This window comes from Ctenopharyngodon idella, chromosome 19 (assembly GCF_019924925.1).
Source record: "Ctenopharyngodon idella isolate HZGC_01 chromosome 19, HZGC01, whole genome shotgun sequence".
NCBI classification, from domain to species: Eukaryota; Metazoa; Chordata; class Actinopteri; order Cypriniformes; family Xenocyprididae; genus Ctenopharyngodon; species Ctenopharyngodon idella.
Genome location: NC_067238.1, coordinates 14,226,444 through 14,356,295, shown reverse-complemented (window position 1 = coordinate 14,356,295; position 129,852 = coordinate 14,226,444). Strand labels below are relative to the sequence as shown.

The following is a 129,852-nucleotide window of genomic DNA, read 5'->3' as shown; positions in this document are numbered from 1 at the left end:
TTATTTTTTGGCTCACAGAAAGTATCCTTGTCGCTTTATAATATTAAGATAGAACCACTGAACTCACATGAACTGTTTCAAATATGTTTTTAGTACCTTTATGGACCTTGAGAGTTTCATGACTTTGCTGTCAATAGAGGCTTCATTGAGCAATCGGATTTCATCGAAAATATCTTAATTTGTGTTCCGAATATGAACGAAGGTCTTACGGGTGTAGAACGACATGAGTGTGAGTAATAAATGACACTATTTTCATTTTTGGGTGAACTAACCCTTTATTGGCGTCAGAATACTTTAGTGGTGAACTTGAAACATTTTATGGCTGGAGATAAGCTCAGGAGTCTCCAGTTAAAGCTCGGAAGAACAAGAAAGTGGAGGTGGGTGAGAAAAAACTTGAATTGCAGGTTAATAGATTAATATTGTAAAATTTTTGGACTATTTTTTTCTCAGCGGAAGCTTACTCATATAGGCTTGTATTGCACTGAAGAGGTTTATGTAGCGTATAGTCTACATTATTCCTTATATTAGATCATCTGTTTTAGAAAGTTTTGTTTGAATCGCCTTTAAATGAACTTTCTTATGCTCACCATGGCTACATTTAATAAAAAATACAGTAAGATGGTGAATATGTGAAATATTATTACAATTTAAAAGAACTGCTAGGCCTATTTTAAATGTAATTTATTCATTAGCTACTCCAATCTTCAGTAGCTGACACTTTTGACCAATTTAACATGTCTTTGCTGAGTATAAATGTCTTTAAAAAAAGTCTTACTGACTTCATACATTTGAATGGATTTATGAGGTTTAGTTGTGAGAAAAGAGTGTAAAATTTTTGGAATTTTGTAACTTCTTAAATTTACAAAATTCCGAAGATTTTACACTCTTTTCTCACAACTAAACCTCATAAATCTAGGATGTTAGATATTTTTTGACAGGAAAACATGCATTTCTTGTGGTGCATGAAGTGTGATGCTCTTTCACAAGAAAAATGCAACATTATATTTGTTAGCAGAACATTTTTTTACCCCTTAGAGAATTGCCTTAATCTGTAAATTGATCCTGCACAATATATGCCTCTTAGTTGCCAGTGTGTGAATTGCTATGTTGGTGTACTCTTTTCAGGAATCATGATTACAGTATAATGACAGCTATCAACATGGTGCAATTAAAGATTTTCAAATTCTTGTATCAAAAGAGAGAAGCTTCTCTTGAAGTCTATCTGATTCCTTTCCATTATATATGAAGTGATGAGGCGGGCTTTTCATGTTCACGTTGCCTAGTCTCTGAAAATTAAACGGATGTCAGTGAAATAAAATGGCTCGAGTGTGGGGAACATCTTGAGTTAAATGTTTGTTGCTTTCAAGCCGTGCTGTGTTTAGGACAACATCCAGGAAGCTCCTGTATAATTTTGTCATTGTTCTGAAGCTCCCTCCCAGCCGGAGAGCTGGTGCTCGGCCCAGATGTCGGATCCACTTTGAATGTTAAAACCACCAGAGGAAAGCCTCTTAGTATGGCAACGAAAGATTGTTGATTTTGAGTTGGTTTCAAGATGCAATGGGCTTTGTTACCATGAAGAGTCATTTTTCCTCCAGCATCATGTGATTGTGCTGTGCTGAGTAATTTTTTAGCTCACATGCCAAAAGTTTGCTCAAAATTTGGTGTGGATGTTTTAAGGATGAATGTTACTTGAAAAGCAGAGATGTTTTGTTTCAGCATTAAGTTGTGAAAAGGTTTGCAGATGAAATTAGACATGCAGCTGAATAGTTTCTTTTTGCATGTGGTTGTTGATGATGTGCACTGTGCAAATGATGCACATTGTATCCTTTCAGATGCCTCTATAGAGCCATATCTTATTTGACATCTATATAAAGGAGTGACATATTCCAGCATATAAACTGTAGTTTTGGATGGAGTTTCTTACAGTCTAATTTATTCCCTTGGGTAGTTATTAAATTTCTGTCTCCCATAACTCCCTTGCAAACACAATGATGCACAAGAAGAGAAAGACAACTCTCATCCTTGACAGTTGGGGCCTCCAAACGACAGTCAATTAAGCACATTTCAGAATAGCATATTTATTCAAGCTGTACATTGTAGTCATGATTATGAAAACATTTCACGTAAAAGCAATAAACCTTAGATAACAGAACTCTTGGACCATGTCTTGTATTATGGATATAGTTGGCTGTCACTGCATCTTGAAGTTGGTAGAAGTAGTGAAAAAGTGCCTTTGAAAAGTTATAAAGTTTGTAGTTTTGACATTGTCTTTGCATGAAGCCTTTTCCCTGTGGGAAGAGTGAATTTTAAACAGGGGAACCTGGGGCTAGTTGTCACATAAAAGGACTTTTTACCTCATTAACTATAAATGTGTCTTTTTCTATTTTTTAAGCACTTTTAAATTAGTGTGTATATATATTATATATACATATATCATCACTATAATCATATTGGATTACATCTGTGCTATTTAATGAATTATTTTGTTTCATAATTGTCTTCCTGTATAATATTTGTGAAAACTAGGTTGTTTAATGGTAGGTCATTGTGACAACTTACCCCATACAGTGTGACACACTGGGGCATGTTGTCACAAAGGGATAGTTCACTATTAAAGGGATAGTTCAACAAAAAATGAAAATTCTGTCATCATTTACTCCCTCGAGTTGTTCCAAACCTGTATAAATTTCTTTATTCTGCCGTACACAATGGAAGATATTTGGAAGAATGTTTGTAACCAAGCAGATCTCGCCCCTCCATTGACTACCATAGTATTTTTTTCCCTGCTATGGTAGTCAATGGGGGCGAGATCTGCTTACAAACATTCTTCCAAATATCTTCTTTTGTGTACATCAGAACAAAGAAATTTATTCAGGTTTGGAACAGCTTGAGGGGGGAGTAAATGATGACGGAATTTAATTTTTTTGTTGAACTATCCCTTTAAATGAACAGTATATTTTTTCTGGAACAATTACATACATGTTCAATAGCTTCTTTTGTTGTTGCTGTTAAAAAGACATTCACATCTATGAAAATATGTATATAAAAAAACAACTAGCCAATGTCTCAACTATATAGTGTGCAGCATGCATTAATGAAAACATTTATTGCATTGAACATTAATGCTATGAGTTGATGCATTGTCTTTCATGCTGTGTACGTATGTGTTAGAGAGTGAATGAGAGAAATCCATATAAAATGACATTTTATTTTCTCCCAAAGCAAAAGAGCCAAAGTACTTGTTTTCTGACAGCACCATTTGTCATAAACCTTCCCCCCTGCAGGGTTAGAAGAAGATCTCAAACATTTTGTAAAATGGCCCTTCTTTGTGCACTCATTGCAGTCATATGATAACCTCTTCTACCCAGAATAGCTCTTTAAATGTACAAACAGCATTCACATGCCTCCATAATATTCACACCACAGCATGACACTGTACTGTAAGTGTAGGTGAAATCTCCCCAGCTTCAAAGCTTTTATTATTGCAGTGTCAGCCAATCACAAGCAAGCACCACTAACGGAGCCAATTATAGCGAACAGAGTTTGAGTGTTCACCTCAATTAATGGAGAAGCACGATTCCATTAAGAGCAGAGACCTTTAGTACTTTGATCAGTGTCCTTTACAGTGTCTAGTCAGATAATTGCAAAGCAGATATGAGTGAATCAGAAACGGATCTAAATAGTTAGTATATGGTGAAGTGCAACTTTTCTGTTGAAGAGTTCTGTTGAACCATTAATAAGATTTACAACCTGTCACCACTATTACACTCTTAAAAATACTCTAAAATATAGGTCCCTTTTTTTTTTTTTTTTTGCAGCATCAGAATAGAAGAGCCATTTTGGGTTCCCCAAAGAACCTTTCAGTGAAAAGTTCTTAAAGGGTTAGTTCACCCAAAAATGAAAATTCTGTCATTAATTACTCACCCTCATGTCGTTCCACACTCGTAAGACCTTCGTTCATCTTCAGAACACAAATTAAGATATTTTTCATAAAATCTGATGGCTCACTGCATTGCCAACAATGCCAACAAAACAATTAACACTTTCAATGCCCAGAAAGCTACTAAAGACGTATTTAAAACAGTTCATGTGACTACAGTGGTTCAACCTTAATGTTATGAAGTGAAGAGAATACTATTTGTGCAACAAAAAAAACAAAATATCTTAATTTGTGTTCCGAACGAAGGTCTTACGGGTGTGAAACAACATGAGGGTGAGTAATTAATGACAGAATTTTCATTTCTGGGTGAACTAGCCCTTTAAAACAACCATTTTTCTTCATGTGAATAACATTTTATTAATCTAAAGAATCTTTTTCCACTATAAAGAACCTTTTGTGAATTGGAAAGGTTCCATGGATGTTAAAGGTTCTCCATAGATGGCAGTAAAGAACCTCTATTTTTAACAGTGTAGTTTATAGTGAAATAGGTGAATAAAAATGTAGGTGAAAGTGTGTTGGAAAATCCAGCTTTTGAGCAGCTGTGTTTTGGAACATGGTGACTGTTCTAGCTGGTCTTTAGATGGTAAAAGCTGGTCATTTACTAGTCATTAGCTGGTACAAGTTAGTCATTAGTTAGTCAAAGCTGGTCATTACCTGATTGACCAGTCATCATAAAATCCAGTTGGACAAAGCTGGTATGACTAACTGGTAGATGGTTTGTTGCTGCTCCAAGATGGTCTTCTAGCTTGCACCAGCTAATGGCCAACTTTTACCAAATAAAGACCAGCTAGAAACCAGCAACTAGTTTAATAGATTGGTACTGGTTGGCCAAACAGATAGTTTCCCCTGCACTTTAAGACAGGATAGGATCAAAGATCAAGTTAGCATACTTGTGGCTAGATTTACTAACAGCTTGTGTCAGCGTAAACCCTCTTTTTGCGTTAAAGAAACTGTCAGGATTTACTAAAGAAACAGTGAAAAATTAGCACTGAAGAGGTGTAGACAGTTATTTTTGCAGCTGACCTTATTGTATATGCATTTGTAGGAGTTTCTTATTCAGATGCAAAATTTATGGAGGAGAGTATTTAAATGACTAATGCAAGGTGATTTAATAAGGTTTGCGCTAATCAATTTACTGGTATGTTCGCCATTTTTACCGCCCCCACAAAAAGCTTAAGACGCTAATTTGCTCTGCTCTTGGTAGATTGTGTTGATTGTGTAGATCACGCACAGAATCGGCACTTTTTTGGAATTGTGCTCTCACGCTTATTTGCCCTGTTTAGTAAATCTGGCCCAAAGTGAGAAAGTTAAAAACTAGTTTCTGTTACTTTTTGTACTCTTGAGGTGTTGTTCATTGGACTGGAAACTTTCAGCTGAACTAATGTAATGTTCAGACTTCAGGCACACACTTAACAAATAGTCATGCAGCAAACGTTCAGGTGAAAGTGTTAACCTGGCATATACCTTCCTGTCAGCAGCTCTATCTTTACCCAGAAGAGTGCCTGAGGCTCAGTGAATGCAGCACATCCTTGTATCCATATCTACACTGCACGATGGTAGCTGAATAATTAAGGGTCTGGGGGGGTAATACTCAATCTGAAGGCTTGATCACATTTAGAGGTGAGCCGATGTCACCAGTGTCCACTTTACCTTATCATGCAGTTTCTGCAATATTGCTATATCACAGTTTTAACTAAAATGGACGCTCCTCTAAATACAGCCTGTGTAATTTATGCACCACTAGTGGCAGCAAACAGAACTGTAGTTGATTATTTGATTGTTTTCAATAGTTTCAGACACTCCCATTGTCTGGCATTTGTTAACAAACCGGTATGGGACATTTTTAACATGAAACGCAATTAACATGGCCAAAAATTTGGGGTCAGTATGTTTTAATGTTTTTGAAAGAATATATATTAAATTCTATACATGTGATGTTAAAGCTTAATTTTCAGCATTATTACTCCAATCTTCAGTGTCACATGATCCTTCAGAAATGATTTGGTGCTCAAGAACTTTTTCTGATTATTGTCAAAGTTGAAAACAGTTGTGATGCTTAATATTTCTGTGGAAACCATGATACTTTTTTGGATTCTTTGATGAATATAAAGTTGTAAAGAACAGCATTGAAATAGAAATCTTTTATAGCAATGTAAGGGCCAGATTTACTAAAGGGGGCAAATTAGTGTGAGAGCGCAATTCCACAAATGCGAGTAGGACCTGGGTGAGGGGTTACACTAACACGGCTTGGCAAACGATATGTTCAGATAATGTCTTTCTCTGGCATTCCAAAGAAATTAATATAAGTGGAAAATATTTTCTCCCTTCTGCCACGTGCTCTCTGTGCCGTGCAGCCATGTCGCAAAATGGGTTAAGACATTCTTTTTTTGGGCGTTAAATAATGGCGCAAATAGCAGTAAATTGAGGAGCGCAAAGATTAGTAAATCACGTTGCGTGATTCATTTAAATACTCTCCTCCCATAAATTTTTCGTCTGAAAGGGAAACTCCTTCAAATGCATATGCAATAAGGTCAGCCACAAAAACAAATCAGTCCATGCCTTTTCACCGCTAATTTTGCACTGCGTGTCTTTAGTAAATCCTGACAGTAGTTTTTTAACGCCGAAAGAGGGTTTGCGCTGGTACAAGCTGTTAGTAAATCTGGCCCTAAAAGTCTTCACTGTAATTTTTTAAATCAATTTAATGCATCCATGCTGAATAAAAGTATTCATTTCTTGCAAAAAAAACACTTACTGACCCCAAACTTTTTAACAGTAGTGTACATTAAGATGCTTTACATGACTTAATATACAGGTACTACGACAGTGGCCTTGGACGGTCACATTTATTTTTTGCAAACTGTTGATCGCAAATGTCTGCAGACAGACAGATGAGCCCAGAATCTAAACGCAAAGCACAAAAGTTTGTGTTGAGCTTTTTCTTTAGAGCAGTTTGTTGTGCTCTTTGCTTTTATATTCTGAGATCAACTCTGTCTGTGGACTAAATTTTTCATCAAAACTGTGAAAAATAAATTTGGTCTGCCAAGGCTACTGTCTTAAGCCATGTTAAAACATTTATGTGTAAGGTTTTTATATGGAAAAACAGCTTAAGGCTCCGAAGTCTGTTTGTAGAGAGTTTTTATGATTCATAATGTACAAATAAATTTGGTCTTCTAAGGCCAGTGTATTAGTAAATTCAGCATTGAGAGACATTTGCTTTTGGTTGTTGTTTTAATCAGCCTATTTAGTGTTTTAAAATGTCAAAGTTGTTTTTTTTTTCAATCAAACAACACAGGCTGTTTTGAAGTGTTGCTGAAGACTTTTTACAAAAAGACAAAATACACAGGATAAAAAAGCAGACTATTATTATGCTTTGGTGATCACAAGTACAGTGCCACTTGAAAGTTTGTGAACCCCTTGCAGAATCTGTGAAAATGTGAAAAATTTTAACAAAATAAAGAGATAATACAAAATGCATGTTATTTTTTATTTAGTACTGTCCTGATTAAGATATTTTACATAAAAGATGTTTACATATAATTCACAAGACAAAAAATAGCTGAATTTATTAAAATGACAAAAGTTCAAAAAGTTCAAAAGTTTGTGAACCATTGATTTTTAATACTGTGTGTGGTTACCTGGATGATCCACGACTTTTTTTTTGTTTTGTGATGGCTGTTCATGAGTCCCTTGTTTGCTCTGAGCAGTTAAACTGAGCTCTGTTCTTCAGAAAAATCCTCCAGGTCCTGCAGATTCTTCAGATTTCCAGCATCTTTTGCATATTTGAACCCTTTTCAGCAGTGACTGAATGATTTTCACACTGAGGACAATTGAGGGACTCAAACACAACTATTAAAAAAGGTTCAAACATTCACTGATGCTCCAGAAGGAAGCACGATGCATTAAGAGTCGGGGGGTGAAAACTTTTGAACAGGATGAAGATGTCCAAATTTTTCTTATTTTGTTTAAATATCAGTTTTCTTCATTTAGTACTGCCCTTTGGAAGCAACAGAAGATACCTACATGTTTTCCGGAGACAAATTAAGTACAATTTACCTTGATCTTCAAATTCAAAAAGTTTTCACCCCCTGGCTCTTAATGCATCGTGTTTCCTTCTGGAGCATCTGTGAATGTTTGAACCTTTTTTAATAGTTGTGTTTGAGTCCTTCAATTGTCCTCAGTGTGAAAAGATGGATCTCAAAATCATTCAGTCACTGCTGGAAAGGGTTCAAATATGCAAAAAATGCTTGAAATCTGAAGAATCTGCAGGACCTGGAGGATTTTTCTGAAGAACGCTGGGCAATTTAACTGCTCAGAACAAACAAGGGACTCATGAACAACCATCACAAAACAAAAAAACAGTCGTAGATCATCCAGGTAACCACACACAGTATTAAGAATCAATGGTTCACAAACTTTTGAATGGGGTCATTTTAATAAATTCAGCTATTTTTTTGTCTTGTGAATTATATGTTAACATCTTTTATGTAAAATATCTTAATCAGGACAGTACTAAATAAAAAATAACATGCATTTTGTATTATCTCTTTTATTTTGTTAAAATTTTTCACATTTTCACAGATTCTGCAAGGGGTTCACAAACTTTCAAGTGGCACTGTATTTGTTTCTATAAGCTGTAACTTCTAGGTGTTTCAACATTGTAAGTCTAGGTGTTACAACATTTTTTCAGAGCAATTCAGAGAATTATATGTTGAGAATACTATTCAGACCCAGAGATTGTCCTCATAAGTCTCTCCTATGCCCAGAACAGGATCATACAAGCAGCATTTCCCAGTCTAATCATTTTGTGTCCAACTACCTTCACAGTTGGTTAATTACCTTCTTTAGAGATCAATATTTAATTAGGAAATGTTTTTGCCCATGGGGCAGTTTTAGACAGTCACCAGTCTGAGAGGCCACTCTCTTCACATTTAATAGAATCTAAATTCATTCATTATCTGCATTTGGCTCCTAATAATTTATGCTTTGATCGACAGAAAGGCCTTCCTTTTCTTGTTAGTTGGGTTTTATGTTCTTTAGGCATTTGCTAGACAATCAGAAACACTGTTGTATCTGACATATTTCATGCTGGCATTATTGTGTCTATATGAGGCTGTACAGAAATAAGGTGCCTTCAGTGTGATGTTTCTGTTTTTCTTCAGGTGCTCTCATCTTTTCTGGCTGTAGCAGCAGCTGCGTTCCTTGTCCACATCATATGTCATATTGAATTTGCTGTAATGTTTGTGTTTGTCATATTACCTAACACAGTGGTGTGTTACTTTAACAGTGGACACTTTTGACCATGTGCACTTAGAAATGAAAGCAATAGTTCAGCCAAAAATGAATATTCTGTCATAATATATTATGTTTGCTATCCCAAAACCACATTTTTTCTTTCTTCCGTGGAACACAAAAGCAGATATTTTGAAGAATGGCAAATGTCAGTACATACAATAAAAGTCAATGGGATCCAAAACATTTTCAAAATGGATGGCATATAGTAAATTATGTCATCATTTACTCATCTTCATGTCATTCCAAATCCGTAAGACTTTCGTTCATCTTTGAAACACAAATGAAGATCTTTTGATGAAATCTGAGAGATGTCTGTCCCTCCATTGACAGTCTACGCAACTACCAATTTGTCGCTTTAAAAAGTTAATAAAGAGATCATAAAACTAATCCATATGTATTGAGCGGTTTAGTCCAAGTTTTCTGAAGAGACACTATCGTTTTATATGATGAACATTTAATTGAGGCTTTTATTCACATATAAACATTCATCAACTTACACATCAGATATGGTAAAGCTTAAGCGTTTTTTCTTGACGTGCAAGAACCAATGAGGTTGATTCTCGTGCGTTACGCAGCACGTTTGAGCCAAAGCCTCTTGAAGGAAAGCCTGCAACCTTAAAGGGTTAGTTCACCCAAAAATGAAAATAATGTCATTTATTACTCACCCTCATGTCGTTCTACACCCGTAAGACCTTCGTTCATCTTCGGAACACAAATTAAGATATTGTTGATGAAATCCGATGTCTCAGTGAGGACTCTATTGAGAGCAAAGCCATTCAAACTCTCAAGGTCCATAAAGGTACTAAAAACATATTTGAAACAGTTTATGTGAGTTCAGTGATTCTAACTTAATATTATAAAGCGACAAGAATACTTTTTGTGTGGCAAAAAAACAAAATAGCGATTTTTCAACAATATCTGTATGGGCCGATTTTAAAACACTGCTTCATGAAGCTTCTGAGCTTTATGAATCTTTTGTTTCGAATTAGTGATTCGGATCTCCTATCAAACGGCTAAACTGCTGAAATCACGTGACTTTGGCGCTCCGATTCACTGATTCGGTTCGTAAAGCTTCGAAGCAGTGTTTTGAAATTGGCCCATATAGATATTGTTGAAAAGTCTTTATTTAGTTTTTTTGGCACACAAAAAGTATTCTTGTCGCTTTATAATATTAAGTTAGAATCACTGAACTCACATGAACTGTTTCAAATATGTTTTTAGTACCTTTATGGACCTTGAGAGTTTGAGAGGCCTCACTGAGCCATCGGATTTCATCAACAATATCTTAATTTGTGTTCTGAAGATGAGCGAAGGTCTTACGGTTGTAGAACGACATGAGGGTGAGCAATAAATGACAATATTTTAATTTTTGGGTGAACTAACCCTTTAGTTAATTCCAAAATTCTGTCATTAATTACTTTCGTTTATCTTCAGAACACAAATAAAGATCTTTTTGATGAAATCTGAGAGATGTCTGTCCCTCCATTGACTGCCTTTGCAACGACCACTTTGACGCTTCAAAAGGTTCACAAAGAGATCGGAAAATGAATCCATATGAATCAAGTGGTTTAGTCCAAATTTTCTGAAGAGAATCAATCGCTTTTTATGATGAACAGATTTAATTTTTTTACTTGCATGTAAACATTGATCAGCGAACATAAGCAGAAGCTCAACTAAAGGTGAATGACGCACAAGAACAAACCTCTTCTGGAAGCTCAAACATGCTGCGTAACACACGAGAACGAACCTCATTGGTTACGTAGCACGTTTGAGCTTTTTTTGAGGTTTGTTCGTGTGCATTCACATTGAGTTGAGCTTCTGCTTATGTTCACTGATCAAGTAAAATAAAGGCCTAAATTAAATCTGTTCATCATAAAAAGCGATCAAGTCTCTTCAGAAAATTTGGACTAAACCACTTGATTCCTATGGATTGGTTTTACAATCTCTTTATGAACTTTTTGAAGCGTCAAAATGGTCATTGCAAAGGCAGTCAATGGAGGGACAGAAAGCTCTCAGATTTCATCAAAAAGATCTTCATTTGTGTTCTTTGGAACGACATGAGGGTGAGTAATTAATGACAGAATTTTCATTTAACTAGAAAACTCTGAACGAAATTCAGTGACATCAAGGCTGTAATGTGATTGGTTATCAAGGCACCATGATCTCTTCGTGAACTTTTTGATGAGTCAAATAGCTAGTTTCTGTCCCTCCATTACGCAGACTGTCAATGGAGGGACAGAAATCTCTCAGATTTGATTAAAAATGTTTTTATTTGTGTTTCAAAGATGAACAAAAGTCTTATGGGTTTGGAACAATATAAGGGTGAGTAATTTATGACAATTTTTTAATTTTTGGGTGAACTAACCCTTTATTTTCCACAGAAGAAAGAAAGTCGTACAGTTTTGGAACAACATGAGAGTTAGTAAATGATGAGTAAATTTATTTTGGGGCAAACAATCCCTTTAAACCCTGTCAGTTTTTACTTTTAATACATTTACTAACTAGAAATGCATGTAAATAAGTTTCAATGATGAATATTAATTCCTACACACAATAAATATTACATCCCACCCAGTTTTTAAGATTATCAGAGGTTTAAAATGCAATAATGAATATTTATAATGATTTTCATATTTTAAGAATGAACGTCTAGGGCTGAAATCTGTTAGTTTTAATAAAAAACAACCCCTGGGACATGAAAGTGCCTGTAGCTGAAGCTGAAACACCCAATGACAGATTTGTCTAGTTGGTTTTCTCTCTGAAATGTGACAGCGCATGGCCATGTGTTTGAATCTCAGGGAAGAGACATGATAAATGATACCCTGAATCAAACGCAAATCTCATCAAAGCATACTGAGAGCCTCAGACAAAACTTGTGGTCATATAAATTTAAATGCTCCTATGAGGGCACGCTGATATAGTGCCGCATGTTTGGCGTAGTGACAAATCATTTCTCCTGACATTCATTAAAGACTTCAAAGGAAGCTTTTCATCCTTAAATGCTTTACATGTTCCAATTGGGCGACAAGGCTTCAGCTAAATCTGTGAAATTGCCACTTCTATCTCGGTTTCTGACAGCATGCTAATGTTCAATAATAGATGTGTGAGAACAAGACCCAAACTTCATTTGAATGAATTATTCAGCTGCCCCCATTTGCCCCTAGTCTCCTGCTTTTCACAGCCCCTCCTACCGCTTCCATTATGTCTCATTTTTTGTCAATTACGCAATAGCCACGTAGGCTCCATCTTGCAGAAACCATCCAAATATAAGCTCTCTTATCCAGCTCCGCAGGGAGCTGTCATTATTTTTCCCTTTTTTTCCCCCTCCTGCACTTATCTGCGTCCCCACACACATCTAGTTGAAGCACCCGACAGACTTCAGAAACTTCTCATTTCTGTTTTACATTCTCTATGTTATTCTCTCTCCCACTTTCTCTGTCCTTTGTGGTATGTGTTTTTGTTTGTTTTCCAGCACCAGTATGACTGGCGTTCACTTACCCACTGTTGCACTCATTCATGTTTGTCCCCTGTTTGACACGTCGCTTTTCTTTACAAGGCGGGACAACAGTCAAGAGAAAAAAAGCATACTTTGTGAATGAAGGACAGCGGATTGTTTTCAGAAAGATCATATAAAGTAGCAACTGTTCAGTAAAAATGTGTCTTAATACACAATATGCAGTACATCATTTATCAGCCATCATATTGGATATTTAATTGTGCATGCTCATTTCCCGTTTTTCATTTAGAATACCTTTGTTGTCACCTAACGCTCACTTCAAGTACATCTTTAAAAACACTAATAATTTAATAACACTTTAAATGGAATCTTTAGCAATTCTCAAAAGAAATATCCCTTTTTCATATTATAATGTTTGTGATGTCTAAATTCACTTGTAGCATTTAAAATGATTGATTTTAGTGTTTTATGTAAGCAATAAGATACTCGAGGCTAGTGCTGTATCGTAAATAAGTCACGGCTGAAGGGCGTTGTTAGGCACGACGCAAAGCTGTGACTTATTCACGATACAGCACTAGCCTCGAGTACCTTATTGCTTTTATAAAACGGTTATCACACAATACGAATATTAAAGCCAAAAATATGTATCAGTGCAACTTTCATGAAGTAAACTTTCACTAAAAGCCTTCCTTCTGCCGGAAAAATAGTCCCTGGCCGTGAACAGCAACAGAAGTTACATTATTATGCCATTAGATGGCGGCAAAGACCGTCTTTATGAGTGTGTGAACACGGAAATAGACGCAACTGACAAATGCTTTGACTAGCGCTGTCAGTCACGGGAAAACCCTTTAAATGTTAAAAGGACAAGATAATACATCGGACATTTAAACAGATTTTTTATTACGAACATAGGACTGACCTGAAGGAAAATGCTAAATCTGAATGCAGGTAATAAACTCGCTCACTCGATCTCTTTCTCACAATACTCTTCTACATAATGCAGTAAGATTCAATGAACAATATCAATTGACAACAAACAGTTTACGTTGCTAAGAGTGGTTGCTAAGGGTGTTGTGTAGTGATACAGAGAACCGTTGGGTGAAGCGATCATATCTGTGTTTTATCATGAAAAAAACACGGTTATTGACCAATCAGAATCAAGGACAGGAAATAACCGTTTTATAATTTAAATTTATTTTGACAAAATAGTATCTAATTTTAGTATTGGCTATTTCTTGGTTAATAGCTATGAAATAAAAAAAATGATCAGCTTCTTGCTATTGGTTAGAATTTTCATATTGGTGCATCCCTAAATTTAATGTGTTAATATGTCAAATTAATTTTAATTTTAATGTTTTATCACTAATTTGTAACATGCAGAGCTATTTTAGAATTATTTATATACTGTTATAGTATTTATTAATATTTTGAATTTGCTTTTATTTTTATATTATCAGTTTTCATTTTAATTTTAGTTTAATGTTTAGTACTTTTGTTTCTTTTAATTTTTAAAAAAATTTCTATTAGTGTTGTCAAAAGTACCGACCGCAATACCAAGTCGGTACTGAAATTTTAAAAATGTGACGCTTTAGGCGCTGTTGAGAGGATTCGTAAACACCTCTGATTGGCTATTGTATTCTCGTGCTCAACATATATGTGTGTGATTGGCTACAATGATCAACGCACGGGAACGTTTGAAAGCACACGGAAGTGTTGAATTTGAAAGTGGGAGCGGGAACGTTTGAATGCAGGCGTATATCAGCGGACCGGTCCGTGATAGATGACTACTTTCAGACTCTCCCATGTGTATCTGTGTAAGCGCTCAGTGAAGAGCGCCACTGACGACTATTTACAACAAGCGTTGATCATTGTAGCCAATCAAAGACATATCTGTTGAGCTGTGTGAACACAATGGCCAATCAGGTGTTTACGAATCCACTCAACAGCACTCAAAGTGTCACATTTCAGTACCGACTTGGTATTGTGGTCGGTACTTTTGACAACACTAATTTCTGTTTAGCTTTAATTTATTTTACTTTGATTTTAGGCAACATTTCTTATTTTTGTTTAATTTTTTAAGTTTAAATTTTTCATGTAATATTTATATTTTATTTTATTTCAGTTTCAATTACCCAAAACTATTTTTAGTAGTTTTAGTTAATAATAACAACACTGGATAGACAGTGATTAAATTTACCGGTGCTGTTGTTCGCTAGTTGTGCTCGAATAGTATCTGACAAAGTTAAGGAGCTAATGCATTATTTACAAGGGTTTTTGAAAATGACACTTTGTGATGTTACCAAAGGTTTGTAAAATTTGATTGTCAAATTCAATTTTATGTACACTGTAAAAATGAATTGTTGGTTTAACTTAAAAAAGTAAGTTACCTGGTTGCCTTAAAATTTCGAGTTCACTGAAATAAAAAATTTGAGTTAATACAATGAAGGCGATTGGTTTAATCAACAGAAACTCAAAATATTATGTTATCTGAACTACATTAATTATTGAAGTTGATTTGACAAAAGAAAAAATGTTGTGATAACAAATCATGAAAATAACTTTTTACAGTGTAGGCACCTGTTGACCAGTGAGAATTTCAGATGGGTGGAACCAGTTATGCTTTTGGAAACTGTGTTTGATGTATTCCAACTTCATTTCACACAGCCCTGGATCTTTCCACACCCTCAAATCGCATCTCACATATGCGCCAAAACCCTCCATCAAAGGTTAGTACTGTATAGCTATACTACACATACAAACACATGCATCCAGACTGGTACGTTTGAAGCGATACAAGTGGATTATGATCCATGATAGAGGCCTTATTTTTAGGTAAATTCTCTCTTTAGGTTGCCGCATATGGCCTTGTCCTAAGAGAATGTTTTTTTTTTTTTTTACCTTTTCATGATCCATGGCACAGTGTTCATCATTGGCAGAATGGTTCGCTAAAAAGAGCGATCAGTATTTGTGGCACCAATTTCTCCGAGCTCCCTTTTCCAGGGAAGCATGACATGCAGAGTGACATGTGAAAGACAGCCTCAGCGGGCATAATATCAGCTTAGTCTGCCCATGTCATCCAAATCCAGACTCCGGTTATCTGCATTGGTTTTCCAAGGAGAGCGAGACTTCGGATGAATGTGGGTTTCATCCATTTGGAAGATCAAAGTAATCTCCAAATATGAGTCTACGTAAATCACTTTAATTTTTTTATGGGCTTTTGGAAACTCATCTGCCCATTTGTCCTTGTCGGCATGAGAACGGTTGTATATTTTGGTGTTGCACTGTGGCAGAAAAGGAACACTGGGAGAGAGAAAATGAGAGCGACTATGTTAAAGTGTAATATCATTTAATTAAAAATCCAGCTAAGCTTCTTCCCCCATTAGGCTTGAAGTAAGCTTAACATGTTGAATAGAAACAGGCGTCAAACTGATACAGGTTTCAGTACATATACTGCAGTCTTAAAAGTCACAATTATGCTTTTGAATATTTCAATTTTATAGGTGTCTACAGAAGATGCTTTGTATTTTGAATATCATTCATCTGTGCTTTAACTGATTTTAAAGAACAAGTGACTGGCAATTGTTTTGTTTGAACTACAGATGGCGATAGAGAGGCCAAAGTATTGCACCTGTTAAAGCAATTATAATATTTCAGGAATGATTGTTTCATGGGAGACAGATGATTTCATGCGCTATTTAATTCAAAGATAAATGTGGGATATTCCTACTTTATATCCAGAACTGACTAAGGTCTCATAGCAACTGGTGAGGATGTTATGCAATGCAGTCATTTGTTTTTCAGGTGTATGATTATTGACAATGTTTGCAAACATTTGCTGAATAGGTTTTATGTAATATTGACTAATTGATGCAGTACTTAGTTAAAAATAAATGTTTATTATTAACTTACATTTCCCATGTACTTTTTTGGAGTCCATTTGCCATAACAAGATTCTGTTTCATTGTAGAATCTCTCTATCTATCTATCTATCTATCTATCTATCTATCTGTCTGTCTGTCTGTCTGTCTGTCTTTCTGACTGTCCGTACACCCATTCATCTTTCTGTCTCTCCATCCATCCATCTATCTGTCTGTCTGTCTGTTCATCCATTCATCTTTCTGTCTGTCCATCCGTCCATCTATCTGTCTGTCCATCCGTTTATCTATCTGTCTTTCTTTTCGTCCATTCATTCATCTATGTCTGTCCGTCCATCCATCCATCATCATCTAGCTGTCTGTCCATCCGTCCGTCCATCTGTCTGTCCATCTATCCATCCATCCATCCATCTGTCTGTCCATCCATCCGTCCATCTATCTATCCATTCGTCCATCCATCTGTCTATCTGTCTGTCCATCCGTCCGTCCATCTCTGTCTGTCCATCTATCCATCCATCCATCCATCCATCCATCAATCTGTCATCTATCCATCCATCCATCCATCAATCCGTCCATCCATCCATCCATCCATCCATCCATCTGTCTATCTGTCTGTCCATCTGTCTGTCCATCTATCCGTCCATCCATCCATCCGTCCATCCATCCATCTGTCCATCTATCTGTTCATCTGTCAGTCTGTCCGTCTGTCTGTCGATCCATCCATCCATCCATCCGTCTATCTGTCTGTCCATCCGTCCGCCTATCTATCTGTCTTTCTGTCCATCATCCGTTCATCTATCTGTCTGTCCATCTATCTGTCTATCTATCTGTCTGTCCATCCGTCCATTCGTCTATCTGTCTGTTCATCCGTCCATCTATCTATCTGTCCTTCTGTTCGTCCATCTGTTCATCTATCTGTCTGTCCATTCCTCTGTCTGTCCGTCCGTCCATCCATCTATCTATCTGTCTCTCTCTGTCCATCCATCTTTTTGTCTATCTATAATAATTTGGCAATTATGTCATAATGTTAATGCACCATTAATGTTTGCTGGAATTAGATTAAAATAATTTGTTTATGCAGTAAATGTTATAAGATAATTGAAAACATATTGCTCTGTTTTACACATACGGTGATTATTAGCTTTATCAGAGGCATGGCTTTCTATAATGTAATAGTCTTTGAAAAGGTATTAACCATGAAGGAACTATTACTCTTAAACTTGTGGCCTCTCTTCATATTCATAAAATTTTGACAGTTTCTCATATGTGAGAAGTAAAGCAGCCTTTTAAAGAGGATAATATATTACCGCTAAGAGAGCCATGAGTACTTTCATTATGTCTGTCTGAGGTCATTATCATTTTCTTTACCTTTCCTGTCAATCTGTCAAAGCTGAGGATGCCATTAGAGACTCATGAAATGTTTGCTGTTCTGTAAATGTTCTTCTCTCCCAGAGGATATAAGTGTCTCTTCGGTGTGTGCTTGAAGGAAAGAATCTCTCTAAGCTGCCAGCGCTGCCGAGGAAAAGAGCAAAATATGTTTTTCTTTATCATCTGTTGCCTTCCTTCTTTCCTATGAATCCCTGTAGGTTTACTAATGGTGCTATGTTTAGGAAATGCAAATGTTAACTTCTGCACTATTGAAATTGTTTATGAGTTATCTTCTGCTTTGATACCATTCTAAATTGTTGTTTTTTTTCAGTACACCTATAAAAAACTACCCAGAAGGCTTTAACAACCACATAGCAATGCCTTGACAAACACCCACAACACCCTAACATCATGGCATTGAATTTTGCACAATCATACACCCCTCACATATTCTTTAGAAAATGTTAACATCTTTATTCTGTTATCCGTGAGGCTTGTTATTAGAAACAATGCTTGCTTTAAAAGGTCAAAATGTTCACGAGTCTGCATTCATGCAAATTATAATAACAAAAGCAAAATCTCTGTAGTTTCCACGCTTTATCTCCAGCTACTCTGAATGTGTCTCGAATGATATTGCTGTATTTATAATTGTTTCTCTGGTACACATTTTCCTCTAAATGCACCATCCATTATTGCCACAATTGGCAGAGAGTGAGCGGCACAGTCAACAATGACAAAATGGTTTCAGACAATAGCAGCACGCTTGCAACGTCCATAATGGCCACATGTTTTCAACTACTGAGGCAATTCGCAGTGCTGTATGTATGTTTGAATCAAATCTTTTGTGATATGTCACATCGCATTAGAGCCACAAACATACAGTCAGGCATTTTACTCATCTTGAACCTGGTCTATATTTTCAGGCTGTTTGGGTCAACCAGCCATGTGCAAAAAAAAAAAAAAAAAGGGTTTAACATTTTGTTATTTTTGATAAATTTACAAACAATGACACTAAAGATTATGTGAGTGATGGTTGCTCATGCAAAACTCACTGCTATAATGGTCTTTTTTTTTAGCTCGTTGCTATGTGGTTGCTAAGGTATTTTGGGTGGTTGCTAGGTGGTTGTCTAATAGCCCAAGTCTGTTTACATTTCCTAAAGAAAATGTGAGTGTTGTTCGCCAAAGCAAAACTTGATTGCCAAGATGTTAAGTGTCCTGGGCCATTGCCAAGGTGTTGCTATGTGGTTGCTAAGGTATTTTGGGTGGTTACTAGGGGGTTGCCTACTGACAAAAGTCTGTTTACATTTTCTGAAAAAACTGTGAGTGGTGTTCGTAAATGCAAAACTTGATTGCCATGATGTTAGCTGTCATGGGCCATTTCCAGGGTGTTGCTATGTGGTTGCTAAGGTATTGTGGATGGTTACTAGGGGGTTGCTTTTAAGTGATTGCCTACTGGCCCAAGTCTGTTTACATTTTCTGAAGAAATGACGAATGGTGTTCTGCCAATGTAAAACTTGACTGCCATGATGTTAGAGTTCTGTTGCTGTTGCCAGGGTGTTGCTATGTGGTTGGACCTTTCTTCAATGTAAGTCTATGGGATTTTTTTCACCTCTTTTATTGTGCACCAGGCGAAAGACACATGATTTTTGAGAAATCATTCATGTCTGTAGCATAAGTGAAGTTTAATATTTAGAGATACGGATTTGAAGAACCCATCACTCTAAGCATGAGCAACAGAAGAAGTGATGCATGACAAACACTACTAATTAGTCCAAATCTTTCATATCTTAAATATAATCTCAAAACCCCCACTGATGATTTATTCATAATGGCATTACTCCATTAATATGACTGTGAGCTTGACATCTTTTATGTTACAGGAACTTTTCAGATTTTCAGAATAAAGATTAGCCATTTATTGCAGAAAGCATAGCTGAATTGAATTGAATCTGAATGGAACTGAACCGTTTCTGAAAACAGTGCAGATCTTCATTCACAATAGCGTTAGGTAAGCCATAGAGCAAACCAGGCCAATCCTGCTGTGCTTTCTCTATTTACCCAGAAGCCCCGAGGCTGTAACAGGCCTGCATATTCCATTGCTAGTGCTGCTCTATGGCTACAGCAATCTCTCTCGCCACAGAATCCTTTGTGCTTTTTTTTTGCCTCTCTCATTCTCGTTCTCCCTCCCCACCCCCTCACTGTCATTCTCTCTCACTTCCTACCAATTTCATACAACATGCATTTTCTCCCTTTTTATACATGCACACACATTCACACTTGTATGCGTGCGACTCCTTTGGTGCGCTATACCAACCAAGTTTATTTAATCTTTTTCATGCCCGTTCGTTTTCGCTTTTCTCTCGTCCGTCTGTGTTTCGTTATCCCTGCCGGGCAGATGAGCGCAGCTGCCACTCTGAAAAGTGTGTGTGTTTGTGTTTGTGTTTACGTACATCCAGTTACCTTCCCTCAGCCATTGTCAGCGATGGCTTTTGTGCGAGAGCAGCCACAATGTACAGCCGCATTTATCCCATAATGCCGTGTTCTCCTCTGTGAAGAGCACTTTCACATTCAACCTCATCAAAGCTCAGCTACACTCAGCTCGGCTATATTTAAATGCTTTAAACATACCGGTGAGGGGAAAAAAAGAGCATGGAGAATCAAATCAGGAACATAATGGAAAAGTCAGACCATGACAAAATCCATGTTTTAAAAGCGGCTTAAAAAGCTGTTTAAAGTTTTTCTTACAAGTACACAATAGCTTGATTGTATTTACATTTGCAGTAAGTGTGATTGCAGTCATGTTAATGTTATAAATTGGTGGTTAATTGATGTTGATTTTTTTTAATGAGTAAAATATTAATAATGAATAATGTTTAATGAATAATAATAAAACTATTATACATTTGACATGATTTCAAATGGCACAGTATGTCAGGTTTATTGTATCATGTTTGTACTGAGCAATGACTGTTACAACTTAAACTTCACTTTAAGGCTGTATTGTTTTATAGTCCCGGTATGTTAAAGAAACAATGGCCTCTTTTATGTACCATATAATTGACTTCTCTGTCTCCCCTTTTAACACTGTGCTCTCTGTGTGTCCTTGCGGATAAGTGTTGGGCTGTGTGACATATTCTAGCAGCACTGGAGGCTGTTTTAAACAGGGGAAACTGTATGAGGAACATTGTCTGACTCATCCGGTTTAACCCACAATCCATCTGAAACTGTCGCTGTGCTTTTGATGTGGGGACAAGCAAGGTCTGTTCTGTCCTATCCAGAGTTGTGCTGGAAATTTTGTGTCACTAATGTTACTGTCATGTTACTGTCTCCTTAGGATGAATCATTTCTCATTTGTGAGTCATTGTAAATGAAGTGTCAGACATGTTTTAACAGAATTTTTTTTTTTTTTCTATTGAAATGAAATGGTATACACGCCTTAAAATAATCAAACTGTTTCAAATTGGGGTTTTGGATAATATCAGTGTAAATCATTATTATTTCCTGGTGTAAATGTGTTGAAGTAACTTGCAATTATTACTGAAAACCAGCAATCATGATTTGACATGATTTGTTTGATTACATAATGCCAATATATACATAGCGAGGCACTTATAATATAATGAATGGGTCCAATTTGTAAGCATTAAAATACTTCCTGTTTCAGTAGTTTAGCCGCAATACTAACAATATGTGTGTTAACATGACTTTAGTCTGATAAATCACTTTTCTGTGTAAAGTCATATCCAGTTTTACAACTTCGTTGCCATGATGGCGGAATGCAACAAACCCTAAAATGACTAAAAATTATGATTTAAACTGAATAAATCCTCATTTAGTTCCATTTCAAGTGCTTCACTGAAACCTCATTTTGGGCTTTTTTCTTTCTTTCTTTCTTTCTTTCTTTCTTTCTTTCTTTCTTTCTTTCTTTCTTTTCTTTTCTTTTTTTTTTTTTTTAAAAAAAGGGACCAGCCAATTTTTTTTAACATTTATACCAAAATATGCTGTCAATTGAGTGTAATTCATAGTGAAACCAAAATCGGTGATTTACAAATTGCGTTGTTTTTTTGTTTTTTTTTATGTTCTAAATTCATTATTTAAAGTGCCCCCTGCCCCTTTTTTGGATATTACCTTTCATGCAGTGTGTAATATAGCTGTTTGTGAATGTAAAAGGTCTGCAAAGTTTTACAGATCAAAGTGCATGACAAATAAAGTTATTGTACCCTAAAGGAATCGATTCTAAACTGCCAAAACAAGTCGTTAGCAGTCTTACTTCCTGTTACAGACCTATGTAACAATGTAACACATTTGCAAAATGACAGCCTATCGTCTTGGCCTTCATTGGCTGCCCGTGAACAACGTCTACTTTGACCTGCCCTCAAACACTGTAGTTGTAGCTGAGGCCTGGAAGAGTTTGGTTCGTGTTGTCAACCTGTCGAGAAGACACTATTTTCAGCACTGCAAATCTGCTTTGCACAGACTTCAAAAGGAAGTTCCTCTTCGTATCACTGTGTATATCAAGCGCTTAGGAAGCTGAAATCCAGGTAATGGGCGTTTATTTTTTGACACATGCTGTAAGCGATAGACCAATCACAACAGACTGGGTCATCTGACCAATCAGAACAGAGTAGGTTGGCAGAAAGGAGGAGTTTAGAGAGACGAACTTTCAGACTCTTCGAAAAATGAAGGCCCCATTTACACTAGTGCATTTTCATTTTAAAACGCATAAGTTTTGCTACGGTTACGCTTGTCGTTTACACTACACCAGCATTTTCGAACCTCGAAAAAGGAGACTTTCGAAAATGCTGCAGAGCCCATTTTAATTTAAAAGGAGACTTTTGAAAACGATGGCATGGCTGCCCACATTTGCTCTGCGTATCCTTGATAAGCGTGTAAACAATAACTTGGAGACTGAACTGAAATCATTGCTGGATTTGTTGTCATTTTTAGCAGCCATTGCGCAGTTAAACTCTGCATTTTTTTAATACTGCAGCTGCCTACATGCACAAGAGGCAACTGTTTACACTTGTACATGCATGCCCAGTGTGCATGAACAGTCATGTGACATGCGTTTTCAGTCATGTAGTATAGATGGAGATCGTTTCTGAAATGCTGCGCTGTAAACCCGAATAAGTTGGGTTAACTAAAAAAATTTGAGGTAATCAGTTACATCAAATTTTTTGAGTTATGATGTTCCCAATTTTAAGTAAGCAGAACTATCAAGTTTTGAGTTTGTAGTACTCATGCATTTTAATTGCTCCTAACTTGAAGTTTTGAGTTAGCTAACTCATACATTTTGATAGCAATTACCTTAAAATATTTAGTTAATGAACTTTTTTATTTGGAGTTCTTGCTAATCAAATGAGTTATTTACCTCACTGTAAACCCTAAGAAAATTCAGAAAATGCCAACTTGCTAATTTGCTAACACGTTAACAATAGCATGGTATAGCACTTACTGAATGAGTACAGCAACTTAAAACATGTAACTTACCTGCTCTCAAACCAAGCCGCATGCGCTACTTGTCACCATGATGGTAACTCTCCAAAAACCCACATTAACAGAAAGTCTTCTAAATTAGCATAACAAAACATTAATCACTATTAAATCTCCCTTACCATTAATCTTACGCAAAAAAAACATTATAAAACACTTAATTTTAGCATTTACTCTCCCTTTCAAGTTTCAAGAAATAGAAATCCCAGCCCTGTTTCAGTTAAACTTAAGTTAGTCTAAATTAAAAGAAATGAGTTCATACAACTCAAAACAATGAAACAGTTCAGTTTACTTGAAATATGTCAGTGCTGTGAACTAATTTGTTCAATTTAAGTTTGTCCTACTTAAATCAATTAAGTATTTTGAGCATTAGGGTGTACAGTGTGTGGAGACGTCGGTGTAGACGAGGATCACTAGTGTAAACGGGACCCCAAATAACATGATATTTAGCCCCTGGAATGCGAATTTTACCAGGCAGAACCCCACCAAAAATGCAGATTTTACCACCCAAAATGCTATTTTTACTGCCGCCCCCCCCCCCCCCCCCCCCCCCCCCTCGAAAAAAAACAAACAAACAAACAAACAAAAACACAGATGATGTCCGACTAGAGCCAACCACGCAGAACACTAAGCCGACCGACGCTCAAAAACGGCCCGACATTGCCCAAAGGCCGACGGTCGGTTTGGTGTGCCCCGGCCTTTAGGTGATGTGCAATGTAAATTATGAGAAAATTACAGTATTGTTTGACCTTGGATGCTTGTAAACCTGTTGTAGGGGACCTCCAAAACACAATTAGGAACCTTAAAAATAGTAGCTATAATAGGGCACTTTATGTTTTCATAGTCTACAGGAGTTCCCAAACATTTTATAAGCTAATTAATTTTTAGCTTTTCATCAACTCATGAACCCCCTGCAGTTCTCTCAAAACACCCAGGGGTTTGCAAACCCCCATCTGGGAAACCCATGATGTTGTTCCTTATCAATGCAAAGTTGTCCAAAATATCAGCACATATGGGCGTGTGTACTAGGGAACTGTATGTACTAACTGTATGTGCACTGAGGAAGTCCCATTCTGTAGGCGGCAATAAACCTCCTCATTCCTCTGAGATACCTGACCAATGTGTACTATATTACCCATCTGTCTGATCGCAGTGGATCTATAACAGAGGCTGAATGCCAGTGTAATGATGAGCAGGGTGCTTGCTGAACGTTGGGAATGCACATTTGTTATTTTGCCTGAATAATGTTTTGGCAGTGTTTTCTCTAAGTGTTTGTAGTATAAATCAAATGCTGGTCTCTCAGTAGAACGGATGGCCAGAAAGTGGCTGAGCGGGCCATGTTATGTAAATGTCCACAAATTATTGAGTAAATTAGTGGTTAATACTGGCAGGAGATATAATAAAACTACTGCTTTTTCTCTTCTGCAAATGTAGAGATAAACAAGTAAAGCACATATATATAGAGACACGCACAGGCTTTTAATGCGCAAATAGAGAGATAGCTGAATGCATGTGCTTTATTTATCCCTGAGGGGCAATATTCACGTCCACAGTCAGTCAGACACATTTCCATTTCAATATATCACTCTCTTTCATCTACAATCAAACGTTCTCACATCCCCCTGGAAGCTAATTTCCTGAAACAAGGCTTCACAATTTTCTTTCAAGCTGACATAACATGAGATGAAATGTCACTGCCTCACCTTGTGTTTGGCGCTAATGATCTTTTGCACTAAACACATCGTTTAGTAATTATAAAAGAGCATTACACATTCGCAACCTGAAAGAGATGTGAACAGACAGGCAAAACAATTTGTTTTTCTCCCACTGAAGTTCAGGTACATGATTTTGAGGATGAGGGAAAGTTCTCTGATATTTTCTCCCATTTTATTTATTTTTTTTACTCACACAGATTCTGTGCCCACAAAACTAGGTAGAAATTACTCCGCCACTTATGTATTTGTTTAATGAGGATAAATAATCTGGTTAATTTGATTGTTTTCAGTTACTAATATTGTTGTTATTACTAATTACTTATTGTTTAAATCTCGTTTTCTTGATTTACCACGAGTACCATGTTTTACCATGACTAATATCGATCTAGCTTAATGCAGTGTGCAACAAGTGTCTCATAGCAGCCCCCAAGCGAACGCAGAGTAGCATTATAACAACTTTCAACACACAAATGTATCTGATATGATAAAACAGCGCTGCTTTAGAGATACTTTCGCTGCTTAAACCCACATACGTTTGACCGGAAGAAGCGGAAGTGGTGACTGCGGCATAATAAAAGCTCCACTGCTCTCGAGACGTGTTGCACTCGTCTCTCATTAGCAATCGCTCCAGCGGCCTCTTTAGCTCTACTATCACAGGAATAAATTACATTTTATAATTTATTCAAATGGATAACAGTTATTTTTAAATGGTAGGCCTAATAATATTTCACAATATTATGCTATCTTTGATCAAATAAATGCAGACTTGGTGAGCAGAAACCCAAACTTTTGAATGGTAGTGTATTTTACATGGAACTTACTGTACTAAGTTACTACCTAGTACCTAGCAACACCTTGACAACCATTTTCTTAATTTAATCTGAAAATCTCAATGTAAATCTCCAGTGTTGGGGGTAACGCATTACAAGTAACTTGAGTTATGTAATCAGATTACTTTTTAAGTAACTAGTAAAGTAACACATTACTTTTACAATTTACAACAAAATTACTTTTTCAAATAAGTAACGCAAGTTACTTTTTCACATTTATTGACTGACAGCTCTCCTGTCCCCATGTTGAGAGAAATAAAGTGCAGAGGTGTTGTGTGCGCTGTGTGAACATGATGGTTATTGTAGTTCTAGGCTAAATGTGAACGTGCATTTACTCATCTCACTTGCTCGAACCATTCAGTATTCCTCAAAATGAATAAAAACATTGAAATGCAGTCTCAGAATTTTACGCAAACCTGTAATAATTAACTATATTAAATTACACAAATATACTTTATGTATTTAAACTCACTTTATTAACCAATGTCTTTGCTGCTGACCTTCAATGATCTAATTCAACCATACTAATAAGCAAAAATGACTTTAGATTAGATTTAGAAATAAGAGTGTTGACCTTCCTTCTCCTGTATCCTATTCTTCTTTGATCCAGAATGGCAGCACAGCAGTTTGTTTGAGCTGCACCCTCTACTGTACAGGCGTAAATATGAATTTCCTTCAGCCTTATTTATTTCACTTTTGGTGTAAAAAAAGGGCCTTAACATTTGCCAAAAATAGAACTTTTCTGTTGTTATTTAAAAAACAAACAAGCAAGCCCAGCCCAGGTGAGAAAAAGTAACGCAAAAGTAATGTAACGCATTACTTAGTTACTTTTTATGAAAAGTAATGCAATTAGTTACTTTTTTAGGGAGTAACGCAATATTGTAATGCATTACTTTTAAAAGTAACTTTCCCCAACACTGTCCATAACAGATCTTAATTTATGAATGCCTGACCACATGGGGCGTATGAAGAGCTATATAATGTATATAAACCTTCCATGTAAATGTTGCAGTGCAAGATTATCTCTGCAAGCCTGCTGAGATGAATTGGTTATGAAAGCATCTCTGCGAATTGTGATGACAATTGTCTCAATAAGGGCAACTGGTAATTGGAGAAATGTATTAATCATGGAAAGCACTAGGGATGTTCAGAGCGCATGCAGCATTATGAGGAAGCTTCTCCTTGGCAACACTAGGCTATGTTTAGGCAGCGTTTGCCAGTGTTTGTTCTGGTGATGGTTGATTGATTTGGGTCTCACTGGAAGCAGACAAGACTGTTTTTTATCCAGAATATTGTTTATGCAATGATGGATCATTAAGTGCTTGTTTTGATGTCTTAAGAGGATATATCAACTGAATATTCACATAAATTAGCAGACTTCAAGACCACATACTGTATGTGAAGTTCTCTCTCAGAGCTCTTTTGGAAATTTTTAATTATTCCCATGATCCTCCGTGTGCATTTAGGTCAAAAATAATGATAAAAGCAATACGAATGCAACAAATTCTGTGGCAGAAATATACAGGAGAAGGAGAAAATTGAGTTGCAAAAAGTGCAATTATTGTAAGAATTCTAGCTGATTGGCTTCGGACAGAAATTTTACAACTTTCAAGTGCAGGAAAGGGGTTTTAAAACCTCAGATATCAAAAGTGGCAGGAATTATGGTTTTTCACCATGGCAACAAAAGTGGAGAGCTTTCATTATGCCCCAGACAGCTGAGGGAGTTACTTAAATAAGAGAAAATGTGCGTTTGTCTCCCAGTAATCATGGAGAAAACGGAGCACCTCAAAACTGTGGCTGTGGGTTTCAAGCAGTGGTGATTAGAATAACCTTTAACAGGCTCTTAGACAGAAACTCTTGATATAATGAGCTTTATTACTGTATTATCCTGGTGCTCAGAAAAGTGGATCCCAGATTCTCTACTTTCAAGCAGTGGAAATCTTGATGTCCAATATGTTTTTTAATAACCTGTTTGTTTTTTTTTTAAATTTTGGAGTGATGATAACCACAGCTGTTGAGTGTTAAAAAGAAGTCATAAAGAAAACAATTTTCCTCAGCAACAACTTGAAGCCGCGAAGCCTCTGGATTTTGTTTCTTCCAAAATGTGGCATGTTGCACAATCTTGTAGTTGCACTGGCTTCAACTAGAGTGAAGAGACAACGTCTGTCTGATTTGGTAAACATGGGGTCTTCAGATGGGATGCACTGAATCTGCTCATCCATCCAGTTCAGAGGAAGAGGTAAAAATAAATCTGATTTGATTTGACTTATTGATTTATTGGACATAATTTATTCTGCTAAATGATTTCTTTCTTAAAGGATTAGTTCACTTTCAAATGAAAATTACCCCAAGCTTTACTCACTCTCAAGCAATCCTAGGTGCATATGACTTTCTTCTTTCTAATGAACACAATCGGAGTTGTATTAATAAATATTCTGACGCGCTTTATAATGGCAGTGCTGAAGAGCTGAAGAAAGTGCTTCCATCCACATCCATCCATCATAAACATATTCCATACGGCTCCGGGGTGTTAATAAAGGCCTTTTGAAGCAAAACGATGCGTTTGTGTAAAAAAATATCCATATTTAACAAGTTATGAAGTAAAATATCTAACTTCCGCCAGACCGCCTTCCATATTCAAGTTACTTAGAAAGTGTAAAACTCTCGCAGTTCAAAACACTTACACTACATCCTACGCCCTTCCCTATTAAACTTACAGAAAAAGTGTAACTGACACAACGCCAGTTCTCCAGTTCGGTCTGGCAGAAGCTAGATATTTTACTTCGTAACTTGTTAAATATGGATTTTTTTTTTTTTACACAAACGCATCGCTTCGCTTCAGAATGCCTTTATTAACCCCCCGGAGCCGTGTGGAGTACACGTTTATGATGGATGGATGTGGATGGAAACGCTTTCTTCAGCTCATACTCGTTTGGTAACACTTACTGCCATTAAAAAGCTCGGATGCATCAGGATATTTATTAATATATCTCCGATTGTGTTCATCAGAAAGAAGAAAGTCATATACACCTAGGATGGCTTGAGGGTGAGTATAGCTTGGGGTAATTTTCATTTAAAAGTGAACTACTCCTTTAATGTTTAAATTAAATTGGGAAAGGTGAGATATCAGATTCTTTTGAGAATGGATCAGACCCATTTAACCAAATTTGATATTAGATAAGAGTCATTCTTGAGGGGCAATCATCTTTCAGTTCTTCAGAAGTATTTGTGCAGAATTTAGACGTTGATACACTCGAAGGCCCCTTTACACTAGTGTGTTTTCATTTTCGATTTCGGCATTTTAAAATGAAAATGATCATCATCTACACTGGCGTTTCCACAGCGTTTCAGAAACAATCTCCGTCTATACTACACGACCGAAAACACATGTCACATGACCGATCATGCACACTGAGTATGCGCGTACAAGTGTAAACAGTTGCCTCTTGCGCATGTAGGCAGCTGCAGTATTTAAAAAATGCAGAGTTTAACTGCACAATGGCTGCTAAATATGACAACAAATCCAGCAAAGATTGCAGTTCATTCTCCATGTTATTGTTTACACGGTCGTCAAGGATACGCTGAGCGAACGTGGGAAGCCACGCCATCGTTTTCAAAAGTCTCCATTTTGGTCCGTTTACTGAAACGCAACCCCGGCGTTTTCAAACTAAATCAAGGTCTGAAAGGTTTTCGAAAGTCTCCATTTTCGAAGTTCGAAAACGACGGAGTAGTGTAAACGACATGCGTAACCGTAGCAAGACTTATGCGTTTTAAAACGAAAACGCACAAGTGTAAACGGGGCCTAAAGTACCTTTTGTGCAGTGGAAAGGTTCCATGGATGTTAAAGGTTCTTCATAGAACCATAAAGAGCCTTTATTTTAAAGAGTGTATCTTCTTTATAATGAAGTGAAAGAAATATTGCATTTATTTCATCTTAATAATAATACATTTGTATTATTTTTTTAATGAAACCAAGCATTTTGTCATGTCCCTACTGGACTTTAGGAAATTTAAGATAACCTCATAAAAATGAGCACATTATAAGTTGCACTGAACCCTGTCATTTTTTGGCCATAACAATTTGGGGTCCACCCTTATGAGACATCATTAACCACAAATGAAATCATTCAGCTGTTTAAACAATGAGGTGCAGAAACAGGCAAATAATATCATTACTTTATATTTTGCAATATTTATTGAGGGGGATGACTTTTGTGTTCAACGGCAGAACAAAAAAAAAATGTTTAAAAATTAGTAAATAGACAAATAGGGGTTAATAAGTGCAGTTATTTCATCCAAAAAGGCATATGGAATTTTTTGGAGGTCATTGCAAAAGGGATCCTGATGGTGGCAGACTGGTGGCAAAGAGCCATGATAGAAATACAGACCCTAGTGAAGTAAATCTCTTCTTCTGTCAATTTGCAAATATTTAACTTAAAGGGATAGTTCACCCAAAAATGAAAATTCTGTCATCATTTACTCATTCTCAAGTTGTTTCAAACCTGTATGAGTTTCATTCTTATTTTGAGCTCAAAAAAAGATATTTTAAAGTATGTTGGTAACCAGACAGTCGACAGCACCCATACTATTTTTTTCCCCCTACTATAGATGTCAATGGGTGCCGTAAACTGTTTGATTACCAACATTCTTTAAAATGTTTTCTTTTGTGTCCAACAGAAGAAAGAAACTCATACAGGTTTGGAACAGCATGAGTGTGAGTAAATGACAGAATTTTCATTTTTTGGGTGAACTATCCCTTTAAGCTTAAAATAAATATGACAATTTAGGGTACTTTGTTGTATTTTTTTTTATTATTATTTTGTAAGTATGTAATGTGCACATAAACAATAGATAGGTGTTGTAGACTATGCTTTATAAGTTTATTCAGACAACTTCAGTTGTGTCCATTATCCATTATGGGATAAAAGATAAAGTCTCCATTTTAGTCGGATAATAAAAAAATGAAATTAATCGGCCGACTAATGCATGAAGTGGGAAATGTGTTTTGTTGGAGGTAAAAGGACGCCTTAATGTTGCTTAATCAAGTACATGATTTATTTATTTTAAATATTAAGTTGAAATATTAGCCCATAAAAATCGTAGGGAAGAAGACAGCCTAGTAACAGCAGGTCAAGACATGGCGGCAGGAACATGAACCTTAAATCACACATGATTCTCTATATGTCTATATCTAGGCAAGCATTAATGACAATCAGTCACAATAGATGCGCCAGAATCCTCAAATAATTACCGATGGTGTAGAAACTGAACCGCTAGAGGTCCCGCCCACTCGTGCGCTCGTGCAACCGGAGACTTCACGGAGGGTTCCGCTGCTGTCAGACTCTTGCTCAACGTTTGCCAGACTTGGATAAGAGTGGACGGAGGGACTTGGGGCCGGAGAAGGGATTCACGAGCTGATTTTTTGGAGACACATTCGCCAGTGGATTGTGATCATTCTGTAAGGTAAATAAGTCTGCTGATGCATGCTCGCTCATTGAAATGATGACTTTGCCCTGGCGACCGTGGAAGCCACCCTTCTCCCGTTATATGAACCTTAAAATGTGCTTCACAGGACGCCGTTTGCACATGAAGCATCTTTAGAGTTTGGTGTTGTCATATAGGTTAGCGATCTTGATGTTTAAGTGTGTATTGCTTTATTTATTTATGTATTCATTTTGTGCTCGTGTTCTATAACGGAGCACTTCTATATCAAACATGACATAGGGAAGCTCCTTTAAAGCCCACTGGAGTTCGTCACACTCGATAGATGCGAAACATCAGGCGATGTTGCATAATTTCATCCCCCAAATTATTGCGCTCTACTGCAATATATTATTATATTATATTGATATTATAATGTTACCGGGTTTTGCATGTTCCACCTCTAATCTAAACTTTGAGCTCACGCTAGTTTAGTGCAGATACATTGATAAGTGTCGAGCTTAATGCAAGATCATTCCGTCGTTTATATGATTGTTAAATAAGCAAATCGTAAGTTTGTCTAATATGATCCTTGTCTCGTGAAACCGGTTTCACGCGCATGACCCAAGTCAACTCCGTTTGATGCCCGTAGACCGCAGAAATATTGCATAAAATCGTTATCGCGTTTGAACTGTGTGTGAGAGCTCTTCGGGGTATAACATATAACATAAAATCTTGCTCAACTAAAAACCTCGAAAATTAAAAACCTTACGAATTTACGCTAACTGAATTGTTAGCATGTATGCGACGGTAGACGTTTGTTCATCTGTTCATCTTTTCCTGTCAGATGTTGTATAGACGTTTAGAAAATGTCTTTAAGATGTTTATGATTTAGAATGTATGTAAAACTTATTTTTTAAAAAGATGTTTATCGGATGTTTTCCAGATTAATCTCTCTTTAAATGACATCTTGGAGAGTATGTGTGCTACGTTGATTTCTGTGGCAACGTGAAGACGAAAATGCGCGGTAAACGCTTCGCGATTGGACATCTTTAGAAATCTTTTGAAAATCATTTTTGAAACGCCAATGGAAATTTTGATGAAGAAAAAAAATCATATATCAGAGCAATAATTTTCAAATCTGTGTAAGGTACAAGATACAAATACACTGTGTAAAATAACTACAGTACTAATATTTTTTGTGACTGCGATTATCAACAATTTTGAGCTACTACACCTAACAATGATTCACAAACGCAGATGTGGTGATCGTGATCGACTGTGTTCTGTTTTTGTTGGAGTAATTTAAATTTGATCCAAAGTGAAACTGAAATCAGCCCTCAAACATTAAACCGCTTCTAAACGTAAGACTTGTTCACACTGGCAGCGAATACATAAGTTGCTGTTCTGTTGGTTTTTATGTTTCTTCTCTTCTGTGTTGTCCAGCTGTATCTCGTAGTGGATCACTGTCTGCACTCCTAAAGGCGCCGATATACTTCATGCGAAATTGAAGAATGAACTGGTGTGACGTCGTTTCGAACAAAATCAGGCCAAAACAAAGTTTTTATTGGAGTTTGTTTCAGGAATTTGAATCAGCTTGCCAAAGCGAACTTTCCCAAATAATTTGCTCCAGTTAACTAACATTGGTCTGTGGCGATTACATAATAGGTAGTTGTGCTCTGAGGCTCCGCCTTCTTTGACATGGAAATCTCTGGTTTATTTCTTCTGTTCAGTCTGTCGAGGTCAGATGCAAGTATAGAAACTGGAGAGCTGCTTTATAGTATAAACTGATGTTGTAATTTTAATTGAAAGCAAGACTAACACTGTTTTTCATGTTAAATGCTGCTTGCTTTAAAGCAGTATATTGTACAAAGTGGTATATAAATGAGACGTGACTTGACTGCAAAGTTCTGAATTGTAGCGCTTTTGCAGACATCCACATCGCTATGATGCTGTCATTTTTGTTGTGTTTATTTTGTTATTGAGAGGAAAGTGTGCAGCGCATATTTACATATTCATCTAAGTGGCACTCTCAGCAGAGGTGGTGATGTCAGGATGTTCCCTTACCCTGGAAGCACACATACATATCTCACAGACATCTACTTGATGTGTGTTTACATCTAGAAGATGTATTTTTAGAGTGTTTGTTCATCTGCAATACGACTATAGGACGTTTCCTGTCAGATGTCAAATAGATGTTTAGAAGATGTCTTTAAGATATTTATGATTTAGAATGTTTGTAAAACTGACATCTTTAAGACATCGATCAGATGTTTGTACACATCTTTAACAGACATCTTGCAGATGTACGTGTGCTATCTGGGAACAGTATACAGCTGAAAAGGTATTTCAAACAGCTTTTTACCCCTAAGCGAAAAATGAAAAAGAACTTTGTCCTGAGTATATCATGGCCTTAATGGTAGCTGGGTAGCCTTGCTGCCCATTTGCATGACAAACTCTTTTTAAAAGTGAATGGCTACGTCCAAATTCACATACTCTCCGAGTAGGTAGTTCTAATAAGTAAGTAATTACTTCGCAACCATTATGACTGTATGGTCTATATAGTATGAATGTAATCCAGATGTTTAATGTTCGCTATGTCAGAATTTATTGAGCAAATGTGTTTCCATCTTCCATTCTCGCATTAACTCTTTTTCGCACAAGTTAAAAACCACCTCAAACGAGCGTGAATTTTTTTTTTTTTTCGAAATTGGCCGTTTCCATCACTCGTTTCTGATGCGATCATACTTCAAAATGTGCATAAAAACAGGGTGATGGAAAAAATAGGGGCTTTCGCACTGGAGGAACCTTTTCATAGTTCCTAAAACTATTGGCGGAAGTACCCGGATTTTGCCGTGTTTGCACCACAGGAACTAGGAACGATTTTAGTTCTAGGAACTCCTTTTGGGGGAACTAAATTAGCTCCTATTTCAGAGTAGGGTCTAATGCTGCTTTCATGTGCTATGGGAAATTTGATAATTCCCACTTCTGAAGTCGTGATTACAAGCTCATCGCATTCAACTTTCGAAATGGGAGGGCGTTCATGAGCAGTTTTTACATAGGAAACTCGTATTTACAATAATTCTGAGAGCACGTGAAGGCAACATAAACCAGCACTATAGGAACTACCAGTGCCATTTTTAAAAAGCCATGTACACATACAGTTTATAGCCTATATATTTACTCCAAAAACTAACTCTACGAACACTGAAAACATTGATAGATGGACCTCTGGAGTTAAGGAGAAAATCCAACCCTCACTTCAGGCGGTGCGAATGCAACCAGGAAAACGGCCCTAGGGGAACTATTAGTTTTATGAACATTGTGAATACATACTAGTCTTTCACATACTATTTTTTGCCTACTAAATAGTAGAGTACAATGCATATTCGGATGCAGCCAATGACTTCTGGACACTGTGGCACTTTGTTTCCCTAGTAACTGTAATGAACATCACTACTGTTAAGATGTTGTTCCTTGTCAGATTGCACAAGTTCAGGTCGCTTTGTTGCTGCAAGTCATTGATGGTGTGAGTGGGGGTTTAGAGGTCTGGTTTGTATCAAGACAAACCTTTCAGTGCATGCTTTAGTAGTGTGCAGTTATTTATTATCAGCAACGTTTCAACATGAACTCGTTTACAGCGCAAACTCAAGTTCACGTAATTGATGGGTGGGTTTTGTGGCATTCTGACTGACACACAGCTTAATGGTATCTACTCGCAGCAAGTGCACAGACATCCCAGATGCCAGTGTTGCTTTCCAAGCTTGGATTTCTTATTTGTTAAGGGGGGAACATTTGCCATGGATGCCACTGGAAATTCAGACGGGTCGATTGATACTTCTGGCCAAACTTGGGTTTAGAGCCAACTTTCTAGATGTCTTCTTCACGTAAAATGATATCAGCCTAATGTGTAAAAAAAAAACATTTGTTGTTCTAGGTTTCCAACAGCGCAAATGCAGAAAAATAAGAACCAATCAACAATTACAAATTTGGTTAATATCCAAAACAACCAGTCAAGATGCTAATTATTTTTAAACATTGATGCAGTGGGCTGTATTTCTGATTATATGATGATTCACAATTATAGGGGTGAATGCAAATTACAAAAATTCAATCAGCGCTGTTTTATTGAGTAGTTATGTTTTGATGAACCTATCTGACGAATGAATTTACGAATATGCACACAAGCAGGTTCATGCAGCATTAACTAGAAAGCAACAGGACACTCTATAATGTCAATGATTCCAGTGCTATGAGCCATATAGGCGACCCAACATTGATTTCTCGCAGCAGTTGTTTACGAGACCGACTTTATTCCTCTTCCCATTGCTGGCAGACTGAAGGATTTTTTCATATTTAGATTGATGAAAATTTTCTTAATAAAAAATAAATGATTTATTTACAGTATTTTACCACTGCATTATCATTATACATGCAAATGTCTCTAATCGCACGGGAAAACTAACGTAGACTGCATATGCAATTAGTCGGTTTATCATAGATATTTAAACCACAACAAATCCATTCTCAAAATCGTGTTAAACTAATCCTTATTAATGATGAAAGGGTTATGTTGAGCTCTAATGAATGAATGCACAGAGAGCTACAGACAGTGAGCTATATTATCATGTTGTTTGCCCTCTGAATTCACCTTTATACTCTCAGTCATAGCTCACATCTGGTGTGATGGAAATATAGCTATGCCCCTTCAGCCCTTCACTGAGACACCTGCTGCTCTTTACAGCCAGAGCTTGACAGAGACTTCTGCCGTGGCATCCCTTTGGCACCGTGGCAGTGGAAACTTGCCCTGCTGCTCTGGTTCTGTCTGCATTTATTTTCTTTCCAAGACTCAGATGGCAGAAAATAGCAATTAGAATAATTCTCTGACAGAAAATAAACCTCTGAACTGTTCTTTTTTTTTTCTGTTAGAGAATGCACTGTTTTCTATTCGAAAAGAAACCTAGCCTTTGTTTCACTATTCTGCTGTTCTTGAGAGCAAGAAATGGTTATGAACATTGCAACTTTGCAGTTGTGAATTTGGCTGTGAAATTAGGGCATTTATTATGAAAGTAGGGAAATCAGTAGGACAGTGGACAATGGTGAACATCCTTCTGTAGTTTCCAGAATCATTTTGTTTACACATTTAATTAACTGTCACCCCCTTTTTGAGGAAAGATGTGAAAATGCACTATCCAAACTTAAATGGTTGTAATTCATGAAGGCTTTGGAATACAGACCTAAGGTTGGTCTCTTTTTAAAGAAGACACTCAGCAGATTATTGCTGAAGTGAAAGTGTAAAAAAGTTATATAAGTTGAAGTTTACTGCAAAGCATATGTACTGTACTAAACATTTATTTTATAATAATTTTTCAAAAAATATATAAAATTGTTATAAAATATGTCTAACCAAGTTGTGTTCCAAATTTGAAGTTGATGGGCCCTATTTTAACGATCTAAGTGCATGGTCTAAAGCACAAGTGCTCTTAGGGCATGTCCGAATCCACTTTTGCTAGTTTAAGGACGGGAAAAATGGTCTCATCTCCCAGTCCAATTAAAAAGCCAGTTGCGCTCGCACCATGCCGGATTCGCTATTTACATGGCGGAATTTGCAAGTGGAAAAACTGAATGCTTCTCTAGTGAGGAAACAGATCTGCTTGTGCGCAAGGTTAAAGCGCGAGTGCAGATCATCTACGTGACAAGCCTGTTTCCACCAAAGCATTTTTATCTTTATGTACACAATAATAATCTTTTACATTGTAATCCTTTTATTTTTAATATTTGGCATGTTTGTGTGCTGCTGCACATCCCTGTTTGTGTAATAAGCAGAGTGTACGCGCGCATATAGGTGCATATTACTAATGCACTCTTTAAATAACAAAACAAATATTGCGCCATTGACTTTAGACCAAGTTTCAGTTGGTCAATGGCGCAGTCTATTTCAGTTACCTCAAAATAGCAACACGCCAACAATGCGCCTGAACACACCTCGTTTTCAGACCAGACCACAAATGGGCGCAAATGCATTTGCTACTATTTAAGCAACGTGGCGCAGGACATGAAAATGATACCTGCGTCGGGCTGAAACTAGTAAAAAACACTTGCGCCGCATTGCGCTGGGTATATGGTAGGGCCCGATGTCACAAAAATTTAAGTTACTATGAGATTTGTTTAGGTGTAATACCAAAAATAGCCACCGGGTGACACCCACATTTAATTTTTTTTGGGATGTATTCTCCTGTAACAAATTAATAAATTTCTGTCACAATATCACTTCTATCACAAAACAGTCACCAAATATGGAACCTTGAGTATCAGACCTTTCTGACGATATGTGTTTTGTCAAGTTTTGATTATAAAATATACTTAAAATAAATTTTGTAATATGAAACATGACAATGCCCACTAGGGGGAGGAACCCGCTGAAAGGATTTCCATGGTTCTACGCAATATCCAATTTCAAAACGGTTTTCAGAAGATGAATTTTGAGTGTTTAAACTTTCTAATAATACCTGATAGGGAAATATGTGATAGGGAAAAAAGGCAAGCGCCAAGCATCGGTGACAGTTAAGGGGTTAAATTTATGCTTTCATTGAGAGTGTCATTGAGAGTTGTAGTTTATTCTCTTTGAGCTGATAGGAGAGGAAGGAAGGAGAAGGTTGGCACGCTGCATTAGACATAATGTCAGTGCTCAGAGATTGCTGCCCCTTTATTTAGTACCCACAGTCCTTTGCTCTTCTTATTCCATTGACCTCTCGTATTTATTGCATGAGTGCATGTGTGTATTAGCAGTGATAATCAATGCACATGCATAGCTAATTCTGTGTGTTGTGTTCATCACTCAGCCTGACCAGCTTACATCATTTCCTGATATCTTTTAACCTTCTTTCCCATTATTGCTTCTCTGTGCCCTGCTATCACTAAGAAAGTGGAAATATTTTCAGTATTTAGCATAACACACTGAATGTATATTTGTTGTATGTGAATGCTGTTATTTAATTTGTGTTTTGTTTGTATTATGGACAATGTGTATTACTGTCCGTGATCATCCTGCACTGACATATTGATGAATTTCTGCTCTAGTTTCTGGTAGACATCCAGCACTAACAGAGCACCAGTCTGGCCCACAGCATCCACTGATTTCTGACATGTCTGTTCTATACTACTACTAATATATATATATATATATATATATATATATGTACATACTGTATATATGTGTGTGTATATATATATATATATATATATATAATATATTCTCACATTTTTGTGACATTCAGCTTTGTGAGGAAAAATGTCTAATGCTGACAGAAAACATGACAATTTGAGTGAAAAAGAGACCGTTTCATTCTTACCTTTACAGTCCGAAATGTCCATTCAATATAAACTCGATAGTACAGTCGCAATACGAGGATGCACAATGCTAGAGCTATGTAAGCAGGTCGTGTGCTGTGTTTATCCAATCAATGACACTGACACCGCAATTATGCAAATAAGTACGTTAACCCAGGGTTTAGGAATGTACAATGTGAAACGTCAGCTTATGAATACCAAGGATTAATTGTTAACCCCGGGTAGATTACAAGCAGTGTGAGACGTGAATCAAGATAACCCCAGGACTCCATTTACCCAGGGTTTAGAATGACCCAGGGTTAACTATTTCAAGTGTGAAAAGCCCTTATGTGTAGTTAATTCTCCTGAGAAGTGTAAACTCTGTGACAATGTGGTGTTATCGAAATGTTACTCTATTTGTTTGAGCATCTTGACTAGCTTGACGCAGTTAACCAATGGTGTGAGTTTGGGGCGGAACTATTTGTTTGTCCAACCAATGGAAATGGAAATGTGATGCTAGTGGTGCAGAAAGTACTCATTTCTGTTTTAATATACTGTATACTGCACGGTTTGCAGTACACTAATATTCCATCCCTAATTCATTTGTTTCTTCATTACTGTTCAGTTTTTGATGTCTTTTTTTCCTCTGTTCCAAGTGCATTCCTTGTGCTCTTGCTTTGAAAACTGTATTTTATCAGTTTAATGTCTTCCTGTTTTTTTTTTTTGCTCAGAATGCATTATTTGTGAAAACAGAGCATCTGTTGTTTAGAATATGTTTGTGAGAGGATTTGAGTGAGGCGGACAGATCTAGAGAGCACAGAGGATAAAGGATAAAGTATTTGTGGCAGAAACAGAGAGAGGAGCAAAGACAGGGACCGTATGGCTGATGATTGTCCGACCGTATGTATGAGCTGCGTTTTCTAAGTGCCACACAAACCAAGCTATTTATATTAACGCTGGTGGTCTAACTAGACGCACCATTTACATAATGTAAAAATCTGTTCAGCTTTGGCTCATGTCCTCCTTGATGGCTGACCCAGTTTTATGTTTGATGGCGTGGCAAAACTTGTCATTAGGTGCCATGTGAATGAATTACATTCTGACCAAGTTATATTTTCTTGTAGTTTTCCATGTGAGAGACCCCAGCTGATTTCATGTGTGCATGTGTGTGATTCGAGGAAGGATGGTGCTATTACATGGCTTACACACGTACAGACTGACACACACACACTTAAGCAAGCGTACATGCACATTTCCTGTTATCTCGGGCAATAATTCGGCCCCATTTCTTTTACCATCTTGATCGTCGGGAAAGGAAAGGCAGCTCCAGAGAAGCAATGGATGGGGAAAAAATGGAGAAAGATAACCACAGGATGGAAAAAGGAGTAAGAAGGTGACAATTATTGAGAATGTCAGAAAGGCAGAGAGAAAGAACAAGAGAGAGGTAGATAGCACCGCATATGAGAGAACAGAAGTACTGAATAAATCACTCAGGAACAGGAATGAGAGATTCACGGCAGCTGCATTTTGGCAGGAAATGTATGTGGACTTGTGTACTTATGTGTGACTGACAGTTACAATTGCAATCCAACAACAAACATATTCACTGTAGCCTACCTGGACTATCATGAAAACCTGTTTCCACGTCAGAGTAAAAAATAAAATGCTTTTTTTTTTTTTTTTTTTAATTGAGACTTTTACTTGTAATTTCAAATATTTCTATAGATTGTTTACTAGATACATTGAGGTCTTAAGAAGTGAAATGATTGGTCTTATTATAATATTGCCACCCCTTAATCTGCACGTTTCCACCCACGGCGCTGTCATTTTGTTTTTTCGCAAGCGAAAACGGTGTACCAGTTCTAACGCCATGGCAAAAGTTCGAGCAAAGCATGCTAACTGTTCTGTCGTTGGCTGCACAGACGAGCACAGAACACTATTTAGAGTCTTGTTAGCTTGAATAGCCTGCAAGTTGACCCTGACAAGTTCGATTGCTAAAAAAGGAGCGTTTCTGTCCGAGCGATATTTTGGAAAAAATATTAGACCATTCACAACATTTGATAGCAATCATAAACGTTAGCCGGGTGTGTATTGCTCTGTTTGTCAAACAGGTACGCTATATAGTGGGCGTCCATACAGGTTTTGCACAGAAGATTAACATGACGGCATATGCAAGTCGATGAGTTAAATCAACTACATAAATTTATCCACTAACCATTCAGGAACGTCCAGTTTCATTCTAAAAGTTGTAACTTCTTCCTGAGTCTCTCCATCAGTGTCCGACTCCGGTTTGAACAATGTAAGGCTGAACACCGTTACTGACAATCCTCATTTTGGCTGCGTGAGATTCTCCAGCTTTGTTGTTGTTGAGCAGCTGAAGCGAGAGCTGTTAAAGCTCCGCCCTCTTTTGGAAAGCAGCTAGGAGCAGCAGCTAATTTGCATTTAAAGGGACACACACAAATTACCCAAATACAAATGCTCACACCCAAATAGGGGCAAATTTGTCAAGCTATAATAAATGATCTGTGGGGTATTTTGAGCTGAAACTTCACAGACACATTCTGGGGACACCAGAGACTTATATTACATCTTGTAAATGGGACATTATAGGTCCCCTTTAATATCTCAGTTGCAACTTTATTTCTTAAAATTAATTAGGGAAAAATGATAATAGCAATCACAAAATATAATCGCAATCTCAAATTACATTATCTCAACAAAATACTTTATTTCTCACAATTTGACTTAATATCTCACAGTTGCAACTTTATTTCTTGTAATTAATTAGGTAAATATGATAATAATTGCAATTTTTGTGAAAAATACAACTATTTCTTGAAATTGCAATTCATTTTTGTTTTATATTTCACAGTTGTAACATTATTTCTCACAATTTTAATTAATATGTCAGGTGTAACTTTATTTCTCATAATTAATTAGGGAAAAATAATATTAATCACAAAATAATTATTGCAATCCTAAACTGAAATTGCATTTTGCATTTATTATTTTTTTATTATCTCACAACTGATACTTTATTTCTCACAATTTGACTTAATATCTTACAGTTGCAACTTTAGGCCCCTATTTATTATTTTAATTAAAAACAATAATTACATATTTTGTGACAAATTGCAACTATTTCTTAAAATTGCAATTATTTTTTTTTATTTTATATTTCACAATTTCACCTTATAATTCCAGCAGGAATCTGAGATCCTCCTAACGGATCTTGTTAGCTGTCCCTTGCTCTAGACTAAAGACTGAAGGTGATTGTGCTTTTGAGGTAGTTGCTCCTAAATTGTGCAATGCTCTCCCTTTGGATCTAGCAGCTAAAAACTCATTAAAAAACTAAAACTTGCTTTTGTCTAAATGTTCCTACATGTATTTTTTTTTTTTCTCTTTTGATTGTTTTTATTGTCTGTTATTCGTATTTTTTTATTTCTCTTTTATATTTTGGATGTAAAGCACCTTGTGACGCTTGCTCTAGAAAGGTGTTATAGAAATAAAAATTGTGGCTATTTCTTAAAATTTGACTTTATCCCCCAGTTTCACAGACAAGGCTTAAGCTAGTCCTAGACTAAAATGCATGTTTGAGCTGTTTTAACTGAAAGCAACTTGTACTGACATATCTTAAAATATGTCAGTGCCATTGTTTTGTCTCAAAATTCACACCAGTAATGTTTTTTTCTTGAACGTTTATAAAAGCTACTTAAATATACTAATTAAAATAAGGTCTAATCCTGGCTTAGGCTAAGCCCTGTCTGTGAAACCGGGCCAAAATCTCAAAAATGCTACTTTATTTCTCATAATCAAATAAAATCTTTGCTTTCTGAATGAATGTTTCTGATCTTCTTTTGGATGATTCAAAAATGCTGTGTTTTTATAATATTTAATCTAATAATGACTTTTCACTGAGGAATATTCTATTTCACTCTGAAATACGTAAAATGAAATGCATTTTTATTGAATTAGAGCCCAAAGTAAATCCTAGATCATTGTACAAACTATTATTCAATGAGCAAAATGGACTATAATTAAACAAATTCCAATGAATTTGAACCAGTGCAGTGAGACTTATCCTTTGAGGTTTTGACATATTAAAGTCTTCTCTATTATGCCTTGAGCAATGTATTAAAAAAAAAACAGATTGTGGAAGAGTGTTCGGTGATGATTAGCTTTAACCAGAGGGCGTCTGTTTTCTATATTCTCTTAATGGCCAATGCACTGGCATATAGAATAATTCCATAAATGTTTGAGAATCACTGAACGTGCACTCACTGTGTTTTTGCATGTACATTAGCATGTTTCCAGGAGAGTGATCTGCATAAAACTGTGATAGTAGTTGCTGTGTTCAGAATCTTCACGCCTTTGAAGGAGATACTGAAAGAGCTGTCTGTCCAAATTATCATCTCTGTCCGTTCCTGTCACTGTCTCATCTTCTTATCAAACCTAAACGTGCATATATGCATTTCTTCCATAATACATCCTAATGTATTATCTTGTGGAAACTAGGGATGGTTGATTATGACGAATATCCGTCTTTTACACTTCTGAATGGTTATGCATTCTGTGCAGATGGCATGTCAAGTTAGAAACAGTTCCACTTTTGACTAGTCCATTTTGAAAATGTGTAGTTTTGCACATCCCTAGTGAAAACTCTCTTCCTCTCTCATGTTTCTTGTAGCGTCTCTCCATTCCAAAACTCACTCCGCCGTCATTGCACTCCTCCTTCCTCTACTTTTCTGTCTCAGTGCATCAAAGTGCCAATTTGAAGTGCCTTTTTCGGTATGGCAGCCGCTGCCTCAGTGTCTCTGAAGCTGGCAAGACCAACGCAGTCAGACAACATGGCTGGCACCGTATGCCAACAGACGAGAACAGCATGCTCTGCAGAAGGACAGATAATGAATGCTATTGTCCGTACTAACTTTCATTTAAGCAAATAAAATGCATTATCCATCCAGTAATTAAAACGATGCCAAAAAATAGGAAGTTAATTGCCCTCATCATTGGGAACGCATAATGATAATACCAGTGACCTCTGTTATGTCAATAACTGCATCAATAACTCTTTTATGTCAATAGTCTGCATCAAAACTTTAAAGACATGGTTAAGGACATTCAATACAAGTTAAAGGGTTAGTTCACCCAAAAATGAAAATTCTGTCATTAATTACTCACCCTCATGTTGTTCCAAACCCGTAAGACTTTTGTTCATCTTCTGAACACAAATGGAGATCGGAGAGCTTTCTGTCCTTCCATTGACAGCCTATGCAACTGCCACTTTCAAGCTTTCGCGTCAACACAACACACGTGCATCGTGGTGCTCTCGTAAATGTGTGTTGGAAATTAATATTTTGTAAATAAAGTGGTAAATTGTTTTTTGAGCAAACATATCACTTGCGTCGCTTCATAAAATTGAGGTTAAACCACTGGAGTCATGTGGATTACTTTTATGATGTCTTTATTATCTCTCTGGGGCTTGAGAGTAGTAGTTGCATACGCTGGGCTGCACGATTTATCGCGATTAAATCGCACGCAATTTGGCAAAGGCTGTGATTATTTAATGCGCAGCTTGTCAGAGCTGTACGGCTCTGTGATCAGTAGTAAATGCTTCTCCATCTGAACACCAGAGGGCGCTGTTGTGCAGAAACTCAAAATATGCCCTGCAGCAGAAGAAGATAACACACCTCATATCGCTGTAGTTGAATAAACAGAAGATTTAAACACTTTGATTGATTAAACACGGCTAATAAACACACGACTGCCTTATTCTGTGAAAGAAGCCACATTATCTCACAGAAGGATGCTCAGCTGTCGTTATGAAGTGAGTTTGGAGTAAAACATGTTATTAAATGTTGTCTTTTGTTGGACAAGATGTTAATAAATGCTTCTCATGTCTGGAAAGATGTTTGACGCGTGTTGCTTTTTCAAATGTACATTATAAGCGACTCAAAATCACAGTGCTTTCAGATGGATTAGCATTTGGAGCCATACTTCACTGACAAGCTGCGCATAAAAAAATAATAACAACCGCAGCCTTCGCGATTTCATAATAGCACTAAGAATCGCATTTAAGCGATAATCGCGTTTAAGTTCAATGTTATTTTTTGTATCGTGCGATAAATTGTGCAGCCCTAGAAGTGATGTCAATGTTCAGAAAATGAACAAAAGTCTTACGGGTTTGGAACGCTGCATTTGTTGAATGATGTTGATTACCACAGAAAGTGATTTAGTCTCATGCTTCAGGTATGTGCACTAATTTCCATCAATCTGAATGAATCCAATCCGATTTTAGATTCTGAAAGTTCTGTTTACCCTAAACTTTGCAATCTGATTCACATACACTTGCAAGAAAAAGTATGTGAACCACATGCAGAATCTGTGAAAATGTTAATAATTTTAATCAAATAAGGGAGATAATACAAAATGCATGTTATTTTTTATTTAGTACTGTCCTGAATAAGATATTTTACATAAAAGATGTTTACATATAATCCACAAGACAAAAAAAATAGCTGAATTTGAATTTGAATAGCTGAATTATGAATAACCCTATTCATAAGTATGTGAACCATTGATTCTGTGTGGTTACCTGGATGATACGACTGTTTTTTTGGTTGTTCATGAGTCCCTTGTTTGCTCTGAGCAGTTAAACTGAGCTCTGTTCTTCAGAAAAAATCTCCAGGTCCTGCAGATTCTTCAGTTTTCCAGCATTTTTTGCATATTTGAACCCTTTACCGCAGTGTTTTCACCCCCCGACTCTTAATGCATTGTGTTTCCTTCTGAAGCATCAGTGAATGTTTTTTAATAGTTGTGTTTGAGTCCCTCAGTTGTCCTCAGTGTGAAAAGACAGATCTCAAAATCATTCAGTCACTGTTGTAAAGAGTTCAAATATGCAAAAGATGGTGGAAAACTGAAGAATTTTTGGGACCTGGAGATTTTTTCTGAAGAACGGAGCTCAGTTTAACTGCTCAGAACAAAAAATGATTTTTCATAGTTGTAAAAAAGATTATTGGAGTACGTTTTACAAGAAAATACTATTTCAGTCATTCTGCTTCAAAACCTCAAGGTTAATTCGATTTGTTACTTGCTGTTTCTTTGTAATTATTTGTAAAAAGTACACGCAATTCCTGCATGAAAATTGTTTCAAAGTAAATCCAACACAAGTCTTTCCTTGTTCTTTTGAACTGAAGAAATTGTCACCCGCTCAGAGGTGTGATAGTGGTGTCTGATTCATAAATGAGCTGATTCTTTTCAATGAACCATGAACTTGCTAAAGTGGTTCAAAAATGATTCATTTGTGAATTGAACCGTCTGATTACATCTGTTCTCGATCAACAACTCACTGATTCAAATGATCCGGTCAGAGCTAGTCTCCATTTAACAATTGACTCAAAATGAGCCAAGGACAGGAGATCCTCGGAGCTCGAGGGCGCGCGTGACTGATGGCGAAAAAATGACTAATGCCGAATTTCAGGATTTATTGTTGTAAATGAAAATCATAGTTAGGTCATGACTGTCAGCTGTTAGTGATGTGCTGTAAAAGGGCAATCTGTTTAAGCCCATTGTATGAAATGCTTGAATGTGGACAAGTCCATATTTGTGTATTACCATCTGAACAGAAAACGTTAAAATAACTCTAACTGATGCTCATGCATCTTCCCTGCTGCTGTAGCAGTTTCAAATGATGTACAACTAGTATGTTTGCATAGTGTTCTTCTTAAAATGTTAAAGACCCCCTGTGGTGAAAATCCAGTTTTTAATGTTGTCTATATGTCTATGTGGTGTTTTTAATATGCTTTGTCTTTTTTGTTACTGCAGTTTTAAGGAGAAAATACTCAGAAATGCTGTTGACTTATGAATTTGCACATGGTTTGTCAGTCTCAAAAACGCACTTTGAAATCGACATTATTTCTTACGTCACAAACTACATTGTAACCAATCACGTCAGTGTGCTGGGTTGGCTTTACCGTTTTATAACTATGCTACAAAGCAGGGGAGTCTCAAGAGAAGCCAGGTTATCCTGGAATATTTTCCTGTTGATATAAAAAAAATTGGGTACATTTAGCAATATAGGTTCATAGGATGTAAAAAAAAACATTATGCATGTTTTAAGATGTAAAACTAATGTAAACAAGGTATTTTTGAATCTGATTGAGAAAATAGACTTATTCAAGTGTTTACATGCTTATTGTTTTCCTGTTGATCGGATTATTTTAGGTCTACAGCATCCCTTACAATCAAATCAAAATTTCATTCGGATCAAGCTCAGTCGTATTGATTGAGGTGTTTACATGAAAGCTGATTGAGCCATCAATCTGAATACTAATGGATTATTTGGTTGCAATTAAACATAGTGTTTAAAAAAGCAAAATCATGATTACAGTAATGCACTTACAATAGAAGTAAACTGTTTTAAAATATAAAGCTCATATTATTACAGCACATTATTTTTTTTCCCTTTAAAATTTGTATAATTTCAGATTTAAAGATGTCTAAATTATATCACTTTGACTGTTCTTCTAGTAATTTGTTACTGAATTAGTTCCCGTTAGTGTTTCCAGTTCATCAACAGTGGTGTGTTATCACATACCTGACATCTGGTGAAAACTGATTGTTGTTGTTTATAATGTTTTTGGCTGATTTTTATCATCAGACTCTTATTGTCAGTTTATGTTTGATTGAAGACAATGTCTCATTATGTAAGGTCCTTTCTTGGTATCTAACATAGTGCGAAAATTACCAGGATTAGCGTTGTAGACCCTTGTGAAAATGAAGTGTGCTTGATTGTATCAAATGTGCACTTGTAGTGTATTTCAAGATAAAAGTATATTTAAGATGTACTTGCAAATAATATAATATAAATTAAATAAAAGCCCACTTAAGTGTACTTAAAGAGAGAACACTTTCAGGACTGTTTCTTAGCACACTTAAGTGCACTTTATGTCAAATTAAAAGTTTTACTTTAATGTACATTTTAAATCATAATAATTGAATAAGCTTTTGTTGTGCTTTAATGTACACTTATTTTGATATGTTGACATACTAAAACACATGTAAAGTACTTGATTTTAATTTTGACTGTTATTCAATTTTTAATGTACAGTAAATATCATTTAAATCTACAAAATTTAAACTTTTCATTAGAAATGTGTAATAAATAGAAAGTCAATAGAAATCACATTACTTTTTTTTTTTAACAGAGGGACAAGTCAAAATAATTTTTCTTGTCACAGATGCTCAGTGTAGCTGGTTGTGAACCCGGAACGTTCCTTTTAATAGGTTAACAGAGACATTTATAATGATCACGACGCCATCTTCTCCCCAGGCGGTGTTGTCTCAGATGAGCAATATGTAAATATTCCTTTGAATGAAATCTGTCATGTCACTTAGAGCTGCTCATTTAGGAACAAACCCTGGAACAAATACGATTTTAAAATATTTCACGGTGTTTTTTCTGTCACTCTCTGTCAACTCTTTGTCATCTGTTTTCTTTCTGGATAATGGAAAGACTTAATAAATGACTGTGTTCGGAATTGAATACTAGCTTGCTACTTATTAAATACTGCACAGTATATAATGTATACTGCCTACTATTTATTAAAAATAAGTGCATTATTCCACAATAACATTGTCTTTTATTAGTACATGTAGTAGGCCTACTTATTGTCACATGATCTCATTATGTTGTATGTGAGTAGTCTCCAGTTCTTGGAATTATTTTGCATTTTGATATAATTTTGTGTAAAAATGTCTTCACATTTGGCAGCCTGATCAAATAATGAGTCAAGAAAGAGATATTACTTTCATTTGTCACACTTCTAATGGGAAGGTGAAGTTGATAGCATTGGGGTACAGTATTGCGCTCTATGTATACATATTTTGATTTGAAGGATATACTGTAGTACATCCTGCAGTAATAGTGTGGTAGTATGCAATAGCAAACTGGCAATTACAGCACCAAACGTGCAGACTTTCCAACAGAGCTCCTAGGTAACTGATGGATCCTCTGGTTTCATGTTTCTATTTTTTAATAAATAGCCTCATTCTCTTTTGAGTACGTCTCTGTTGTTCACGGCTCAATAACTCTTCGCCTGCTTCCTCTGTACCTTCCTCTCTTTGTCATTTTCTTTCATTATATGTGAACATTTCTATCTCCTCTTCTCCCTCTGTCCTAAATCTTTTTAATTCCAAACCTTGCCAAGAAACGAGCAGCCAAATTTCATTAGCGACGACATTTGCATTTTCCGTCACCGTGTTACCATAATGCTGATTTTTAGCTGAGTTAATGTCGGTTGGTTTGAGAGGGTTCATTTTTAAACTCTCTCTACATTTTTTGAAGTGTTATCTGTCAAACGTTTTTGCTGGGCTCAATTTGGAGATTGTCCTTGCGGCATTAGCGTGGTAGCACGCTAATGTAGTGGAGTGAGGGAAGATAGCGCTAGCGAGAGAGAAAAGTAACCTCTACATCAGCAGAGATCCTCGGTGAGAGATACCGTAAAATTGCCCTTGGCCTTGTAGCTCCAGCAGGAGAGCGTGGTGTTTTATAGAAAGCCTTTAAGGGTGATAAGAAGACTGGCACCTGGAAGACGATATGTATCTGTTAGCGAACTCTTCAAGTGCAGTCACTGAATTTAAGTGAGAGATTACACTTCAACTGACCTGGCAGAATTAAATCTGAAACTGATGCCAAGTGCATTTTATGCGATTGGTCAGTTTTCAACTGCCTTAATATATAAGGTTAATTCAGTACAGTAACTGAATTGAAGAAATGTCAATATTTTAAATAAGGATGAGCCAAAATAGACTTGAAGCTTAAAATTAAGACGCTGAAAAAAGCAGTGAGCACAAAAAGCTTGGGGTCGGTAAGATTTTTAAAAATGTTTTTGAGAGAAGTCTCCTCTGCTCACCAGGGCTGCATTTATTAGACGTAAAAAAAAAAAAAAAAAATGACCATTTAAAATACCTGTTTTCTGTTTGAATATATATTTAATATATAACTTATTACTGTGATCAAAGCTGAATTTTCAGCATCATTACTCCAGTCTTCAGTGTCACATGATCCTTCAGAAATCATTCTAATGTAATGATTTGCTGCTCAATGAACATTTTTTTATTTTTATCAAGGATAAAAACATTGTGCTGCTTCATATTTTTTCAGTATTCTTTGATGTATCTGGGTCAATGACGTGACGGGTCATTTTTTTTTTTTTTGTCCAAAGGCCTTAATAATGATAAAAAACAAAGATATGGCATCCAAAGTATGTAAGGTAGTACAACTAGATCTCTTTTATTGAATCCAAAAGGATTTAATTATCTTTTGCTACATATAAAGGTATTTTAAAGACTTTGAAGTGTCAAAAGGTCATTCGGTTTAACCATCCAAAGGCCTACAGCCATTTCATTTGTGATTAAAATATCTTAAAATGTAATAAATGTATGTATTTTTTATTCTGGCATGATTTTATAACATCATATATCAACATAGTGCAAAATGGTATTAATGTGTAGAAGTCGTTGCTTTGTTATGAGAAACAATGTCCGGAAAAATGAATTTCATTTATGTCATTCGGAGTAACCAATATAAAGGGACCATTTTGGATCAAGTCATGCGTTTAATATCATGTGACAGGATGTGACATCATTAAGACACCTGCAAAGGACCACACGGTTGCGAAGTGAAGTAACTAACTCTATATTAGCTATTTGAAAAATTCATGTTTTCACTTGCTCATATGCATGTCCCGAAACATCAGGTCATTCGGTACAACCGCTATAAAACATGGAAAATGTTATAATATTTTAAAAAATTGTACTAAATATAAAATGTTTGACTGTCCTTTTGCTAGCTAGCTAGATATCAGCCTGTTAGCATTGTTTGAAAATATCGTCATTCAGTATAACCAAAAGTGTCATTTGGTAAAACCGAAATTTTAGTTAAACCGAATGACTTTTTTTGATAAATTTTGTCCTTCTTGTAAAAAATGACAAAAGGAGTGTTAATTGATTATAAAAACCACATAATCTCATTGTTAACACTTAATAAAACTGCAAAATTAATTATATGTCCATTATGTTTTTTTTACACTTTTAAAAACCTTATTCATCAATGACCCATCTATTCTTTGATGTTTCTAAAATAGAAGTCTTTTACAACATTATAAATGTCCTTATTGCCACTTTTGATCAATTTAATGCATTCCTGCTGAACAATATAAATTTCTTCAAGAAAAAAAAAACCTTGCTTATTGCAAAATTTTGAACAGATGTGTGTGTGTATATATATATATATATATATATACATATACTGAATTTCAGAGCACAGCTCATTACTTGTAGACCTTGGTATTCTGCAATGCAGTGAAACAGTAAGAGATGACATTGCTTTTGCTTTAATTACAGATAAATAATGACTTCTTACAATCATTTGGCCCTGTCTGCTTTTTTGACATTCCTATTTTAATTAGTGTGAGCACATTAGCTCTATTTTCTAATTGCAGATCAGTAGTGAAATCTGGGGTATCTTTAAGCACACTGAATTGCATAAAATCCCTAAAAGTGGCAAAGTGAGCAGCTGTCATAGCCGCATTTCGAGATCAAGACATACTGACGGATATTTTCTGCTGTTTACAGTAGCCTGGCTTGTCCAATGTTATCTGCTAAACAGTCCAGAGTCTAAGCTCATTTTCTGGTCAATAGAAGCAAGGTCACTGACGTTTGTTCCATCTGTATCCTTGTGCCACAGCAGTCATATGCACATCCTCTGCTCAGTTTATCAGCTTGTGGTTTATTCACTATCGGCTCCTGTCCTGCATGATATCTCCAGCTGCTCCCTGTCCGCTCCTGCTACATACTCTTGAGGAGATGTGGCCATGACATTTTCCTGATATGTGTAAAAGATTTTTGTTAATCAGAGGTCACTGTTCAGAGTTGTAATTCAAATTTGTATATAAGGAAGTGGAATTAAGATTTTTTATGTTTTTGGAAGAAGTCTCTTATTTTTGCCTATTTGATCTCATACATTTGTATAATACATGTTTTTAAAAGACGTCTTTTATGGTTGCTCAGCAAGGCTGCATTTATTTGATCAAAAATACAGTAAAAACAGTAATATTGTGAAATATTTTCTATTTTAATATATTTTAAAATGTAATTTATGATGGCAAAGCTGAATTTTCAGCATCATTCCTCTAGTCTTCAGTGATCTTTCAGAAATCATTCTAATATGCTGATTTGCTGCTCAAGAAACATTTATTATTATTCTAAATGTTGAAGACAGTTGTGCTGCATAATATTTTAGTGGAAACTGTAATACTAACCGTACTACTAGGTATTAATTTCTTAAAAGTACAAAATTTTACTTTTCAATGGTAGATAGATAGATTAATAAAGTAAATTCCACTTCCTGTCATTCCAATTAATTGCAAGTCTCTTCTTCAATTCTGCATAATTATGTTGCATGTGTATATATATAAGAGTATAAGAATACATTTTAACAAGTACAAGTTATGTTTTTAGTGGTGGTACCTTTGTTTTAGTTTGTGAATCAAGCAGTGTTTTCTGTTAAATGTCCTTGTATAGTGAATTAGGCACGACAAGGTTTTGCTGATTAGGGCAGTTCATTAAGATGAATGAGGGTGCTAAAGGATAGCTTTCTCAAGGTATTATAGACCTCCTTGGTTGAGTTGCTCAAACAAACATAATGTTGATAGTGCAACAGAGCCACAGTGTTTGCACTTTTCTGCAGTGTTGCCAAGTCCGCGGGTTTTCCACAGAATTGGGCTGCTCTGACACTGTTGCCGCTGGTTGTTTTTTATGTCCGTGGGTTGAAGCGTCCCCAAATAACATGATTTACCCCCGGAACACGATTTTGGGCTAGTTTTGAGTAGCAATTGGGCGGGTTTTGTTGTAAAAACCTGGCAACCCTGCTTTTCTGAGACACACTTTACCTTTCAAAAAAAAAAAAAAAAAGGGTTTGATAGTAAAGTGCATCTCAGAAAGGGACAGTCAATTAAACCACATGCAAATTGTCAAAGGCTGTGAATTTTTTTTTTATGCGCAGCTTCGCAGTGAAGCACGGCTCTCTGATCAGTAGTAAATGCTGCTCCATCTGAAAGCCAGAGGGCGCTCTCACGCAGAAACTCCAAATACATCCCACAGAAGTACGATATAAAGCACGTCATTCCAGGAAATAACTATGAGCATCATACTATCGGTGCAGCTGAATAAACAGAAGATTCAAACGCTTTGATTAAACATGACTAATAAACACACGACTACGACAATATATGGTTTATCTGAGTTCTTCAAGCCTTCTCGGGTATTTTCATGATAATAAAATGTGTTTATACTTCAATGCTAATCAGCATAGCCTTTATAACTGTATAGAATACTATGAAATAATATGTTGTGTGCTTTATTCTGTGTAAGAAGCCACATCACCTCACAGAAGGATGTTTTCAAACACTCAACTGTTATGAAGTGAGTTTGGAGTAAAAACATGTTATTAAATGTTGTCTTTTGTTGGATAAAAGGTTCATAAATGCTTCTCATGTTTGGAAATGTTTGACAGATTTACTACTGATCACAGAGCCGTGCTTCACTGACAAGCTGAGCATAAAAAATAATCGTAGCATTTGCAATATCATAATCGCACTATTGCCCTATTGTGAACGTATCCCTATGCCTTTAGGTTCGGTTATCTTTAGATTCGGTATTAAAAATGCCAATGTGAACGCTAAGCTGACCAGGACTAAATGTTTTGGTTTTTTTTTGGTCCGGACCAAGTGAGCCAAGCAAACCAAACTACAAGTGTGAACACATCCTTAGACTACTGGATGGAAGAATCCTTCTCTCTAAGAGATTTTGTAGCTGTTTTGACTGTCTAACTTTGTATGCTAGTCCTGTTCTTGAGCAAAAATATTGCCCTAAAAATTTGCCCAATTAGTCCCAACGTCTTAAAAATTAACAAAGGAAAAACCTGCTCAGATGTTGTTTACAGCCCAGTGTGCATTCCATCTTGGACATTTTGTTATGGCTCTACGCCCAGGTTTTCCTTCTCCACCTTTTTGGAACAGCAGGAGGAATCCCTTTTAAATCCTCATTAAGCTGTTTCCCAATAACTATGGCACAACTGATTGAGAATTCATTTCCTTCATCTTCAATTTGCTTGATCGCGGTTGGCTGCTCACCTGACTCGATTTTCCACGCTGATCTCTGTGGTAAAGAGGGTGGTAGGACGTGCAGTGCAGAGTAATTACCATAGGTTAAGAGCAAGGAGACTCATTTATTTTAAAGGATATTTTCACAAGGAACTTTGTGGACGTACCCAATATGTAGGCCTATGTATTCATATCTAACACCATTAATATCCACCGTCTTCCATAATTATTATTATTATCTATTTTTACTGGTGACCCACGTTGATTAAAACCGGTCTGGCATCACAAATCCGTTTGTTTGGTCAGCAATCCCGGCATCTTCACAGCTAAAAGGTGCAGGTAATTTCACTGTCTGCAAAGCTCCCTCTAAAATTTAGCTATTACAGGCAGAATGACAGAAACACACTCTGGAAACCAAGGCAACATGCTTTCATAGGCCTGTCAAACCAATCAAATGCCTCGCACAGCGCTGTAGAAAATGGCAAGAGAAGTGGTGATGATTTGAGGGCTCCCGGTGTGATCATTCAGCGTAGACTTGGTTTCGACAGATTCACAGTTATGTCGTACTGTGTGCTTGCCAAACCAGTCTTATCTGGGCAAAAAGAAGCGAGAGGCGAGATTTATCAAAATCAATATGAGAACGGTCAACATCTTAGCCTGGCTTTGTCATTTGGTTTTAATTGTACATTCACTTCAGCGATCACTCTGCATGATCCTGTTAATAGAAAACATATTGTACAGTAAGCTGATCTGCATGGTTCTATTGGGGGAGAGATGGTTTTGAACATTTTAATTTGTCTAGTGCACATGTTTTCGAACTTTATGATAAGGACACTCAAGTATGATCACGAAAGGCTGTTATATAAGAAACAATTATACTGCCTTATAAAAGAACTCAACATGTTGGTGCCGATAGCCTAGTGGGCAGCACCGACATATAGTGCCGTTGCGCTTTGGGTGACCCGAGTTTGAGTCCCGGCTCGTGGACCTTTCCTGATCCCGTCCCCACTCTCTCTCTCTCTCCACTTTGCTTCCTGTCTGCTTACTGTCCTATCATAATAAAAGCAAAAGTACTCAATGTGAAAATGTATCTATTTGTTTTAAAGGCTCACTGAAGTGTCTTGGAACGCGCAGCATTATTCAATGTGTTGATGTAATTTCAACTGAAACAGGAAGACAGGACGGAATATATCGAACAGCCCCGCCCCTTTTTTTAAAATAGCCAATAGCGTTTTGTTTATATCACAGCTCAGCCAGAGCCGCTGAGCTCGGTAAAGCTTTGGCTTCCTTCTAATTTCTAACCGTTTCTGCTCTAAATCTCCTCCATATTGCTGCAAAATATAGCTTTGTTTGTAGAATTCAAATGTGTCCGAATGTTTTGTAGTCTGTGCCGACTCGCGCGTATGATCCGCTCTGTGCTCTTGTGTCTCTGGACCAGAGCAGACTGTGCTCGCGCTGCGGCAGTTCACGTGATACTAACGCGAAAACAGAAGCTCTGAAGCAGTGTTTCGAAATCGGCCCATATAGATGTTAAAAAGTCTTTATTTTATTTTTTTGGCACACAAAAAGTATTCTTGTTGCTTTATAGAACCACTGAACTCACATGAACTGTTTCAAATATGTTTTTAGTACCTTTATGGACCTTGAGAGTTTGAATGGCTTTGCTCTCAATAGAGACATCGGATTTCATCAAAAATATCTTAATTTGTGTTCCGAAGATGAACGAAGGTCTTACGGGTGTAGAACGACATGAGGGTGAGTAATTAATGACATTATTTTCATTTTTGGGTGAACTAACCCTTTAAAATATATTCAAATAGAAAACAATCATTTTAAATTGTAATATTATTTCACAATATTACTGATTTTACTGTATTTTTGATCAAATAAATGCAGCCTTGCTGATCATAAGAGCTTCTTTCAAAAACATTAAAAATTCTTACCAATGTTAAAAATGTAAAAAATTTTAATGTTAGCTTTAACAGACTTTAAAAATATCATTTTATAATGAATTTTTTTCAACTCTACTTAGCTTCAGTAGAAAACAAGCTGACATCTTCACCTTTGTGCCTTATAAATGGCAGATTGGGGTTTATCCTCAACAGTCGTCCTGTCTTGGCACTTGACTGTGTCATATCATTTCATCCTTGTCAGGGTTGAAAAAGCACTATGCGAGAGCTTAGCACTGCATTATTACGAGGAACTGATGGCGCTCCGAGACGCATGTACATCGACGCTACCTCAAGAGAAGCCCACTCTTGCGTTTGCTTGTTATATTTCCACCTAATGTTTGTTTGTTTCTTTAACACGTCTTCGGAGGCAGACCGGGGGTGCAGGCGATAAGGAAGAACTGCAAATCTCACCAGGCTCATGCAAGGTTTGCTTTAATTAGCGTGTGTCTCTGGCTGTATGCAGACACGGAGGGTCCCTGGTGTGTGCGACAACGGAGAAGGGAGGGATTGTTTTTTGTACAGCCATGGTTCACTGTTTCACAAGCAGCAGCGACGCATCTCCTTCATCCATGTGTCCGCCCTCTACTTTTGCTCAGTGCCGCTAATGAGAGCGGATTATGGGGATGTGAGATGAAAGGGCTGTCATTTCTCTGCTGATGAGAGAACTTGTGTGTGTGTGTGTTGAAGGTTTAATAGGTGATCCCAGTGCACCAAAACCGTTTTATGTTTACAGGAGCAAAGGGAAAGCTGATAGCTTCAACCTATTTGCAGGTGACACCATTAAACATGCCCTCGCCCCCTGATTTGGGCTCTCGAAAAGGCAACTTTGTATGGATGTGATGTGAAGGTTTTTTATGGGATCTTCAGTACGGTAAATCATCCCTGTGGCTTTTTTGCGGTTGGGAAATCTGTTTCTTTGAAGTGAAGAAGCAAGGCAATGCTGTCGGCAGATGCACGTCTGTCTGAGCGCCAGCCTCCAGCTCTATGGGATTTTATTTTGTGTTTTAAATAGCATTCAGAATAAATTTTCACAGTTTTGCTTAAGCAGCCCAGAAAAGATGAAACCTGTTTCCGTGTGAATGTGGAAAAAGTGAAGAAAGAGATTTTTAGAACCTCATTAAAGACTTACAAACTACTTTTGGAGGGAATTAGAAAGGAAAAATCATTTTAGTGCATGTATTTTAATAATGTTTTCCAATAAAAAGATCTAAGCATCTTCAAAACAAGATAAAATGAGAAGTAAAATTGGGTTATATATTAAAACTTGTTTTCAGGGAATATACTTGAATGAATTATTTTGGCAAGTTGTTTTTCTCTTGTTGTTAGCATAAACCTAACCAAATTGAGTGAGGTTTAAGAAGTAGAAAAAAAATTTGCCCATGGCATGAGAAAAATAAATTTCATTCAAGATGCATTCTATGAAAACAAGACTTGTGCAGTTTTGCTTCCCAACTAATGTTGCGTTGCTTAAAGGTTGTTTAGTTATTGGTACTAAAAAACAAAACAAAACTAATTCAGAAAATGTTTTTGTGTGTGGGATTATTTGCTTTTATGGCTCACTGAAAAGGACTTTTTTAAAATTTTGCAGATGTATTTCTTCTGAGCTGCTGGCTCCTTATGTGGGGTTTTAACCTTGAGCTGTCCTCAGGGGCTTTACTTCCTGTGCTATTTGCACAAATCTCATTGGGGCCAGACTTTGAGATGGCATCTCAGTCCGGGCTTGAGGGTCACACCCTGTGATTCCTTCCCTGTGAAGTTTATTGCCATGCTTAGATTTCCAGATATCTCCACCTTCTGCTGTCGGAACAGGAAGCTGCAAGCTCTAGTTCCCCTGATGATGTGAGTTACACTCAGATGCTTGATAAAGACACCAGAGCCGGATGGATTTTGCTAAGATCTGTCAACATGATTGACGGTACAGTGCAGGCACTGCAAAAAAATTATATTCTTAAAATGTGCTGGTCTGGTGCTACGAGACCAAATGCACTCTTAAGATATATTTTCTGAAAACAAGCTTAGCAGGTGATTTCTTTCTGGTTTTAATTTTTTTTATATTTATTTACCAGAAAAAAAATACTAAGAAAAAAAAAATATATATATATATATATATATATATATATATATATATATATATATTTATATATATTAGGGATGTGCACAAGTACTCGAGTGGATGTGACAGCGATGATCGATCATGAAAATGATGATTGCTGTAACTTTAAAAAGTATATTTCTTTTTTTCCGGTTATTGCAGCATTTTGGGCAGTACCTGAGGTCCGATGCAGTCCATACTTGTGAAATAAAGTGAAACTATGGATTTGAAAGCATGCAGTGATGCCTGAGTTTACTTTGATCATGAGGGGCAAAAATAATCTGATTGGATATCGGATTGAATCAAATCTTAAAAATGGGTTGTTCAAAAGAAAAAAAAAAGATTCTGAAATCAGATTAGATCACAAAATCCAATCTTGGTTTTGATCTGGATCAAATCATCAGTTTGTGTTGTTCAAAACTTTTTAGTAAGATTGGGATAGCTTTGATCCAAAAAATTAGATTTCAGAAACAAAAATTTAATAAAACTTTAAAACTGGTTAAAAAATACAACATTTGTATGAAAAAGTGTGTATCTGGATCAGGTAATCCAATCCAATTTTGCTTTAAAAAAACCAGCACAAAAATAAGATGGATTACCTGATCCTGGACAGCATAACATGGGATTTCCAAATCCAGATCATTCTGATCCAGATTAAACATTTTGGACAACTGGCCCGAGAATACAGTTAAGTGCAAGATCTTCCATATACACCAATCAGGTATAACATTATGACCACTGACAGGTGAAGTGAATAACACTGATTATCTCTTCATCATGGCACCTGTTAGTGGGTGGAATATATTAGGCAGCAAGTGAACAATTTGTCCTCAAAGTTGATGTGTTAGAAGCAGGAAAAATGGGCAAGGGTAAGGATTTGTGCGAGTTTGACAAGGGCCAAATTGTGATGGCTAGACGACTGGGTCAGAGCATCTCCAAAACTGCAGCTCTTGTGGATTGTTCCCGGTCTGCAGTGGTCAGTATCTATCAAAAGTGGTCCAAAGAAGGAACAGAGGTGAACCGGCAACAGGGTCATGGGTGGCCAAGGCTCATTGATGCACGTGGGGAGCGAAGGCTGGCCCGTGTGGTCCGATCCAACAGACGAGCTACTGTATGTCAAATTGCTCAAGAAGTTAATGCTGGTTCTGATAGAAAGGTGTCAGAATACACAGTGCATCGCAGTTTGTTGCGTATGGGGCTGCATAGCCACAGACCAGTCAGGGTGCCCATGCTGACCCCTGTCCACTGCCGAAAGCGCCAACAGTGGGCACATGAGCGTCAGAACTGGACCACGGAGCAATGGCTTCACATCATGCAGCTATTACTTTGATGTTTCTTTTTCAAAAACATTGATGCATTATTGATAATCTAGAAGTGTTATTTTTTATGGTCATATTTCATATTTTGATAGACCTATTTTCATGTCATTTTTATTTGTTAACATTAATTTTCATAACAGTGTTTAATTAATTAAAATATTTCATTATCCACATGAGGAATACGCCCTGCCCTCAGCAAACTTTTTGAATACTTGTTTTTGTATGTTTAGTAATATAACTCACTATACAACTCACAAGTATCTGTGTACGTGAGAATGAAGTAAAATTAATGCTCAAATCCCTAGTGCTTAAATGTAGCATTCTTCCTATTTGCTGAGTAGACCCAGATAGACCCCGACCCTCAAATCCATTTTAATTAAAACTCAATGTTTACCGCTTCCGTTAGCCATATTAAGCTGTTTATAAACCAAGCTCTTCTGAATTATGCAAATGAGCTTTTCTGTGGAATCATCTCCAATTAGAGGAAGCTACTTTACATGCTTTTAAAGAAATATTTGTACAACATTTGACACTCAGCAATTATGGGCCAATCTTACATCCTTTTTAAGAAACATTACTGAGAAAATAGAAGGGGGTTTTCAACTGAACACTTTTGTCCCTGTGGAACTTTAAATAGTAGTGTCTCTTAAAACCCTCTGTTCACACTCTCATGGATTCATTTAATTTGAGATGAGATGAAAATGTCATTTGTTGGTCTTCAGAAAACCTTCTAACAGAACACTCCTACAATGCATGTATATCCACTATTAACAATGTTCACACATGTACTGTAAAATTTTTCATAAAATTCATTTTTTGTGAACCAACATATGCCAGTTTTGTCTGATCTCAAATGACGCATAGTTCTACACTATAGAAATATTTTTCTTTTTATCACATCATGTCTCATTTCATTTCAGGCTGTTGTCTTCTTGGTAATCAAGTATAGTAACTTTTAATAAAACTTTTTAGTGACAATTGTTTGTTGTAGTGGAAATGATTCCACAAATGTTGTGTATATTGTGTACAGATTTATATTGATACTTTTTATAATTTTTTTTTACAAATGTAATAATTATATTTTGTGATGGCTTTTCATATTTTAAGTGATATATAATAAAAGCATGGTGCCGAGACATTTTTCATATTAGAAAAAAAAATTAAAATCTGTAACATAAACATCAGAGTAGTTGAAGAAACAGCCATAAGTTTAATTTGGACTTTTACTCTCTATTTAAAATAAATAGAAATGTAGTCTCTGCTGAAGATCTGAGATCATCAACATCACAGCGCTGAAACAGCCCTAATTAAAGCTGTTAATGATCAGAGATCTACAGAAGTGGACTGGCCTCTCAGGCACACAGGATTTAATTGGTTTAGATCCTATCAGTCCAGCAGAAAGTTCTTTGTTACCACATAAGAGCACTGACTAATTAAAACGATATACCATGTAATGTCCCTTAAGCAATGTTCAGCATTTTTACAACATTTAACAAAAAAAGAGACATAAAAAGCCATCAAGATAAAGCTTTAAAGTTTGAATGTTAGACTCTGTTATGTAACGTCAGACTCTCTTGTATTGCCTATAGCCTGTTTGAATATTGAGGCCCACATTAGAAAAATCAAAAAGATTTTTAAAGGTATTCTATGTAACTTTTTTGTTCAAAATTAACAAAATTTAAAAGAGTCACTGACTCCTTATTGGCTGGCTCCTGTGTCAGCATCACACGCATGCGTCGTGCTGCTCACATGTACAGCATTGACCAATACTGAACCGGCGTTTGGACATAAACCTGGAAACGCGGAACTGTCTGTACAACATCAGCAGCATAGGTGAATGACAGGGGAGAGACGAAATTGTTGAATAAAGTCGATAATTTTGTTTCGTTTTTGCACACAGAAAGTATTCTCGTCGCTTCATAACATTAAGTTTGAACCACTGCAGTCACATTGACTATTTTAACAATGTATTTACTACTTTTCTGGACCTTGAATGTGGTAATTATGTTGCTTTCTATCCGCTTGTTAAGTTGTGACGTAAGGAACGCTGTTTCTGGGTCCAAGTCCCGGCTCGTTTCACTTGAGAATGCAATCTCGATGGCTGTTTATGAGCGCTATTTATTCATATTAAACATTTAACATTTTAAAAAGTTAAAAATATAAAATACTTACAGTCTACACAACAGTCCCCGTGCTCACAGCGTCACAGACATTAATATTTTAATGATTTATAAGATGAATCACTGTGTGGCCATCTGGGATTTTGGTATGGAGATAAAGGTTATGAATAAAAAATTTTGGTAGTATTACACCACATCATGTGTGTATATTAGCACCATTTGTTGTTTTCTTGTGGTATGAGATAGAGCGTTTGGACCCGGAAGCGCTGCCGCGTGACGTCAGACTTAACAACCGAATGGGGGATAAAAAACCTCTTGGATTTCATCAAAAATATCTTAATTTGTGTTCCGAAGATTAACGAAGGTCTTGCGGGTTTGGAACGACATGAGGGTGAGTAATTAATGACATTATTTTCATTTTTGGGTGAACTAACCCTTTAAGTCTAATAGTGAATGTTTTATGAGCAGTAGGATAACAATAATCATCGGCACAGTCACGCAGAGCCAAAGCACAACCAAAACAATGTTCTTCCACAAAATGCATGCAGCTTTGTTTTTTAACCACTAGAGGGCCAAATGTTACATAGTATACCTTTAATGTATAGAAATGATGTGTGAGATAGGAAAACTGACCATTTGTAAATGCAAACAGTCGGATCAATAGGTTCCTTAGTCTTAGCAAAATGTTTATAATGTGGAGTAAATTATACTAATATTTTTATGTACCTTTTCTTATACCTCGTCCATGGCATTTCAAATGCCATTTTGCAGAGCATATTTCTCAACTAAATTAGATTCATATCCAGAACCCAAAAACCCATTTTAATGTTTTATTTTAGAAAAGTACATTTCTACATTTAATATCAGAGAAACCTTGAACATGACAGAGCTGAAAATGACAAAAGAAATTGAAGTAATTAGAAAAAAAAAGAAAAATCTAACACAGAACTGAACTGTGATTCATGACATTATTCAGACTTAGTTCTTCTTGTGAAACTCCGTAGATGAGATGATCCAGTATGTCTTGTATTTACAACCTTTGAAAGATTAAGAACAAGGAACATCCCTTGAATTTTTTTAGTGACTCTTTCATGCTATTGAATTACAGTGATGTTGTATTTCCCCCCTGCTGGAAATGTAATCCTCTCGCTGTGGGTTAGTCACTGCTTACTAAGGTTTTGAGGTCCTGTTACATCCATGTGTTGGAAACATGAGTGATAATCTTTATACGACTCTCGTACTGGCTTTCCCGCTAAAAGCCGAAGGAGTTATATTCTACACTTTTTTATAATTTTTTTCCCCCCGTGATGTTCTCTTGTAATGGGTCTCATTCGCTAAAATTGCACATGGGATTCAGATTCATTCTTATAGAGTGCTGCAGGGATGACGCCAAAACCCGGAAGACTAATTCGCCCCTGGTTCCCTCGAGATTTTCATGTGGGGTTTTATAATAGAGTTTTTCCAATTTATGAGTAAAATAAAGCCTGTGGTAAACATAACTTGACGATACTTTGTCGTTTTGTGAAACAGCAGGTATTATTCCACAATAATGGTTTCAAAGAGTAGTATGTTACATTTTTGTCACGTCATTGTGCTGTTCACATGACCTCATAATATGCATATTTAATTCTTAGTAATCCTATACATTTGACTTCAACATCAAGAAAGATGTGAACAATCAAGGTTGATGTAGCTTCCTGTTCATTCACCATGCTAGAAACGAAAGATCAGGTTAAGTGCATTGCATTGAGGGATACAGTATTTCAGTGTGCTTTGTAGTATACTGCACATATTGGCAAAGGTAATAAGTCATCCAGGTTTTCATGCTGTGCATACATACACTGTAAAAAATAATTTTCATGATTTGTTATCACAAAATTAGTTCATCTAGTCCTCGTCTAGCGAACCCAGTGCTCCAAATAACAATTAGACATCTAAAAGTATCTTTATTTGTACGTTTCTTAATATATAGGCTGTCTGTTTCATTAATGTTAATCAAACAGGGGAGTCGTGGAAAAAAAGTTGAATACATATATATATATATATATATATATATATATATATTTTTTTTTTTTTTTCCCCTATAGGTATGGGTTTTGACTTGGTTTGTGCCAAATTTGGTGGTATTACCAGGGATTTTAAGGTTTGGTTGCTAGGTGATTTTGTTTTAGAGCCTTCAGAAAGCTTTAACTCTTTTTTTCTCAAAATTGACTTTGCAGATATCGATGTACTGTAAAACTTTGAAGCCATATGTAGCAAATATATAGAAAATTTGCTCATTCTGACTCATTTTGCCAGCACGAGTCACATATTTTGGGCCCTATTTTAAAGATCTAAGGACATGGACTAAAGTGCACAGCGCTTAGGGCATGTCCGAATCCACTTTTGCTAGTTTAACGACTGGAAAAATGGACCAGCGCATGGTCTAAAAGTGTCATCCTTATTCTCTTAATGAGTAATGGGTGTGTTTTTGCGTAACGTGCAATAAACCAATCAGAGTCTCATCTCCCATTCCCTTTAAAAGCCAGTTGCGCTCGCACCATGGCAGATTCGCTATTTACATGGTGGAATTTGCAAGTGGAAAAACTGAACGCTTCTCTAGCGAGGAAACAGATCTGCTCATGCGTGAGGTTAAAGCACGCAAGCAGACCATGTACGGGACAAGCCGGACTCCACCAAAGCATTTTTATCTTTATGCACACAATAATAATCTTTTACACTGTAATCCTATTATTTTTAATATTTGGCATGTTTGTGTGCTGCTGTGCATCCCTGTGTGTGTGTAATAAGCAGGGTGTACATGCATATAGGTGCATATTACTAACGCTCTTTAAATAACAAAGCAAATATTGCACCATTGACTTTAGACCAGGTTTCAGTTGGTCAATGGCGCAGTCTATTTCAGTTGCCTCAAAATAGCAACACGCCAACACTGTGCCTGAACACACCTTGTTTTCACACCAGCATGCCTATAGGTGCACAAATGGGCGCAAATGCATTTGCTATTTAAACAACGTGGCGCGGAACATGAAAATGATAACTGCATCAGGCTGAAACTTGCAAAAATCACTTGCGTCGCGCCTGGCGCCGCATTGCGCCGGGTGTATGATAGGGCCCTTTGAGTTTCTGTTGATTAAACCAATCGCCTTCATTTTATGAGCTCAAATTTTTAATTTCAATAAACTTAAAATTTTAAGGCAATCAGGTAACTTACTTTTTTAAGTTAAACCAACATTTCTTTTTTTACCGTTTAGTAGATACTGCAGCAATAGTAAGAATACTATTCCAGATACATGACTATTCTTGAATGACCTGTTAATGCAGATTTATTTCAATTTGAAATGTTCTGTGTGAGCTTTCCGCTGTGTACATCAGAATATGTCTACATGTACATATTGAACTCTTTTACTACAAAAGAGCAAAGAAAATTGAGTTTTCCATGATATGTCCACAGCAAATTGGTTTAGAAGCTAGTCTGAGCGAATTATCTTTATCGTGATTGCATTGTGCTTTCTAATGGTTTGTATAACAGCATTAGTGTGTTGATTTTTTCGTATGTGTCTTATAACTCTATCAGACTGTTTTCTAATGTAACCTCACTGAATTTATGTACAGTTTTCATCCCAAATGATATTCTATTACACCGTCAGGTAACTCAGCTCATGGAATAAATTTACACGTAACCGTCTGTATTTGTCACTGCATCTCTTGTGTCGTAATAGTCAGTCGTGTTTGGCGTTTCTCTTGACTTCCTGCCTAAGTGTTAGAGCACAGAGTGCAGGTGACTTTGTAATTCGAGTCCTGGAGTGAGGTGACTCACGGTATCATCAGCTGCACTCCATGAGCCTGGCAAAACCTCGCTGTCTCCTGCAGAAACTCCTGCCAAGTACCTGTCGTGAATTCGATTTTCTCAGCCCTGCTGAGAAGCTGGAAATATGTGAATGTGTACAGATGTTTCTATCAGCAGGGCTCTGTCAAACTGAGAGGCTTTTGTACACAAACCTGCATTTAATTGCCATTTAACAAACGCTTTTCTTCTAAAGCAACTTGCTGTACACTAATTGAAAGGTCAGTTTATTTAGCCTAAATCTTTACAGTCAGCATGAAAACGAAATTGACCAAATTTCCTTTCTTAATTCTTCTTTCTGGTCTTTTTGGGAATGATTCCTTGGTGCATGATATTCCAAAGTAAACAATGTTCGTCTTTGCAATAGTTTATCAAAATTTATTAATGACACCATGAATCCCTGTTATTTTTCAGGGATTGTATTCACAATCCAATCAATTCCTGATGGATGGTATCAAGCACTACCAAAAAACACTATTTCTCTTGACTTTAACTCTTTTCCACGCCATTGACGAAATTTTACAGCATGGTAGGGGGCGCTGTTATGCATCTTCTGAAAGAGTACAGAATCTCCAGATCAAAACACGGGTGAAGAAGAAGCAGAAATAAGCGATAGAAGTATTGCATACACACATGCAAAATAACGTGATCATCAAACATTAAACATCATAGAAATCAAAACTGCCAAACGTTACCGAATGAAATGCCGACCCAGGAAGTGGTATAGGACTGTGAAGCTTTGGTGGTGTTGATGGACTCGATCTACTCCACCTATGTTTTGATCATCATTCTGAATCCGATCTGGGCGTATAGTCTTTGAGAAAAACGTGATTTTCTCAGCTTTTTTTTAAAAAAATGTTGCTTTTTTTTATTTTATTAAACTTACCCATATTCAAGTGCTGATAAAACAAGAATGCATCAAGCTAGAATAAAATATATAAAAATATATATACAGATATTCATACAATAAAATATTCAGCTATCAAAGTTTTGTGAAAATGATAAAAAAAAATGCTGACGCTGGCTTGCAACTTTTTAAAAAAACGTTTGCAGGGAAAGAGTTAATGATGAAATGTGTCATTTATATAAGGTTAAAATAATCCAGTTCAGTGTTATTTTGTTTATGTACTATTATAGTATTTATTCATATTATGAATTAGCTTTTATTTTTATATTTTCTGTTAATTTGTTTTAGTAATTTTATGTGCTTTTGTCATTTTTATTTCTATTTAGCTTTACTTCATTTTTATTTTAGATTGAGTACTTCAATTTGGACATTTATTTCAGTTAAGTTTTTCATCTAATATTTATATTTTATTTTATTTCAGCTTTATTTGAATTGCTGAAAATTATTTGTAATAGTTTTAGTTTTAGGTAACAGTAACAACACTGATCTACACTGTAAAAAATATTTTTCGAAGATATAAATAAATCAAAGATTATTGTATGTTTTTCAAATTAATTGTAAATTAAATGAATCTTTCTAATACAAAATGTCACGTTTAATTCAATGTTTTACTTGTTATCGTAATACGAGTTTCCTAGTTGGAAATTGGAGAACACCCTCTTAAGTCGTGTTTACTATAGGAAACTCTGAGATAATTTCTGAGTTGGGCGTGCCATAAACTTTAAACATGGCGGCGGGGGAGAATGATTACTGCTGTGACTGATACTCTTTATTAGTTTTTTTCCACAACGCCTTGTCTTGTTAAAATAGTTCATATTTACATATATGAATAACCATTTGAAGCATATTGTATGTTTTATACACAGCGAAAATAGCATGTATTTGACAGAAATTTCAGAATTGTCAGCTGACTATCTAGATAGCGTGGTGAATGTTTATGGTTGTCAACGAACGGGATGCTACATTTTATTCAAAGTTAAATATCTTCAATACATTTTGGCTTTAATAAGATTTCCTCAAGAAATAGGCAAGAATAAACCTGTTGTCCTCCATGTTTCCTATTCTTTCCGACAACAAAGCACCGGAACACTACAAGCTCGTAATCTCGATTTCAGAAGTGGGAAGTTTCCGATAACATATGAAGGCAACTCTAATCATCCAGCAAATGACAAACCAATAGCTCTATATCTATATATTTCTTTAGATATTTATCTAATATTTTTTCTCTACAAGTCCAGTAGTCAATAAACAAATGATTAGTCATTAATGTAATATTTGCTGCTATATGTAATGAATTCTATGCCGAAAATACTTCATCTTATGCTTAAATCCTCACACACATACAGACGCATGACTTACTCTTGCTGGTGGAACTTCCAAACACAAATCCGCCTTGACACTCGCATAGTAAACACAAAGTACAGCAGCATGTCGCCGGAAGTCAAACAACCGCTGACAGGTCTGCTGGTGCTGCATTGTTCAGTGTCAAGTGTCCTAAATACAGCAAAGACCCTTAGGTTCATCTGTGTATGTGTGTGTGTGTGTGTGTTTGTGGTAGGATCACAGGTAGCTATTGTAACAACAGAACAATGGAGATGATGTAAACAGGCAGTGTCTGATGAACAAAACAGACTGAGATCTTCTCAAATCATTAATCATCATCAGAGAGGTTGTCTTCTGCAGGAAGTGAGAGGAGATGTTGGGGAGAAAGGGATATATTACATTGACTCGGACAGGCCTTGCCTTTCTTGAGGACAATGGTCAAAGAATAGAGACTTCCTGTCTTTTTTAATGCTCTTTCTCTTACAGCTCTTTATTTTTGACCTTTCCGCTACAATCTGTATTCTTCATATCCAGAGAAAACCTTCCCTCACGTTCTCTTTAAATTGAAAAAGCCTACATCTTGCATTTTTTTTTCTTTCTTTTTTTTTTTTTTGTTAAAATAATAAAATCGTTTCTATTTTGGTGGAAAAATCGCAAGGAGCTCTTAAAGCTTGGCATTTTTGCATGTTTTCACGCTTCTCATGTCAGAAAATACATAAATCTGTATAAATATGTAAACACATTACTCACTTTCCTGAATAATGTAATCCATATTTTTTCATCGTTTTGTTTGATTTAAAGGGATAGTTCACCCAAAAATGAAAATTCTCTCATTAATTATTCACCCTCATGTCGTTCCACACCTGTAAGACCTTCGTTCATCTTCAGAACACAAATTAAGATATTTTTGATAAAGTCCGATGGTTCAGTGAGGCCTGCATTGCCAGCAAGATAATTAACACTTTCAGTGCCCAGAAAGCTACTAAAGACGTATTTAAAACAGTTCGTGTGACTACAGTGGTTCAACCTTAATGTTATGAAGCGACGAGAATACTTTTTGTGCACCAAAAAAACAAAATAAAGACTTTATTCAACAATATCTAGTGATGGGCAATTTCAAAACACTGCTTCATGCAGCTTTGAAGCTTTACGAATCTTTTGTTTCGAATCAGTGGTTCGGAGCGTGTATCAAACTGCCAAAGTCAGATTTCAGTAAACGAGGCTTTGTTACGTCATAATTGTTTCGAAATTTCTATGGTTCACCACTGGGGGGCATGACTTTGGCAGTTTGAGATCAATTGATACACGCTCCAAACCACTGATTCGAAACAAAAGATTTGTAAAGCTTCAAAGCTTCATGAAGCAGTGTTTTGAAATCGCCCATCACTAGATATTGTTGAATAAAGTCTTTATTTTGTTTTTTTGGCGCACAAAAAGTATTCTCGTCACTTCATAACATTAAGGTTGAACCACTGTCGTCACATTAACTGTTTTAAATACGTCTTTAGTAACTTTCTGGGCATCTGAAAGTGTCAATTATCTTGCTGGCAATGCAGGTCTCACTGAGCCATCGGATTTTATCAAAAATATCTTAATTTGTGTTCCAAAGACGAACAAAGGTCTTACAGGTGTGGAACAACATGAAGGTGAGTAATTAAAGATAGCATTTTCATTTTTGGGTGAACTAACCCTTTACGCATCCGACCAACCCATCACAGCAGCAAGAACTCGACTATCTGTTTGTTCAACCAATGGCAGGCGTGTTTGAGAAATCTGTTTGAAATTATTTTTAGGGGCAGAGATATTACACACTTCACCTTTAAATTAGTTAGTTTTCCTCAAGATTTAATGTCAGGAATTTGTCTGGTCGACATCATTTTTAATGAAATCAGCACTCATGCAAATTACTCTGAAATTACTCTGCTGTCACTAATAAATTACTGTACAGCAGCGTTTCTGGATGATTTTCATTAGATATGCTTCAAATTTACTCTTGACAAAGACATGTCTGTAAAGTCACTCTATATGCATATTCACAAAATATGCATCACTCAATTCTAAATTAAAAGTTTGGCCTGGCCGGGAGCCTTTAGAAATGAAATGTGACTACGTTCTGATTAGTATGGTTTTGTGTGAGTGGGAGAATATTTTTGCTCATATCCTTGAATTTCAAACCATATAGTTAGAACCTTGTATGTAACATCTAATTTGAGATGAAAGCACTCAGGTATAATTTTCCTCTTCTGCTCTGCCATCCTGATCACATGTGCCAGAAGCTATAAATACTCAACCTCACAGGATTCTGTGTCTGCAGTTGTCAACACTGATTTTATAAGAGTACTTTCTGTCAATTCTGTCATCATTTACTCACCCTCATGTCATTCAAAAACCTTATGACAAGATGTTTTGAAGAATGTTCATGCTGCTTTTTCATGCATGTTTTAAACAGCCTATTGTACAGGTAACTTAATCGCCGCTCTAAACTAATGCGCTGCTACATTGTAACACACACACACACACACATACAAACAGCAGCGTGCACATCACGTGCAGATCGCATGCACACAGAAACATTCAGTAGCGCAGAAATGTATTGTCCACACTGTTCTGTGTTTTATCAATAAAATAGCTTAGAAACTGAAACGTTCTAGCATATATTTCTTAGTAACTAAAACCCACTCTCTCACTAATGCATTCATATAAATGTAATCTTACTGTTCTGCTTTATCTGTATCTGATTTAGAATTAGCAGAAATCTGTGAGAAATATAACGACCCAAAGACAAAAGAGCTGATAAAAATAAGCTGTTATGTGGGAGCAATATCCTTGTGGGCAGCGCTGTGTCATATGCCATAGCTGTGCACAGCTCAAGGTTCAGACTAATTTGTTCATTAAAGGTTTAGTTCATTTCCGAATTAAAATTTCCTGATAATTTACTCACCCCCATGTCTTCCAAGATGTTTATGTCTTTCTTTCTTCAGTCGTAAAGAAATTAAGGTATTTGAGGAAAACAGTCGTGGATTTTTCTCCACATAGTGGACTTCACTGGTGTTCAACGGGTTGAAGGTCCAAATTACAGTTTCAGTGCAGCTTCAAAGGGCTCTACACGATCCCAGACGAGGGATAAGGGTCTTATCTAGTGAAACGATTGGTCATTTTCTAAAAAAATAAAAATGATATGTAATGGAGGCATACTCTAGCCACTGATGCTAGGGGTTGCAGCCTTTAGCCTCCTTGTTAGAGCGTCCGACTCCCAGGTTCGAGGCCCACGCAGAGCAGGGCGAGTAGGACCTGGGTAGAGGGGTTACATATATACTTTTTAACCACAAATGCTCATCTTGCACTGCTCTGTGATGTGCTACGCATTAGGTAGTCATGTTGGAAAGGTCACTTGTGACGTAGGCGAAAGTACCGCGGTAGGGGACGAAAAACTCCATCTCATTTTCTCCTCCAACTTCAACATTGTCCGACATCACTGTTTTACCTTTTTTTTTGTAAAGGGCTTTTGACTTTCCAACATGATTACGTAATATGTGGCGCATCACAGAGCAGTGCAAGATGAGTATTTGTAGTTAAAAAGTATATAAATTTTTATTTTTTTTAGAAAATGACCAATCACTTTGCTAGATAAGACCCTTATTCCTCGTCTGGGATCATGTAGAGCCCTTTGAAGCTGCATTGAAACTGTAGTTTGGACCTTCAACCCGTTGGTAACCGTTGAAGTCCACTATTTGGAGAAAAATCCAGGAATGTTTTCCTCAAAAACTCACAAAGAGCTTATAAAATGTGTAAAGGAGTCAAAACAGTGGGAGTGATTCCTCCGTCACACACACAGACTAAGATCTGCTGCGAGGGTCGGCAGTTCAGACACCTGTACCGAACTGTAATGAGCAACATTATGATGAGAAAAAACGGTTGAGCAATTGGAATTGGACAGAGACCCAACTTTTCAGGGGACTCAGTCCACTTGTTTGGTGCGCACCAGGGTTCGGACGGCAGCGTTCACTCTTTTTCAAATGAACCGCACTAATCGAACCACACCTGCGAAGTGTGAACACACCCCAAGTCATATCTAATTCTCAAGTTGGTGTCAGTGATGTCCAACCTTGATATTAACCTTAACTATAATTTTTGGGTTATCTATTAATTTTTGGGTTATCTATTATTTTTGGGTTATCTATTATCTATTAAAGGTTCATATTAACCTTTTAATTTTTGGGCAATATTTAATTTACATAGCAATTTGATATAAAATGCAGTGGAATAAGGAAGACACTTGCACACTTCCTCTAAAGCCTTGTTTAACCCAGAAAGCGTTTTTTAATTAATCAGTGCTTGCATAATTAATGTGTCTTTAATGCCTACTAGGGTAAATGTTTTTTCCAGTGTCATGGCTGTTAATTTTTTAGGACATCTTCCACTTTTAATCAGTTATGAGGTGGTTTTCTGACCGCTGGAGTGTTGTGTGTTGATGTCTAGCTTTATGTTGATGTGATTAATGAGTGTTGAAAATGCAGGGCACGTGGTGTCATAACAGCAGTTAACAAAATCCCCATATGCCTTATGGAACTGAGGGACAGCGGCAAACTGTATACCTGGATGTTTTATAAAGAGAAGCTGATGAAGGCAAGAAAAGGGCAAGAGCGAGATACAGCAGAGAATATCAAACAGAGATTCCTTTTTAAGCTGGATTCTATTTAAATTGAAATAGAACGGGGGGGAAAAAAGGAAAAAATAAGATCTTATAAGATGTGATATAAGGAAGTAATTCAAAGAGATGAAATTAATTAGTCACTGCTTTATAAAAGGAAGTGTGTCTTTTCTTGTTCTACTTTTTGATGAAATGCTCTTGCAAGTGTTTTCATATTCTTAAATTAAAATTCAGCTCTTTGTCTTTGTTTCTGCATCACTAACAGGAGAGAGCATCTGCTTTTAGTTTAGTTATTTTTATGCATATGGAGATACTGACAATCAGAAATTTAATTTTTTTTCTTTCACACGATTGTATAAATGTCAAGAAAAAGTCAATGAATTGTAACTGCTGCAAAGAGTTTGCTTTACTTTTAGTGGTATTTTATTTGGGGCTCTATAAAGCAACTATTAATTTAGTTAATTTTGTTCACTGATAATCATCATCCATTTTTAATCACTATTATCACAGTTATTTTTAGTGGTATTAATGTAAAAAACGATATGCTGTAATTATAAATATTATAAATAATAAATAAATAAAATGTTTTTTAATTTGAATAAATTATTTTAATATTTTTATTTTAATACATCAAATAAATTCATTTTTATATATTTTTAATCACTATTATTACAGTTAATTTCAGTGTTATTCATGTAAAAACTATATGCTTTAATTATAAATAATAAATAAATACAATATTTTAGTTAAATTAATTTATTAATAATTGTTATACATTATTAATTACTGTTATCACAGTTAATATATTTTATTTTATACAAAATAGATGTGTTTTTTAATAAAATAAATAAATAATTTTGCTAACTTTAACTGGCGCCTCAAACCGTACTGCATTTCACATCCTGGTTTTAATAGTGGAGGTTCAGATTTGTTGAGAAATATTTTTTAAATACAGAACTCTCACTATTTGTTTGTAATATTCTCATGCATATATGTCATTCATGATTTTCCATATCTGTTTTTTGTTTTTTTATGAAATGAAGTTCATGGACGTTTTTGCTACTAAGGTGATGAAGGTGTCGTCTTTTTCCATCATGCCTCTTGATTGGCCCTCACCTCCAGCCGTATCCCTGCTCACAGTCTGGGTTATTTATAGTCACGAATGTAGCAACGTGAAGACTTTAAAAACAAAAACCTGCATTGAAAGACACTCTTGAGACTGTTCAGTCCTTGAGAATATGAACTTTAAATTCTTACAATTTTTTTTTTTCTCCCATCGACCTGCTCTGCTGTTACTATGAACTACAAATGAAGCATTGAAATTCCACTTTGGGGAAGCTACTATGATTTGTGCGATCGTTCTATGCAGTAGTTTTATAAATAGCATTGCCTGCTCACTATTTTTAAGTCCCAGTGGTGTTTTTCCCTCTAAACTGGTGCATGCTGTCACTTCACATTGCAGATCACTGCATTCATACTGCATCTCTCTTGTTCTCTATGCAGTCTAAGACTTTGCTTCATGTTTCATCACAGGTTGAATTAAGGCTGGACAGGGGTGATGTCACTGCAAAGTAAGTGTAATCATTTAAGAATTGCTAAGTTTCATGTGTGCTGATGATCAAGTTTCTTGTGCTTCAAAGAAAGCAAGAAAATCTGATTTCAGATGGTCATTGTCACTGATTTGCTTATTAGTGGCTTTTAAAAGTATTAAAGAGTATTAAAAAATTAAAAAGTATTTACATAAATTATAAAAATATATTACGTAAATATAAGTATATAAATATAATTATGATTATATATATGAGCAATATCACACGAGTTGAATCACAGCGTGCTGATATACAGCCATATTGCACGGCTATGAGTGTGATATTGCGTTTATACAACAGTTCGACCGCAACAGTTTGTAAATAAATAAGAAATAACAACAAAGTGTCTTTAAAACCCTCTTTTGTAAAAAAACTACTTCCTTCCGCCACGGATTCAAATTTCAAGTTGACAGTTTGACCAAGCCTCCGTTACTAATTCTAAAACGTCACTTTAGAAAAACGCTAAAACAATGTCCTCTGTTTACAAAAGTCCCTTTCAATTTAAAAGTCTCTTGCGACTGACTCATTGAATGAGTCTCATTTACTCATAAAGTTTGCTGCCATCTAATGGCAAATTAATGTAACTTTCACTCAATCCATATTACGCACTAATGGACCCTTTCTCAATACCAAATACAACATATTATTTATATAAAATAATATTTATTGAACAACAATATTTGAACAATTCAGATTAAACACAATTCAGTCAAACGTACAAAAGCAGTGCTCTACAGGATGTAAGTAGCCTTAATATTAAATCATTAAATTTAACATCCCCCAATTCGATTTGCTCAGAAACAAATAATAGATTAATAAGACTAAAGATTGCCAGTTTTATGTACCCAAAATGAATTATATCTCATTTTTAACCACTATAAGAGACGGCAGCAAATCCCCGAAGCACTGGCCAAGATGAAGCTGTTCTCGGCGGGTACACGAGCACCGAACAGCCGCTGACGGCCTGGAGCTCGCATCTCTGAAAACGTGTAAACAAATTGTAAAATAGACCCTATGGTTAAATAGGAATCACATATTTCAGGTCTAAATAACTACATTCTCACCTAAAAAACTCTTAAAACTATAGTTTGTGGTACAACAACTGTAGTATTTGTAAAAAATACCGTGGATTTGATCGGCAGCCATGACAGTCGCTTCAAGCGGAGTGATACAAACGGTGAAACTGATACTGGCGATACTGGTAAAATATTGCATGGCTGGAAAGACCTCTCAGCCAATCAGGTTCGACAACCAGAAAGAACTGTTGTATAAAAAAAAAAAAATTTAAAAAAATAATAATATATATATATATATATATATATACACACACACACACACACATACACATGAATAATTAATATATATGTTAATGTATCTATGCTAACATCACAGATTTTACATATTTATATATAATGTAAATATATTTTATATATATATAATTGTATGTATATTATGCTTCTAATTATGAGATATATATATTACTGTTTAATATATATTAATATTTAATGTTTTGAAATATTTTACAATATTTTTTATGTGTGTAATTAACTATATACTGTGTGTATATATATATATATATTTTTTTTTTTCGTGGAAAAAATATTATATGCATATCTATGCTAACATCCCACAATTTTTAATTAGTGACTTATTTTCTATGAAAACACATCTGCAGACATTATTTGAATATCTTCATCTGAAGCGACAATCCTTTGTCAAATATTTACTAATTTTCGTGCTCCTCTTCTGCAGTGAGTGAGGCAGAGGGGGCTGTGAAAGTGGAAGAGTGGCAGCAGACTTTTTACGCCTCCGACTCAGGGATACAGTCAGGAGCCACCACGATTCGTGATGAAGAGGAATCTGAGTTCAGTAAGAAGTATAGCGTCAGTGCCAGCGCTGCGGAGAGCGCCACAGGTAATGTGTTCGCTCTAAAGGTCTCCCTATGCCTCTGCGAACATTTTGATGAATTATACTACCCGAGGGCCTCCAAAATTTCACATTAGAGTCAGTGGCATTGAACCCTTCCGCAAGGGCTGTGTAGTTCACTGGACTTGTACAACATTTGGAAAGTGTTGTTTTTTGTTTACTTTGGATTTTTGCTTTATTAGATGTATGCAGTAAAAAGTGCATCGCCTACATGAGGATTAATCCTGTTGCTTTATCTATTTAATATTCATATTAAACGTACCCATGGTTTTCTCATTATTCTTTGTCGTCATGGTGCATCTCATCAGTTCTAAATATCTGGGGATTTTAAAATAGATTCCGCACCATGGCAGCATATGTGCTTACTCAGTTTGGAAGAAAGCTGCAAATTTATTGTCCGCCCAGAGCCAGTGACATTTAGAAACTCATCCAAACACTCAGTTCAGTAGGTTCACTTTTTATGGTTAGAATATTATTGCTATCTCAACACAACCTCCGAAGACCCCTTTCTGATGCTCACAATGCTTCCAGCATGGATTGCACTTTATTCAGAGTGTCACAGACGCACTCCTATTATTCCCACCTCTGGTTCTCTCGTGTCAATCTATTCTGTTATTAAATGTGCCCTGAACTACATCTCCATTGCATCACGCTACGAAATATAGCATGATGTGATGCATCATAAAATGTTGGTATTTTATAAAACTGACTCTGAGATCTGATTAGATGAGACCACTGTCGAGGTCCTGTTGGTGGATAAAACAGCTGATATGCACACGCCTGTGACTGCACATTGATTCTATATTAATGCACTAAGTCTGCATATCTACAATATTGAGCACAATATAATTAATAATTGGTGGAAGAACCAATTAATGTAATACTCTTAATAATAATAATAATAATAATAATAGCATATGTATTTAATAATAATAATAATAATAATATTTAAATGTTGTTGTTGTTATTATTAGTAGTATTATTTAATAATATTGTTGTTATTATTGTGTGAAGCAGAAATGTTTCTTTTTTAATCATAAAAATGGCACACTTTTAATTTTTGAATCTATTATTAAATGTAGTGTGCTTTTATTATTATTATTATTATTATTATTATGATTTATGTTTATTATACAAGTAATAAATAATATAACCATAATATATTATTATTGTTATTATTTAATATTTAATAACAATAATAATAATAATCATTATTTTATATTTTTGTATTTTTAAAATATTTTAATATTTTAATCATTATTACTATTATTATTATTATTATTATTAAATAATAGTAGTACTATTATTTGTTATTTATTATTGTGGTTGTATGATTGTTTTTTATTAATAATAACATTAATAATATTTATTATTATTACATATATAAATAATAGTAATAATAATAATAATAATAGCACACTTTAAATTTAATAATATATCCAAAAATTAAGTGTGCTTATTATTATTGATTATTATTATTATTAGTAGTATTATTTATTATGGTTGTTTTTTTTAATAATAATAACATTAATAATATTTATTATTATTAAAGAAATAAATAATAGTAGTAATAATAATAATAATAGTACACTTTACATTTAAAAATACATTCAAAAATTAAGTGTGCTTATTATTATTATTAATTATTATTACTATTATTTTCTATGTTTTTTAATAATAATAACATTAATAATATGTATCATAAATAAATAAATAAATAATAGTAATAATGATAGCACACTTTACATTTAAAAATTCATTCAAAAATTAAGTGTGCTTATTATTATTACTAATTATTAGTAGTAGTATTTATTACGGTTGTTTTTAATAATAATAATAATAATAAAGAATAATATTAATAATATTTTTATAGTAATAATAATAATAATAATAATAGTAGTAGTAATAATAGCACACTTTACATTTAAAAATACATTCAAAAATTAAGTGTGCTTATTATTAATTATTATTATTAGTAGTAGTAGTAGTAGTAGTATTTATTATGGTTGTTTTTAATTATAATTATTATTAAAAATATTATTAAAAATAAATATTATTATTAAACAAATAAATAATAGTAGCAATAATAATAGCACAATTTACATTTAAAAATACATTCAAAAATTAAGTGTGCTTATTATTATTATTATTCATAAGACCACCTCATAACAGTGTTAAAATAATTGAATGTGACTCTTTTTTCCTCTCTGTACTCAGATGTTGAGGCTCAATACAGTCTAACTCGAGCTCAGAGAGTGCGTGCAGCCATGTTCCCCGAGACGCTGGTGGAGGGAGAGACGGTGCTCACCACTCAGAGCAATCCAGACCAGCCCACCAATGTGCAGAGACTGGCCGAGCCCTCGCAGCTGCTGAAAACAGCCATCGTCCATCTCATTAACTATCAGGATGATGCTGAGCTGGCCACACGTGCTGTACCAGAGCTCACTAAACTGCTGGCCGATGACGACCAGGTATGATGTCGGTTGGTACAAACCCTTTTAATTAAACATGCCTGTTTGAGGCTGGGAATCTAGTGAAACCTGTTTAAAAATGCCATCAATGAGTTATGGCTAAAAATAAAGCTTTGTGCTGGAGAACTTTTCCATAAAACAGAGATAAAACAGTACAGTTGTGCAAAAAGCTATAGCTTTGGTTCTGTTGATATCCCACATGAGCTGATATCTTCAAAATGATCTAGAGTGAAATTACAGAAGTTTTGACTTAGTAGCTGTCATTCTCAGAGAATAAATCAGGCAGTGCACAGGATGATTTGAGATGCAGAAGGAAAGGTGTAATGAAAAGATTCAAGATGGGAAATAATCTCACAGGACGGGCCAGAACTGTGAGGGGGAATAAAGTGCAACAAAAGACTGAAAAGTGCTGCAATATGATATGGAAAACAACTTTAGGTTATGATCTATTTTCCAAGTTAAATTACTGGCTGCCAAGGGCATTCAACCATTGAAATTCTAAAAACAATTACAAACCGTATTTGTTCATTTTTCTATCCATGCCATGTGTATAATCTAGCATATTTTTACATACATTTGCATGTTTTTGTATATTAATATATTATAAAAAAAAAGACAGTTTTTTTTTTAAATTTTGTATACATTGAACAATTTTAATACTGAACGGAAAGTTCACCCAAAAATTAAATTTTTGTCCTTTTTTACTTACCCTCAAGTAGTTCCAAACCTGTATACATTTCTTTGTTCTGCTAAAGGCCTACACAAAGGAAGATATTTGGAAGGATGTTTGTACCCAAGCAGATCTCGTCCCCCATTGACTACCATAGTAGGAAAAATACTATGGTAGTCAATGGGGGACGAGATCTGCTTGGGTACAAACATTCTTCCAAATATCTTCTTCTGTGTTCAGCAGAACAAAGAAACTCATACAGGTTTGGAACAACTTGAGGGTGAGTAAATGATGACAGAATGTTCATTTTTGGGTGAACTAACCCTTTAAGCAAAATACATATGGACTGACAGATATGCTACTATCCTATATTATACTGCACTATGCTACATGACTTATACCAGACTTGCTACACTCTTAACCCTCCTAATGCATTCGGGTCCATTTTGAACCAGAAGAGCTACATTAAAATTTCTAAAAAAAAAAAATTATAATATAAGAGATATAACCATTTCAACTAAATTGTTACATCTTTTGCCTTCGGGTCCATTTTGGCCCAGAAATGAATTGTGGCCTTACACATGAAATTATGCTGAATTATTATTATTTTTTTTTAACGTCTATTAGTTAGATTTGTCTTAAATTACTTCTGTAAAATACATTTAGTCTCTTTCCAACACTCACATTTTTCCTCCCCTCTGGGTCTGCATTTTGTTTATACACATGCTTGCGCATACACACATACCAATCATTCTGAAATTAAAATAAAATGGCAAAATTAAATTAATGTCTGCTTGTAGATCAAAAGTTCATAGACCAAATTTGAAAAAGGAAAGTCTACATTTCACTCTTCTGCAACCTACTGATGAACCATCGCAGCATGAAAAGGAAGTTTCAGATTTCAGGCTGTTTGTCATCTTTTTCAAAATTAATATATTTTGTTTGAAAACATTTCAGAGTAATATTGATGTTGTTTAGTTAGAAAAACAATGTGTACTTTTCATAGATTTAGATTGTTTTTTGCAGTTACAAGTTTTAAATTCAAAGGAATGTAATTAAATCCATTGACGTCAATGGAGTTCATTCTGGTAATTCTCATATTATATGTTCTTTTCCATTTTCCAATTAATAAAAAGGTGCTAATGTAGTAAAAACATAGTAAAAACATGGTAAAAAAAATGTTAAGGTGCCTTTGTTACACTGTAATTATACATTTAAGTACTGAGTAATATTTTAATATTTCTTTCTATAGGGTTAGGATCATGGTTTGGTTTAGGGTTAGTTGCATGAATTTATGCATAATTTATAGTTATTACTATAGTAAGTGCATGTAACATATGTAACAATGACACTGTAAATCAAGTGTTGCCAAAAATTGTGTATTCACTCATTAATAAGAAGTTACTAATCAGTTACAATATGGTTCTAGTTGAAAAATATAAAGTAATGACTGTTTTATAAGCTTACGTTCCACTGGGTCCAAACTGACCCAGGAATGCAGCAGGTGTATACAGTTTTTTAATGCATTACAAGGGTGAATAAAAGTTCTTATTTGGCATCTCCTTTAACATCCATGGAACATTTCCATTCCACATAAGGTTCTTTATAGTGGAAAAATGTTCTTCACACTAAAAAAATGGTTCTTTTAAGAACTGTTCCCTGAAAGGTTCTTTGTGGAACCCAAAATTGTTCTTCTATGGTATTGCTGTGAAAAAAACCCTTTTGGAACTTTATTTTTAAGAGTTAAGAATAATAAAAGTTCCAGTTTTGACATGTAAGATGTCTGAAACTTTTTCTTTTACCTTCGCAGGTGGTGGTAAACAAGGCAGCACTCATTGTGAACCAGCTTACGCGGAAGGAGGCGTCTCGTCGCGTGCTCATGCAGTCTCCTCAGATGGTGTCGGCTGTGGTGAGGGCCATGCAGAACACTGGAGATCTGGAGACGGCTCGCTGCGCTGCCAGCGTCCTGCACAGCCTGTCCCACCAGCGCGAGGGCCTGCTAGCTATTTTCAAATCGGGTGGCATCCCAGCACTCGTGCGCATGCTCAGGTGAGTGTATGCATCAGCATTTTACTTATGTAATGTGACATATTTCCATACGAACCAGGATACGTGAAAAAATTTCAACTTCAGCAGACGGGTGTTACATACCAGAATGTCTCAAAAGTTTTGGAAGACCCCATGTGGAATTTTACATGAATTTAAATGTTTTTAATATTTATATTGGTAAATAAGTACTTGTTTTATGTGTATAATTTTATAACTTATTTTATTATGGAATGTAATTAACAAAATAATAATATAATTAATTAAATAATAAACAGTAAATATTAAAAATTCAAATATAATATAATATATATTAAATTATATTATTTTTATTTATATATTTGTAAAAATACAGTATATACAAAATATGTATATTGTTGCATATAAATAAATGATTCAATTATTACATATACTTCTTATATGAAACCAGTGAGTTTAACCATGTAAAACAGTCTTGACTATTTTCAGAGACTTTAGACATATAAAGATGGTGCACTCATAATACTTATGAATGGGAGAAAGTGCCATGCATAATATGGCAGAATAAGTCCCGCCTTTTAAATAAAAGAGCCAATCGCCGATTGGTGAAGTCATTGCACCTTATAGATTTTATAGAAACGATCAGTTTCTAAAACGCGCACTTATGACTTTGCATGCGCATTGGCTTCTCCAGCCTGAAAAATGATGTTTTTTTGTCATGATTTGAGCGTTTAGAAGCAAAATTTATCAGACAGTGGTCAGATTTCATTGGTGATTTCCAATATTAAATTTAATCATAATCTTGGTGAATAGCTTTGTAGAATTTAATGTTTCCCCATTCAAAAAGATAGGAGCTGTACTTGCATGACTGAAATAGCTGCCTGAGAGGTGTTTCAAAGATGGCCGCTGAGTGAAATGACTTGCCTTAAAGGGACTTTGACTATTTTAACAATTTCATTAAAGTCCCCCTGTGGTGAAAATCAAGTTTTTAATGCTGTTTATATGTCTATGTTCTGTTTTTAATATGCTTTAAGACAAACCATGTGCACATTCATATGTCAACACTATTGCTGAGTATTTTCTCCTTAAAACTGCAGTGAAAAAGACGGTTTGAAAATCGCTATCATCTGTGATGTCACAAACTACCTTGTAACCAATCACGTCAATGTGCCAGCGGGTTGTAACATATCATTAACAGTGAACTAGCAGGGGAGTCTCAAGAGTAGACAGGTTATCCCGGTATATTTTTCTATTGATATGAAAAATCGTGTAGATTTAGCAATATAGCGGGTGTGTGATGTATTTTACAATGTTATGATGAACTATATGCCTTTCTCCACTGACGTTCTGAGTTGTTAAAGCGTTTGTAATGTTTGTAACATTAGCAACACATCATTACCTGTTTGATAACATAGTCAAGCAAAAGGATAATCATATTAATTACCGTTATGTGTCCGATGTTGTAAAGAGCAACACCATTGTGCAGCGTTTGCCTCAGTAAGTTGACCGAGTGGATCTCTGAGCTCACATGAGTAAGTGGAGGTGGGGCTAATTTGCATATTCATTGATCCATGTATATTAAATGAGACAAGGGTGTAGAGCTATTTTAAGGCATGAAGAAATGTTTTTCATTGGAAAAAAATTTAAATATGTCATTTTGGTGATCAGAGATTGCTTTTAAGGGATAAAATTATTGACTTTATATATCCACATTGTATCAATAGATGTTTGGGCCAAATTATGGTTTTGTGCAAAAAGATGGCAAATTATGAAATAAAGCCATCTCAGAATATTAAATATCATCAAAGACTAATAAATATCACATTTTTTTAATCTATATTACCTGTCTTGGAAAAATGCAGATACCCTGTGTTGACTTATGTATGAAAATGGTGAATGACAGATGATTTGACGGTCTGATGCGTTTGTGTTTTAATTAGTCCCTTGACTGTTCATGGACAGACAAATGTTTTGGTTGAATAGAGGTAAACGTTTGATGGACACCCACAATTCCTAAGAGAACCTTAGACGGACCATGCTAGATCACCACCAAACCAGCAGTATCCAGCCTGGACCAGGGGTGTGTTTCCCAAAAGTATCATTAGCCAACTAACATCACAAGTTCCGTCATTACTAACATAGGGAAACAGTCGTGACTAGCTAGTTGATTTGTTCAACGATGCATCATGCTATGGTAGTGAAGCATGCGAGTTACGTAGTTGTACGGGAAATGCACCCCAGCATGGGAATTCATGCTAGTTTAAGCTGTTCTTTTCAGCAGGGAAGCCATAATCCTTCCATTATTGGTTGTGTTAGTTTTGGTGAGCGTGTTTAGCTTTCCTCTCATTGTGACGCACATTAATTTGTGCCCACTTTATCTCCTTTCTATTTTGTGAATGAGGCCTGGAGCTAACCTGTGGTGCATTCTGATGAATGCTGTGACTAAGCAATGCTAAAGCAGGACAATGTGTCCAGTCCTATCTCTGTAAATGAAAACGTCCACTACACCACCCTGTAATAGGGGCCAGAGCAGAGCTGTATTTTAGAGATATATTTGGACTGTGATGGGAAATTTGCTCTGTCAGAAAGCCCATTTACAGCAGATGCTGAGATAATAGAAAGGAGCAGAATCTTTATGACCACGCAACTAGGGCCGCTGTAACTTTGACACAGTATTAGCTTATTAAGTTACATGGAGAGTCTCCTTGGTGCAGCCAGCCTGTATTTAAATGTCATGATCAAGGATGCCATGGTGAGATCTTAAAAATTGCTGCATGCAACCACTCTGATAGAAGCCCAGATCTATAAAGGAGATGTGTGTAATTTTTCTGATGTGAAAGCACTCTTTTCCTCTTTCAGTTTAATATGCAGAGACAACCAAATTTAAGCCATTTGTAGGTTGATTTTTCTGAAAATTGTACATTGTGATTCTGTAGCTGAAAACAATGCATTTTTTTATTTGAGCATCCCAACATAGCCAACCTATGTCAGGACTCTGTTTTTCTGGTAGATACGGTAGATGTTGACCTATTTAAGAACAGTCTAATTTTGTAGCTGCAAAAATAAATGTAAACAATAAGTAATATAATACTTTTCACATTTTATATATATATATATATGCATTGTTTATCCTTTTGATCTTTAATTCATAAAATTAGCAAAAATCTAACATTTCAGTGAAGGAAAAGAAATGAAAGTGAAGGGAAAATCACATTATGAAATAAATGTTTTTCTCCAAAACACGTTGGCCACAATTATTGGCACCCTTTTATTAAATACTTTTTGCAACCTCCTTCTGCCAAGATAACAGCTCTGAGTCTTCTCCTATAATGCCTGATGAGTTTGGAGAACACCTGACAAGAGATCAGAGATTATTCCTTCATGCAGAATCTCTCCAGATCCTTCAGATTCCCAGCTCCATGTTGGTTCTTCTTCTCTTCAGTTCACTCCACTCATTTTCTTTAGGGTTCAGGTCAGGAGACTGGGATTGCCATGGCAGAAGCTTCATTTTGTGCTCAGTGACACATTTTTGTGTTGGTTTTGATGTTTGTTTTGGATCAACCATGGCCCATTATTGGATTTCTAGGAGAAGCGGTCAGGTTTTGATTTTTTATCTGTTGGTATTTGATAGAATCCATGATGCCATGTATCTAAACAAGATGTCCAGGACCTCCAGCAGAAAAATAGGCCCACAACATTAAAGATCCAGCAGTATATTTAACCGTGGGCATGGGGTACTTTTTATCCATGTGTCAACCAAACCCATCTGGTGGATTTGCTGCCAAAAAGCTCTTTTTTTAGTTTCATCTGACCATAGAATCCGGTCCCTTTTTAAGTTCCAGTCTTGTCTGACAACTGAGTATGCTGGAGATTGTTTCTAGATGAGAGCAGGATTTTTCTTGAAACCCTCCCGAACAACTTGTGGGATGTAGGTGCTGTTTGATCATTTTTTTAGGCTTTCTGAGACTCAAGACTCAACTAATCTCTGCAATTCCCCAGCTGTGATCCTTGGAGAGTCTTTGTCCACTCAAACTTTCTTCCTCACCGCGCATTAGGATGATTTAAACACACATATTCTTCCAGGCAGATTTGTAACATCTTTAGTTAATTGGAACTTCTTAATTATTGCCCTGATAGTGGAAATGGGAATTTGCAATGCTTTAGCTATTTTCTTACAGCCACTTTCTATGTTGTGAAGCTCAACAATCTTTTGCTGCACATCAGAACTATATTCTTTGGTTTTACTCATTGTGATGAATGATTAAGGGAATTTGGCCTTTGTGTTTCCACATGTTTATACTCCTGTGGAACAGTCATGGCTGGACAATTTCATGATCACCCTGGTGTGCTAAAAAATTTAAATATAAATGGGAATATACTTCAGAGATATTTTACTCATAAAAAAATTCTAGGGGTGCCAATAATTGTGGCCAACGTGTTTTGGAGAAAAACATTTATTTCATAATGTGATTTTCCCTTCACTTTCATTTCTTTTTCTTCAATGAAAGGTTAGATTTTTGCTAATTTTATGAATTAAAGATCAAAATTATAAACAATGCAGATTTATTTTTACAGTCATCTTTAATCATATTTACCAAGGGTGCCAATAATTCTGACCACCACTGTATATATATAGTATCTCTAACAAGTGTTTTCATGGAAAATTATGTGGAAAAATATGAACAAATGTATTTTAACAATATGAAATAAAAAGCATTTATGAAAATAGTTTTGTGAATATTTCATTGTATTATATTATATTATCTATAATAATATTTAAATTTGAAATTTTATTTATTTTAATAAATAATATTTGATTTATTTTAATAAATAATAGCTATTATTATTATGTGGAAAAAAATAATATATATTATATTATTATAAATAATATATAACAAATATATTTAACAATATGAAATAAAAAGCAAGTATGAAAATAGTTTTGTGAATATTTTATTGTATTATATTATATTAGAATATCTATAATATTTAATTTTGAAATTTCCTTTATTTTAAGAATAAATAAAATTGTATTTATTTTGTATAAATTATTATTATTATTATTATTATTATAATGTAGAAAAATATGAACAAAATGTATTTTAACAATATGAAATAAAAAGTATGAAAATAGTTTTGTGAATATTAAATTGTATTATATTAGAATATCTAGAAAAATATTTAATTTTGAAATTTTATTTTAATAATAAATAATATTATTTATTTATTTTGAAATAATTCTCTCATTTCTTGCAACATTGGCTAGAGAAAAGATACACAATTAACTCAAATAATAGTAAATATTTTTCAAATAATAATTTTGTAACTTGTTTTTGTGCAGTCAATATTTATGTTATGTTAAAAAAATCTTTTTAAACACTTTAATTTCACATTTGCTATTACACACAATCTAAATATGTCCGTATATATTAAAATCTGCAGCTGCTTTTATATTTTAGGAAGAGTGTCCCTCACATCATGTTTGGTAAATATTTTATTGTTTCTTCAGTTCCCCTATGGAGTCAGTGCTGTTCTATGCCATTACCACGCTACACAACCTGTTACTGCACCAGGAGGGAGCCAAGATGGCGGTGCGTTTGGCCGATGGACTGCAAAGGATGGTCCCCCTTCTAAAAAAGACCAACCCAAAATTCCTGGCCATCACCACAGACTGCCTGCAGCTGCTCTCTTACGGCAATCAGGAGAGCAAGGTGTGTGCATGTGTCTCCATGACAGCTCCCCTTGTGGCAACACTGAGAATGCATTGCCTTAGGAATTGAGTTTATAAATTATGTGTGTCAGAATCCGTGTTGTTTTTCCCTCTTCACAGTTGATCATCCTGGCAAATGGTGGGCCAGAAAGTTTGGTGTTCATTATGAGAAACTACAACTATGAAAAGCTCCTATGGACCACCAGCAGAGTCCTGAAGGTGCTTTCTGTCTGTCCAAGCAACAAGCCGGCTATTGTTGACGCTGGTGAGTATATGTGTGTGTTATGTTCTTCTTTTAACTCTCTTTGTTTCACTTTTGTCATTTTTTTATTCCTGGACCCTAGAGGAATATTCTTATCTCTTTTCTTTCATTCCCAAGGACTGTTCTCTTGGGCATTTTGTATAATTTCCCTATAATATCGCAATCTCCATCTCATTTTTGTCTGTTTCAGATGTTGTCTCTGTGGGTTTGGGGCTTTTTGCATCTTTTTTCCCCCACTTCTTGATTAACGAATTTCATTGACTTTTCCAGTCATTCATGATTATTACAGACATATTTATGAGATTGCTAGGGGGCGATTTCCATTTGTTTGTCGTGTACCAATTTTGGGAATAAAAACATTTAATACACATTATACACTATGGTTCAAAAGTTTGGGGTCGGTATATTAATTAATGTTTTTGAAAGAAGTCTCTTATCCTTACCAAAGCTGCATTTAGTTAATCAACAATACAATAAAACAGTAATATTGTGAAGTATTGTTACAATTTTAATATATTTGAAGATGTAATTTATCCTTTGATCATTCCTCCAGTCTTCAGTGTCACATGATCCTTCAGAAATCATTCTAATATGCTGATTTGCTGCTCAGGAAACATTTCTTATTAATATCAATGTTGAAAACAGTTGAGCTGCCTAATATTTTTGTGGAAACCGACATTTTTCAGGATTGTTTTATGAATAGAAAGTTCAAAAGAACAGCATTTTCCTGTTTTTTTCTGTCAATTTTGATAAATTGAATGCATGCTTGATGAATAAAAGTATTCTTTTTTTTTTTTTTAAATCATACTGACCCAAAACCAAAAGTATACATTTTTTTGTGTGCAAATGCTCCAAAAAGACAAATAAATCCCTGAGATTTGAATGTAAGTCAATGGATGATTTGTCTTTCTGAGCTTCTCTGCACAGCTTGACAAGAAATGTACTTTCACTATATAACTTTCTTTTTTTATTACCGTTCCATAAGTCTGGGAAAAAACACTATTTGTAAAATTCTCCGATTTTTGTCATGATTTTTATGATCATGAGAGACAGTTGAGATTGCCAAAATTGTTGGGGAGAGTAGGAAAATGGGATCAAGATGAACTTGAACCTGCATCATCCACACTATGACTCAACATATCAGGAGCATGTGTGCAAACCGCTATACTACAGTCCCAAAAATACATGATTTATATTTGATTCAGCCATTGAACTCAATTATATTTTCCATTAAAACTAATATTACAGCTTTATGTTAAAACCCACCTTTAACCTACTCTGCCTTTCAGTACAGCTTCACAGCAGTCATGGATGTTACTTTATTAATGCTGACCTTTCAGCGAATTAATACTTAAATATACAACGACAAAGGTTGCGGGACTCAAATATCTTGCCCTATCGCGCCTGCCAGGGCTGATCTCATAAAAGTCTTTACAGTTATGTCCTCTTCCCACACGAGCCTTCGACGCTCGTCTTGAGAAAGCGCTGAGGATCAGGTAGTTACAACACTGGATGAGAGGCAGTTTTCAAGGATGTCTCCTAATCTCCTTCCCTCTTTTTATCTTCCTAAGCCATGTGGCTTTTAGTTTATCTGCACCGACTCCAAAAGACATTTCTCTCCCCTTGGCAGACAATGGCTAATCCATGGAGAAATACAGCCTTCTTTTTAGAGCACGATGTGTAGCTGAATAGTTTTGTTCTTTTTTCTTTTTTTGTGTGGCTAAGTCCGATAAATATGGACTCTAAACCCTTTTTCTCTCCATTTGGCAGGAGGTATGCAGGCCCTCGGCCAACATCTCACAGGTTCAAGTCAGCGTCTAACACAGAACTGCCTGTGGACCCTGAGGAATCTCTCTGATGCTGCAACCAAGCAGGTAAAGGAGCTGTTCCACTAGACTGTGTGTTTGCTAGTGCTGCTTGTTATTGTTGCTCATACTTAGGGTTATGGATTTGTTCTAATCTCTTAACCTGTGGCGAATGTCTCAACATGAATGATACCTCAAATCATGTGGCTTATTGAGAAGAGTTGCTTTTACTTTTCAAAGCAATTGGAATTTTGTCTGGTGGATGATGGATCAGGTGAAAAATCCCACAGATTTCCACTGAACGGGAGACCAAAGCCATATGAGACAAAAGAGTATTGTAGAGTTTGACTTGGGCTTGCAAGAAACCACCCAGAATTAGTGTTGGTATCGTTTGAATTTGGATTCTTATCGATTCCCAGTTTCGATTCCAGTAAGGTAAAAACACTCAGTCAAACATTTATATGAAACATATTTATTCTGTGTCTTTTGGCAAAACGTTTTGTTGCAGCTGATTTCAATAAAAAAAAAATCAGCTGCCTAAAGAACACTAACATTTTCCTATGGTTTTAAAGGGGACATATAATGCCATTTTTACATGTCTCCAGAGTGTGTATGTGAAGTTTTTGCTCAAAATACCCCACAGATAATTTTTTATTGCATGTTAAGTTTGTCACTTTTTGAAGGTGAGCAAAAACGCTCCGTTTTTGTGTGTGTCCCTTTAAATGCAAAATCCAAGAAGAGGGCGGAGTTTCAAGAGCTCGTGTTAGCAGCTCCGATTACCTCACGCAGACTCACTGAAAATGTCAGAAACTGTTCAGCCTTTTTATGTTCAAACCGGAGTCGGACAATGATAGAGAGACTCAAGAAGAAGTGACAACATGTAGAATGCAACAGGACGTTTCTGAAGATAGAACAGGTATAGTTTAGTGTAGTTATACCTTATGTTGTCATCTTGCTTTTATGACATGCTATTGCATTTGTGTTACTTACTGTATTGAAATAACATGGCCTCACCCCCTTTGTTGCGTGTTCTCGGGGGTGGGGTTTATGTACATTTTAGGGTTAGTGATGTCACTAACCCAGGAAGAAGCTTGTTGTAGTCCCTATCAGCCGTTTGTTGTAGTCCTTAAAAAGCAATTTCTTTAAAAGAAAATATCTAGCTTTGCTTTAAACTTTGAGCATCGTAACTTTGCAGATGTTGTTTATGCTCAAACAGCAACATTACACACTAACTAAAGTTAAAAAAGTGAAATCATAACCAACCACCCCTTTAACAAAAATACCACAGCAAAAACAACTGGACCAACTCATCTAAATTTCGAAAATTATTAAAGACAAGTAAACAGTAATAAAATAAGAAAAAAAATAAACAAATTAGCAATAGCACATATAAATACAACTGAACAAAGTTCAGGTACAGAAACTGTAATGAAATGTAAAATAACACTGCATAGATTTCTTAAAATATAGATTAATCCTTATTAAAGTTTCAAAAGTTGTTCAGTGAAGATCAGTGAGTGATTTTCTTTCTCTTTTTGTTCTTTGATTAGCATTAATGACACAGACGGCAGTAGGATAATTAGGCTGCTGTCACTTTAAGACTATTAAGACTATTTATGTTTGTATTAGTTAGCTTATGTATTAGCATAGCATACAGATACCAATTAGCCTGATAGCTTAATTTATACATGCATTTGCATTTACCCTACATGTATTCACAATCATCTTTAATGTAATTAATTATTAAAATAAGTGTTAAATGTCCAAACATTTCAATTAAAATGGTTTTATTATGCACTAATTTGTTTTCTTACCCATATATAGTAAGCTATGCATATTTTAAAATAATATCATTCATATATACTTAGGATAATAATTAACTGACAGTTTGTGGAGACCCGATTTTGAGGGAGGACCCGATTTGTCATGACAACGGCTCTCTGGGTGCGTGCTTCAGATGTGTGCTCAAAGAAAACAGCGCACGGCGCGAGGGCCGAATTATGTTGTCTTTCACATTCTGTGAAAATGGTTTGAAATCACATTAAAATGCGCACACAGGAATCGATAAACTATCCGATTCCTGAACTCAAGTATCCGATTCCAGAATTGGAATCAATTTTCGATTCCCAACCCTACCCAGAATACCTTAGTAATTGCTCAGCAAAACCCAAGAGATAATCCAGAACTTCTTATCAACTGACCTAGCAATTGCCCAGAAGTTGTCGCTCGAGGGGAGAAAGATCACGATTTCAACCGAGGGGAAGATTTCAGTTCTTTTTTAAATATTCTGCTCTGTTATTGCTTTGTAGAATTACTGCTCTTCCTCAAAAGAAATACAATTGAAATATGGAATTGAATTTGATGAAAGGAAATGCTTTTTGAAAGGAAATGCTGTTTATGTTTTCACTTTGTTACTGTACTTTTTTTCTAAACTGAAGCAAAATTACCTCAATTATCCAGAACAGAAAATCAGTCAATCAAGAATATGGGCTGAATGTGAAATGTCTTTTTAAAACAGATAATTAGAATATTTGCCTACTAATGAAATAACAATAGCATTTCATTTTACAATATTGCATTCAATTATTAAATGTGCAAATGCTTCAAAGGATTTCATCCCAGACAAAGCTTGAAAGCCACGAAACGGCTTTCATGCAGTCTGACGTTTTTTTTCCACTGTTCGTTCTAATGCTTTTATAGTGCAGGCGACCTGTGTTTTTTTTTAATTATTTCTTACCTCCACACAATTTGTCCCTCATCACTGCTACTCAGAATTCAGTGGCCCAGAAAACGCACAATTAATGATAAACAGGTTATCATTTTCGTCCTTATTATTAAATTCAAGGGACAAAAACAACTATTAACAGACGCGTCCCCTTCTGCTCTCACAGAAAGTGTCTAGAATTTAAATGTATGTATTTGAGCTCACGTCATTCCGGTGTCTGTCCATCTTTTTGCCTGTCTAATCCTTCACGCACCCACGTTTTTTCTTATCTCCTTCTTCCACTGCATTTCCTCTTTCATTTGTTCCTTATCTTGGTCTTCTCCTCTTCCAATCTTGTGATAATTAGCGGTTATGACTGTCTGATTCTTGAAATATTGTGTTTTTATGTGAATCTTTTGCACTGTTACTGTCACTGATCATTTTTGATGCATGAAAAGGTGAATGTTAAAGGAATATTCCAGGTTCAATAAAAGTTAAACTCAATCCACAGCATTTGTGGCTTAATGCTGGTTACCACAACAAAACAAAAACAAAAAAACTTGTCCCTCCTTTTCTTTAAAAAAGGCAAAAATCTGGGTTACAGTGATGCACTGGACCTGTAAACATTAAGATACTTACTGTTCAAATATTATAACCCAAGATGTAACCAATATGTTTGTTAACATGATATTTTAGTGTAAAAAATTGGTAACAGCTTCTTCCCGGGTTAGTGACATCACTACTCTGAAATTTACATAAACCCTGCCCCCAAGAACATGCAACAAAGGGGGTGAGGCCATGTTGGGCTACTTTAGAGAAGAGGAAGAGTTGTTGTAGTGTTTTTACCATGCCGTCATTTTACGCTGGACTACTTCACAAACGAGAGTCAATTCAACACTGGATTTGCACAAAGTATTAACATGACAGCACATGCTAGTCGATGAGTTGATTGAACTCCACAGCAACTACATAAATTTATCCACTAACCATTCAGAAACATCCAGTTTCATTCTAAAAGTTGTAACTTCTTCCTGAGTCTCTCCCCGCTTTGAACAATGTAAGGCCGAACATCGTTATTTACAATTGTCATTTTGACTGCGTGAGATTCTCCAGCTTTGTTGTTGTTGAGCAGCCAAAGCACAAGCTGTTAAAGCTCCACCCTCTTCTGGAAAGGGGGCCGGGAGCAGCAGCTCATTTGCATTTAAAGGGACACACACAAAAACAGTGTATTTTTGCTCACACCCAAATAGGGCCAAATTTGACAAGCCATAATAAATGATCTGTGGGGTATTTTGAGCTGAAACTTCACAGACACATTCTGGAGACACCAGAGACTTATATTATATCTTGTAAAAAGGGGCATAATAGGTCCCCTTTATAACAGCACAAGAGACTTCTTTTGAAAACATAAAATCTTACTGACCATCCTTCAATACAGTATAATTACAGTAATTTACACATGCAGAATGTATGAGCTTATAAAGGTGGTTCATATGACTCATGCACTATATTCCAGGACTTCTGAAGCTTTGTGTGTGAAGCTTTCACAATTACAGTTTTTACTGTGTTTTTGATTTTAAAAAATGCAGCCTTGGTGAACATAAGAGACTTCTTTCAAAAACATAAAGTCTCACATTTCGAAAGGTAGTGTATTTGAAATGTATTGAATTCTTGTTTCATGTCGATACAGGAAGGTCTTGATGGTCTCCTGCAGATCTTAGTGAGTCAGCTGGGCTCAGATGACGTGAACATGCTGACCTGCGCTACTGGCATCCTGTCAAACCTCACCTGCAACAACGCGCGCAACAAGGCCCTGGTCACTCAGAGCGGCGGGGTGGAGGCCCTGATTCACGCTGTGCTTCGAGCTGGAGAGAAGGAGGACGTGGCCGAGCCGGCCGTCTGCGCCCTGCGTCACCTCACAAGCCGCCACCCTGATGCAGAGCTGGCCCAGAATGCAGTGCGTCTGCATTACGGCATCCCCGCCATCACCAAGCTCTTGGGCCAGCCGCACTATTGGCCTGTGGTAAAGGTCTGTATGTGTTTTTTTGTGTATGTGTCTGAATTGCTGCCAATTTGAAAGTCCTCTCCACCGTTTAAATTTAAAGGTCAAATTTGAATCATCTCGGGGCAGGGCTTGCTCAGCTTTGATGTGGAAGAATGCTGAGACTTGCCTCTCATGTTAAGCTGATTTGTTGCCGGATCTTAGTCATTGAGCAGCCCTCCTACGCTCCTCTGGGGCTTCAGCACAATTTTGAGGACACTAGCTGGAACAATAAAAGAGCCCTTGAGCATCATATTCAAGGAATCGCTGCCATACATTGACTGAAAGCTGCAAAGCCTTGTATCAGGATGCCAGGGTAAAATGACTTAGTTTTTAATGAAAGAAATAAAATTATATAGAATGACATGAAGGTGAATAAATGATGACAAAATAAAAAAAGGGCTAGATAGCATTTTTGACCAGGATTCTTAGATTTTTGCTTATTCATTGGCAATGCGACAAAGTTTAGTAGAACTGAACTTGATGCAAATATTATAGCTCAACCGATGGTGTGCATTTGGGGTGGGACAATATATACAGTACTCTACCGTTCAAAAGTTTGGGGTTGGTAAGATTTTTTCGTTATTAAAATATTAAAGGGATAGTTCACCCAAAAATGAAAATTATTACTCACCCTCAAGCCATGACTCACCCTTCTTCTTTCAGACAAACACAATCGGGGTTATATTAAAAAATATTCTGGCTCTTTCAAGCTTTATAATGGTAGTGAATGGTACCTGAGATTTTGAAGCCCAAAAAGCACATCCATCCATCATAAAAGTAATCCATACAACTCCAGGGGGTTAATAAAGGCATTCTGAAGTGAAGCGATGGGTTTTTTGTAAGAAAAATATCCATATTTAAACCTTTATAAACTATAATCACTGGTTTCTGGCAACGGCCGTACGTGAGTCTAGTTCCGGCGGAATAGTGACCTTTGACCTGACAGTTTTCCTTTGCACTTCTAAAATAAACATCACGTTTCTGTTGCACATCAAATGCAGTGACCGATTATTTATTTATATATTTATATATATATATATATATATATATAAATAATCGATGATTCACAATAAATAAAAAGGGTATATTGTCAATGCCTCAAAGCCCTTGAAGCTTCAGCAAATCAGGAAGGTCGTGGCGGATGTAATTGGCTGTCCTCGGCTCTCTGATTTGTGGTGGGCAGGACTCTGATGAGCTTGGGCTCCCGGCACGCATGATCTCCCGCTTAATCGTATCAGACCGTTGGAGCAGAAACCTGTGTGTGTGTGCTGTGATCTGTTCTGCACATGTGTATCGATCCAGAAGAACGAGAATGCCAGGCTTTTATAATCTCTCACAGTCTTCATGCAGAGATTCCTAACAAAATCAACCTGGATGAATAAGAAGTCTGTAAAATAAGTGTTTACATTGATTAATTTTACTCAGATGTTTTGTGTGTTGCTCTCTGTTGTGGTGCACTCAGGGATTTGTTTCTGTCTATGTTGAGCTGACCAGTATCACACTGCCATGTTTTCATATTTTCACTTCCATTTCCGTTGTTAAAATGCAGTCAGGCGTTAATATATTCTGCAAACAAAAGTGTCCAATAACAGGAGATTAACAAGATGAAGTGAGAAGTATTGGGCTGCTGATGCGATCTCGACGGGTCTGTGTAAAACTCAAACCGCTTTTATTAGACTACTGATGTTACTTTATCTCTTTTTCAAAAGTATTTTTTTTTTTACCTGTAAAACATTTTAAATGAGGAAAAAATTGCTGAGTGCACCTTTAAATGTTACGGTCAGTTGCAGGAAGGAGCACAGACGAGGAGAATAAATCCAAATACTAGTTTAATGACGTATTCCACAGGGTAACAGGCATAGAGATACAATGCAACTTGCTTAAACAGTGAACGAACAAAGGCTGAGTGAACAGGGGGAAACTAAATAGCAAACATAACAAGGATGATTAATAAGACACAGGTGATAATAATGAACTAATAATGAAGGCGGGAAACAGAACATGTGATCATGGAAAACAAACAGAAAGTCCATAAACTGAAACTGAAACTAAACAGACTGTGACATTAAGTGATGCAGTGAACCACGAGAGACTGTTACAGTGATTTTGCTAAGAAAGAAAAATCACAGGCAGCAATACAATTAAAAGGAGAGCTTTTTTTTTTGGAGAGAAGTTAGCTTACTTTTTATACCTAGCTTCTCAGATTTTTCTCAACAATGTCTCAAAATTGAGTTCAGATTTGCCAAGATACCAAAGACCGCAATCAGATTTATTTATTTATATTTTTATTTATAATATTTTGTTTTGGAAGCGAATTTTTCCCATTTTTTCTACCATTTATTTTTCCCATTTATTTTTGAGCGTAATAAAGCAATAAGAATTCAGTGTGTTATAATCACTGTAATCAACAGTAATCTTGTGGTTTATTGGTTTTAAAAAATTGCGGCAACAACAATACGATAAAGACATGAATAAAGGTGCCAATATTCAATAAATGAGCAATATCACACGAGTAGCCATGCGATATGGCTGTATATCAGCACGGCTGTGATTCAGCCGTAGGTACGAGGCCACAAGCTGTTTGATAAACCCCAAATGAATTATATTTTTAACCACTATCTACATGAGAGCCAGCAGCAAATACCCGAAGGACTGACTAAGATGAAGCTGTTCTCTGCAGGTACACGAGCGGCTTGAATGGCTGCTGACGGCCTGGAGCTCACATCTGCGAAAGCGTCAAAACAAATATTAAAAGAGGCGCTATGTTTATATATGAGTCATATATTTGAGGTCTAAAGAACTACATTCTCACCTAAAAACTCTTTAAATTACATTTCGTGACATAACAACAGTAGTATTTGTAAAAAATATGGTGGATTTTCCATGACAGTTGCCGCAAGAGGAGTGATGCAAATGGTGAAACGGTACCAGTGCTGATACTGGGAGAATATCACACGGCCAATCAGACTTGAGAACCGAAAAGAACTGCTGTATAAAAAGTTATATTTATGAAGAATAATAATCAGAATAAATTAATCAGAATAGTATTCTTCCCTGTAATATAGCTATAGCCTAACTGTTTTAGTTGTATGGACCAATTTTATGCATTTATCATTTTAAAACTGCTTTGAATGTGGCTCATTTAGAGTCAGAACTATTTGTTTTAAAATGGCTCTTATGTAGACACTAGAAAACAGTTTTACAAACAAAATGTATGCAAACCTTTTGTACTGTGGATGGGCCATCCCGATTTGGCTGAGTGCTTTGGTTGCACCCAGGCAGGGTGGGGAAGACAGATCGCTAATGCAACACACTTGAAACCCCTATGTCTGGAATGCATTGCATCATGTTTATTTCTCTTCCATTTGGAGACGTTTCTGGCGTTTGACATGGCTTGCCGTCCCACCCTGCAGAGATCTGCTCTATCAGCCGCCGTTCTCTAATCAGCAGAGGAACGTTGTTGACTAATGATGCGTTGTGAAGGAGGCCGTAGGAAATTAAGCGTTTACGCAATGCTGTTTGTGCACAGATGGTTAGGCAGAAGCAAAATGACACTTCACATAAATGCATGACATTTCCACTGAACTACATTGTGGAATGATATACAGGTGATTTCACCTACAGTCTTGCATGTGCATTGATGCATCCATAAACAGTTTTAGATGCACTTACATCAAGCATCTCAACCTAAACTTTGTATTCAGCTCAAATTTTTAATTAAAAAAAACATCATTGTTGCAAGTAACATCGCTCAGTTGCCATCATACTGATGTCAGTGCCTGAGTTTAAGTTGACAGTCAGCACTTTGGGATTTACAAGAGTGAGTCACTTGTTCAAGATGATGAAAGCTTTGAGGAATGGACTTACAGTGGAGCTGCACAATGATGAATTCACAACAATTGTGTTTAGTTTCAGATTTTTTGCAAAAGTATGGAGGTACAAAAGTGGGTCACGGTTCATTGTGTTTAAGGGAATTTAACTAAACCCCATGAAAAAGTAAAATCACAAAGGAAATCTTTTTTTAATATTGTTTTACATAAACAGCAGTAAGATTCATAGGAGAAAATATTTGGAGAGATGTTCACTTGCTTTTTTGCCCTTGCTCAGATTTTTCTCAACAATGTATCAAACTGTGCAGCTTTAAAAAGATACCATAGACTGTAATCAAAATCAGGTATCTAAATATACACTCATCACATTCTTCCAAAACCAAATTATGTGATTATTTTCATTTATTTTGGAAACCATACTCAGGGTATGTTTACACAACAACGATGTAATAAAAAAGGAAAAGTTTTTACTTTGCTTTTTTTCGTGTACAGACAACAACGTTGTCAAAAAGATCCTCGTTCACACAGATCCACGAAAACAACTAAAACACTGTATTATTCATGCTAGGCCAGTAGTTGGCGATGTCACTGTAAATAAACACTACTCGCCTGTAAAACACATGCGCATGAGTGTTGCCAAGTCCATGGTTTTCATGTGGAATTGGGCTACTCTTAAGTTGTTGCCGCGGGTAAAAATGTTTTACGCAGGTTGATTTCTACCCCCATACGTATGATTTCGGCGTTCCAACACCCTCAAAACACTCCCTAGATGTACAAATTCAGTGGCAAATTTGGCCACCCGATGGAGAAAATCGCATTGAGCTATTTTTGGGCTACTTTTGATTCGCCATTGGGCTACTTTTGTTGCACAGACCTGGCAACCCTGGATGTAACCAATTTCACAAATTTGCATTTTTGTTGTTCATATGGAGATGATAACGGTGTTACTTTCAAGCTGTAAAAAAGAATTGTTGGTTTAACTTAAAGTAAGGTACCTGGTTCCCTAAAAATTTTGAGTTCATTGAAATTAAAAATTTGAGTTAATACAATAAAGGCGATTGATTTAATCAACAGAAACTCAAAATATTATGTTATCTGAACCACATTATTACATAGATTTGAGAAAAGAAAAAAATGTTGTGATATTTTAATATAAACTCATCAAATTCTTTCCAAATCCAAATTTACAGAGCTAATTATTTATTTATCTATTTATTTCAGTTTAAGAACATTTTAAGAAAAAGCATCAGGTAAAGGTCATAATTAAATGATAATCAAATGAAATCAGTATTTTTTTTTTTATTTATTTTGGAAACCATGCTCAATCTTTGCCAAGATACCAAATACTGCAATTAAAATCATGTATCTCAATCAAATCTCCTATCAAATTGATTCAAAACCAAAATATGTGAGCTATGTGATCCAATTTATTTATTTATTGGTTTTAGGCACTAAGAAAAGAAAAAACATCAGCTAAAGGTGATATTTAAATGATATTCAAATTATCTTTATTTATTTATTTATTTTGGAAACCATTGCATTAATTCATTTGTGACCAGTAGAAAGCAACAAAATAAATTAATTATTATAAAAATTAATATTATAAAAATAAATTAAACATAAAAGTTGCAGAAAATGTTATGAACAGTATTTAATTATATGCTGTACGATTTTCACACCATAGGCCACAGTGGGCTTGATTCGCAACTTGGCCCTGTGTCCAGCCAATCAGGCGCCTCTGAGGGAATCTGGGACAATCCCTCGACTGGTCAACCTGCTTTTGAAAGCTCATCAGGAAACTCAAAGACACGGCTCAGGGGCCCAGCAGACCTATCAGGTGCGTTTGAATGTTTTTCTACCTGTGCATGGATTTTCCATATATCCTAGTTGGCCTCTTTATTCACCCTCACATATAGGCTGAAGCCTCCAATGGGAGGTCAAAATACAATCCAATTAGCATCAAAGTCCCAGTATTTGGTGGAGACCAGGTCCCTTTAGTGTCAGAGTTAATGTTTTCTTCTCACTGTCACACTTTTTTTTTTTTTCACAGGATGGCGTGCGAATGGAGGAGATTGTGGAAGGCTGTACAGGAGCTTTGCATATACTGGCCAGAGATCCGATCAACCGAGGGGAAATCGCCAGCATGCAGACCATTCCTCTGTTTGTGCAAGTACTGAACCAACTTATGGCATTCCTGGCAGTGAATCTGGTTCATCTGTGTGTGTTGTGATGTGTGGGTGTTGTGGGCGATGACTGCAGGGCGTCTGGCTGCTGTTTGTTTGTGTGCGTTTGTCCATGTTTATGTTGCACTACTAGTTTTGGGGCTGCTCTTTGAAAAAGTAGTTAGGACTACTACAAACTACCAGTGTAAAAAAAAAACGAAATACCTTAAAGGTGTAATATCTTTTTTAAATGCATAAGCATAACTATCAGATAATATAATTTATAATTTAATCAGAGCCAGCCATTTTCTGGCACACAAAAAAAGAATCATTTCAATTGGGTCACAGTATTAAAGTTGAATATATTCACTTAAATACAACTAATTAAGCTTAATTTATATAACTGAGTTGAAACATAGTGATAAACAGTAGAATTTAACAGTGCAGAGTGCTCGACTCTTGCATTGTCAATACAAGATCTTGACCAAAAACTGATGCACCTTTTGATGGAAATAAATGTTGTGATGTTATTTCCATCAAGAGATGCATCAATTTTTGGTCAAGATCTTGTGTTGACAATGCAAGAGGTTTCACAATTTGAGCCTGATGAATCTTGAGATTGTCATCCTGGAATATGGCCATGATTCATCTTCCGTTCCTATATGGTTGTTTAAGAAATGAAAAGCTACACACTCTTACACTTACTCTCCAAAATAAATTGTTTATTAATTTATTATGTGCTTTTGTCCAAAGTAACTTAAAAAACAGTTATATAAGAAGTGTCAAATTATTTAGAAAATTACAAGCTTTGAATGAAGTGGGTGTGATAAGGCAACCCCTCTCATTCTTTGACTTCCTCTTTCCTGTTAGCTTCTGTACTCATACGTGGAGAACATAAAGCGTGTGTCCGCTGGTGTTTTGTGTGAACTCGCTTTGGATAAGCAGTCTGCTGAGATGATTGACGCAGAGGGAGCCTCTGCACCTCTTATGGAGCTCCTGCACTCTCCCAACGAGGGGATTGGTGAGTGACGTCCATCGAGAGAAAGTTTAAAAGCACACCTCATGACTAATTACATTCGTGTGTCACTCCATGTTGATAAAACACAGAAATGAGCCATATGTCATCAGACAGATCTTAGTCTGTACAAACACAACATTAGCACATTTGAAATTGTGCAAACCTTCCGCTGGATTTTACATCAGACTCCCAGTGGAAGTAAGCTGATACAGAATACAGACAATACTGAGATATTCTGTTTACAGTACTATACCAGCAGCTTTCATAAACTGCCATAAACACTCTCTCCTGTATCTGCTCGACATTGACAGTCTGCAATACACAGAGACTGTCAGAGATGCAGCATGACTTTAGTGTCTTCAACATGTCAGTATAGAAAAGAAGCAGAACACACAAGAGAGCACAAGTTTGCAAGTAAAGCTTCAGCTTGCTATGCACTGTATCACGTAACGTATAAAATGGATTTTAGTCTCGCAAGCTGTAGTTTTCACTTTCAGGAATAAATTTGGTTAGTATTGTAACTTAATCTGGCCAGGAACCATCTATTTACATATAAGAAGGTAAAAATTATATATGCATAACATTTGTAATGGTGTTTTTAATACATATACCCTACAGTTCAAAGATTTGGTAAGTTTTTTTTGTTTTTAAAAGAAGTCTCTTATGCTCACCAAGGCTAAATTTATTTGATAAAAAAAAACACAGTAAAAACAGCAATATTGTGAAATATTATTACAGTTTAAAATAAGTGTTTTCTTTTTGAATATATTTTGAAATGTAATTTATTCCTGAGCTGCAAAGCTGAATTTTCAGCATCATTACTCCAGTTTTCAGTATTACATGATCCTTCAGAAATCATTCTAATATGCTGATTTGCTGCTCAAGAAACATTTCTTATTATTATCAATGTTGAAAACAGTTGTGCTGCTTCATGTTTTTGTGCAAACCTTGATACATTTATTCAGGATTATCTGATAAATAGAAAGTTCAAAAGAACAGCATTTATTTTAAATAGTAATCTTTTGTAACAATTTAAAAGTCTTTACTGTCACATTTGATCTTTTCAATTGTCAGTTTTGACCCCAAACTTTTGAACAGTAGTGTATATATAACAGTATTCATTCATTCATTCATTCATTCATTCATTTCCACATTTGTTCAGTAAATGTGTTTCATAAATTACATAAATGGATAATATGTATACTATATTATCCGGAAAACAAGTCACATCTTAGTGTGTCACACCTTCTCTGTGTATTTTTTATTTTTTATTTATTTATTATTTTTTTGAGGGAAAAAAAGTCACATTTTATTATTACATTCGGAAATAATGTAAAATACCACTGCAAAAATACAAAGTTCTGTCATGAGACTCTAGATGGCACAGGCTGGTCTTTAACTCAGTTTGCTTGCAATCACATTATTCTCTAAAGGGCACAGCTGATTGGTTCCTGCTGTATCAGTAGCCAATGAACTTGCTGCTCAACCTTTAAATACTTGGTCAGCATTTGCTATAGCAGTGTAGTGTGCTTTCAGAAACCCTCCCTCTTCCCCAGCTCCACCTGTATAGATCTGCTATATGGGGAATTCATGTATGCTATATTGTACAGCAGCAGCATGTCTTACTTGCTCACAGCAGTGTGTCGTGTATGTATTGGCAGTAGCAAGTCCCGTACTTGCTCTGCAGCAGCATAGCGGATCTATTCCGCCAAGACCAAACGTATCAACAGTGTCATATCCATTACCATACCAAACACTCCGAGAGTTGTAATGACAGAACATAACTTATAGTGGTGTTCATATAAGGCTAAACTAATTTATTAAACAAAAGCGACTGTGCATGGAGACGTACAGCAGACACGCCTTTGCTGGCAGTGTGATGTTCGAGAACCCATCTTTAAACTTTCTTCTCCAGCTCAGGCCAACAGACTTTGTGTCCACGATTTTTTTTTTCGCGCCAGTCTCTCAGCAATTTCTCACTTACATCATATTTGCATTCTGCTGCACCTGTAGTCCAGAAAATATGGTAGTAATAATAATATGTAAATGATCACATCTCACATCATTTCGGTAATCAAAAAATCTGATTATAATCATCGTCTCTTCCTCAGCCACCTATGCTGCAGCCGTTCTCTTCCGCATCTCTGAGGACAAGAGTTCAGACTACAGGAAGCGTGTGTCGGTGGAGCTCACACACTCCCTCTTCAAACACGACCCTGCAGCCTGGGAAATGGTGAATATATGTCACACAGCACACTCTGGCACACTCTCAGATTAGTGGACATTATTATTAATGAGATCATTTCGATTATGTATGCCATGTCAATTTTTAGCAATCGTAATGAAATAATTATATTGATATGGCATAACCAAAGACAGACCTTTGAATTATTGAAAACGAATGCAAACCCGGATGGTAATGCAGACCTGATATGAAGCAGAGTGTGTGCATTTGTTTTCATTAACCCAATGTTTCGGTGTCAGTTATTTTTATTATACCACTATTATATGACCGTCACATGCACATGGATATTTTTAGACTTGTGTGTGTACTTTAGATCAGAAAAATGTCTCAGAAAAGTGATGTTGGTTATTATGAGAAAACCATCATTTGTTTGCAGATGCCACTTGGTTTGATATTTGTGTCTAATCCAATGATATTGAAATATCATTAGATGTGACTTACAATTCTCCGAAAAGTTTTATAATACTTAAATACTTTTTGGGCCACTGCATACTACACTAAGCATTAATTAAAAATGTCAGTTCTGTCATTATTTACATTACATACATTTTTAAACCTGATGACTTTCTTTTTCCCAGGGAACACAAAAGGAGACATTTATAGCAGAATGTCCAATTGAAAGTAAATGGTGACCACAGCACTCAGGCAAAAATGTCTGTAAATAACTTAAATTTCAGTATGTTTCTCACACAAAGCTTCAGAAGATCTGGAATAAGTAATATGAACCACCTTTATGATGCTTTTATGATTCTTTTTTGCCCTATTTAGAGCTTGATAGTCCCAAATTCTCATTCACTTTCATTGAGCCAGAGCAGCTCAGACATTCTGTTCAGTTTCTCTACTGGTGTTCCACACAACAAGGAAAGTCATATGGGTTTGGAAAGACAAGTCTAAATGATACAATTTAAAATTCTGGGTGAATTAGGGCTGATTTTATTCACATAAAACCCAATTTGCATGATTTACTCACCCTCAAGCCATCCTAGATTTATATAAATATCTTCTTTCAGACAAACACAATCAGAGTTATATTATAAAATATCCTGGCTCTTCCAAGCTTTATAATGGGAATGAATGGCGCTTCTGATTTTGAAGTCCAAAAAAGTGCATCCATCCATCATAAAAGATATCCACACGTCTCCAGGGGGTTAATAAAGGCCTTCTGAAGTTAAGTGAAGTAAAGTGATGGGTTTTTGAAAGAGAAATATCCATATTTAAATCTTTATAAACTAAAATAACGCCAAAAGATTTATCTCTGACCTGACGCATGACGCATTGACGAACGCGGAAGCGCAGAGGATAGAGCAATACAAAACACCCGTCACAAATTTAGAAGTCTAAAATGATAATTTTTAAAAAGAAATAATAGAGGATTTCAATATAAGAGAAGAGGAGTTTCAGTTTGTTTCCCAGCCCTATTTGTTTGAACCGCGTCAGAAGTCACTATTTTGGAGCAAGTCGATTTGCGTAGGCCAGTCATTTTAGTTTATAAAGTTTTAAATATGGAATTTTTTTTTACAAAACCCATCTCTTCACTTCAGAAGGCCTTTATTAACCCACTGGAGTCATATTGATTACTTTTATGATGGATGGATGCATTTTTTTGGACTTCAAAATCAGGAGCGCCATTCATTCCCATTATAAAGCTTGTCTGAAGGAAGATCACCTCATATACACCTAGGATGGCTTGATGGTGAGTAAATCATAGGATAAATTTAAATTTTGGGTGAACTATCCCTTTAATATTTTTAATCAAATTGAAATGTGTAAAAATGTTGTTAGTATTGTAACTTAATCTGGCCAAGAACCTTCTATTTACATATAAGAAGGTAATAATTATATATGCAATACATAAAATATGTAATGCAGCTTTTTAATACATATACCCTACAGTTCAAAGGTTTGGGATTGGTAATATTTTTGAGTCCCTTATGCTCACCAAGGCTGCATTTATTTGATCAAAAATACAGTAAATGTGATGGTAAAGCTGAATTTTCAGCAGCTTCAGTGTCACATGACCGTTCAGAAATCTTTCTAATATGCTGATTTGCTGCTTAAGTATAATATATTTTGATATTTTTAATATTTCAGTGGTATTTACTATATTTCTTTTCTTTATGAGCGAAATGTTTGATGAATATGTCTGTGTTCGTATTCTTTCAGGCACATGCCACCATGCCACTCGACCCTGGATACATACCAGATGGTAAGCTGAAAGCCCAGCACATTCACTCTCTATCCTTCTGCTTTAGTACGCAACACCGCCGCAAATTGCCTATTTATCCAGCACATCTCGCTGCATTAGAGCGAAGAGCATTAAAATAAAATGCCACATGACAAATGAGTTATGGCGTGTGTATGCTTGTGAGAGAGGGGTCAAAGACGAAAAGATAAAGAGAGACAGTCATTGAATTCACATTGTTGTCAGTCCGTTCTGCAAAGTGACAGAATGTCTTCCTCTGTAGGGGAACATTAAGTCAGCAGCGGTCCGGCGTATGCGACGTGCTGTTCACTCATTTGTCGAGTTTCAGATGTCAATGGCATCCGCACAGATGACTCTAGTGTAAGACTGGAGAACCTGTAGATAAAAAACAACCCAGTAAAAACGGCTCAACCTGTTATGTGGATATTTTACACACTAATACTGTTCAGCCATAAAATCTGAAGCATGTCCCACAGTTTGACAATAATGCACTCACAATGGAAGTCTAAAATAAATACATGTAAGGCAAACATATCCATATCAAATATTGATTGGATGTCATGACTATAAACTAATTCAGAATTAAAATTTAAGAATGATTCCGTTGAATCAATTGTTTTATGATGAATAATGAAGCTGCTATTTCATGGAATGACTAAAAAGGTCTATGAATTATAGTACATGTTAAACTAAATAATAATAACAGCAGCAAAAGCATGTGACCAGTAGTGTAACTTTACCTTTTCACTTCCAAATAAAAATGTTCTTTTCATTACTACTACTATCACAACTAAGACAAATGAAGTTGACAGCACGAGGATGTTTTTGCACCTGAGTCTTCACATCTTTCTGCCGTGTGTGTGTGTGTGTGTGTGTGTGTGTGTGTGTGTGTGTGTGTGTTTGTATTTAACAAGTGTAGCAATTGGATTCATTTAAGTTGTTCGTCTGAAATCCTCTTCGGTCTCTTACATTTCATTAACCAGCCCTCTATCCATGTCAAGAGTCCTCCATTATGTGAAATTGCTGGAAGTATTTTGCATGTTTTCATATTGTTTCAAGCTCTCTGCTTTACTTCTGTACATGTCATCAGTGAGCATACATGACCTTGAGCAGCTTATTGCTTTTATAATATAATATAATAAATGTATTAATAATAATAATAATGACAATATTCAATTCTCCCATAATATATTTAATTAGCAGGGCTGTCAATGTAACATGTAATTAAATTATAAAAAAAATAAACACATTTAATCATGCAATGTAATATTTAAGTATTAAAATGATATAATACATGAATTATATAGTACTTTATATATATATATATATATAATTTATATTTTTTGTAAAAAAATTTAAATAAAATCGTAAAGAAAATAAATAAATATAAAAAAAACTTTTAAATATTTGTTATTTTTAAATGTTTTATTTATATTTTTAAATAATATTTTATGATTTTTATTCATTTGTTTTTACAAAAATATCATTTTTTTTAAATAATGCTTTATGATTTGTATTTAATTTTTTTTACCAAAAATATCAAATATATATATATATATATATATACATATACATATAAATTGTTATAGAATTCATAAATTATATTATTTAATACTTAAATATTACATTGCATGATTAAATGTTATTTTATTTATTTATTTATTTATTTATTTATTTATTTTTATATATAATTTAATTAACATGTTACATTGACAGCCCTACTAATGAAATATATTATGAGATTGAATATTGAATATTGTTATTATTACTATTAATACATTTATTAAAACTACCGAAATATGTTGTTTGCACATAATGACATATATAAAATTTAGTATAAATTCTATAGTATATAGTTTATTTTATATATATATATATATATATATATATATATGTAGTTAAATCATTAGAAATATAAAATTATTAAAAACAACAGAAAAACAATTTATATAACAGACAAAAACAATTTATAACAATTTATAAAAATATTTGCATATAATGGCTAACTTTTGTATAATTTATATATTTTTATTACTTTAAATTTTTTTTAAAATATATTAAAAATGACAAAGACAAAAACAACTGAAATATTTTGTTTGCACATAATGACTGTAACTTGAATTTCTCTCTCTCTCTTTTCTCGCTAAGGTCTGGATGCAGTTTACCCTCCATATGGTTACTCTGATATAGCCATGGATGGCCTCCCACTGGACGCCGAGCTACATGAGCAATACATGCCAGAAATGACCTATGACCCTCGACAGGTGTACCCAAATCCTCTTTAACAACACTGCCAGCAGGTTAGCTTGCACACGTCTCTAGTTGTGGATTAACTCGACATTATCTCTGTATTAAGATAGTGAGCCATCGTTTCTTTTCCTGAACATGTGATTCCTGAATAAAAAAAATGTTTCTCCCAGTCTTCAGGTCAAATGAAGTGGATGAAGGTGGAGACTACAAAACGGTTTGTTCCCTGCAAAAGACGTGGAGCAGGGCCTGAACTGTGCAGTGCTCGAACGAAAGAAGAACAAAACAAACTTGCTTTAGTTCACCACCGGTCTGTTTGTGACGTGAACTCTAAGCACTGCCTAACTCATCTTGTTATCTTGTGCTACTAACAGAGTGACAGCCTAAAAGTGTGGTGACGCGAGCATGTGATCATAACATGTACATTTTGTACTTTATATTGTTTGTCCAAAGACGTCCAGACAACTCCGTCCTAGAAATGTAGCATAGCTAGCTAGCGGCTCAGCCACACGAGGGTTCGTTTTCCTTTGCGTTCTGTGTATTTGTGGCGCTGAGGCATTGCTACTGAGTAGAAAATAATACAAAAGCAACAAAACATACATCTAAAAACACAAACTTGTTTGTATTTTCATAATCTCACTATTATAAGAAGGCATTTGTTGACATGAGAAGACATTGATATGATCCTGCCTGACTTCTAACAAGTCAAGGGCAGGTTTTCTTCTTTTTCTTGCTAAGTCTTCATACAAACTTTTGCATTTTGTTTTAGAGAAAAACTGATATTCAGTTGTAAGAAAACGTTTGAGGCGTATGATTTCATGTAAAGATCATATGACATTTTAGGAGGCATTGATGGATGATGGAGGGTTCATAATCATTATTCACAGCTATAATATTACCCTGTATGCATACACTACTACATGGCCCAAGGTATTTGGACACCAATTAATAATAAACCAGTAAGAAAAAAATCATATTAAAGCCAATGGTTTTGAAATTAAATGCTCAATAAGCACATACGAGTGTCCAAATATATTTGGCTATACATGTTTTTTCTCAGTTTATTAGTTGTTTTTTAAAGACACTGCTACAAAAACATTGTAAATCCAAAATAATAGTAGGATTCATGCATTTAGAAGTAATTCATTAATTTAGTATAATGTTGCGATGTATGCCCAGTTTTGTAGTATATTTTAGAGAAATGGAATACACAGTGACATGAAGTGATGTTTTGTTTTTCTTTCATTGCTATTGCTTTGTAACAGGGTACATTTTAAAGGGCCATGATGTCATTATTCTGAATGAGATTTTAATTTTTTTTCTTGTACAACAATCAATTTTGATTATGCTCTGAAATGATGGTATAATGCTGTTCATTAAGACTGAACACAATGTACCATTTTACAAAGGAACGATTAGCAAAGTACGTTATAGTTCATAGATTCCATAGTTAATCCCACCTTGCGATCTTAACTTGTGCGTTCCAGACTTTTAATTCAAAATTGCCCCATTATTATTACACAGCTACACTTTATTCTGATTGGTCAGATGGTCTTGATGACCTTGTTAGGATTTATATTAGATTATGACATTATCCTGACTTGTTTACTCCAGAATATTCGCTCTCTTTATATAACATCCCTTAGACTTTAAATATTTTTTATACAGAAACTATATTGTTTTACATCATTGTACATAGTGCACATCTTGTTTTGAATGACATGAAGTATGTAGTCATAAGACTGATTATGATTGCCATATGCAAGGCATCTTGTACATGCATTTATTTGAAAGGCATTACAATCTGTGTGAAGTGTGATTGCTGATTGATGAAATTGCAGTAATTGTCAAGCATCATTCATTTACTGTAACTGTAGTGGAGAATTTGTTTCATAACTACAAATCTGCCTGCCATCTGTTGGTATAAGGAACATGTCTGTGCCAAAAATAGTTATATTGATAGACTATTCTGGTACAGTTGCCCCTGTTATGCTCTTTTTTTCTTTCTTTTCTTTAACTTAATCTAACAGAATTCGTCTGTATATTCAATGGTAACTGCACTCCTGATGATGCTGTCATCATAGAGTAAATCATTTCAACATCCCCATCTGCAAGAGAAAAAAAAAAAAAAAAACATGCACGGAATGTCAACAGGAAGTCACAGTGCATATGCATTTTTACTGAACATTTTTAGTTTGACAGTATTTTTTGTTTGTTTGTTTTCAAATAAATAAACTGAATTATATTAACTGTCTCAGCTAATTGACTTTTATTCAAGGTGAAGTAACTATCAGAAATTTGTTAGTACTATGTATATTAAAAATGTTCTTGTGTCATAATAATTTGAATGACGACTCCTTGAGCGATCACGTGTTAACCTTCAGGTGGTGTTCGGCCATTTTAGACCGAAAAAATTTTTTTTTGGAAATTTTAAAAATCGCTACTTCATCGGAATGGTACAAAAGTCGAAATCGCCCTCTATACCGTCATTCACTATTCCCTACATTTGTTCACTTGAAGGAGTGACTAAAAACGAGTGAATTCAGACACTGGGTGCACCAGAATGGCTGCCGCTTTTGCATAGTTTGTGCTTGCTGTTTGATAATCGTTTGAAACTTAGAAAACTGGCAGAGTAGTAAGATGAAAGGATTTATCTTGAATTCTGTCATGAAAATTATGTATAGGCCTAAACTATAATTAAACAATTTAATAATCAATTAAAAATGAATTTATACCTATCTTGTATTACACTGCCGCGGATGAGTGGTTTGTAAAATGAATGATGGATGGATGATTCAGCTGCAGGCGCCATCTTTTGGCGAGATGCAGGAATTCATTCGCGCGCGACTCTCACAGTGCATTATGGTTATTCTCTAGCCATTGAGCCTACATGGGTATTTCCCAAGCGGCAACCTTCCCCAGTTTCTTTTGAAGCCAATACGGAAGTGACTTAAACTGCGATTCATCGACTGGCCGAGAACTGAAAGAGAATAAAATCTCATTGAGTCCCATGTTAAAATGCCCAACTTACATGAAAAAATGCCCAACTTACATGAAAAAAACATGGTACAAATTGTGGTTTTGCTCTATACAGCTAATTTTGCCCTTCATGACAACTCTGAGGGGGGTGAATTTTTTTATAACTCATCCGTTTGAATTATATTAAGCCTTATAGTTCTGCATAATTAAGGGCGTGGTCACTTGAGTGACAGGTTTGCCGCTACTGTCACCACTAGCCGTTTGTCTGCTGCCATCACGTCCCGACTCGTTTTCTGTCTGTTTATTTTCGTGAATTGGAATGCGTGCAAATGATTGTGGGTGATTTAAGGCCGCAAAGGAGACATCCAATGCATCCTTCAAACCAGGCCGAATGAAGGACACGAAACGAAGGCTGCCTTCCAAGGATCCTTCAAATTGAGATGGCCTTTAGCGACGTTTGATGACGTGGCAGCCAAGCTATGCAGCCTTCGCAGGATGCAGCCTTCCATTTAAGAAACACCCCATCAGTTGTACACTGGCTATTGCAGTGCATTGTGGGATTGAATGAGTGCACTCGGTAATGTCAACTAAGGTTTCGGACACCATTAAAAATGGCTGTTCCCTCAAATAGTGCCCTATTTAAGGGTATGGGGGTGATTTCAGACGCAGGGTGTGAATTTTATGGCAGTCACTATGTGAAAACTGACACTTCAAATAAACAAAAAGTAGTTTTTGAGAATGTCTAAACGTATGTCCAAATCCACATCTTAATAAAATTAAGTATATATAAAAACAACTAGAGAATTTATAAGCCTTTTTATATAGAGCAATATAGGAATCTAGTGGTTACACCATAGCATTACAGATGTTTTTTTTTTTTTACTCCCACCAGATGGCACTAATCTACCTTCAAAATTGGATTTTAAAGACATTGTCTCTATTTTAACATGAAATACAGCTTTAATTGAAAAGTAATTTTAAAAATTCTTATTTTTTTTATTTTCAATGGGAAAAAAAATATAATTATTGCATAAATATTAATTTAGCATCTCAAAGCATCTCAAAGTCAGTTCAAAAAGTAAATTATTTACAATGATTTAGTACTGTTATTTCCAGTACAAAATAAATCTTAAACATCTATTGACACTCCAAGGCCTAACTGATGTACTGATGCCCCACTTTACCCTCACCCTATTATTTGAAGAAAGTTTTATGTCGTGAGTGTCGTTTTTTATACTCAAGAATAAATAGGCTACTGAAAAAGCAGTTTTGAAACATATTAGTAAATTATAGATTTCTTTGGTCAGTACATATGCTATTTGATATAGGTTTGCCATTTGCCAGCCAAACGGTCTGTGCGGTTAATGAATATAATAATGAATTTAAAGTCGAATTAATCGATATAGTGCCTAATCCATATTTATTTAATCTTATAGCACCACCACGTGTCAGCTTTTGGCATTCCTGGTATTTAGGGAGCTCTCGGTTTGAGTTATTTTGTTCATCAGTATCATAAAACAACTAGAATCTTTTTGTATTGGTTTTATTGAGATTATTTTAATAGACGAAGTAAAACTACAACTGAACTTGACTGCCAGTGATCATACGCATTTTGTAAAAATCAGTTGACATTATGATGGGAAGATGATAATATAGATGATAATATAACACTTTCATTTTAAAGCAAATGATCTGGGGAAAGAGCTTCTCAATAGCACTGACCCCATTCAGACATTATTTTTAAATTATTATTTTTATTTTTTTATTGCACATTTAGCCTACAACGCAAGAACATAGGCTATCAACATCATAAGACACTTACCAACACACACACACACACACACACACACACACACACACACACACACACACACAAAATAGAGCAATATTTGATTTGAAATGGAATGCAGTGTAAATCAGGACAGCATTAAAATGGTAAATATTTTGACAGAGGAACATAAGTAGCCTATCTGAAACTTCCATAGGAGTGTAACATTCTCACAAAATCATAAATAAATAAAATGTTTTATATCTTCCATTTATAGCCTATGTGTGAATGTGACATTTACCCAACAAAATTATGTTCACATGTTCAGAAAACATGAAGAGTCGATATAATTTTAAACATTTAAACACAGAGTAGACAGACACATAACGAGCGACACGTTTTACCTAAAGTAATCACGCTTTAAGTTAAATTTACGATCAATTATAGCGAAGAATGATAAAACAATTTGGCAAAAAACAAACAAACAAAACAACAACAACAACAAAAACAAAAAAAACAAAAAAAAAAAACAAGAGTTTAACAGAAACTATAGTAGAATAATCACAACAAGTACATCAGATTTTCTGCCTTGTGTTCGTCCATTTAATAAAAATAGTGGTTTTTAAAATAATAAACAGATTCACATGAAGACGTACAGTCAGTGACGTAATTTCCGTTCTAAACGGAGGAGCAAATCAAGGCGATTGACGCGCGACATCATGTATGAGGGAAACCCGGCTTGCGAAAACATCGGACACTGCGGAAAAAAGTAGGCATAAACATTGTATTGCTTTATCACATAAACACATTAAATCAGTTTCGACCAACGGAACATTTTCTTCATGCACCGTCGGAAACGTCTTGACGTGACGGACGCACCTGCCAAGCGCGAGGCCAAGCTAAGCTAAGGCTAAACTTAAGCTAATTCACAATCAAATAAATATGCAAATAAAACAGGAGACATGCATTTAAATGTCATTTGAAGATTTATATTTAATGATTTCCTAGTCAACAAAATTAACAGAAAAGAGCATACGGGTTAATTGGCCGTAGACTGCAGGCCGTGTTGTGTACATATCATTTTTATTGCACAATAAACTGCTAACTTTGTTCTAGCCGTCGTGGGCATCAGAATTGCAGAGATCCCATATAAATGTATCTTTTTACAGTAATAATAAGTGTAGTTTATACAGTTTTTTTCTTAAAACTACAGACTTGTATTAAAAGAAATGCTGATATGAATCCGGTAAGGTGAAGCCAGCTGTCAGATATTACCTGAGCTCCAGTGTGTGTTTGTCAACTTGTATACCTGTTAAATAAGACGTTTATGATTAAATGGAGCAGAATATGGACATTCTGTAATGATAAACATCTGGGTTGTTTATCTGACGAATAAACCTGGACAATGAATATGTGCCACTTTCCAGCAGTTATGAATGTAAACATACTTATGAATCTCAGATTTCTGAATGTCAACGTAACTAGTTTAAAAAGTATGTAAAATATTCATTATGCAAAAGTGTAGAAAAAACATGACAGATTTTGAGTTTGAATTTGCCTGTTCATTGCTTTATGTGTTATGTATTTTATATACTCTACTGTTTAAAGGTTTAGGTATGCGGTAGTGTGTATATATACACACACACACACACATTACTTATTTTCTGTTTCATTAGGTAACTGTCTTGATGACGTTTTAAGTGTCACACACACTCAGCTGCAAACACCGGACACAGATCCAAGATGCCCATTCCTCCCCCTCCACCTCCAGGTGGACCCCCTCCTCCCCCCACTCTTAGCCAGGTAAGTACTCTCTAAATGGGTGGTAGCTTTACTGGGGAGTGCAAAACCAAAATGCAAAAAATAATCACAGCGAGCACATCACAAATTTCACCAGCCTCTGTGCACCCTTGGTATACCTCACGAAAATGAAAAACACTTTTTCCACAGGCAAACACAACCCCTCCTAAACTGAACCGAGATGAAGCGAAGGGCCGAGGTGCATTGCTCTCTGATATCTGCAAAGGGGCCAAGTTGAAGAAAGTTGGCGTTGTCAATGACAGGAGTGCACCGATGATTGAGAGTAAGTGGAAAAACAGCTGAGAATAGCTTGACTTTGAGAGGCCAACATATTGATAGGCTTTTATCTTTCAAATTTTTGTTAATGCACACATTAAACTTCAACAGTCAATGCATTTACCTAAATGTACAGTCCACCCCAAATTGAAAAGTCTGTGATATACTCAAGATGTTGGTTCTCATTTTTGGGTGAACCACTTACACTACCGTTCAAAAGTTTGGGGTTGGTAAGATGAACAGTAGTGTAAGCTTTCATTGTGGTACATCATTTTGTGTTTTTTCAGAGCCGAAAGGAAGCAGCGGAGGCGTTTCCAGCGGTGGAGGGTCTTCTGCACCGGTCCAGCCAGTGGGAGGGCTGTTTCAGGGTGGTGTCCCAAAATTGCGACCTGTAGGAGGTGTGTTGATTTATTAAAAATGTTTGTTTTTGGTCTATTTAAAGGAATAGTTCACCCAGAAATTGAAATGGTTTTCACACCCTTTGTTGTGTGCCATGTGCTGTTGGTGCACAAAAGGAGAATTCGAAGGATCTTTAAATCACTTACGATTAGGAATGGAATGACATGTCGACGTAATCGTTCATGCCTAATCCCCTGTCATGTTTCACACAAAACAAAACTCTAGAGCAGATGCTAATGGCTAGTATGGGAGTGCCGCTTCATACTGTCACTGAATGCTGTTGTGAGTCCTGAAAACATGCAGGCTCGTATTAAGCTGGGAAATGGGGTTGAGAATGGGGTTCTCAAGCTCTTAAAAAAACAAAATGCTGTATGAACGCACCGTATTAAGCGGCGCTGCCATACTAGCCATTAGCATCTGCTCTAGAGTTTTGTGTTGTGTGAAACATGACAGGGGATTAGAGATGAACATATTCAGTGCGTAATTATGTCGATGCGTCATTCCAGCCCCACTTAAAAGGTTAGTTCACCCAAAAATGAAATTTCTGTCATTAATTACTCACCCTCATGTCGTTCCACGCCCGTAAGACCTTCGTTCATCTTCCGAACACAAATTAAGATATTTTTGATGAAATCCGAGAGGTATCTGAACCACCCATAGGCAGCAACGTTATTGCACCTTTCAAGGCCCAGAAATGTAGCAAAGGCATTGTTAAAAAGTCCATGTGACTCCAGTGGTTTAACCAAAAATCTGGCGGTGCGCATACAGTATGCGCAAACTCCTCTGATGACGAAATTCGCATCACGCACACTGTATGCTGACCCTTGCGTAGGCGTAAAAAGTGACGTATACTTTGGGCTTTACAATTCATATCGTTCAAGCTACAGATTTTAAGACATTTTGAAGTGCCCTACTTGAATCAGTTGTGCTGTGTTGCAGATGGTTCTGCAGGCAGGTCTGCATTGCACCCTTCTAGCACTCGTTCTGCTGCCCCACGCCCACCTGGCAGTCATGATGACCCCGACAGTCCCTCTCAACAGGCCTCTCCTACAGAGTCTGGCCGTTCCCAGAGACCGTCCCTGCCTGATCTCTCTCGTTCCCCTGGTGGAGGCAGCAGCCCCTCTACAGGCATGAAGCACAGCTCTTCTGCTCCACCTCCTCCACCCCCAATGTCTCGGCGTGGAAACGCTCCTCCTGCCCCACAGCAGAAGGCCACAGCAGCCTCGTACAATCGAGAAAAGCCACTTCCACCGACTCCAGGTCAGAGAGGACCCTCTCCAGCACCGGTGCGTGAAAACGCACCACCTCCCCCAGTGAAACCTCCTCCGTCACCCGTGAGCAGCCGCTCGTCTTCATCCTCCTCTTCCTCCCTGGCCCCGCCGCCGCCCCCATACCGTCAGCAGTCTGTGGTTTCCAATGGGCCCTCCAGTCCTGTGAATGAGGCTGCCCCTGAACTGCCCCAGAGACACAACTCGCTCAGCAAGAAGCCTTCAGCAGGTGGACACACGCCGACACGTGGGCATGCGCCGCCTCCACCACCGTCACCCACCCCTCAGGCTGCCAGACCCCCTCCTCCAGCACGAGAGCCCCCGGGACGAGGAGCAGGTGAGGTCTAGACTCTGAAATAAGGTGGTTCCAGAGAAAATAGTTGCTGAGAGAAAGTCCTAATTTGCTGAATTAATTGATTTGGTGGTGAAACCTTTTAAAAGTTTGGGGTCTGTAAGATTTTGTATTGCTTTTAAAGTCTTTCATGTTTAAAGCACAGTAAAACAGTAATATTATGAAATATTATTACAATTTAAAATAGCTGTTTTCTAATTAAATGTATTTTAAAATGTAAATTATTTCTGTGATGGCAAAAATGAATTTTCAGCAGCATTACTCCAGCCTTCAGTGTCCTTCAGAAATCATTCTAATATGCTGATTTGGTGCTCAAGATAGATGTTGAAAACGGCTTAATTTTGTGGAAACCATGAGATATATTTTTTCATGATACTTTGATGAATAGAAAAAACAGCATTTATTTGAAATAGAAATATTTTGTAACTATTATTATAAATGTCTTTATTATCACTTATGATCCATTTAATGCATCTTTGCTGAATAAAAGTATTAATTTCTGTCAAAAAAACCCAAAACTTAATGACCCCAAACTTTTGAACAGTAGTGTATATCTAAATATATTTCTAAAGTTATTTCTAGTTATATTTCTAAAGGTGTGTGTGATGTTCACACAGAATTATCACTTTTTCATTATTTACTATTATTTACTACTAAATCTACTTTCAAGAATATCTGGAATTTTGAAGCTGCTTTTTTCCATATCGCTTTTCCATATAGCTCATTATGACCACATCTTCTTCATAGGACATTATAAAAGATGATGTAGTCCATATGATGCATACACTTTATTCCAAGCCTTTCAAGTCATGTGATATATGACATCATGATTTGAGTGAGAAATAGGCTGAAATTTAAGCTGGTATTATTCACACAACTTCACAAAAGTTGACACCAAGTTTGACCCAAGATTTGACATCATTAAACCACACAGAGCTATAGAATGGCTTTAGAAGAGTTGGAGTAATGTACATGAGAACTATAATTTTGAATTATTTGAGTATTGATCGTTTTTCAACATGACTTCCTTTATTAGCCCCTCCAGTTCCTGGGCAGCCATCACGGAATGGCCGGGATGCGCCGCCACCGCCGCCACCACCATACAGGACTCATGGTACCACCTCAGATGTCCCGAGCCGAGGCAAGCCCCCTCCTCCCCCCTCCCGCACACCAGCTGGACCCCCTCCCCCTCCCCCGCCTATCCGCAATGGACACACTTCCATTTCCCGTTCCTTTGTAGGTGAGTCCTTCAAGCTCACTCTCAACCCACACCTGCAGTCTCACCCACCTTCACATGATCATTTCAACATCCTTTGTGATTGTTCATCTAGAGAGGATGATGTTCTCTCCAAATTTAATCTAGCGGTGCACTGGTCTCATAGGGCAAGTGATGGTTCCATCATGTGCTCTGAAACTCACACTATGGCCCATTTTTATTTTTGAGCCCTGGTATTGTGCCACAGATACTACATAAAAACATCCACACTTTGTGTTATACCTGTTAAGAAGCTAAAAATATTCAGGTTTTCATATTAAAAAAGGTAACTCACAGGTATCCACAGTTGCTGAACAGCTGTTACTGAATAATCTCATATTCAGTGTATGATGATGCTAGTGGCATTATCAGGCATGTGGTCACTTTATAAAATCATCCATAATGTAATCCAGTGGTTTGTCATGCAACTTTGAAACTGTATCTAAATGAGTATAGATGTTGTTGCCAAATTTTAGCACTTATATTTATATTTTAGGCATTTAACAGACACTTTTATCCAGAGGAACTTACACAAATACTTTAGCATCACATGAACATCACGTAATGAAAAAAAAAAAAAAAGTATGTCATTTACATTTATTCATTAAGGCAGTGACACACCAAACTGACATCAAAGAACTAGCGGCGATGAAAGCTGACAGTGTTGTCGCCTCGCTCCGGCTGCGTCTGCACCAAAATCTGCACTTGAACACACTGCAAAGACTACAGGTGACTGTCAAATAGCATGTGCGATCTGCACCTCCGTGTTAGGAAATATCTGTCTGTATCAGCAGGTCTATATCAGTAGTCTGGACTATAGATATACAAACTATAAACAAAGCAGCGCTTGCTTACCATTTTGAATATCAATCATGCTGTAGATTGATGTTATGAAAATATTTGCACATTGGAATGCTCAGGTAAGTTGACGTAAAATTAGGACAGTCCTCTGTCTGTGCCGTACTGACTTTCACTTTTGCTTAGGCTTTTATTCTCGTGCACTGAGAATAAACGGCCAATCAGAGCGATCTCTCTCACCAACGCTGATTCAACATGCTGAACCGGGCGAACTACAGCCGATGTGAGCTCACACTGCGAAAACTAGCCCGACAGTTGCTCAATGACGGCTGACCGTCGGCTTGGTGTGTCATGGCCTTTAATGCAGTTGGTTTTGTTCAAACAAAGTTAAATAAAAATGAGAAAATATTTGAAGGCAGATGTACAATCGAGATCAACATAATTGAGCCAGCTGAATTGTTTGTTAAATGTTTTAAAGGTTTTATCGGAAAAGCTTTGTCACATTTCTGCTGCAGTTAAATACAATTTACTCTATTTAAAAAAATAAATATGACATGACCTACACTACCTTTCAAAATTTTGGGGTTGGTAAGATTTTTAAAATGTTTTTGAAAGTATCATCTTACGCTCACCAAGGCTGCATAAGTTTATAAAATAACTGTTTTCTATTTAAATGTTTTAAAATTGTTTTAAATGTTTTAAAAATGTTTTAAAATTTAAATGAAATTTACTGCTGTCATGGTAAAGCTGAATTTTCAGCATCATTACTCCAGTCTTCAGTGTCACATGATGCTTCAGAAGTCATTCTAATATGATGATATTTGTGCTCAAGAAACATTTCTTATCAATGTTAATAACAGCTGTTCTGTTTAATATTTTTGTAGAAACCGTGATGAATCAAAAGAAAAGCATTTATTTGAAATACAAATCTCTTGTTACATAATAAATGTCTTTACTGTAACTTTTTATCAATTTAATGTGTCCTTGCTGAATAAAACCTTGAATTTCTTTAAAAAAAAATTCTTACTGACCCCAAACATTTGAGTGCTATTGCACATTATTTAAAATATCAAAAGTAAAGTGATACTTGCTAAGAGTCTGATCCCTCTTAGTTGGTCTTCTCTGAATATCCTTTGATTTTCTTTTGTCTCTTCCAACAGATGATTTCGAGTCCAAGTATTCTTTTCATCCTCTGGATGACTTCCCTCCTCCAGAAGAATATAGAAACTTCACTAAGATATACCCGAGCAAAGCTAACAGAGGTAAGTCTCAGGAAATGAACAGTTAGATCTAACAGTTTGTTTCTGAACCACACAAGCTTCAACAAATAAATGTAATGAATGCCACAGTGAGAATAAAGCCTCTGATCTTGTGTGCTTTCATGAGCTTGTGTAAAAACAAGTTTGTGTAGATGCACCAGACCTGCCGCATGCTTTTCATCTTCAGTAGGTTTATACAGGGCTCGACATTAATGCTTGTCTGGGACAAGTGGTTTTTTTGAAGGGGCAAGTGAAAGAGAATTTTACTTGCCTGACCGGATAAGTAGCCTTATTAAATCTTCAATGACAAAAAATAACTAGGGAAGCATTCTTGCCAGAAATTATCACGATTGCAAATGTTACATTGATTTTATAGTTCAATAAACAAGTAGTTAATATTAAGTTACTTACATTTTAGATACAATATTGACTGATTTTGTTCTATTTCACCAGTAAAAATAGTTCCAAACAAAGATCAAAGCAAAACTATTGCATTCTCAAAGCAACACTCAGTGGTGTTTTGTTACTGAATGATTTAGCGTTTTGAGCTAATTGTTTGTGGTCTCCTACTCATGTTAAACAGTCCTTAAAGGGTTAGTTCACTCTAAAATGAAAATTCTGTAATTTATTACTCACCCTCACGTGGTTCCACACCCGTAAGACCTTCGTTCATCTTCAGAACACAAATTAAGATATTTTTGATTAAAATCCGATGGCTCAGTGAGGCCTCCATTGCCAGCAAGATAATTAACACTTTCAGATGCCCAGAAAGCTACTAAAAACATATTTAAAACAGTTCATGTGACTACAGTGGTTCAACCTTAATGTTATGAAGTGACGAGAATACTTTTTATGCACCAAAATAACGACTTTCCAACAATATCTAGTGATGGGCGAATTCAAAACACTGCTTCATGAAGCTTTACAAATCTTTTGTAAACGAAGCCTTGTTTACTGAAATCACGAACCACTGATTCGAAACAAAAGATTTGTAAAGCTTCGAAGCTTCATGAAGCAGTGTTTTGAAATCGCCCATCACTAGATATTGTTAAAGTCGTTATTTTGTTTTTTTGGCATGCAAAAAAGTATTCATCACTTCATAACATTAAGGTTGAACCACTGTAGTCGCATGAACTGTTTTAAATACGTCTTTAGTAGCTTTCTGGGCATCTGAAAGTGGTAATTATCTTGCTGGCAATGCAGGCCTCACTGAGCCATCGGATTTCATCAAAAATATCTTAAATTGTGTTCTGAAGATGAACGAAGAACGACATGAGGGTGAGTAATTAATGACATAATTTTCATTTTTGGGTGAACTAACCCTTTAATTACTCACCCTCATGTCAGACAAGTGAATGACCGATTTACTTGTCCAAAGGACAAGCAAGACAAGGCTTAATGTCGAGCCCTGGTCTTTAGCATGAGTTTACTGAATGCATTTGCCTGATGGCTATGAACTAGTCTACAGGGAAGATAGTGATTTTATGCTCTGAGCATGGACTCATACGTTTCTCTGTTTGTTTGGCAGTAATGAGAGGAGCCCCTCCTTTGCCACCTGTTGGGAGGTAAACACTGTGACCAGTCGCTCGGGCTGCATCGGCGACAAGGGTTCTTCATACGGACCCATACGCTCATAAACAGACAATCTCACATGCACATCTAAAGACACAAAGCTTGCACCTTATTAACATCCATTCCCCCATCGGATAACATTCCTCTACATTCAAGCAAGCTCCATCGCATCACTTTTGTCCTGCGCAGAGGGTCGTCTTCACTCAGAAAAGTGTGAGATGCAGGAAAGTTTTGCATTCCACCATCAATAATGACCAACTTTATTTTTCCCTTGACATTTCAAGTACCTAGGTAGCACTGCACATTTGGTTTGATGTGCACTGATAGCTAGCAGAGGTGTAATGGCGTCCGAGCCTGTATGTAGGTAATGCGTAGCACTTGAGATGGGAAGCGAAAGCACGTCCCTGGAAAATGTCTTAACTACCATGTCATGTTAAATGTTTTGTTCTTTTTTTTTTTTTTTTTTCCTCTTAGCCGCTACCCAATGTTATGCACTGTGAATAACGTGAGTCACGTAGCTGAGCGCGTCTGAGTCTGAACTGAACTGTAAAAACTGCTTTAGATGTTTGTTCATTTTTGTCTTTTGTCCTGGTCTTGCCCCTTTTCAGGGAACAGCCATTACCTTTAAGTTCTCTCAGGGGGTTTGTTGGACTTCATTACCTTCCGGTAAGTTTGTGAACGAGAGTTCTAACAGGTCCAAAAGTGCCAACGGATGCTCTGCCATTAATAAATCAGCATGGCTCCTTCAGTTGTAAAACACATCCTCCTTTGGGAAGCGGTAGTTTTCATAGTTTGTTCTGAAGATGAACCACAAGTTTTTATTTCAGGTTTAAAGTTGTCGTCCAGCAATACACCTCACATTTTTCACCTGCATTGTGAATCCTGGCTTCCCTGTAATTTTCCGGTTACAGGACGGCACAGCTATGCCACTTTATGTTCGTGACCTGGTTGAAAACTAAACTTGTCCACAAGCTGCCTACGGACTGGTTTTGCGTCAAAGACTGCCTTTGAGCGAAAATCGCAAGCATTTTAACCGTTACGGAACTTGATTAAGTTCAATGCATGCTGCTTTTTCGGACAGACCTCCAATATAAACGTTGGGTGTATTTGCATGTAAAGCTGCAAAATTGCTCTATGTATTGCTTCATTTTCTTCTGTTTTTTAACAGTGCATCTGCTGTTTGGATGACAGGACCATAACTAAGGGTTCTGGAACGGTGGTCTTATACTAAATAGTATTGCTGCAAAAATGTGGTAGCTAGTTATTTCATACCAGTCATGTTCAACTAATTATACAAGCTTAGCCAAACGTGCAGAGTCAAGACGCTTTCAAGGCCGGCACTAATGACGACATCCCAGTTTATCCATATTTGGAGTTTATTCAGTGTCATTGTTAGATCTTCCTGTTTATGTTTATTCTCCAGAGAATAGACAACATTTCAGTTCTGCAGAAGAACTAACATCTCATAAATTGAGTGTAGATTAGATGGACGATTATGAACTTTTTTGCCCCTCTGTGTTGTTCTGCCTTACATTTGCTGATTAATGTGACGGTACAGGATTATTTTTTTTAAAGAAATAAAGAAATAAATTTAAAATTTGTGTATTTACAAGAACGTAGGGAGATATGGTAGTGATAGATATTAATCTATTTTTAAGTTGTAAAAAGCTTGTAATATAGTAAATAATTTCAGGCAACCATAGGTTCCAAATGAAATCGTGGACTAATCGTTACTTAATGGTAAATCCTCATCACTGAATATGGTTGAGGATGTTTTCTGAGACTAATAATTGTATTTAATACTGTCTGCCAGCAGAGGTCAGTGTACATGTCTATAGAGGAGCATAGCTTACTCACACTGAGAGAGAGAGAGAGAGGATTGTCATTGTCATCATTTCATGCTTAACTAAAGCCTGTCCACACCTGTTGAAATAAAGCTGAGGAAAATCATGATCAAACAATGTCTGTATCATTTGTCTCGAGAAGACTTTGATGTATTAGGACGCAACACAGGTTTTACCAGTTCTTTAAGTTTCTGTGTCTTCAAGGAAAGACTTGATTTTAAAAAAATCCTGAAATACAGGTGCTGGTCATATAATTAGAATATCGTAAAAAAGTTCATTTTTTTATTGTAAATTATTTTAAAAAATGAAACTTTCATATATTCTAGATTCCCTACATGTAAAGTAAAACATTTCAAAAGGTTTTTTTTTTTAATTTGTTGATTAGAGCGTACAGCTAATGAAAGTCCAAAATCCAGTATCTCAAAATATTAGAATATTTACATTTGAGTTTCATTAAATGACCATCCCTACAGTATAAATTCCGGGTATCTTTTGTTCTTTGAAACCACACTAATGGGGAAGACTGCTGACTTGGCAATGGTCCAGGAGACAATCATTGACACCCTCCACAAAGAGAGTAAGTCACAGAAGGTCATTACTGAATGGGGTGGCTGTTTACAGAGTGATGTATCAAAGCATATTAAATGCAAAGTTGACTGGAAGGAAGAAATTGGGTAGGCAAAGGTGCACAAGCAACAGGGATGACCGCAAGCTTGAGAATACTGTCAAGTAAAGCCGATTCAAACACTTGGGTGAGCTTCACAATGAGTAGTATGAAGCCGGAGTCAGCGCATCAAGAGTCACCACACTCAGACATCTTCAGGAAAAGGACTACCAAGCCACTTCTGAACCAGAGACAACGTCAGAAGCATCTTACCTGAGCTAAGGAGAAAAAGAACTGGACAGTGAACAGTGGTCAAAAGTCTTCTTTTCAGATAAAAGAAAATTTTGCATTTCATGTTGAAATCATGGTCCCAGAGTCTGAAGGAAGACTGGAGAGGCACAGAATCCAAGCTGCTTGAAGTCTAGTGTGAAGTTTCTGAAGTCAATAATGATTTGGGGGGGCCGTGACGTCTGCTGGTGTTGGTCCATTGTGTTTTATCAAGTGCAAAGTCAATGCAGCCATCTTCCAGGAGATTTTGGAGCACTTTATGCTTCCATCTGCTGACAAGCTTTGTGGAGATGCTGATTTCCTTTTCCAGCAGGACTTTAGCACCTGCCCACAGTGCAAAAACCACTTCCAAGTGGTTTGCTGACCATGATATTACTGTGCTTTATTGGCCAGCCAATATGCCTGACCTGAATCTATGGGATATTTTCAAGAGAAAGATGAGAAACAGTCGATCCAACAATATACAGATGATCTGAAGGCTCAATAGTGCCTCAGCAGTGCCACAGGCTGATCACTTCCATGCCACACTTCACTGATGCAGTAATTTGTGCTAGGAGCAAGTCATTTGCTGTAATATGTCCTGCCGATCAAATATTGAGTGCACAAAAGAACATACTTTAAAGAACTTGAACTTTTCTGTTTTGCAAATCCATTTTTTGATTGATCTTAGGAAATATTCTAATATTTTGAAATACTGGATTTTGGACTTTCATGAGCTGTACGCTCTAATCATCAAAATTTAAAAAAAAAAAAACTTTTGAAATGTTTTACTTTACATGTAGGGAATCTAGAATATATGAAAGTTTCATTTTTAAAAATAATTTATAATAAAAAAATGAACTTTTTGATGATATTCTAATTATATGACCAGCACCTGTATGTGAATGATCTGGTTGAGACTGGCAACATCCAACAGATGCGCTGGCCAGATCTGTTGAACGGCTCTGGCTGGCTCTTAACCACACAATCACGTCTGATTGCGTTACAATGTGCCCCATATTCTGTTCTATACTTATGAGTTCTATTGAGAAACCATGAGAAAAAGGTGAATAAAGACTGCGAGTCAATGTTCAGAAATTATTAATAATTATGTTTTAAACTATGCTGTGTTTTGCGGAGTGTTGTCACGCAAAAATTGGTTTATTTTTAATTATTAAAAAATGCCATTATTTTATATGAAAAAGTTAATAATTGTATTTTATTGACAAAATATTTTAGTTTGTCTTGTATATTTTTTTGATTAGATCAGATAACATTTTAAGCTGTTGTGTGGTCATTTTACAATGTACCCCACATATGGGGCATGTCACATTTCACTTCCATTCTTTCGGGGTAAATCAAGAAAAAAAGTAGCCTATACACTGCATTAATGAAACAAAACCACAGCCGCCGTTTTGGATTTTCGATCAGCGAGTGTAGGCTACGCATATACACTTCCGGTTTCGCCTTATGCCAGTGGAGAGTACCGGCAATCCAACGGTCTCCATTGACTTTGTATTGCGTGAGGCTGCCCCCTTGTCATTTCTGATTTATAACAAAAAACAGAACAATGCCTTAAACCTGCTGTGTGACAAGGTGTACAGCAAACAAGCTAAAAAAAAAAACCCAGAACTAAATTTTTATAAGCTACCGAACCAAAAAAGCCAGCCTTTAAGGAGACAAAAGTGGATACAGGCAATAAGACGTGAAGCCTCAGAGGAAGAATGGGTAAATTGTGGGTTCCTGACACTCAGTATGCCTCAGTAAGGCTACGTGTGCAGTAAACACTGTTAAGTCAAATATCCAAATGTCAGTTTTATATATTATATTTCCTCCAGTGGGCGTAGTTCTCATAGTAATATGACATGTCGCGCTCCGTCTCAATCGACGACGAGGAAGTTTCAGCAAAGGATAAATTGATTTCTAGCCCTTGCATTAGCTCTACTACTAGATGTTTGTGGAGATGAGAAATAAAAACCCGCCCTGTACAGCTATGATCAGCTGTTCAGCTGAGCTTTCGATGTTGTTATGGAAAGGCCGATCGGTTGGTTCTTGTCACATGAACCATGTGCGGTGCTGCGCCTGGAAAACGCGAGCGCGTCGCTTCTATTTTGAGCGCGCTTGCCTTCTGCCTACATTTGAAATAATGAACTTGAGCGCGCAAAAGACACGATATGTGAACGGCCCCTAAATGCACTTTTTGTTCTGATGCTGGTGCTGTTAGTTTCCTTCTTCTGTTCAGTGTTAACATGTTGAGTTAGAACAATGTGTTATAATTTCTTATTATAATGTTCAAAGGATAATGCTCAGGTTAAAACTGAATTTATTATTATTATCATAATGTCCTGGGTATAATGGCTAGGTTAAAAACAGAAATCGGAATCTTTTGATTAGATTGTGTTCTAAAATTCCAAAAAAAGTGCACACATGTTGCAAAAGAATAGAACAAAAATCATGAACTATTCAGAACAATTAAAAGACGAATGCCTGACTAAGGTTTTTCCTATCTTAAGGAAGTTTGTGAAACCGACTGCAGGTCTTTATAGCCCAAGAGCTAGCAAAACCATATTAGTGTAGGATATAAATAAAAGTGTAAAACAAGGTGTACAAGGGGAGGCTGAGTTAAGAATTTTTTCAACCTACAGTATGTGTGAACAATTGTTCGTTCCGTATCACCTGCATTAAACTAAAAATTATTTTTAAAAAAAACTTTCAAAATGAACCAGATAAGGCCCAATAGTAAACTGAAGAAACGGTGACCGATTACAAATCTCCCTTTCCTGTGATTAGATGAAAAAAAAAATTCTGCAATAGCTGTCAGGAACTCAAGGAAGTCAAGAAAATTTGTTTTATGTAAATGATTCAGGTATATTGACTATTATGAGACTAGAAAAACTAGAAAAACAGGGTTGGACAAGTCATCAATTCCCTGATGTAATACTTTGCACACCAGTCTAGGTGTGCAAAGCTAGTACAGACATACTCAAAAAGATTAATGACTGTAATCAAAGCAAAAGGTAGCTCTACGAAGTATTAAATCAGGGGATTGATGACTTTTCCAACCCTGTTATTGTACTTGCCTTTTTCTGTTGTAAGGCAAAATAAATGTAAATTTAATATAAATAAAGCTGGCTTTTTTTTTTTTTTTTTTCAGCCTGTACGATAAACAAAGTAACTATTTAACAAAGTAACTATGTAAAACAGATATGAAAATAATGTTGGAAAAAGATGTTTAGAAAATGTTTATATTTTGCATTTTGTATGCATACTAGTGCCTGCATTTAATAGGCGTTTAAAATTTCAGGTTTTTCGGTATTCAACAGCTCCAGGAAACTTTCACCTGAACCACAAAGATTTGTACAAAGAGTCTCAACCATGAAAGATATTAGAGAATGATTTGATATACTATGTAACTTTACAAATATGTATAAACGTGGCCAAAAATGAGTTTTCCCATCTATTCATTCATTCTAATTTACATATTAATGTGTTCTTTGGGCAACATGCAATGAAAAAAGTAGCATTATGAAAATATTGCCACGTTATTACTCTTATTTTTATAGCTATCACATATTTTGTAGAACTATTGATAGATAATTCAATTAGTTCAATTATTATGTCTCCCTAAAATGCCTGATAAGCATGCAGTAAGTCCTCATGTCCTCTACAGTGGACATGTATGAAACTGATGCATGTTTTATAACCAAAAGTCATATTCTGATTTCAAACCCATACTAAATCTATTTAGTAAAGATAATCTATTATCTTGAGATGTTAATTTATGAAAAACAATATGAAAATTAGTCATATTTAAATTATAATTACAAAATATTATATTCCCATAACAGTGTTGAATGTCATTCAGTCAATGTTGGTCATATTTAAAGACCAAGGAGAGGGAGTTATGGTGAAGCCCCCAATATTTGGTATCTCCGAAAAGCCCTTTATGTGCTCTTTACAAGACATCCAGAATAAAAACTGTGGCTTATATGGTCTCAAAGAAATTTGCTAAAATGTAGTGTCCTCTACAGTGGAAAAAACTCCATTGCTGGGTCTCAGGAGGAAAGCCTAAACAAAGGAACATATTAGCCTACTTTTATTTAATAAGAATGCTTTTCTGCATTTCACCTCTAATCTAGTTTTTACCACACCTGGCATTTTATGCTATATGGATATTGTTGATTTTCAGACGTTGCTCTGATGTTCCTCATTTGTAAGTTTATGAATAAATGCAACGTGCCCATGAATGTGATGGACACAAAAGTTTTATACGGACATTACAGTGACACTGACCTACTCGACTTTTTATATGCAAAGGGCAATTCCAGCATTATGGATGACATTTGCAGTCAAAACTTGAAATATAAATTCTCAGAGAATGCATTTAATACCATCATATTGAACCATGTGTTTATATATTCATAATCCCTTACTAAAGGAGTCCAGACATTAGAAAAATGTCAGTCTATACAATCTTTTTATATTTTAGATGACTGAAATGTACATGCGTTACAGATGTGACAAAAAAGTCTAAGTTTTAGGTGATAACATTTTTTAGGAATTCTGTGAATTACACTTACACTATTTGATGCAATTTTACTCATTGCCAAGGTGTGGGAACAAAAATTCAGCCAGACCACACCACACCCACACTTAACTGTGAGTTGTGTGTACACTCAACTTAACTATTTTGAGACACATGAATCAGGGTTCCCACACCTTGGTTAACTTCAAATTCCAGGACCTTTCAAGGACTTTCCAGGTCCAATACCCTCAAATTCAAGGAATTAATGTGGGGACACATTTCAAGTGAGAGCAAGGTTACATCGTGTTACCTTGTAAGATACATTGTTACAGTTTTCATGTGTCTAACACAACTATGCTTTTTTTTTGGCCATATGACAGAGATCTAATATTCTATTTGTCATATTTCTGTTTTGCATAAAACTGAAGAATATTAGGTACATCCTATACTGTATTCTAAAATGATCTGATATTAACTTTTGCATGGATATTATTGAAAAGAGCTTAGACTCATGTAACCAGAAGTTTTAAGATATGTGAATATGTTTTTAAGTTTTTCTTGCCTCATGGGTTTACATCTGTGAAACGTTGAGGTACCATCGTAGTAGTTTCGTGCGTGCGTGAACATCGTGGCAACGTACAACACAAAGTACCTCACGTGGGAAACACTTAACGCGTAAATGCGCGTAACTAACGTAAATCAAGCAAGCTAGTATGCACAGGCCACAAAGTGTTGGCAAAATAACACATTAGCGGACCGGAGGGAATAATCTGGATTATTTCCCAGAAAACTTCTTGCACAAAATAAATTCAAGCACTTTCAAGGACCTGTATCTATGTATGTTTATTTTCAAAAACTTTCCAGGGCCTTGAATTTTTTTTTTTTTTTTCAGATTCACAAATTTTCAAGGATTTCAAGGACCCGTGGGAACCCATAAGTGTGCTACAAATGGTAACTAAATACATTTTAATACAGAGTATGTTATAAGCACATTTTAGTTCATATACATGCTGTCTCAAAATAGCACAGTTGAGTACAGATGTTCTTAAGATTATCTTAAGAAGTACTAAAGAAGATTTTTTTGTATATTAAGTGTACTTTCTTTCACCTGGGTTGCTACAAGTTTTTGACGTGTTAGAGACTATATTGCAAGTAGCCTACAGCACTCTAAATCCCACCTTATCTGCTGATATTTCAGTCATGTAATTTAGTAACAGGCTAGCTAGTGAACACTTGTAACCGACTATCACGAAGCAATGACATTTCAAAATATACGGTGGTTGTACGCTAAGCTTAACGGTTTAATACAAATGTAGGCTACTGTAAAACAAACAAACAAAAAACACTGGAGCTAACTGGCAGAAGTAGCGTGAATTGCATGAAAAGGACTTGAGCTAGCTGTATTTTCTGTTTTTTCTTACCTTTACGGCACTACTGCTGATTTTTGGCATTTGGCAGCGTCGGACTCAAGAGCCCTTTTTTTGATTTCTCGAACCTTTTCTACACCGTCTTTCCTTTTTTTTACGGTCCATTATCTAACTTTTACTGACAATTTGCATGTGTTGCGCTCTCTCTGATGACGTGCTTGATTTTGACTAAATGTCCAATTGACCCTTCGCAGGGAGTTTGATTGACAGGCGATCTAACCAATCATAATGGTGTGTAGTGTCATGGGCTGCTTGAACTGAGGTGCTACAGCAATCCATCAAGACACATTAAAGAGCCACAAAACCGTATTTATTGTTTAAATTTCTTTAAAAATTACAAAATTTGAGACTTTGTTTATCAAAAGTAACCTGCACTTGCCAGATGGCCAATCCGCCCATGCCGACCACGATCTGCAAATCCAGCGTCAAACTGGGACTTGTTTACAAAACATT

At 36.0% G+C, this 129,852-nt stretch overlaps 2 protein-coding genes across 3 annotated transcripts; both read left to right on the top strand.

The window, feature by feature from the left end:
* Positions 1 to 31,140: 31,140 nt before the first annotated feature.
* jupb (junction plakoglobin b) lies at positions 31,141 to 109,255 on the top strand. 2 transcript variants are annotated; one of them, XM_051873370.1, is made up of 16 exons: positions 31,141 to 31,433; positions 73,629 to 73,666; positions 75,437 to 75,598; positions 77,828 to 78,081; positions 80,562 to 80,800; positions 86,286 to 86,487; positions 86,607 to 86,751; positions 88,519 to 88,622; positions 92,948 to 93,286; positions 98,816 to 98,968; positions 99,182 to 99,301; positions 100,164 to 100,314; positions 102,423 to 102,544; positions 104,720 to 104,762; positions 106,908 to 107,059; positions 107,180 to 109,255. In XM_051873370.1, the coding sequence occupies exons 2-15, from the start codon at positions 73,654 to 73,656 to the stop codon at positions 107,042 to 107,044; spliced, it is 2,184 nt and encodes a 727-aa protein (XP_051729330.1). In that variant the 5' UTR covers positions 31,141 to 31,433; positions 73,629 to 73,653; the 3' UTR covers positions 107,045 to 107,059; positions 107,180 to 109,255. The 2 variants fall into 2 exon arrangements, with proteins under 2 accessions (XP_051729330.1, XP_051729331.1); XM_051873371.1 differs by lacking the exon at positions 31,141 to 31,433 and adding an exon at positions 55,569 to 55,639.
* Positions 109,256 to 112,390: 3,135 nt separating this feature from the next.
* wipf2b (WAS/WASL interacting protein family, member 2b) lies at positions 112,391 to 122,693 on the top strand. The gene is made up of 8 exons (XM_051873275.1): positions 112,391 to 112,522; positions 113,430 to 113,556; positions 113,704 to 113,836; positions 114,117 to 114,227; positions 115,168 to 115,833; positions 116,885 to 117,088; positions 119,062 to 119,163; positions 120,689 to 122,693. Exons 2-8 carry the CDS (start codon positions 113,497 to 113,499, stop codon positions 120,727 to 120,729), a joined length of 1,317 nt encoding a protein of 438 aa, XP_051729235.1. The 5' UTR covers positions 112,391 to 112,522; positions 113,430 to 113,496; the 3' UTR covers positions 120,730 to 122,693.
* The last annotated feature ends 7,159 nt before the right edge of the window (positions 122,694 to 129,852 follow it).

What these genes read in the sequence shown, in the direction of transcription:
- jupb (XM_051873370.1), top strand. An exon ending in ACGGCAATCAGGAGAGCAAG is followed by an intron (nt 86,488 to 86,606) that starts GTGTGTGCATGT and finishes CCCTCTTCACAG; the next exon opens with TTGATCATCCTGGCAAATGG. An exon ending in GGGCCCAGCAGACCTATCAG is followed by an intron (nt 98,969 to 99,181) that starts GTGCGTTTGAAT and finishes TTTTTTTCACAG; the next exon opens with GATGGCGTGCGAATGGAGGA.
- wipf2b (XM_051873275.1), top strand. Translation starts at nt 113,497, where the DNA reads ATGCCCATTCCTCCCCCTCCACCTCCAGGTGGACCCCCTCCTCCCCCC. An exon ending in GAGTGCACCGATGATTGAGA is followed by an intron (nt 113,837 to 114,116) that starts GTAAGTGGAAAA and finishes GTGTTTTTTCAG; the next exon opens with AGCCGAAAGGAAGCAGCGGA. An exon ending in CCCGAGCAAAGCTAACAGAG is followed by an intron (nt 119,164 to 120,688) that starts GTAAGTCTCAGG and finishes TTTGTTTGGCAG; the next exon opens with TAATGAGAGGAGCCCCTCCT.